Source organism: Centroberyx affinis, unplaced genomic scaffold, assembly GCF_046629955.1.
Source record: "Centroberyx affinis isolate AG114_WGS23_722 - 3 ecotype Tasmania unplaced genomic scaffold, CSIRO-AGI_Caff_v1 ptg006025l_1, whole genome shotgun sequence".
NCBI lineage: Eukaryota > Metazoa > Chordata > Actinopteri > Beryciformes > Berycidae > Centroberyx > Centroberyx affinis.
In genome coordinates this window covers 49,193-171,088 of record NW_027283064.1, presented here as the reverse complement: position 1 = coordinate 171,088, position 121,896 = coordinate 49,193, and the positions used below count along the sequence as shown (strand labels likewise).

The window sequence follows — 121,896 nt, the reverse complement described above, 5'->3', positions numbered from 1 at the left end:
TACTCCATTTGTGCTTTTGGATAACTTTGTATATCTGGTGCTGATGATAGAAATAATAATAAAAAAAAAAAAAAAAACTGGACTGTTGCCGTTACAACTGATGACCACCAGATGATGCCAACATTCAACACCGACAGAGATGGCTGTGTGTATGCGTAGCGCCTGCGCAGCTGTGAGCAGCTCAGACTGACAGCAGAGCAGAGCAGCAGGCAGACAGAGGAGAGCAGACTGGCTTCAGCTCAGACCAGACCAGCGAGCAGGATGGACTGAAAACACCACCGTGCAATGTTCAGGTAGGTTACTGAACCTCTAACACTTTAGTAATCTCCTCTCATTTTTGTAAAACACAAGAAAACTATAATACAAGAAAAATAGCTAGGATTCTGCCGTTGGCCATCCAGCATCGCCCGTTTGTTCGGTTGGCGGCTCGCACACCCATTTTGACAGCTGAGCTGAGCATCATCACTGTAACGTTATTTTCACTCGTTCATTTTGTTGTAATTTGAAATCTTGCTTTAGATTGTATTACCATCGATAGCGGTTCCTAGATTGAACATAGCCTATTCTCAGTGTTATTTACATAAATTTCTTGTGAGAAAACGTTTTGTTTATTATTACCCCACCATGTTGGCCAACGTGATTGTTGTTGCTAATGCTAGATGGCTAAAAATGACTGTCATCTGCCAAGTGTCATTTTACAGCTTTCCTCTTGGGATTAGAAATGTGTTAGGATGCACTGAAGATCAGTATCTATAGCATGACATTATAGAGTGTATCCCTGTGTTACCATCAATCTCAGAAATATGATCAGGACCTAACTGGCAAAACCCACCTAAACTCATCAAATTCATCGCACTATTTTAGGCTGACACAAATCTTTACATACATTCATAGTGTAGGTCTACATTATAGTAAGTAGTATCAATTTCATGTAGGTTACGTGAAGATGCTTTAAAGGATGCTTTTCTGAAAATATAATTGATTTGATAAGCAAATCTTAGACCTATTCTATGAAGCTGTGAAAATGGTTTGTGTTGCTTTTGCTCTGCTTCACTAAGTAGCTTTGCAATACTGTTTAAATTTCCCCCTAGGCTGTGGATCACATGGTTTAATATCACCCAGTTGTATGGAGGAAAATGTCGTTTTCTAGCTAAATTATTCAGTGGATCCCAGAATGAATTTTTGCAGTGCAACATATAGAAGTCTTAGACTGTGAGGCTTTGACTAGAGCTCCTTTCTCAGAGCTCCTTTCTTTCTGACCTGTAGGATTTCTGGTTTTAGATTAAGCTGTTGAATTCAGTGTTCATCTCTTACTGCCTGCTGTTCATAGTTCCTCCAGATATATCCCTTGTTGGTTGTAAGTGTTTAATTGCATGTCAAGTGGACACATCTCTATTCAACTTGATGCTAGAGATCAGCATTATTTTCTGCTCCACTGTAAACAACAGAAGCTTCTATTGACCTCGCTCCCGCCTCTCCTTTTCTCTCCCTCTCTTACTTGTACTTTGTCTCTCACCGACCATTCTTGTTGATTATCACTTTCCAGGTTGTTTTACTGGGCTCCTTGCTTGCAGTGCTCTTTTGGAAAGGCCATGTCCTTCCAATAGTTAGGCTGGGTGTTATCTGACACTTGGTTGCATGCCTGTGCCAATCACAATGCCAAGAGTTGAGTTTCTACCAGATCAGATTGCCTTTTGTTTCAATTTTCATGAAAAAAAGGTTTGATGGAGTTGTTGGAATTGCACCAAACTTGGGTCAACTGTAGTTCGCTGTTACACTTGTAAGCTACAGAAGGGAACTCACTCCTGTTGGGTTAACACAGAGAATGGCACTGTACACTGATAAGTAAATACTAATGGGTAGCATCATACACCTGATTTTAAAATCTAGACTTCTGGCACCAGCGTTTTTATAGGCTATTTGGTGGCTGCATGTGAAAGTGAACAAGCATGGGGGGTTTACAAGTTAGTCACTATCCTTTACTTTAACTTGTTATTTCTGCTTTCATCTGCGGCTATTGTGCAGCAGACATTTTGTATTCAATTTGGTTTAATTCAGCTGGGGACACAAAATGAAAAGTGAGTGAAAGCAACCCTTAGGTTATGATGACTGGAGAACAGAACATGAACCTGTTTAAGTCCCATGAGGTCAGAAATATCATCTTCTTGTTGGGGGGGAAAAGTGGTTTTGGAGCCAAGTGTTGCAGGCTCTGAGCTTTCCCGTGCCTCTGAGTCAGGATGAGCGTATAAACACAAAGTAATATGACAACAGCTTTCCGAAGATTTAGCCTACTAGTTTCTCGTTTACGCCTCGGTCTCGTTCCCATCGGCCGCTGCTCAGAACTGGTTTGGTATTCAGGGGTTTTCCTCCAGCCTTCTCTCTCTAATTATGAGTCACTGTGATGAATGAGGCTCCTGGCCACATGTTACCTCTGGGAACTATAGGAATGTCTTTTTTATTTTAATCAGCACTTCACTAGTATCTAGGTCTGCCCAATGGAGATATAACATGTAAGAGCCGCTTTAAGAACTGGAGTAAATAGTTCTGCTGTTGCTCTGCTGGATGTAAAAGGTTGCTTAAAGCTATAAGAAGTGACACAATGAACTCTTGATTTGTAGATTTATTAAATATGCTGTAATGCCAGATTGCTATGATTTAGTTTGAGATGTGTTTAAAATTTGAAGAAGCTGGGAATCAAATGGAGAAAGCTGTATTGTCAGCAGCAGTTGTGTTTTTTATTTATTTATTTATAATGTAGTTGTCTTGCCTCTCCTTTTAAAGCACATTAAAGAAATGTGGATTGCATGCTGTGAAGCTGTGCAGTCAAATCCCTATCTGTACTGGAAGATCCAGTTCTCTGTGCGCTTTTGATGATTAATTCCCAGCTGAGGTTTAAATCATTGATCTATAAGGCTTCCTCTGACTTGAAGAGACTTGATGCTTCGTCTCCAGTTGATGGTCGTCTTGTTACGGACTATGGGTTTTTGGGACTAAGGGAGATTGCAGGCTTGGAGTTGAAGCTAGAAGAAGTCTGAAAAATCATACGGACTTATGAAGAGAGGGTTTGCTGTCATTGATGGGACACAAAACTGAAAAACATGGTTTGTGCAGGATGTTGTGATGATACTCTTGACATGTTGATTGGTGGTCAGGCCCATCAGTTTGTCACTGCAGTCTGAATGATGGATGCTCTCTGTGATACAAATGGCTGTTATTATCTGTTATTTTATCCTGTAGTAATCACTCTTCTTTCTTGACTTCTTCCTCTCTCAGATTTGTTTGCCATGGAAACAGAGATGATACCAAAATTCTCCTCAAAAGATGAGGAAATTGACTTCTGGAAGGCTCTTTCCCTCAAGTACCAGAAAAGGTATGTAACAGGCACAAAGTTTGCATGATGTGTTTCCCCTTCAGTTAAACTGTGTCAGTATTGTTTCAGCACTTCAGTCACATTTACTTGGCTTAAACCGTGACTCAGGCTGCACCCTAATCTTTTTCCATCATACCAATCAGTTCGGACCAAAATCCCATTAAATGCTTCCTCTATAGAGCTACTTACGTCTGTAACTTTTTACCATCACTTTGTGTGCGTGGGAGCCGCACCGCTGCAGGAATGCTTCACCTGCTAGTTTTGTCAGACGCCCGTTCTCGCTCTCATTCAATTAAAAAGCGGTATTGGCAGATCCAGTTACACCTTTGAAAGAGCGTTGTGTGGAGCCAGAAGCGAGAGCTCCCTTGAAAACCTCTCCCTTTTCCCTAAAGCGACAGATCCTGTTTCACATAAAACATAAAAGGCTTTCATGCCTCTCTGTCCGCCTGTCTTTCATGGGTTTATATAATGGTGCCGTTCCTCTGTTCCTGCTATCGTCATTGCGCAACATTTTAGTGATCTAAAGAGTACTAAAATTAGCCACGCCGGGGTATTTCCCTCAATCAGAGCCCACGTCTCACAGCACGACGCTTCATCAACACCAGTAACCACTGATTAAAGTCTCAGTGGACAGAGGAAACAAGCTTAGGCTTACACCCAGTTATGTAACAGTCTCCAGACAGTTAGACACCTTCCAACTCAAGGCTACAACGATTGTGAGTGTGTGGTATGTTTGAATTAGGTATTTTCTTCACTTAATATTACATCTTAGCTTGTAAGATTACAATCTTGTTATATCAGGGTTTCCCTTGGCTTTTACAGAGGCTTTCGTGGTAACAACACTAGTGGCTCTGCAGTTGATGTGGGGGGATTTAAGCATCTCTAAGAGCACACAATAACTTCAAACATACATTTTGTAAACCATAAGCGAAGAATGGGCAGAACTGGAATTGATTCAAAAACGTCACACATGGAAAACAGAGAAAATGCATTGCATATTTCATATTATCATAGAAGTGGTAAGAAAAAAAAACACAAGTAGACCGGGGGTTTAATAAGCAGGAAAACCCTTGTATAGAATGGATTCAAAATGGATTTTCTGAAGCCAGAAAATGTTACTTGAAGATTCCTCCAAATGCTTGAGGATATCCTCAAAATTAGTATTCTGTTGCACAGGATTATTTTGAGCCCAGGTGAATTACAGTGAAAAGGATACACCGGTATGTAAATGGATGTCAGCCAGGAGAATCCAACATTATCCAAGTAAATTCAGTTCAAAGGGCAGAAGGGGCTTCTTTTAAACAAACTGCAGATGTAGGAAGACGTGTCTTGCTGGGTTTAAAGTGCATTCACTACCCCCCGGTGCTGCCTCACACAGCAGCCCCACAGTGGGCTGAACACTAAGTTTTTAAATGGATTTTCTGGCTCCATGCCACCCCCGACCCCTTCAGGTCACATGCCGTTAGCGTGCTGTGGCCCCTTGGCTGTTCCAGTTACCATTTTTAGACGGGCGTGTGTGTGTGTGTGTGTGTGTGTGTGTGTGTTCATCCATGGCCATACTATATCAACAGACACTTACATAACCACCACTTCCCGGTAAAGCTGGCCAATGACCAGACATCCTATCTAGTTTTTATGTAATGTCAGAGAACCTCATTCACAGGAACGTCAGGCTTCTGAGACTGACCGATCTAACTGAATGTGCATAATGAGCTTAAAAACATCAAAATATCAATCCTGTTGATGTGCAGTTCTTGGTATTTCCCTTGTTGATATATGCAACTGAAAGCATATAACTACAAATCTCAATTCACCTGGTGTTTTGAAAGGTTTTGTTTTGGTAGAGCCTGTGGTTCAAAAAGCAAGGTTGTACTAAATCTACTCATGGCCTGTTGCATAGTCGTTTCCCTCAGACAAAATGTGGTGAAATGTGTATGTAAACAGACATTGACCTGCACAGTCATTGACCTGCACACTTTTCACAATAGTCCTCAGTCTAGGTTGCCTAACTTAATCATCTCTTTGTGAATCCATTTTAAAATCTATATGGGAAAGTGTTATTTGCATAAACCGTAAATATCAGCAAATATACCCACATCCTGCTTAACAGAAAACGCTGAGCTGATTCCTGAAACTGCCCAGTAAACAGGAAAAGTTTTGAGCTGCTGACAGGATGGACCCTACAACACATTTCCATCACTGTCAAGGATATACAGAACACACATGATTATATAACTGCAACACTGCATCCTGAAAGTGGATCCGAACTACTTCACTCAACAGCTAACAGTGATTTTTGGTCAAAGCACAGTTTATGATATTGTTAAATTCCCTCTCTGAGAAGCTTTAAACCTTAATTTTTCAGTTAATATTGTGTAGTCCAGTCGAAGGCCTAGCCTACTTCTTGCTGTTTAAAGCCAGATGCAGATTATAAGACTGTGAAAATTTGTATTTAACAACTAAATTCTCTAAACCACCCACCCTCACTTGGCTGCAGCATAGGTGACACAATAGCATAAATATGAAGATGGTTGGAGGTTGGGGGATAAGATATAGGCCACAAGCTCCAATGGCAAAAATTCTGTTAGTATGCTGTTTTCCCAGTTTAACAGTTGATGATGAATGCACCCTCCCACTGTGTCTCGTGTGGCTTGTGTGTATCGACCTCGTTCTGTCTCTTCTGTCTGGGCTTGTTGTCTAATGCCTTCTCTCTCCCTCTCCTGCCCACAGCTACCAGGAGGCCCAGGAGGAGCTGCTGGAGTTCCAGGAGGGGAGCAGGGAGCTGGAGGCAGAGCTGGAAGCACAGCTGGGCCAGGCCGAACATCGTATGAGGGACCTGCAGTCCGAGAACCAAAGACTCAGGAACGAGGCTGAATCGCTCAAGGTAACTGCAGAAGTTTGGCAATGAAACAATCCGTGACTCAGGTTGGACCCAGGTCGCCTCTGTTTGAGGGAAAATAGCCTGACACATGAGAAAGTAGTGATGATAAAACCAATGTTCTATTAGGCTACATTTACATTTGTCATTCCATTGTTTGGTTTATTTATCTGTCTACATAGTCAGTCAATTGCTTGTTTATTTAAACAAGCAACCATCTCCATTATGTGGTATTGAAGGCCCCAAACCTTGGCTATGCATATGACATTGCCTGTTAATGTGGATTTATGATGAGAGTAGCATTATGTATATGTGTCTAACCTTGAAAATACCTTAAGCTTGCACACTGAACCAAGGAGGTACAGCGTGTCTACATCCATACCCTTGAGTTAAATATTTGATAGGCTTTTTGTTGCCGTCTTATATCACCACTCGTCCTTGAGTGTAGTCTCCTGGGAGTGGAGAGAAGAGGAATCACACTGTAACAGCTGCTGTTGGCTTGATGCTCTTTTTTTTTATTATTATTATTGTGGAGGCCAGGCAGCTCACCCAGTCAGGTGGTAAGGGGCCAGAGGCGTAGTGGGATCCCAGTAATAACACCACATCCCATGCACTGGAGCCACAGAATATAGGGCAATAAGTTGCCCTCTGCATAAACGATACTGCACAGTCCTACTCTCTTGAGTCTGAGCCTGCCAGAGGCCTAACTCAGACATTTATGATTTCAATTTATCAGCTCCAGTCAGGAGTATAGTACTGGAGACAGCATGGCTCTTACTTTGGAATTCATGTGCAATCTAAATGGTAATCTCACTTAGGTGAAGTGCAGAGGTACGTCTCTTTTCCAATCTCAGCTCTTCTGGACACCTGTTCTGTCCTAAGCTGGCCATTGTTTGGATCCAGCTGTGCACCTTTATGACTCTCATACATAATGCATCAGACGGCGTCTCTCATTCTTGTTCTCACTCCATAATTAGTGAAGGGGGATGGCTCATCTCGGTGTCCATGGTCACATTATGTTTCCAGCCGTGTGAGTCAAGTCACCAGCAGTGAGATGTGTGTGTGTGCCAAGGCGTCTGTCATGTCCTACTATTTCAACAGCCTGGCTATTCCAGCCAATCAATCGACTGCACACATCAAGTGAATTCATACCTTTGTTTGGGGAACATGCCACACCAGTGACATCAGTGAGTTTTAGGAATTTCAGGCATGCATTCTTGCTCACTTGTGACTCTTATTTGCTTAGATTAGATACAGTATTTTTCCACATTGTTGCCACATGTAGCATAATTGTGTTGTTTTTGTCGCTGTCATATTAATGAGACGTTCTGAATGACATTCCAGGGCAAACCGAGGACAGTCTGGCCCAGGTTCGATTGATTCAGACGCGATAGCAACAGCGGATATAGGTCAGACATACAGACAGGCCCAGCAATATCTATTGAGCTGATTGTCCCAGAGCTGGTGGAGATATAGGTCACACATCACTTCCCTTGCCTGAGAACGGTGGAGCAGAGGGGGGAAAAATAAGGGGAGCACTGAAAAATGGATGATAAAATGTAGGTTAACTGTAGTCGGAGGCGCATGGGGGGCCTGTTTAGAAATCTTTCTCTATATGATGCTCTCCTGTCCAACTTGTGTTACATTAAAGGATTGCTTGTGAACAACCTTTGTCTATTTGTCTCTAACCTGTCCTATCTCGCCCCTCTGTTTCTCTCTCCTCCTCTCCCTCCACCCCCCTCTAGGACAAGCTGGAGCATCAGTACACTCAGAGCTACAAGCAGATCTCCATGCTGGAGGACGACCTCGGCCAAACGCGCAGCATCAAGGAGCAGCTCCACAAATACGTCAGAGAGCTGGAGCAGTCCAACGATGACTTGGAGAGAGCCAAAAGGTCTGTATGTGCTCCCCAGCAAAATACAGCTTAAAAGAACAGAATGGTTCACCCAAAATTACTCCTGCACACTTTATTCAGGTGCAGAAGTGATATCCTGTATGTGGAATGAATGGATCATTTAATGGATTCTCCTTTTTAAGATTTGAAGTCCCTCTGTTGCATCTGATTAAAACTAAAAACCTGCCACATTAGCTATATGTATCTATGTATGTGTACATACATACATACATATAGCTTATATATATATATATATATATATATATAGGTATATCACTGAATTTGTATTTTGTTGTTGGGACAATACAATACAAAGTAGAATAATCATTTATAGGCAGAGAGGATATACAGAAGGCAGCTGCTGAAGAGGATGAGTATCATTCTCTTCTCCCCTTGAGCTCAGTTGTCATGACCTTTTGTGCAACACATGGAGTGAATGAAATGTTTTTAATTCTTTTTGTTTGATTCTCTAAATCTCAACATCGCTTCCTCCTTTTTCTCCCTCCTTCCGTTCCTTTCTGCAGAGCTACTATCGTGTCTCTGGAGAATTTCGAGCAGCGTCTGAACCAGGCCATAGAGAGGAATGCCTTCCTGGAGAGCGAGCTGGATGAGAAGGAGTCACTCCTGGTCTCTGTGCAAAGATTAAAGGACGAGGCCAGAGGTGATTATTGACTGGCTTTTACTAATGAGCCAAGCTGTCACTCACCTCTCCCACTCATTAGCATATAATCGCTGCGCCTCTTCTCTCTTTTTTTTACAACTGTGTGAATTTGTAAGATCTGCTTTCCCACAAATTTGTAGGAGTTGTTGTGGGTTGTGTCCTCGGCAGATCTGGGGCAAACATTAAAACATGTTGTGTTTTGTGTGGCAGACCTGCGGCAGGAGCTTGCTGTGCGAGAGAGGCAGACAGACGTGACCAGGATGTCCGCTCCAAGTTCCCCCACTCAGGACAACGAGAAGATGGATACGGCTGTGCAGGCCTCTCTCTCCCTCCCTGCCACCCCACTGGGCAAGGGTCTGGACAATGCCTTTGCCAACCCAACAGGTAGCAGCAACAATTCCACCCACTCAGTCCATCCTGTTTTCTCATAATGCATTCCTTTTAAGTAAAAAGAGGGAAATCCTAGCTGTTGTCCATTAATATTAGGAATGGGACAATAAGCTTATCTCACAATATGATGCAATATGCGATATGGGGTTCACGACTCGATACAACCACGATACGATGTAATAAAAAATACAAATTAAATGACAACAAAGTATGACTGCAGAATTATGTTTATTTCTGAGCCACAAATCTTTCTAGCAATGGCACTTGCTTGTTAGAATGTAAACAACAATTTTAAAATGTCACTGCAAAGTGCAAATAATATAATTTTGATGGAGAGCTTGTGAAATTGTGATGGGCAAGCCGTTTCATTTGTGATTACTACAGCAGAATAAAATGGAGCTAATATCACGATTCATTTTTCTGCCCTATGATATATATTGTCACATTCTTATATTGTGATATATTGAATTTCGATATATTGTCCCATCCCTAATTATTATAGCCTTCATTCTGCCGGTTTGTTTGTCGATTGACAGATCTACTCTATATGTCAATGAACACATCTCGCTGTTTATTCATGTATTTACCCTGTCCTACCCAGTGTTGTCAAATGGCTGTGGCAGCAACTCGCCGCTGACTCCCTCCGCCAGGATATCAGCACTCAACATCGTCAGTGATTTACTCCGGAAAGTAGGGGTGAGTCATTAATTCTGAGTCTCTGCACACACACTCTGTGTCACTGTTAATCCTGCGGGTTTGCTGACCGTTTCTCTTCTACTGTATTACAAGCTACCAGTAGAAAGTCCCCGTCTTTCCACAGGGCGGGCGGGAGAGTGTCATCGTCTGTTTGCATTTGTCCCTCGCAGGCTCTGGAGTCGAAGCTCGCCGCCTGCAGGAACTTTGCCAAGGACCAGAAGGCCAGGAAGGCGTACGCTATTGAGAACGGAAACCTGATCAACGGCAACACGGCCAAGTTCTCTCAATCGCTCCACACATCATATTTTGACAAAGCGTGAGTGAAACTGAACCGTCCGCCTCCGCCACTTCTCTCATCTCTCACTGACTCACACCTTAGTCATTTGTGATGAGTGAAGGACAATTTGTTACAGGAATCCTAAGATGAAATGTGTTTATCAAGTTGCTCCTTTTAAAGCATAAATTCTCTCAGATGTTTTATGGATGCATTAGTAGGCCTGACATTTCATTTAAGTAATCGCAGAGTGTTTGAATGCATGTTAAATGTTTTTTGTGATGTGGATGATGGAAGGCTTTTGATGATGAGATGGATGATGGAAGGGGAGTGTCTGAGACCTGTGTGTTTTTTCCCAGCAGGACAGAGATGGTCATATTCCCTGCATTGATTCTGGGTAAACTGAAACTGAGTGTGGTGGGGCGCATGCATGCTGCTGCTGATTTTAACAAGTCTCTTTTCCTATGTAGAACCCATAGAAATAACCACTGTGGGCTAGATGAAGTCCTCCCCACTAACTCTCCAAGGGTGGAGGTGGTTGTGATTGTCTTGGTGCTGGAGTTTTCCCATGATTTTTAACACTAAGCTGACCTAATAGATCCTCATCTCCTTTCTGTCTGTCTCCTAGTTTTAGTTGCTTTGGTATTGTTTTGTTCTTAGATCCTACCATTAACTGATTAATTTCATTTTAAAATGAATAGATCTTTGTTTTGATGTGTGTTTTGCCTTGTATCTCAATCATTAACTTATTGGCTAAAGCCTCCAGCAAAAGAGTAACCGAATAAAAGCGGAACTGCCGTTAACAATCAATTATATTTAACGTCAAAAGCGCTGTTCAATCCTATTTAGTGCTGTGTCACTCTCCTGTGCACTGCTGCTGGGGTTGGCAACACTTCCTTGATGTCTGATGCAGTGGTAGAGAGAGCAGGGACTGGTGGTGCGACAGCGTAGTGTTTCTGCTGTGTGAGGGAGAACTACAGAGGCCAAGTGTGCAGATTGAGGCACGGGACACACAAGGGCACATTGTCTGTCTGGTTTCAGTGCGGGGAAGTGTTATGGAGAAGCCGCTCACTTTGAGTCCGGCTTGAATAGCAAAAGTCGTCGATTGGCCTGTTTTGTCCCACAGATATCGGACTTAATGTACTGGAGCAAATCAGAATGAACTTCTGTTGAGCATGGGTTTCAGTTTACATTTTATTTGACTGTAAGAATTCTGTCATTGTACACTGAAAGATGAGTGCCAGAATCCTGATTTAGACCTAAACCATGAGTGAGGTATGCTGATAACAGTCTAACGATGACTTACAAAAGAAAGCAGTTGAACCAGTCAATCAGGCTAACTCTCAAAACTTCCTTCCCAGACACCAAAGGGTGCTTCTAATTCTAGACTATTTTTTTTCCTCATTGTATGAAGATCTGTTGATGTCATCAGGTTCCTTTTTTAGCAGCGCGTGCATGGTGCTCCACTTGTGCCACATAGTCTCCATATAGTATTTCTAGTGTCCCCTGTGTGTCAGATGGTGACAGAGTCGAGTCAGGAGGATAATGAGGACAGAATGACAAGTGACCTTCTGGGTCTCAGGTCAGTGCTTTCCGCTGTATTGGCAACAGCCGCTAGAAAGTGCCAGTGCGCCTGGGGAGTGACATTGACAGTGACTGTAAATGGCTCCTGTGGTTTGGCGAGCAGAGAAGCTGGCAGGAAGCAGGGAGCAGGGCAGGAGGGTTTAAACTGATGCCAATCTGCTCTCTGATGATTTTTTTTTAATCCTTCATCATGTTGACTCTTACCATTCTTTTCAGTCAATCAGCCTTCATTTAAAGAGTGATGAGGCTTTAATTTTTAACTTAATTCGGTGACAATTAAAGTACATTATAATATCAATAGCTGGTAATAGGATAATTGGCGTATTGGGTGGTGAGACATTTCTATATCCCTAATGTAACCCTGTGTTGTGTCTGTGTGTGTTGCAGCAGGACAGTGAACGGACTGGAACCTGGCAGCCTGACAGCCATCACCGCCCCACCCTCTGCCTCCTCCCCAGGCTTGGTGCCCCTCGCTGTGTGACAGTGACCCCCCCTCCACCCCAATCCCACCCCTCCTGCAATGGAAAATTACATGTCTAAGAAGAGAGAAGCACAGTGCGGACAACCAAGCCCCAGACAAAAGAGAGAACACAAAACGGCTAATACTGTAAAACACTGATGTACTGTTATACCAAACTCTTCCGTCTCTTCACATTCAGTCTGTCTCTCTGTGTGTTGTTCTATACTTGTGCTTTGCTCCTGCTGTAACTATGGGTCCCTGTCGGTATATTTTATATGTGCTATACTCTGTTTGTTTTACTGGCTTGTACAAAGACGGTGCCCAGTCTACTTCCACACACATCTTAAGATTCCTTGAGGATCTTCCCTAATTTGTCAGATGGTTACTATGTGCACCAAATTGTCTAAACAGAGAAACGTTATGCAATTATAACTTGTTCTTGGCTGGAATTTTTGAGAAGAACACAGTTTAATATGAATAAAGTTGTGTTTTTTTATTTGAACATTTTTTTTATTTTTCTCTAAGTAGCAATATCTTTTCAATTCAAAGGACAGAATTAAGTGCACTCACATCCACTACTGAAACACTGTTTGAGTGGAAATAACATTTAATGGGTTAGCACATGTGCAGATGGCCTGGAATAATTGCGTGTCACATGGCCTTTTGCCTAACAGGCTGACATTTTTCCATCAATTATTGATGGTTCAAAATGTCCAACATTAAACTCAAAGGCCCATATTGCTGTTTAACTCTGGTGGATAGGTGAAGAATCTAATGCATTTTGACTTTGCGACTCTACTGTTTATTGCATTTTATTTCCATTTGGTTTCAAAACCGTCTGAAAAAGGAAGGGAAATCTTTTGTGTCATTGTGGTGAGTCTAACATCTATCCTTTATTGAGCTAGGTGACATGATGTGTACAATATTGGTCATATTGATCGTTATTTATAGACAGCCAATAAAACTATGCTGTCATGATGTTCAGACCAGTTAGCCAGTATTCCTTTATTCTGTAGTAAAAATGTTTTATCCTGGTATTGTAGCTGGCATCTGAATTTATTTTAATTTTCTTTTTTAAGATTTCACAAAACCTGTGTTCAGTACTGTACACTACAAGAGGGTGAAGCACCTTGACCTTGTGCGAAGTTTATATTTTCACTTTTTTTTTTTTTTCATTTTCATTCAAGTGCAATATTGCCTGTTTGTCATTGTACATAGGTTTGTTAATTTATTTCAGATTGCTTTTATGGCATGTTTTAATAAAATATGTAATTATATTCCATCTATTAAACTTGTGATGTTTGATCAGTTCTTACTTTTGAGGAAATTAAATGTGATTGATCTTAACAGATAGGGATAAAACATTGTTTTCTAATTAGCATTTAAAATTAACACTGAACATATCTCTGGTTATATCATAGATTTTAATTTTGGGAACAAATTTTGTAGTTGAGCTCAACAAGTGTCGATAAAACCTCAGCCTTTGTTTCTCTTTCTGTGTGTGTGTGTGTGTTTCTTCTATTTATTCATTTTTTGGTTCAGGTAATTTTGGTTTCAGTTCCATATCCATCCTATTCTGGATTTATGAATGTATAAGACATATCGCTCCATGGATGTAGCCCATAAAACATTTTTATTTGGAGACGTAATATTGACCCTATACTTCAAATGTATCAATGTTATTTTGTATTCTCTATAGCAAAGGTGACCTGCGATGGCTCACAGCCCTTTATTGTAGGTCGGTGCTCACAATAATTGAATGAGAGAAGAAAATGTAGTCAACACTGCCACATTGTGGATAGGTTTATAATTACAAGAAGTAGCTGATATTTGAAAGAATGACTGCCAGAATAGCATTTAATCATTTATATTCATGTCTCAAAATAGACACAAAATAATAAATTACATTTCCCATTCATGGGATTGGCCATTATCCTAAATGATCTGAACTGATTTCTGCATTGCCAGGTTCATCTGTTGCTGCTGCATTAATCTGAGTACAAACAGTTTGGCTTCTTGCACAGCAAAAATCTTCAGCACAGGTGTGTTCACTGTAGCAAACCAACAGTATAGACTTTGATAAGCACCTTAGGGCCAGATAATCTTTGTTTTACTGCAAGCCAATGTATAAAGATTAACTCTGCAGATCCATTGATTCACTGATTGATTGATTAGTGAAAGCAGGCCCAGAGCATTTCAACACATTGGTTTCACAAGGCGGATGTCTTCTTCACACGAGTGAATCAAATTCTGTACAGTCGAGTATATCTATATCAACATTTTTCTCTGGCCCTTTACTCACCCCTCCCATCAAAACACTGTTCACATTGAAAGGCCTTATTGTGGTGTGTGAACATGAAACAAGAATGGCTTCATTTGTAATTCAAGTTCAGGGGATGTGCCCTAAAGAGGAAGGTGGGTTGATTAGTCCAGCCCAGTGTCCTCGGTGCCCAGTGGGTCAAAGGTCAAGGATTCACCTGCTCCCTCCTCCCTTCTTCTCAGCCAGCTCTTCCATCTTCCTCTGTCTCCTCTCCAGGACCTCCACCAGCTTGGCATCATTGCGTGCGCGCTCCTGGGCCCTGAGCTCTGCCACGTCCTCAAAGAAGATGTGCCTGGGGAAGGCACATCATCCATCAGTACATTGATGAATGAATGAATAAACACTGTAGATGTCACACACCCACTTCCAGCATGCAGCTGCTGTGCACAATACTGACACTGTAAAAAAAAAAAGTGAACCATGGTAGTCTGAACGGCGCACAGCAGGTTTACTGCAACCTCTTGCAGTGACCAGGAAGTGTATTTGACATTCACAGGTAGCAATGCAAACAAAAACACAAAGTCATGCCTACCTGTTAAAGAAGGCAGCGGCTAGTCCCACAATCAGTGTCCCAAACAAAACTGGTTTCGTAAGACGCTTTGCAGCGGACAATTGGCGTTGCTTCATGGTAGAAATTCCAGCAATTTACAGCCAAAGTATCGATACAAACTCAATTAGCTTTTCAGTTGTCCTTTTCCATTAACGTAACTGCTGTAACGTTACACACCTCTCAAAATTGGTATAGTGACCTCCTTCTTGATCGGGCAGTAACTCACGTACCACGACTTCCGTTCCTCGTTATTATGAAACAAAAATACCCACAGTTCCCTTGTGTTTGAAAGTTAACAAAAACGTATATAAATGTCGTGATGTTGCACATGTAAAATAGATTTTAAGTTTTGAGTTAATACCACAATTTATATTTAAAAAGTATTGACGTGTAGGCGGAACACAATTCGTGGCGAGCCATATTGTTTCACGGACACATTACAAAGACGGACCAATTCGTGAAGTTATTTGAAACGAATGCGATATCAGTGGCGGTTTAGATGATTACATTGCTTTATTAGCCAACCAGACCCCTGACTGATGAAAGCGATTGAAGTAAACATTAAAGGTTTTGATAAAGATGTCGAGGAAAGGCTCGTCCGATGCCTCTGACCGGTTTGAGTATTTACAAACACTGGTCACTGAATTTCAGGACACCGACAGTGAAGGTGCGTATAGGTGTGTTAGCTAGGTCAGTGGTTCCCATAGTGTGGTCCGGGGACCTCCAGGGGTCCTGAGGGGTTCACAGCAAAAAGAGGAATAGGTTAATTTCACTTGCATTTCCCCTATTAGCAAAGCACACAATGAGAGGATGTAAGGTGACTATTGTTATGTAGGCTAATTCTTTCTCAAGTCGTATCTACATTGGGTCTTTCCAGTGGGGATCCTTGACATGAAAAAGTTTGGGAACCCCTGAGTTAGGCAACACTAGAAGGTACGCGCCCTTCTCTAAACGGTAAAGATAAACCTTCAAAGTGTTTCTTGACAACACACACGTTATGTTTACGGTGACTTGGGCATTATGTATGAATAAACATCAGTCTTTACAGTTTACAGCATAGAATATCATGAAGGACAAAGTCAAACTAACATGCTATATTAAAATATCTCGCTTTCATATAATTTAATGAATTTGTTCTACTATAGTTGTTAATCTCTGACTTTGCTAAAATAACCCGATTCACTTTATCAGAGGCAAAGGAGCAGGTGTTGGCTAACTTGGCCAATTTTGCGTATGACCCAAAGAACATGGAGAATCTGAGGGAGCTGCAAGTAGCTGACCTCTTCCTGGACATGCTCACTGAAGAGAACGAGAACTTTGTGGAGTTTGGGATGGGTGAGTGAGTGTCGCACCCACAAACACACTAGGAAAACCATTACACACACTTGGAAATATATAGTATCCTTTTCCCATTGCTTTACACAGACACATTATCAAATAGTTCTGTCGCTCATTCTAAAACTATCAACTGTTCATCACTTTAATCAGGTCTTTTGCATGTGTCATGGTCTTAGGGGGGTTGTGCAACCTCAGTATGGACCGGGAATGCCGGGACCTCATCCTACAGAGTGGTGGCATCCCCTTGGTCACAAACTGTCTGTCCAGCCGGAGGGAGGAGACCGTCCTGTCAGCCATCACTACCCTTATGAACCTCACCACGGCCTCATCGTGCTCGGAGATCACTGATCCAGCCGTGCTGCAGTGCATGCTGCGCTTCTCCCTGTCGGAGAGCCCCCGCCTGCGCAACCTGGCCACCGTGTTTCTGCAGGACTGCTGCACTGAGGGGCAGGTGGCCAGGGCCGAGCAGCAGATGCAGGGGCAGCATCAGACGGCACTCGGGATCCCTCTGCCCAAGGACTAAGTGGCTGGAAACTCTGGACAATATAGCAACAGCTGAGGAATTCATGTGGGGCTCTACTCTCTGTGAGAGTGTAAGAAGTAACCGATTGTTAAAGTTCTAGCATTTTTTATTCTAAAGTGACAATTAGGATTCAGGATATATTATCGCATAACATTTTTTTCCCATCATCCATATTTTGATGTCAATTATCCAAGCTATTTAGATGAAAAGGACAGATTTTAGATGGAGGTGCTGATGTCATGTGCTGGCAATGGATATCAGACTTGCAAGAGATAAAAGACTGAACAAAAGTGTAAAAAGTTCTCTCCTGTCTGCCTGTTTTATTTATATATGGTACAGTACATTAAGAGAGACTACTATGAGCAAGAATGAAGATGCAGGATAAGACCAGTCAACCAGTCATAAGAACTGGTGGTGCAACATAAGTTGTGTGGTGAGATTCTTCTCTGACTTGTGCAGTCTCCCACAGGCCGTGGGTTATGATTAGCTGTGGCAGTTGAGTGTGTCTTCTCATGCATCTTTTTTTCCCCTAGTGTGTGGATTCAACCTGTAGTCCCTGGCTACTGACTGGCATTTTACATTCAGCGTTTGCCATCATCTTGAACCACAAACCCTCCATTCACTAGAACCATATGAATACACACACTCTTCCAATTTGCCACCTGAAAAGGATCCAATTGAAATGGAGGTATTTCAGCATAGGAGTGAGTTAACATGAAGGGTCAGTGTCATGCTGTATCAGCCCCATTATACCTGGAAATCTAATATTGCTAATAATGTTGATAAAACCTTCTCCATCAGTGTTTTTAAATGTTGGAGCAAACTCCTACATTTAAGTGTTGTACTTTTTCTTACCACACGAGGGAGACTGGGCTGTTTTTCTTAGTGAAGGGCTGTGTGATACTGTAATCTATTGGCGATTCACAGTCTCAGTTCTCCAGAGATGAATAGTTTATGATTACAAATGGCAAATACATAGCACACTCCCAACTTATTTGAACTAAACCAATTTGTTGACTGTCAAACAATTTGGTAAAACAAAGTCTAATGTGCATATCAAGCAAATGTCCTGACTGAACCATGCTGGGAGGAACAGTATCAATATATTCACCAAGACTGTACATTCCTTTGACTTTAGTTTTTTTTATATCAAAGTGATTTCCCAAGAACAAGGGCGGATACTGGAGCACTGGTTAAAGCGGATTGATTTCACTCTTGGACTTAGCACTCGCTATGAGAATACCAAGTCCTGAGACATCACTTTTAAGTCCAAAATATGTAAAATAAGAAATGCAAAATAAACGTTGAGGCTCCTCCTGAGAGCCAGGAGCGCTGTTTGTTTTGTTCTGGGCTCTTAAGAACTATTCCTGGGCCGAGTCCTTCAGGTCTAGACAGAAGACGACATCCGATCCTGCCGCCCAGCATCAGGTGGACGGCACATGTATCCTGGTCAGACTCCAGAGGAAATTCTTCACAGCTTTGTTGTGTGTGTGCAAGTGTGAAAGTGTGTGTCTGTGCGATACTCACCCAATCCCACACTCCACAAAGTTCTCGTTCTCCTCAGTGAGTGTGTGTGTGTGTCTTTGAATGGCATTCCAAAGGCTTAGGAGGCGTCCACCTGCCACTGAGATCAATAGAAATGCCTTCATTCTTCCCGTAAAAAGAGAAACACCCACACTTGGCTTTAATAATGTGGTACATGGTTTATTTCATGTAGCCGTAAAAAGGCTTTTACAGGTTCCCACAGGATAAAACAATCTGCTGTGTGGGTTTCTCAGTAATATTAATAAAATACATTTCTGCATTGGTCCTCAATATTCATTTGACTGTCAGTGCCACCAAGTACAGTATGTAGGAAGCCTCACAAGCCAGCCACACTCACATTTCTACTACACCTTTCAGATTAAAGGACGTTAAAAAACAGTTGCCTACAGGAGGATGCACAGAACCATTTGGCACGGCACATAGCTGCACACCCGGCCATCACACGTCTACAGATGGCTTAGGGTGTCTTTGTTGATGTGGCTTAGGACATGTGATATAGTGATAGCTGGGTATGTAATCCCAATTGATGTTTGTGCAGGGAACCATATACAGTGTTTGAATGATCTCGATACACACTGTTACGACTTGAGTTGGACTCTCATTTTCCCCTCCTCACAATCCAAGCTGCTTCTTGGCCTGCTCACTTAGCTTGTGCTTCTGAATCTGAGAAGAAAAAGGAACAGATTGCTTGATGTTAAAGTTGATTCTCCAGATTGTGGGTGAGTAGTATGAAAAATTGGCATCCAATTTAAGAATTTGAATGTTATTTCCACAGCATACAAGTCCAATAAAGATTTATGAAACCCTCCCAATGCTAGAAGCCAGTGATACAAAGCACAAATCTGCGATGTTCAGGCCATCTAGGACATTTGTGCGTCTCACTCTGTGTATGAGTTGGCAGCCCTGACATCTAAAGCAGCTGTTCACAAAAGCATGGAATCCCATATTCCTCCATATTCATATATGGATAGGACCTGAAATCTTATGCAACACAAGCATCTGTTAATCTCGTTGAATTACCTCCAATCTTTTTTTTTAGCATGTATTGTCTTTTCTCCACCATTCAGGAGCATTACAAGCATCTGTTTTTCTCACTGAGCAACATCCAAACTCCTCTCTTACTGGATTTGTCATCTTACTGGTATTAAATGTTCATGCTACTGATGAAAAACATCCATTGCTGTACCATGCAGAATGTGCAGAGACAGGTATCAGAACCTTGATTTAGTGTTTCATGATATCGTTGTCATATATGATAACAGTCAAGGGTCAAAGAAGACAAATCTGGGCTCCTAGTGGGTGTGACACCACACAAGATAGTCCTGTGTGGCTTGATGGTGAATGTTGCCGTCAGTAAAACAGGTGAATCTCTGCTCTACAAGATCTCCCAGATTTAAGAAAAAAACATATAAAAAGGAGTCTTTAACGTAATAAAGGCTGGTTTGTCTGGTATCTCTGATATGCTGCTTTGGGACGAGGTCTGCCACCCTTCTGGATCCTTCTAGCAGGACTTGGTGTGCGTGCAGACTAGCTAATAGCTCCCTTTCCCTCCTGTCTGGGGGCATTTAGGGCAAGCCTGTTCAAACACAACTCCATGTCTACAGCAGATTATTTTAAACAGCATCCCAGGAGAGAAACACAAGGACCAGAGGGGAGTTAATGTTTATGCATTAGACTTCTCCCCTGCCTTATTTATCACAGGCTATTACAGCAGCTGCTAATTATAGCTCTGACTGAAATACCCTTGTTTGTATCACACTCTGGGAGCATGTTATCTCAGTATACACAGTAAAATAAACCACGGGCAAACCCTTATGTAATTTCTGTTATTTATATGTGGGAATATTGAAACAGCATGCTGCAATATATCAGTGTAGCAGAGAAGAAGAACAGATTTGGGAAATTACCTTTCCAGTAACAGTGAGCGGGTAGCTGTTCACAAATAACACATAGCGGGGAATCTTGAAATGGGAAATCTGAAAGGAACAGATAAAGAGTGTTACACTGTGTAGATAAATCCAAACTGGGAGCTGAAATCCTCCTTGCATAAATCAAAGAATGGAGGACAGCACTCCAATTAATATTTTATCTGATGCAAAGACATTTCAGGCAAGACAAACTTCCTCACTCCTCAGCATGCTATTGGCAAATGGCAAGCATGCAATAGACCACAACTGGATGTAAGTAATAGAAAACATGTCTAAGTGGCATATAAAATACTAGTTGGAGTGCTGTGTTCTTTGATTTATACAGAATAGACATAGCTGTACTTGTTACATGCGATAGTAATAGTAAGTAAGGAATGTGGTAAAAGGTGATCAAATGGTTTTATGACCGTTTTTGTCTCACCTTGCCCTTGCAGTAAGCTTTGATTTCTTCTTCAGTGCAATCCTGTCCCTCTACCAGCTTGATACAGGCACAAACCTCCTCTCCCATACGATGATCCTTCACTCCAACCACCTCACAAACAGAGACATGAAGATAAACTCTCAGGGAGAGGCTATTCCCTTTTTTTCTCAATCATACCCATAAGCACTGGTTAAACAAAGTGAAAAACAAATTATTAACATGTATTCTGTGAGTACTAGCACATAGAAAATACAGTTCAGCAAATAACTGATTCAGTTTTGGGGGATTTTTGCAGATAATTTGTGTAATCTGTGGATTGTCAAATTAATAGTACATGGAAACTCATAATCTGTCAGCAAAATCTACAAATTCCCAATGGCTTGATGACAAACTGCATTGCATGGTTACTGTGTGCTTTCTAAGCCCCCTCTCTGCTCTTTGAGCTCACCTGTGCCTCCATGATTTTCGGGTGTGTGTGCAGAAACTGTTCGATCTCAGCCGGGTAGATGTTCTCCCCTCCTCTGATGATCATGTCCTTAATCCTGCCCTCGATGCGGCAGTAGCTATATCCATCCATGCTGCCAATGTCACTGCATGTGATATATGCAGAGAAACAAAGAAAACATGGGCAACATCAGCATTTGGACTTATCATCTCAACCACACACACCTGGGTCAAATATAATTTATAAACCTGTTTTGTTTTTCTTTTAGCTTGAAGTGCCAGATGGGTGGGGTTTACAATATCAGAACAATTCAAATAGTGTCAGATAAGTTGTCAGTCAAAGGTATATTTAATTGTCTTTCAACTATGTCTAAATGCCCTGGCACTATTGTCCTACATGGCAAAGCCCTCCCATTTGGTATGTAAGTAGCCTAAACAAACCATAAAACATTTTCAAGACTTTTTTACCAAGGTAGAAATCCAGATAGTATCTACTGTATTTTTTCTGTATCAGTGGACTGTGTTGCGTTCAAAATCAAGATAAAATTCAAAGTTTAAGTTCATATTGTATTAAGTTGTATACAGGGTAAATACGAGAGAGTAAATCAGATGACATATTGACATACTGTATGACTTCCACTCACCCAGTCTTGTACCAGCGGTCTTTAGTGATGCATTCATTTGTTTTGGTTTCGTCCCCCCAGTATCCCAGCATCACACAGTGGCCCCTGATCATAATCTCACCTGTCATCCCCAGGGGCACAAGCTCTCCAGAAGTAGGGTCCACTATTTTAGCCTATGGAGAATTAATTGATTAATAACAACAATAATAAGAATAAGAATAATGTTTAATGAAATGGATATAATTCAATATCAAACAGTATGGCTGTGGTTTGCTGATAAATATTTTTGATAAAGAAAATGATTTAGTAATTGCTCCTTTTGTAGATACTAGTGATGATGATGCTGCACGTTATGCTAATTGGACATAAAGCAAACAGACATTTATGAATATTGTATTTATACAATATCATTTCATTCAGTCATGTTGAGAATGTCCCCACATGGACGACAGATACCTCCAAGTGGTCTACGATGTACCCGACTGTCTCAGACTTCCTCTCCATGTTGTCTGTGGGGTCGCCGCAGAACGTCACGGGGCTGTTCTCTGTGGTCCCATAGCCAAGCTGTCAATCATAGAAATAACACGTTATGAGCTGGGAATGTTCTACAGGAAGGATGTAGGGGGGGTTGAGTGACACCTTTCATTTTTATAAAAAAAAAACCCACTTGAATTTATTTACTAATGGCAGAATATTTACTCTGTTATCAATTCATTCATTGGGAATATGCAAATAATGCAAATAAAAATTGTGAATTTATCATTTTCAAACTTCTCTTCCTCAGTTGACTGAATCCAAAGAGATTAAACCCCAACCCTGATGCAGGGTGTCGTCTTTTCCCCCTCTGTCTACTGGAGATTTCATATCAGAGCAGAGCAGATGCCTCTTAGACTTCACATGGGCTGCCCAGATGAGTTAGTGAGGGATTGGCTCAGCGAGCCTGGGAGCTCAGTGAGGTATGTGGTGCCCCTCTGACAACTGGCACACCTGCAATGGGCAACATGGTGGCGTGGGATACAGCAATGTATTCTGTACGCAATCAGACTTGATTGCACTTTGACAATGAATGTTGAATGTACTGAAATGTATGTTTTTTTTGTGAAGTACTGTTTTTTTTTGCTATGGAGGTGATCTGTGAGCTGAGGGAGGGGTAGGACATGACAGTCAGACAAAGTCAGACAGACAGTGTCGGCATTAGGAAAACCTTTGAAGACAAAGGAGACAGATCTGTGGCCACACAACCTAAAGCTTTTGGAGCAAAATATATAGCTCAGTGCTCACAGGTGCAAGTTCCATCGTGGAAGCAAAAGGGGTCAAGACTGTTGGACAGAGAGGAGATGCAGGAGGTTTAAGGGTGGGGACGGTGAGAATATTCACCTGGAAAATCAGGGGAGAGACGACATTCCCGATAAAACGTTAGATTTGTTGAGTAAACTCTAGATTCCACTTATCCTGGGTGGGTCCATCCAACTTATAAATGCACCTACCTGAAGCCAAGGCGTCCCAGGACCTGAGCCAGACAACAAGGACCCCAAGATGGAGTGGAGTACCCTAATTCTGCCGCTCCATCACCCAACCCAAAGCTTTGGTCTCAAATCTGTCTGGTTAAGGCCCTTAGACCATTTCACACTTTTCATCACACATCATTTCTGCCAGAGACAGACTTTGAAAAATAACTTAGTGGCCCATAACCTACTCCATCTCTAGCAGCTGAAACCCGACAATCACCTTAACAAGTCCCAGGATTGACCGCAAAAAGCCATTATATAACACCTCGCTCCTTTTGAGAAGCAAAAGGAGGAATGCATGCAGGAATGAAATGCGGCATCTAAAACGTTCCTTCCTTGGATAAAAAAGTATCCTTTGCAATTGTTATGACTTGAAACAGCATCTCTCCACTTGACAACCATCTGGAGACTATTATAGGTTATAAAACAGCTACACAGGAGCGGCTCCTTTTCCTGCCACCGCAGACTGAAGAACAATAGAGATGTCTGGGATCTTGCACACACCTAACTCGACCTCATGCCACCTCACTAAACATACACTCAACTATTTAGCAGTAACTCAGATGTTATCATAATAACAGCAAAACCAAAAGAAACCAGCACATGCACAAAAACACTTAAAATAATTAATACAAAAAATAATATTCAGTACACAAAACTTCATTCAATTCTTTTTTCTTAAAATTTTTCTGGGCATGCAGCAACACTTTTCAGATGCTGTCTGCAGTTTGCCCATACGCAAAGAGTTGAATGTCAATATATCAATCACCAGATTATGTTCTAAATACTGCAAAAACAGACATAGCTGGTTATACACCGATAGCCAAGGCCGAGAACGAATGCTCCCATTCCTGCTCATTTAGGGTTAAACTCTCATAGACACTTGACTTCCTCTTGCAAACCTCTCACCGTAACACCCTGGCAAGCCCGCCTCAGTTTTTTTCCTCAAATAAATGTTATAAATAGTGCTGTGTTCTGTTGACTTGCCGTCCTCCTCTCAAAAGCCCAAAGTGAATGTCTCTCTGCACTGCCCTCCTTTTCTCACAGTCACACACCTTTTCACTCCTTTCCCTCTCTCTGCCTCTCTCTCTCTCTCCCTTGCACACACACACACACACATACACACACACTCCAGTTCACCTCTTGCCTTTTCCCTTTACACTTCTCAGGCTTTCCTTCTCTCAGAGGCTTCTCACAGGATTTTCCAGCTAGTGCCTGTCCACTGTTGAGGGACCAGAAGACAGCCTGACAGACACTCTGGCCAGCTCAGTGGACAGACTGATATAAGGAAGAGCCAGTCAGCATGCGCTGTGTGAGTTTGTTGTTGCTGGGGACCTGCCTCGTGGTCCTGGGCCCTGCAGCGTGGGGAGCGCCTCAGTGCCCCAGCCAGTGCCACTGCCACGGAGACCTTCAGCACGTCATCTGCGACAGTGTCGGGCTGAAGAAGATCCCGCGGGTGTCGGAGGCCACCCGTCTGCTGAACCTGCAGAGGAACAACTTGGGCAGCCTGTCCACGGGGTCCTTCAGTGAGAGTAAGGGGCTCATCTCCCTGCACATGCAGCACTGCCAGATCCGTGAGATTGGATCCCAGGCCTTCAAGGGGCTGAAGAAGCTCATCTACCTCTACCTGTCCAACAACGAGATCAGCAGCATCAAGCCCGGTGCCTTCGATGACCTGGCCGAGCTCACCTACCTCTACCTAGACGGGAACCACATCAGCGACCTGCCCAAGGGCATCTTCTCGCCCATGATCAACCTCTTTATCCTGCAGCTCAATGACAACAAGCTCCGCGAGCTGCGGCCAGGCACCTTCACAGGGGCCAAAGACCTACGCTGGCTGCACATGAGTGGGAACGAGCTGGCTACCTTGCAGCCGGGCTCTCTGGACGATGTGGAGAACCTAGCTATACTTCACCTGGACAGGAACAAGCTGTCCACCTACCCCAGCGCTGCAATGAGCAAGCTGCGTGTGGTGGAGGAACTCACGCTGGGCAGGAACCCCATGAAGAGCATCCCAGACATCGCATTCCAGAGCTTTGGACGCTACATGGAGAAATTACACCTCGACAACATGGGTCTGGAGAAGGTCAGTCTATGGTTTTCACTGGGTTAACTTAATATATTTCAAATGTGCTGAAAGGCTGAAAATGTACATATTCATAGTACTGTAAGGTGTTTTGGCTAAAAAAATATGTTAAGGTATGTCATTTAAACTGCTTGAGGTGCCCTGAAAAGTCACAAAAGTGGTGACATCAATTGCAAGATAAGCTAGATCAAGTGCTCCTCATGTCTGTTCAAAATAATCAAAATATATTGAACTATTTTTTCAACAAAGTCCGATTGAAGGGGAAATGAGGGTCATGCTGATGGCAGAGCTATTCAGTTATAGTTACACATTTGAGGAAATACAATGTTGTGATAGATTTTCAGAACTGTGATAGAGTATCAGATACATGGCAAAAGGAGGCACTGGCATGGACACATGCACAGTTATCAAATACAGATTTTTCAATTTCATAAATAGTTTAGTCAAAGGCGTGATTATCAGTTTATCTCATGAAAAGGCCTTTATATCCCTGTCTTAATATTTGTTTATTTGTTTTGGTTTTGGCTAACCAATCTCGACTATATTTCATCAGCATATTTACATGCACTGGCTCGCCAACAGCCAACTCCCCCTCACCGGCAGCCAGCAGTCATTTTTCTAATCTGTGAGCCATGCTCATATATGTATGCCTGGAGGCAGGTGTTAATGGACAGCTTTACAGTAGTTCTGCTTCAGTAATCATATTAGGATCTGACCACCATTATAGATTACATAACCAATGAGATTTATGTAAAGTTTGTGACCGAACCCAAATTTATGCATTGGTTGGTTTGTGTGCTCCTGCTTCCTTCCCATCAGTCTCGCTGTACCCTCATAATGCAATCCTTATGGTGCATTTATCCAGCCATCGGCTGCATATGGGAAGCAAAGGAGGTCACATGCTTGGTGTCACGACTCAGGATGCACATGTGCTGAAACCAGCAGGATCTTTCTCTTGTTGTTGGCAAAACAACTGCAAAACAACTCCTTAGCTGTGTTGATTCTGAGCTTGCTAACTTCCATGGCAAAAATACAACAATTGGTAGGAAAGTCTATAAGTATTATATATACATGTATATAAGTTTGGAAACACCCTTATATACAGTGAAACACAGCTTGCAGTACAGTGGAAGGCAGCTCTAATTATAGTCAATATACTCTATCTTCCTATATGATGGCCAATATGGACTCAATATAGGCTGCTACTGTGACTAAAACACAGTAGCAGCCAAACAGGTTATGATGGTATGTTTTGGTCGCACATGCATGTCTGCCTAGTTGGAGATTCCAAGCAACGTGACGTGGTGATGGCGTCAACACCTCACATGCCGTGAAAACAAACACACTTAACGGCCATGCTCTTCAACTTGAATACACAATCCTAAACAGTCACCCATGAAGTGCGTCCTTGAGAGCAAGATATCTTTAACCATGCATTAGTGAGGCAGCTGAGTGGAACTGGTAATTCCTGAAGTTCAGGCAAACATCTGAGGTGGCTGAATACATCATTACACTTCAATAACATATTGAAGTGTGTTTTTTTACATGGCTGATTAGACCATGGGCAATACTATGGTCTGGCTGAAAGTACTGCCAATCATTATCAATCTAAGGTCAAAACCTCAGGGTCTCTCAACCTACTACATGTTAACTATGTGACCATGGTCTGAAATTTCAATGCTCATCATTCAAACCTCATGAATGATGCTTAGATATCAGACATAAGACAAATGTTTTCACAGCAAACTGTGTCCATCCAGGCCTTACACAGCTTTATAATGAATGTATACAGTATATGCTCTATGCTATACCGCACTTCTCTTAAGACATTCCAGAGTGCACATTTACTTCATGCTTGAGGTTAATCCAATATTTGAGTGTACCTGTGCCACAGTATGGAGGCATCCCAGAGGGGAAAATTGTAAAATAACAACCTTCTCACGCTGTGACTGTGTGAGAGCCAGGTGGAAGCGGTGGGAGACGGGGAGTGCAGCATACATGGCCGGAGAGATTAAGCCGTTTTCCAGCCGAATGTAGGTATTTTTAGGGTGTTTTTGTTTGCTGGCCCTTGGCCAAGCATGTCCCAGTCTAATTATTACACAAGTGTTATTTTCAGCTCGGTGTGTTTTCTCCTCTCACTAGGAGGGTCTTGTAAACAGGTCAGGAGGGGTTAGGAGACAGGTAAATAGAGGCAGGGTGTTCCATGGCCCATGAAGAGGAGTATTTTTAACTTGCCATCGCCCCAGGTGAATGGACAATAAGGGCCCTTTGCAAGCCTTCCTGGCAGAGGAGCGGCCTGAGGAGGGAGACGACAGAAAGAGAGAGCAAAAACAACACGGCCATGCTGGAAGTCATCCATCTTCCATTGCTTCAAAATACCAGACCCTCGACTTCTGCGCTCGCATCGCTCTGCAGTGGAAATTTCCAAAAGGTGCTTCAACAGCTTCAACTCTTCCAGACTTACATAAGACAACCGCTCGAAGCCCTCCCTCCTCTTCCTCCTGGAAGAGGCGAAACTTGACACGACCGAAGACCAGTTCATCTAGCACCTCTGTGACGCTTTTAGCAGCCTCACAGATGCATATGAAGTAGAAGCGAAAAAGGAGGGGAGTGACAGTCAATGTTTACATGAGTACTGGTGCAGAAGTAAGGATGAGAGGAGGCTTTCATGCCAGAGCGATACTGGCGAGATTCCCTGGCCCTGCATCGCTGTCTGCCTCCTGACAGATATAAGGATGAGTCTTGAGGGTGTCCTGGTGGGTCAGCATGCTAAGGTGCATACCATGTTATAACAGCGTTGTGGCCTTGAATAAATAAAATGCATATGAGGCGAAAAGGGAATAAAAATTGTACTGCTATTTTATATTTTTACCACTTTTCTAGCCGTGGAACGTATATGCACAATAATAAAATACATGACAATGATTTCAGCACATTTACGTTCATTGATGAATTCAAATTCATCTCAATGTGAATCCCTCAATCCTTTGATGCGAATTCCAACATCTCGTGTATTTCTCTATTTTTCCTAGTTCTCTGACGGTGCGTTTACTGGTGTGACAGCAGTCAAGTCGCTGCACCTGGACAACAACAAGCTCAAGTTCCTACCTAAAAGCCTAGAGTTCGGTACCATCACCAACCTTACACTCTCCAATAACCCTTGGAGCTGCACATGCCAGCTTGCCCCTCTGCGAAGGTAAGGGACTCATCTAATACACACACTTGGGAAAGAAATCCAGAGTAAAATACTTAACACGCACATTTGTCTAAACCTCAGACACTGTGAGAGACGAAGTAGCCAAACCACATAATCTTATCCTTATGTTTTGGTTTCTACCCACAGGTGGATGGACTCTAGCCGCAATCGTCCAGATGCACTGTGTGCTTCTCCACCCCAGCACAGAGGCAAGCAGGTCAGAGACAGCAGCGCCTTCAGCGGCTGCAGAGTCAAGCCAAAGAGAGCCAAGAAGGGAACGCGTCACTGAACACAAACCTGCCGCTGAACAGGTAGCTGCCACTGAACAAGCTGATGATGCAAATAAAAACAAATATGTTTCCTTCCAAAATCATATATCCACTATTTCAAAACCCTTACAAACTGACTCCTGGTTAGAATATAAATTTCACAATGCAATATCCTTTAAGTTATTAGCTATCTTAAACCCCTTCCTTATAAGTCAGTAACATTTGAGATGCATATTTTGCCTGCATTTATGAGAAACTCAGCAATGAATGATGAGTAATGCTTTGTCCAAAACACATCTAATGAAACTCTTCAAATGCAATCAACTGGAGACTCTTGGCCTTTTGTTAAGTGAACTTTTGTCAACCTTACATCTCAGGTACGGCTGAAAGTGACACCCTCACTAATCACTACCTTTGCAAATACCTGAGGTGTAATTTTGCACTTTGTGGCCTCTTTTTTAGGCCAACATCAAATCACTCCCCCGATGGTCTAGTAAGGCTTTTAGCTGGAATTTTGTACAATAGAACATTGGATTCAGACGTTACCACTTGAGGTCGAAGGTGGTTTTGGAGTGGTTCAGAGTTGGCTTTGCATGATTTTGTTTTTCATTTCTCTCCTCCTCCCCACAGAACGCTCTGTCCTTCCCTCTGTCCCTGTCTGAACTTTTCCATTTTGGCCCTGGGGTCCAGTACACTTTGTCCAGGTCATGGGGTCTCTGGTTGGAGGGCAGACTGTTTGATTTGGCTGCTGATTTTGTGTCTTTCCGCAGGAGACGCTGAGAAGCAGCCTGTCCAGGTGACCGGCTACTTGTGCAAAGAAAGCAACGCTAACTAATTCTACTTCAAGACTGTCCATCTATTCATCTGCCAAATGTTGTCACTTGTGTAAACACACACCCAAACACATGCATAGACACGTGCTCTCTCTCTGACACACACATTCACACATACAGGAAGGGCTTTAATGGACCAAAGACTTGAAAAAACCTCTGTAACCAAGATGAAGACTACAGACAACATTCAGGTAACCACCAAAACAAAGGATACATTTGAGTAAATGAGGGCTACAAAGTATATTGAAGACAGATGGGGTGCATTTTCCTGATTTGGTTTAGGACCATTCAACACCTTGTAAACAGGGCCAGGTAGTAACAGTAGTAAATACATCTGACTGTGATCCGACTTCTCCTCTGATGATAGTGGTCTCTTCCAGGCTTATGATGTACCCATCCACAATGCACAGTTTTCTATAAATGCCTTGGAAAGCATGAAAACACTCTAAGCTCAAACCAGATGAACATTCTTTAGAGATACTGGAGAATACCAAGGTTCGCCGTGGCTGTTCTAGAGGCTTACCTACCTTAGTGTATGTTATGTTGTTGTTTCCTTTATTTTGCTAGTTACCTGCACAAACAAGCATTTATCAATACAAATACAGCTCCAGACAAAACAGAAATGCCCACACAAACACACATATCCTTTCATCACCCTCTCTAAACTGATGAGGAATTTGTCTAACGTCCCGCAGCCGCCACTGAGACAGGCGGCCATGTTTGTTTTCCTTCTCTTGCGCCTTGAGACACCAGCTTTACCCCCTCACCTCTCAGGACCCCTCTACCTGCTGCCATGGTAATGCCCTGCGTTCCCCGCCCAGCCCATAAAAACACTTCACACAGCCCCTTGTATTTAATGTGGGTCACCCTCTGCTCATCCTCTGTCACATCTCCTGTGAGAATTTTCTCTCCAGCTGAGAAAACATCCTAGACAGAGAAATGTTACCACGAAAATGACACAGACGTGAAATCAACTTGACCTGACCTCTCTTCGTAAGGCAGAGCAAAGGTTACCGCATCACAGTGCAGATGGCTGAAGACCAGCTTCTCTAAGAAGATTACAAGGCAATGAGACTTTGAAGATCTGGGTGAGCTTGATGAGTGGATCAAGGTGATCAAGTAGGAATAAAGCAGTCAATTTCCAAATTGCATTTTTCTTTTTTTCAGTGCCATGAAAGCATTTTAACATCCCATAGATCTATAAAATTGGATTTAGGTCAATTCTCGCACAGAATGTTCACAGATGAGAATTCAAGAAGAGGCTAAGTACAAAATGTGTCAAGCCTAAAATAATGAATAACTTATACAAACATGATACAAGTCATATACATATGACTTATACAAGTCATTTTGTCTTTTCAGTTTTCCTTCTGTGCAAATGCTTTTTTTCAGTTTGAAGAACTGATTTGAATTGGAAGAAAAAGTGACATTATAGTGGACCAAATATGAGGGTTGCTGACAAGTGTTGACTCTTACGCATATCTTATGTATATTGAATATCTTTACATTTCCTCGACTTTTGGAAGTGATGATTGCTCACATCCAATAAACTTCTATAAAATAAAGCCTTCTTTGTCTTACACACATCTTCAGCTTCACAAGATGCCCGACCTTGGATCGAATTTTTCAAAGACATTTTTTAAGACCTTACAAATTCAAAAACAGGGTTCATATCCATGGGCAAGCCAAATGTAAAGGACGCTCTTCTAAGGACATGTCTCTCTCTACTGTGCAAAAGCTGAACTGCATCCTGTAATCATTTTTGTAAACTATAATAATCTTAAAAGTATCTGTGTGTTTCATCGACGTTGAAGTGTGAGGTAAACATGGAGCTTATATAGAGGCTTATAAATTCAAAAGCATGAATAATTAAGTTGTATTTGTGAGAGCCAGTACTCACCGTTAGTCCTTTGATACCCATGGTAGAAATGACCTTCCTCACAACTTCAGGAGGACAAGGGGAACCAGCCATGATACCTACAATACAGAAAATATCAGCAGAAGGCTGTTTAATGTAAGGCAGCATTTACACTAGTATTATGAAAATGGACATTTGTTGTGTTTGAAAAACAAACACCATACACGATAATTAATATAATTTACTCTATATGATGACTCCGCCTACAATGGTCCTCTTGGACCCCTGTGTTTGCATGCTTGTTGCATGCTTGTTGCTACTTGTTACTACCTGGTTAAGCAGCTTAGCACAGAAGCAGCACATCAGCCTCTCTCTCACCTGCCTCCACTGATGACAAGTCATATTTGCCCGATTCAAACTGGCCAAGCATGTCAACATACATGGTAGGGGTGCCATAGATGAAGGTGCACCTGTCAGGTAAGAGAGGACAAATGAACAGACTGCATCTTCACTAAAATACACCAAAATGCACCTTGTTACATACTGCAAAATACTCATAGTTTGAAATGAAAGAATAAATGTAAAAAACAACAACAGCTAAACATTCATGAGCAGATTAAATCCCACTGCGTTATTATATGCATTATATGCAATATGAAAATTAAAGCTACACTAGGGAACTTCACATGTTGGCAGCTCCAAATTGCAGTGAGAGGAAACTGTTTGAAAAATGTGAACCTCAATACCCAGAAATCATGTTAAGGTGTCGTTAGCAAACCAAACACAGCAGCCTCATGTTTACCAACCTGGCCGGTCTGTGATGTTTTAAACCAAAGGATACCAAAGGGATGAGACAGGAAAAAAATCTAATGTTGGTGATTTAGGCTGATAAGATGTGTATATTTTAAAATAAAAATCTTGCCTAGTGTAGCTTTAGTGGATAAAATGAACCGGCTGTAGTTATATAATTTCTTATTACAGTTATATAATATTGCTTATTCTGGAGCCTTCTGTGGTGTATTGTATTGTATTTCTACAGATCTGCGCGTTGTTTGTCCCTTTGGTTTTGCCGTACCTAGAAATGGCTTACTGTTGGTTTTGCTCTTGCTGCACCGCTGCATCCTTTAGTGCAAAAGTTTAAAGCATAAAGTTTAGCCTGCATTGTGACGACTGTGCATAGTTTTTCCTTCTCGTTTCAACACGTTTTGCACTAGAACCAAGAAAGGTCGCTGGTCAGAACATTCCATGCATTCTATTCTTGTCATGTGTCTCACGCAGCAGTGGGAAAATACTTAAAAATCAATCTTGCAGTCATCCCTTAAATATGTGTATGGGTTTTCTGTCTTCATCAGATATGTGGCTCCATGTGAAATGTAGAAAGGTTTTCCTCATTGCTGTGCATTGTAGTAATTTTCCATGCAGAAGCCTATTCACCGCCCGCAGTGCATCTAATATTTATGCCAGCAGATTGTGCTTTTCTGCAGTGTGTAGTAGGCCGCACTTTTATTATACATTTTCTGGTTAAATATAATTAAGTTTTGTTTAAAAATATATATATTTATAAAGCTTTTCCTGTTAATTCTGCTGATTGCAGTAATGTAAAAAAATATTGGCACACTTTACCTAGACTACATGATCACTGGCATAATATATGTACTGTAATATTGGTTTATGTATTATTGTAGTAATGTAAACAAAGCGATGTGTATTTTGTATTCTCTTCATGTATTGCCGGAAAGAAAGAAATGAAAAAAAAAAAGCAAAAAAAAAAAAAAAAAGACAGATCGGTTGCTGATGAATATGGCAGATAAGCAGTCACCACTGGAAGACAGGTGTATGATGATTATGCTTCATCAGAACTATAATATTCTAAGCACATTTAATTAAGCCTTTGCTACAGGGTTTTGAAGTTCAAACAGCATTCAGTTACATGTCTATTATGCCTATTGGCTGTCATTTGCAGCCACTGATGTGTGAAGTTGCCTAGTGCAGGTTTAAGCTGATCTGAGCATGTTTACACAAAAGTCTTAGCTACTTTTATGTGATGTTTTTTTACTCCTAGGTCTAAGTTTGAGACCAAATTTAGGGAACCTTCAAAGAGGTTTTATACAGTACATGCTGGCCAAGGATCTTTGAAATTACCTTTCACTCTCCATAGCTGCCAGATTGGCCCGTCCATCATACCCAGCGGAGGGAAACACCAGGGAGACGCCGTGCACAGCCATACACATCCCCCCACCCACAGACCCAAAGCAGTGGTACAGAGGCACAGGCAGACAGATCCGAGTATGGGGCTAGGGGACAAGAGCAGATTGTGGATTGCACCAGAGGTGAAGAGGCGAAGGTGAGGGAGTGCAACACAATTTATTTTCCCTTCCCCTTGAAAAGGCAAGATGACCCCCTCTGTAGAGAAGTTACCACCCCGCCTGATACAGTTTCATTACATTGGTTTCAATAGAGATGTGTAATGTCATGTAGTTTAAAGATTGTGTCTTTCGACCCCATTAAAGTCCCCATGAAATGAACTCCCATTACTTTTACTTCCTGGAGTATCTTTCATGGTGACCTCATGCTGCACTAGTAGGCGTAAACATAAATTCTAACCAATAAAACCATCACAAATTTTGGTCCTCCCATCAAATCAAACTGCTCTTCTCTCCCAGACTGATATTCCATTGGTTTAGACTTTTGAATGATCCCTCACTGTGTTATGTCCCGTCCCAACAACTGTTTCAATACATCAAATCAAGGAAGTAAAGATGACATTTCATGGGGTCTTTAAGGAAATATTCTGAGGTAAAATATTGGTACAATGCATGTCACATCTCCTGATAATACATGAGTAGTGTTTGTGTTTACACTCACCCTCCAGTTGTAGCCCACTCGGTTGCCAATGTACCGGGCGTTGTTGATGATGTTGTGGTGCGACAGGGTGGCACCCTTCGGGGCCCCAGTTGTGCCCTGATAACAGATGTTATGCGTCAATTGTTGGACTTAGAAAAAAATATCTCATTACCTTATCTATGATCTTGGTGACTTAGATTGGATGTTCTTTCATTGCTGTCTAAACCCACAAACAGTGAATGATTTTTTTTTCCTGTGTAACAAAGGGTTTAAAATCTCTCTTTTCATCCTTTGTAAATTCCATCAAAGGGAGAGGTGGTAGAGCAGGATCGGGGATTAGCTAATACTGGCTGGCATGTAAGAGGAGAACAACGTCTTAACCCCTTGTTTCCCCCCGTTTCTACAGAGCTAATTCTCTAATGATGTTTCTCTCTCCACTATCATGTCTTTATTTGCTGCTGTTACCTCGTTGTGTGGCCTTGTTTCTGTGTCTTTTATGTATCTTGATTGTGACAAACTTGGTAAACTATGTTTTAGAAAAGTGCTGTACAAATAAAGTACAAGACACATTACACATGAATAGGATTTAAATGGGGGGGACAATCCAATTCTTTTTTGTGTTTCTTTCCACAAAGATAGGATCTGTTTCATGAAGGAGGAAGTCTGCTGCCGGAGGAAATCCAGCCAAAACAAAACAAAAATCTGTCACGACCCTCAGCTAAAGTCGATGAGACAGCAACAGCAATTTGAATGATAAAACAAACATGTTTCGGCTAACATGGCCCCATCTTCATCAGGGCTCTTCAAGATTCTTTGTTTAGTGTTCAACAAGAATAAATATCCTTTTCTTTTGTTCAGTGGAAATGCTGCTGAAATTACCGAAGTAAACTGGATGTTTATCGGATCGTCAAATGAGAGCTTCTTCTGCAGATCCTGCAGCTGCTGCTGGTACTGGCTGCTCCCTCCCTGCATCACGTCCTGCAGATGAAACATTCCTGGTTGTCGACTATCTGTGACAATCACAGACCTCAGCTCAGGCAGTCTGAGGGAAAACAACAAACAAACATCTGGGTCATGCTTTGTGATGAAGGAACTTTACACTGACCAAGTTACTCTTAATTACTCTGCAGATTTATCTCTCTCTCTGTGTCTCTCTCTGTTTAACTAGAACTCAATTTATTCTACATTTATTCTACAATCTATAGACATTTGAATATGTGTTTTGCAACTAAACACCAAACACCAGCAGCTGCACCTAGCGCTCTTGATGGCTCCTGGGCTGGACGACTCGATCTCTGGACATATCTGTCGCAGCATGTCACAGTACTTCTGAGTCTTGAACTGTGTCGGACACACTACAGCATTACACTCCACCTGCACAGAAAGGAGCAGAGCCCACCATGTTCAGCCTTCCTATAGTGGTACGTTCACAACATGTCCTGACAATAATATGGCATCTGTTATGACCCACCTTCCGTAATGCATACTCCACCTCCTGCACCTGGTAAGCTGGGTTCACTGATACCTGTTGGGCGGTAAAACAATAAAACACTGGAAGCTTGTGAGAGAGACTAAGAGACTAAGTTGACTGACTTGGTTTCAGGCCACATACAGGTTTTGTAATTATCTATTGTCTTTTTCCCCCTGAATGGCTGTTCTCACCAATATAATACCAGCTTTGGCTGTGGCAAACTGGAACAGGATCCACTCATACGTGTTGGGCCCCCACATGCCCAGCCTGTCCCCTCTCTTCAGGCCTAGAGCCAGCAGCCCAGCCGCAGCCTGGTCCACCTATAGAGAGACATCGAGACACGGATAGATATTATGAAAAATTGAAAATTTAATATGACAATTGCTGCAGTTTATGATTCCTCAGTGTCAAACTACCAACCCTAGCCCTGTCTAGTTACTTACTAGTTTCTTACTCTAGTTTAGACAGCATTGACATAGGAACTGGCTGTTGGGAACCCAGTCTAGTGCTGCTTCTCGGTCTGTCTGCATCATTACACTGACTGTCTGTCTGCTGTCTGTGTGAGTGTGGATGTAGATGAATACGTCTGCTCTGAGTGTGTGGATCATGCTTAGTGTGTGTGTGTGGCTGTCTGTTTGTCTTTCCTTTCCTTCAGGCACCTGTAACATGCATCTTTTACCTGGCATGAACACCAGCACTGGTTTTACTGGCTGAAATCCTTTATCTTTCTGCCTCATCATGTTTCTCTGTCTTATCTGCTTCCTTATATCAATGTCATTGTCCATGTTATTGTCCCTTTTATTGTTTTGTCCCGGCGACTATTGCACGCTCAGCCGTCCCGGTGGGGGATCCCTCTTTGAACTGGCCCGCCAAAGGTTTCTTCCAATTTTATTTTTTTTTCCTTATAAAGTTTTCTTGGGTTTTTCCTTGTCTTCACTGAGTCTATGGTTGGTAGTGCCGTTAGGATAGGGAAGCCTGTTATGTATTTTCAACATGCTGTTTTGTTTCCTTGTGTTTTATTTTGTTGCATGCTGTATTGCATCATTTTGCAATCATTTTGTTCTGTGATTGATTGTTGATTAGTTAGGTCTAGGTAGGCTCATTCTCTGTAAAGTCCTTTGAGACATGTTTGTGATGAAGGGCTGGATAAATACACTTGATATATAATCTCAGATTGAATGTTTTATACCAACAAACATCTTTCTGAGTAATCACCTTTAAAAAAAAAAAAGTTGTGTAATAGTAATGGATTACAGTTATTTTCATCCTGTCACATGTAGTGTCGCATTGTTCCCCAACCTGCCTGCTGAGAGCAAAGTCTAACACTATAACATAATTCACTGGTTAAGCACTGGAATTACGAGGCACCAAAATGTCCAACAAACACTATTTTTCAAGAATAGTGTGCTTTTCTTTTGTTCCAAACAAAGCTTCAGAGGAAAAACTAGGAGGTGTAATAACAATAATAGAGGAGGGAGGTGTAATAATAACAACAATAGTATGGTGCTTTTCCTGACATAGTTCCAATGTTCTGTAAAGTAAAAGGAATAAAACAGTTAGCTGTAATAGTAATAGTAATATTAACAAAACAACACAAATTTATGTAAAAACAGTAACACAATAGTCAAATTAACTGTTCAGTGCAAAGTACAAATCAATAGTACTTGCATAGTATAATGAGGGAAGGTAAATGTAGGACATGAAATTTACTTAAAATTATCCTAAGTTTATCCTTGTTCACCTGAGCAAATATTGCACAGTAGAGTTCATTATCAGTTAGGAGGTAGAAACGTAGCCCTACTGGTTATCAGTTATATCTTCAGATAACGTTTTATATGATCGACTTTATCTGAACATTGTTTGCAGACACGCTTGCTGTACAGGGTTAACGACATCACTATGTACCATAATATTAACCCTCTGTGTTAGTTTGATCTCTGCCCTGGTTTCTTTCTTGAAGTCACTGGGTAAAAGTTGTCCCAGAGTGTTCGGACCTTCAGTATTCCTACAGATCCAAGGAGGTGACCATGCAGTCAAAGCTCTGGTAACCCTTTCAATTACAGCACCCTTACTGTCATTACAGTGTCTATTTGTCAAGTACAATAAATGAAGAGTCTGAGGTCTGAAGTCAGTTGGGTGGAGGAGTATTAGCCACTGTGGAAAATGTGGGGGATCTTATCAGCTTTAATGCTGACAACATCCTAGCATAACTTTCAGCCTAATAAGAAAGTTTTGTCAGCATGTACATTGATCTATAAGTATTATTTCTTGATGCATAGGTATTTCAAATGGAACTCGAAGAGCGCAAAACTCCACTAAATTACTAAGCAATTCCCCAACTTGCTGTTACATAATAATAATAATAAACTTTATTTGTATAGCACCTTTCATACAAGAAATGCAGCTCAAAGTGCTTTACAACAAAGAAATTACATACATGAAAATAGACATAGAATGAGCATAACATAAGATGGAAAATAAAACCCACTGAATAATAATAAAAATAAAGTTAAGAAATAGAGTACATAGAATAATTAAAATCAAGTAAAACACAACATTTTAAAAGAAGTGCAGCAGTGCATAAGTGCGAAGCAAAGTGTAAAAAAATAAATAAATAAATAAATAAAAAAAGTTTAAGGCCTGTATCAGGAAAGTCGTAGCTAGTTAAAGGCTAAAGGGAAGAGATAAGTTTTTAGCTTTCTTTTAAAAATACTTAGTGAGCTGGCTTCCCTGATATCTATAGGTGGTGTGTTCCAGAGCTTTGGGGCGTAATTGACAAAGGCTGCATCCCCGATTTTCTTTCGGCTGTTGCTGGGAACCTCCAATAAACCAGCAGCAGATGATCGCAGTGTTCTTGAAGGCAAGTAGTGAACAAGGGAGTTAGAAATGTAGCTTGGTCCTAGCCCATTAAGGGCTTTGTATATAAAGAGGAGGACCTTAAAATCAATTCTAAATGTTACAGGAAGCCAGTGTAGAGCAGCTAAAACTGGACTGATGTGCTCTCTCCTCTTGGTTCTGGTTAATAGCCGAGCTGCAGAGTTTTGAATAAGCTGAAGTCTCTCAGTGGTTTTTTTCGGGAGACCAGTAAAAAGTGCGTTACAGTAATCGAGTCGGCTTGAAATAAAGGCATGAATAAATTTTTCAGCATCTTTTTGATTTATAAATGGTCGTACTTTAGCTATGTTTCTAAGGTGGAAAAATGATGTTTTTGTCACCTTGTTAATGTGGGACTTGAAGCTTAGATCTGAATCCAGGATAACACCAAGACTTGTAACCTCAGATTTAATCTAGGGAGTCAGTGTTCCCAGATTATTAAACAGCATTTCCCTTTTTGTTTTAGGGCCGACTAGTAGGATTTCAGTTTTGTCCTCGTTTAACTTTAAAACATTTTTGCTCATCCATTTATTTATTGCCAAAAGACATGTAGTAATGGAGTTTATAGCTGCAGCATCATTTGGTTCAGCAGAGATGTACAGTTGCGTGTCATCCGCATAACTATGGAAACATACATTGTGCTCTCTAATGATGTCACCAAGTGGCAGCATGTATAGTGAGAATAATAATGGACCAAGGCAGCTCCCTTGTGCAACCCCAAAGCAGATGTCATGTTTCTCAGACACATGATCTCCAAGACTGACGTAAAACTTTCTCCCTTTGATGTAAGTTTTGAACCAGTTTAACACACAGTCAGAAAGACCAACCAACTTTTCAAGACGATTGATTAAGATATCCTGGTCAATCGTATCAAATGCTGCACTTAGGTCTAAGAGGACAAGAATTGAGACCTTATTTTCATTAGAGTTTAGTCTGAGGTCGCTGATTATTTTAGTAAGAGCAGTTTCAGTGCTGTGGTATGTTCTAAAGCCTGATTGAAATTCCTCCAGGATATTATTTTCTTTAAGAAAGGAGTTTATTTGCACTGAAACTACCTTTTCAAGTATCTTACTAATGAATGGAAGGTTGGATATCGGCCTGTAGTTGGTCAGTGCATTACCATCTAGGTTGGGTTTCTTTAGTAATGGTTTTACAACAGCTGTTTTGAAGGCATCTGGGAAGATGCCTGTTTGAAGGGATGTATTTATAATCTTCAGGACATGACTTGAAACACTGTCGAACACCGGCTTAAAAAATGCTGTAGGTACAGGGTCAATACATGAGGTGGAGGAGTTACACTCGGTGACAGTCTTGCAAAGCTCAGTTAATGCAATACAAGTGAATTTTCCCATGGTTACATCTTTTTTACAGGGTTTGCGGAGGTCATCTGTGTTTACATCAGCAGCAATGCTGGTTCTAATTGAAGTTATTTTGTTATTGAAGAACAATGCAAGTTCTTCACAATTTGATGCAGAGAACTGCAGACGAGTGGGGGCAGTGTTGAGTAGCTGGTCAATAGTGGAGAATAATATTCTAGAGTTTCCAACATTCTCTGTAATAATCTTGGAAAAGTAATCTTTTCTTGCTAGACGTATTGCTTTGTTATAGACAGTCATGGCTTCTTTGTATATATTAGAGTGAACTGTGAGCCTGGTTTTCCTCAATTTTCTTTCGGCTGCTCGACAGATTCTCTTAATCTCATTAACACTGTTATTGTTTAACCATGGGGAGATTCTGTCAGTCGACCTCTTTTTAACCTTTAGTGGAGCAACAGTATTTAAAGCAGATGACAAGGTATTGTTGAAATTTTCAACCATGTCATTTAAAGAGCAGTCAGTGCTGTATGACTCAAATGATTTCATAATATTAGAGAACTTTGCTTCAGCCTTGCTATCTAGGAATCTCTTTTGAGCCAAAAATTCCCTTTTAGTCTTTGTTAAGATTAGGCTGGCATCAAAAAACACACAGTGATGGTCAAAAATAGGTAATTCTAATACTGAAACACTGTCAATGTTTAACCCTGTTGTTATTACCAAGTCTAGAATGTTACCATGCTGATGAGTGGGTTCATTTACATGTTGGGTAAGTTCAAAGCTGTCCAGTAAATTCATAAGCTCCATCGCTTTGGAGTCATTTTTTTGTTGATATGAATATTCAGGTCTCCATTCAGGATTAATCTGTCATATCTAGTGATACCAAGTGAGATCAGCTCTGAGAATTCCTGCAGAAACAGCGATGAATATCTTGGTGGCCGATACAATGTAATGATAAGCACTGATAATTCTGTTTTGAGCTCAAGAGCAAGATATTCAGATGATGTAAATTCACCCAGGTCAATGTCATTACACACAAACTGTGTAGAAAAAATGGCTGCAATCCCTCCTCCTTTCCTGTTCTGTCTGACTGACTGATACAAATTATAGTTTGGAGGACAAGCCTCTATCAGTGTTGCTACACCAGTAGTGCTGTTTAGCCACATCTCAACTAAAAACATTAGATGCAAATTCCTTTCAATTATCAGATCATTAACCAAAAAGGATTTGTTAGCCAGTGATCTGACATTAAAAAGAGCTAATTTCAGCTGTAGGGATTCTGTGACAGGAAAGGAAACTGGTTGTGGCTGAACATTGACAAATTTAAGATTACTGAGACAGGTACCAGATGGTCTGTGATTGCTACGATTGGTTTGACCATGCCACCGGCTATTTAAGATCACCGGTATGTTTAAGGAAGCGGCATGGGGTCTGTCTCATCTCTGATAGACACCTGATCGATGATGTCTATGGTTATTGCTGTTTAATAGTTCATCAATTTGACTGAGCTTCAGCGTGGCAGCTTTAACTAACTCCTTGATTGGTGAGTGTGATGGTGAGTGTGGTGGACAAAGACATAATTTTTATCATTTACATTTTAAGTTGAATTGATTTCTTGACCCTGCACATCCCCTTAGGATTTGGAGTCAAGTCTCTATCTCCATAAGTTTCATAGTTATTGCTAAAAAAGTGATAATTGCCTAATGGTGGAAATCCCAGATCTGGATCACCAACAAAATCTTTCAAAACTAGAAGGGCACTCGGAGAGTGCAGACCTCCGCCAAGGTTTGTGCTATTATTGCTTGTTCATGAGTCGAATCCGGATCCGCTCCAAAATTGAATGGGTTTTTCCTTGGCCCATGCTACACCCTTCTACAAAGTTTCATGAAAATTGGGCCAGTAGTTTTTCCGTAATCCTGCTAACAGACAAACAGACAAACAAACAAACAAACGGCACCGAAAACATAACCTTCTTGGCGGAGGTAATAAGAACATAATTCTGGTGTGTCAGCTATTTAACTCTGAGGGGTTTCTTCTTACTCCTTCGTTCCTCTTTCCTCACAAATTCAATCCAACAACATTGGAGAGCGTACTGGTGCTACTACTAGTAGTTTTAATAGTAGTAGTAGTAAATTTGATCATTCTTTTAGCCAAATTTACATAAATGTAAATATTCCAATAGCAAACATCTCTCTCAAATAATCTGAGGAGTACTTTTCTATTAATAGCTCCCTGTGTATTAGGGAGATTTTCATCAAGTACCTTCACAGTGATATTGTGTACTTACAAAACCTTTCCATAGGTTAGTACACAGGTTAATACACAAGAATAAGGCCATTGTAAAGTGTTGTAGAAGTTGGGCTTTAGCGCAAATGACTTGTATTGAAGTTGATGTTTTATATTGTTCTGCAGCCAGAAGAGGGCAATATAGTAAGCGTCACTCCCAAAAAACACAGCTGCAATTTGTTGGTTGCCAGGCTTTCCTACTTCCAATCTCAACCAGGAAACAAACAGGAAACAAACAGGAAAATGGATCAAACCACTATGTTGCTCCTTTTTCTATTTTAATCCAGGCCTGTCTTTTTGCTTTTGCCTTGTTGGAGTTCTCATATAGAAACTGAAAGAACCCCAATCGTAGAAGTTTTGCTTGCAGTCCCAAACACAACAATTTCTAGCCATTGTATACTCAATTTGCATTAAATTAGGCCTTCACATTATTACCACCAATGTGATGCTGTGAGGCTGTACAGAACATGTACCTACTTCTTAAAATGTTATGTTGTGGTCTCTTGGACCTTCATCATAACCCCACACTAGATTGGTCTGACATGCTATGAGGATATGACTCACATCCTGCTGAAACTGTGCAAAGGTCTTCCGGACTCCGTCCTGTAGGAAGGCCATGGCCTCTCTGTCAGGCCAGCACTCCACAGTTTGCTGCAGGGCCTCTGCCACTGTAGTGTGGAGCAAAGAGGTGGAAGAAGTGCCGTGGACGTAGCTGGTGGTGAGAGCTGGGATGGTTGGTGGACTACCCACATGGATGCCACTGAATGGAACCAGGGAGATGGGAGAGATTTTAAGGGCAATGAGATTATAAGCAAACACTGGCAGCATAACTGTAGGCATTGGTCACATGGTAACATGGTAACATGTACTGTATTTGTGTATAAGTTAAAACAATTCTTATGGAGTCAAAATGAAAGACAGACCCAGAACATTGTGTAGAAAGAACAGACAGGGAGCCTGAATGAGAAAGAACTGGTAATCTATAATACATTTCAGAAGGATAGACCTACTACACAAACATCACACCAAAACTAGTGCCTATAGGAATATTATAGCAACATTATGGGGATATTGTAGAGTAAAAATGGCAGACATGCATACAGTATATACGTATATGCACATTTTTCACATTACTTTCCCCATGGGCTTATGCTTACAAAACCCTTGGTAATCATTCAAAGTTATCCTTTCCTAAATATCTCATGATACTTTGAAAAACTTTGAATGTTCATTAGGTTGTTTAACCAACAAGAAATTGTGGGTCTAGTATCATCTAACCATCTTTGTAAAATAGATTGCTGTGCACAATATCAAAGTATGCTTAGTATTGCTTAATTTTCTTATCACATTCCAAGTTTGATGCACTTAACAGCATGCTGTTCACACATTAGACTGATTCCAGAACACCCTGCATCATATTTCCTCCTAATGTGTGGAGTTGTTTGCAATCAGTAACCTTGAACTGATTTTTTTGCATTTTGTAATTTATATATAGCCTATAGGCCTATATGTATTTAGCATTCACTGCAATATGTTCCCATTGGTTGTGATCAATCACAACACCCAAATCTCTTTCCCAGGATTGCCTACTGTTAAGTGTTGAAGTAGCCTAACCTATCATTAAAAGACAATAGCTTCTGATCTTTATCTTTTTTTTTTTTTACTTTGATGTGACAGCTTTGTCATGTAATTTGTAAATCTGTCTGTTTTGGCGAAGGAATGAAATGCAGTTATTTCTTTGTTGCAATGCAGCCTGCAAGGGAGAGTGGTAAATTATTCCAGCGGTTTAACTGATCTTCGGTGGATTTAAGGATGGGGGTAAAGTTGAGGTGGAACAACTCTGGAAGATTGGAGGAAATATCAATGCCCAGATATCGAATGTTACCAATTGAGATGTTGAAGGGTAGTTTTGGGGTTGCAGCCTTCCACTGGTGTTGATTTAGTGGGAGGATGGTGGTTTTGGACCAATTAATGGAATAGTCAGAGATGGAGGAGAATATTTCTATGAGTTTAAACACTGCAAGTAATGATATTGATGGTTTTTGTATATATAGTAATAAATCGTCAGCATATAAACTGACTTCATGGGTTGAGTTGGTGGTGGTGATTCCAGTGATTTGAGTGTCTTGTCAAATGGCGGCTGCTGGGGGTTCTATAAATAGTGCAAATAATAATGGGGAGAGTGGACATCCTTGCCTAGTACCGCAGTTTAATGTAAAACGTTACGAGGTTATTCCATTGGTGATTACTGATGCTGTGGGTGAGTTGTAAAAATGTTTGATCCATTTAATAAATTACTCTCCAAAACCAAACCTATCTAGTGTTGCAAATAAAAAAGTCCAGTTTACATGGTCAAATGCTTTCTCTGCATCTAATGATATGATGGATGTGTTAGTCTTTTGATTTTTGGATATATTTATTAGGTTGAATAGATGGCGCGTATTATCTGAAGGGTGTCTACCTTTGATGAAACCAGTTTGGTCCGGGTGAATTAGAATATGAATGACTTTTTCCGATCTCATAGATAGTGCTTTACTAATAATTTTGATGTCTGTGTTGCTTCTGATCTTTATCAAGCAGACTTGTTGAAATTCTTCAGGTCCTGGCCGCTCCCTGTATTGTGTTATAAGAGCTGTAAGAAACTGAAGAATCTATGTGGGAGTTAGACAGGCCAAATACGTATATATACTCACTGAGCACTTTATTAGGAACACCTGTACATCTGCTTATTCATGCAATTATCCAATCAGCCAATCATGTGGCAGCAGTGCAATGCATAAGATCATGCAGATACAGGTCAGCAGCTTCAGTTAATGTTCACATCAAGCCTCAGAATGGGGAAAAAATGTGACCTCATTGACTTTGACCGTGGCGTGGTTGTTGGTGCCAACGGGCTGGTTTGCGTATTTCTGAAACTGCTGATCTCCTGGGATTTCCATGCACAACAGTCTCTAGAGTTTACACAGAATGGTGCGAAAAACAAAAAACATCCAGTGAGCGGCAGTTCTACGGATGGAAACGCCTTGTTGATGAGAGAGGTCAGAGGAGAATGACCAGACTGGTTGGAGCTGACAGAAAGGCTTCAGTAACTCAGATAACCTCTTTACAACTGTGGTGAGCAGAACGCTGGCCAGTAGGCTGTTTGCGAAGTGGGCAAGACTGTTTATCTTCCCAGCTTTAAACAAGTTACTTCTAGTTGAATACTGATTTATGGCAGCCGACCAGGTATGAGAAATACCCACAAATGATTAGGCTATGATTGAATATGAGAGACAATTAAGTGACTATACAGCTGACTAGTTGGTCATTAGCTGATTGTACAGTTGACTATATACTGTAATATGGGTTCTCAATTTTTCAATGGTTTACAAAGGTTGGGTTGGAAAGTAAATAGGCCTACTATTACCCTGATTATCATTGTTGTCATTATTAGGGCTCCAAGCACGTAGTGCAGACTATCTGTATTGTAGGTAGAGAGATAACAGTGAAACTATCATCAGAACAGTCATTCTTCTACATTCTCTAATTGTGTTAACTACTTGTAAATGAAATCATTGTGAAGTTTAACAATTCATCAATTTGCTGGGGACCCCCTGGAAGCCCCTCAAGGACCCCCTGGTGGTCCCCGGACCCCACGTTGAGAACCAGTGATATAAATGACTAAGCCCTTCGACTGCAGGACAGTAAATGTAAAGTTACTGACAGCATCATCATGTATTAGGCTCTGGCTTAGGGGCCCCCCTGAGCTCTTGGGCCCCTGGGTCTGTGCCCAGTTGGCCGGTTCATTAATCCATCCATGGTGTGCACGTACAGTATATGTGTGTATATATCTATTAGTAGTAGTCCTATTATTAGTATTATTATCATTATTATTTGATTAGATCATTAGTTATGTATTTATTTATTCATTTTTAATTTTTATTTTTTTATTTTTTTTTATTATTATTTTTCTTCAAGACTATATGCCTAGGTATTACGTAGGTATGCATAGGGAGATATACGAAGCCAGCCAGGGGAGGGGAAGGGAGTAAGCTAGGGTAGGGAGGGGAGGGGATGGTGGGATAAAATGTTAGGTTTCTTTTTTTTTCTCTCTTGAATTACACTGTCCGCAACAATGTGTTAAGGAGATGTATGGACACATGGATGTGATACATGCGGGTGTGTGTATATGATTTATTATCGTTACACTGTAAAGAAACAAAATAAAAATGTAATCACAAAAAAACTGGTGAGCAGAAAAGCATATGCAACACGTCGAACCTTGAGGCGGATGTCACTTTGGTAGCCGGTTGACAGTGAGCTGGAAGCTGATACCTACCCAGTATTAGTATGGTGTTCCTAATAAAGTGCTCGGTGAGTGTATATCCTGAAGCCGTTTAAAGGACTTCATAGTGGTCTGTGTTAGGGGGAGAGAGTCTATGTTGCTCTGTGGGAGGGTAAGATTAGGAATGTCGAGGGGCCCTAGGCGAGGTGAAGGAGGCTATACAACATCTGCAGACCTACAAGTCAACAGTCCCCGATCATCGACTATCTGCTATTTCACATTTTACTGAAATATCCCAAGTTGAAGAGCGACTCTAAAGACTAGGGAGAAGCCTGTAGCCTGTTTGTATGTAAGCAAGGTAAACTGCAAAATATAACATAAAGTTTCGGTCTACAAAGACAGAAAGACGGAACAACACGCAGTTTAAGGGTAATGTGATCTCGTCTTTTGTCGAGCTGAAAAGTAGGGCACGCAAACATGCATTGGTCTGGCAGATTGTTTCAATTTTCCGCACCCGGCACCCGTCCTGTTACTGTTGGTTTGGGTGAGACAGTTGTCCAGCCTTAATCTTTATTATTCCATAGACTATAAAATGCCTATAGGCCTGCTGGAAAGTTTTCTTCAAAGCAGTGCACATAGGCCAGGTTAGAGCATGAGCTGACGTTACAAATAGCCTAGGCCAATTCCTTTTTTAGAAAGGACGGCTGGCTGACCGGGCATCATGGGAATAATCAATCAGCTATCGGAACGCGTCGGCCAAAAAGATTGCTTTGTCCTGACCTCCTAACGAAAATCACTGCCATGTCACTAAAATGCCAATTCCAGTATTGACTCATAGTGAGTTTAGTGACCTCATAGGCTACTTATGGTATTTTTTTATGTCCTTACCCAGATAGCAAACTAACACTGTATCAAAGAATTAATGTTGACTCATCAACGCAACTGACTCAGTTTTGCGTCCTGAAATATATCTAACGCGGAAAAAGGATTGACACCGACACAAAATTAATGTTAGGCCTATATAAAAACTCAAATTCAATCATTGATTTAAATTGAAACTCAAATTAGCAAATCAAATCAATCAATCAAATTAACACTGGAACAATTTAAAATGAAGCATGTTTTATGGCCTAGCATGAGTCCACGGTATTTCCCAGCATGTCAATCCTTTCAATCTGAGACTAAGTGGGGCTGCCATGGTTTTCAACTAATAGGTCATCCACACATGATGAAAAGAAACCTCTTTAAATAAATTAAATAAGAATAAGACATACATTAAGATAGACATTGAGAAACAATGCTATTTTACTATTTCACCATTTTGTTTCAATTTTAATTTGACAATAAATCGATGGATGAATTTGTCATTCCATTTTTAGTGTGGGATGAACATTATTGCGCAAAACTGGTGTTAAATCTGTGCTGGTCATATTTCAACGCTTCAATTCAATTTGCTGTCTGGGAAGGTATCACTGTCTGGGAAGGTATCACTGTGATAATCCCATTGGACATTAGGCTATGTAGCTATAGTTTAATATTTGTATAGACTCCTAAAATTAAGATTAATAGTTTTTTTTTTTTTTTTTTTAGAGCCGCGGCAGGTTGGAAACCAGGACGATAACGCACTCCCCCTGTCCCCTCTCCCCTCCCTCCCTCCACTACCCACCGAGCCAATCTCAACAGCACGGCGCATAGCTGATTGCCAGCTGGGAGCAAAGCTCTCCTGCTCTTCCTGCTCAGTTGGCTAGACGCCAGACCCTCCAACTTTACATTGAAAGCCTATAGCAGAGCAGTGGCGCTGCAACACTGCCGCGATTCTGTGATGTTCCTCCTTGTGTTCAACATGGGGGTTACTTTGGCTGAATTCAAGCGAAATGTCAACTAGACTGATAAAATCACACATAGGTTTAAGGAGCTTTAAGGAGCAGGCGTTCTGCTTTCTGCAAAAAACAAACGAATCCCGACAAACCTACAAAGGGAACTGGTGATTCATGTAGGATTACTATGTAGAACTACTTTTAACTATAATCAGCTTTCTCCGCTGAGCAGCCTGCCCCCCACAGCTTCATACTTAAATGAATTATTACTTTCTTTTAGACAATAACAGTCAACTCACCGACGTACTTGGACAAGTACACCTGGATGATGTTTCCATGGTCTGTGCAAAACCTTCAAAGCCCGAGAAAAAACCTCCTTTGCCCGAAGAGGCTGAGAGCAAAATGCAATTCTGGGAATCATTGCTTTGGGCGGACGCGGGTCTCCTCTGCAGAAAGTTGAGTTCAGCGCTCGGGAATGTCTGGAGGTCGACTAATGCGCTCCACCGTAAACACAAGACTGACAGCGAGTAGTGGGGCAAGCAGCTTTCTTGAGAGGAGGATGCAGATCATACGGCAGCTTCTTGCTCGGACCTTGAACCCTCTGCTAAGTGTTGACACAACTTGATAAACAGCCACGTCCTGTGGGTGGCGCTGTGCTCAGCTGCCACACACTTTTTTAAGGGGGCCTCGTATCAAGTACATGCAATAAGAGACCCAAATGGACTATCTCCAATTAATGAGATCACAACCTCCATTCATCTGGTCCTGTAACTCAAAATGTGTTCACTGTTTTGGAGAAGTCATCCCTTCGTTTATGTTTTCCAACAAAACTTAGACAGTACAAAAAACAATCAACCATTAGATGACTTTCCCTTGTAGTAATTAAAATTATCCCCATTTTACCCCCAACAGTTAAATTTTGACACAAAATGAATAGTCGGTAAATCCCAATGTAGTGTGCCAATTTCACCTCCCGCGCTGGATATATTTATTTGTGATTCTGCACAAAAATATTTTCAGTCTGAATGACAATGACAATGGATGACAGTTTTTCTGCTGAATCATGAACCCATTGTGCTTTACAAGAAGACAGCCAGGTTAACTTAACTGAAACAGCATTGCTTTAAACACTTTAAGGTTTTAAGTATTAAACAAGCAAATAGTAAACATGTTGTCCCCCACCAGTGATGTTCCACCCTTGGGTCAGTCAGTGATTGCTGAGTGTACTTGAAATATGAGTGAAATTGTATAAGCATTTTCGTATGGGACAATGAAAGGACAGATTGACCATATATTTCTGTTGCCTACTCTCCTCAGAATTAGGCTTTCAAGTTATATCTTGAAATGTAGTAACTGTAATTGTCCTGTTTTTACTCAGTACAGTACAGTACAGTACTATCAGACGTCCCCTTTGGCTCACTGTTAGGAGCTATCTGAGTGACAGAGAGCAAAGGGTGCAGTGGGGTTCCTGTGTGTCTGATCCCTGTGCAATACCAGCTGGTGTCCCCCAGGGGGGGCTATTATCCCCATTGCTCTTTGTCATTTGCATTAACAGCCTGGATTTACATCTGCCTCCTTCTGTTATCCCTGTGAAATATGCCGATGACCTTACAATCACAGAGCTCCTGATGGGGTCTCTACCTGGCCTGTCTCAGAAGGCCTTGGATTCTGTGGTTGAATGGGGACAAGAGTTTTCACTGGAAATGAATGGAGCCAAGACCATGGATATGGTAATCAGTGCCAGGAGAGAGGATAATATCCCCTCTCCTCCGCCTCCAACAATTTCTGGACAAAACATCAATAGAGTCTCTACCTTTAAACTGCTCGGAGTTCAGATATCATCTGATTTGTCATGGGATGCCCATGTTAAGTATATGCTCTCAAAGACACGGCCAAGGATCTATTACCTCAGTGTTGCCAAAAGAGCTGGTCTTCCATGTGACGTTCTAAAACAAATATACCTGACTTTCATCCGTCCAATCCTTGAGTATGCCAGCCCAGTTTGGGGCGGGCTGACAAAAGGCCTCTCCGAGGAGCTGGAGTGGGTACAAAAGCGATGCTGCAGGATTATTGGCATTCCGTCTTCTTCTCTTCCATCCTCGAGTGAAAGGCGTGATGAGGCCACCCTGCGTACCCTCACCAACATAATCAAGGATAGCTCATCTCCCCTGCATGGTTTTCTGGTTGCAGCCTCAACACCCACTTACTCGCTTCGTCGGCGCAGGGAATATGTAGTGCCCATGAGCAGAACCAAAAGACATGAACTCTCCTTTATTCCTCGTGCTCTTAAAATGTTTTTTAAATGACATATTTAAATGACCTGTTTATTTTAGGGTTTAAGTTCTTAATTTCATGCTGCCTAGGATGTTGATCGCTGTAATGTCTGACGCATTTCAGGATTCACTGTTTAAAAACTGTGTTTTTATGCTGTTGTACCCTGCCATGTCAAACCTTAATAAATGAATGAATGAATGAAAATATAAGAACTACAATACGCTATAAATACACTCCGTACATTACACAATGTACACTACAATACAATTTATAATACAATATACAATATAACATGCAACACCAGGAGCGTGAGTGTTATGAATAATATGAATGCTAAATGATAAGTGATATATGGCACAGTGGTAGTGCAGTGATGAGTGCAATAACAGTACAACAGTCCCAACAACTGTACAATAACTACAGTGTCTTGTGGTTAGAGGTTTGCCCAAAAATTCTCCATTGACTCTCACTTCAACACATCAACCCAGTCTGATGTCTCCAAGTGTGTAGACTATTATGTTACCTATGATAACTTTAACTGTATTGCTTTACCACTGAGTCCCCATTCATTGTCAATGCCGCCCCCTAGCGGCACAAAATCAACATTACAGTGTGACTAACGAACGAACGAACGAACGAACGAACGAACGAACGAACGAACGAACGAACGAACGAACGAACGAACGGACGGAGACCGATCCATAGTCCCCCCTTTGGTGGGGGACAATAATAATGGAACCTGCACATTCAGTGTAGTGTATCTCACACTCTCTCAAATCTTTACAAACATTCTTTATTACAAATACATTTTTATGTACAGTGATAAACAGTAAGAACAAATTTAGGCTAAGTGAACAGTTCCTCTTTCAACCGATGGTAGCGTCCTGTCATGGCCATGAGCTCTTGGTGCGTTCCCTCCTCCTTCACCTCTCCATTCTCCATGAAGATGATGTGATCCGCCTTCTCCACAGTCTTCAGCTGATGGGCCACCACTAGCACCGTCTCGCCACACGCCAGAACCTCCCGCACCACCTGAGACACACAACAAACAACACCTAAACACCAAGCTACTGTGCAAAAATACACCCTGGGACATCAATACCACTGAGTGTGTGTCAGTGGAAATGATTGCTGTGTTGTTCTCTAGTATTCTATGAAGATGTTTTACTCACGGCGTGCTGTATGTCAACGTCCAGGTTGCTGGTGGCCTCGTCCAGGATGATGATCTGTGGCTCTCGAACCAAAGCTCTGACGATGGCGATGCACTGTTTCAGTCCAACCGCAAGCTTGCCACCACGTTCCCCTGCATCTAGGAGCAAAGACGTTGGAAGTTTGGGCGATGCATACTGCAAATAAGTGACTGCCAATGCGTTTGTGCGACTCTGGCTCCTACCCATACAGCCATCAGCATTATTTAATTGTATCAGTCAATCAATACCAAAACATCCCGTCATTTCTTCTCCCATGATGTGATTTACTTTAACTGTTTTTACATCTGTTACTGAGTATTTACATTTTCTGCCTCATATTTGCATTACATTGCGGTACAATTTTGATCTACTCAAAATACATCTGCATAAATGTAATTTGTGAATATTGTTACGTCTATTGTACATATGGCATTTTGTATTGGATTGTGTATTTTGTTAAAAGCTTGTGTCTCCTACAATGTCTGTTTATGGCTGTTTCCTTTACTGTATTTATGTTATGCACACAAATTGACCAAGGCAAATTCCCAGGACATGTAAATGTTCCCTAGGCCTCATTTATGAAGAAGTTCAAGTTCAAGTTTATTGTCATGCGCATAAGAAAAAAACAAACTAACAGCAGTTTTCAATGCAATGACAAGCTTGTGCCCTGGCTCTCTCCCCACTAGTGCAAATACATAGGAAGAATAAAGTGCTGGGTGTATTACTCCTGCATTAAACAATTAAAATCAACAAAACAATAACTGCATAAGGACGCTAAAGGGAATTAAAAGGACAATATAAACTACAATAAGAAAATAGTTGCATTAAAGACAGTTTACGTTATCCTAGATTCCATCATGACAATTTCAAATAATATCATTAAAAACAAATTACAATTATATTTATAGCATGTAAAATAGAAGAATGTAAAGTAGTTTTAGCTTCTTATGTACAACTTTAAACTGGAGAAAATCAGTTCACCTGACTGATTTAAGATAAATCTTTTGCTTGGATTTGGTCTGTAAGAGCCTTTGAACAAGGCTCCTGCTGATTAAGCTGACCTGATTCTTTGTCCACTTTAATTCCTGCAATAAAATAGCTTCAATTCACCACAGTAGATGCCCATGGGCCGCCTATGTTTATTTATTTTATTTATTTAACAGGGACAATGTGCATTAATCAGCATTTCAGTTTCCACATCAATGTAAATGTGCCGGAGTTAGCTAAGGAGTTAATTTTCATCCGTAGTCCCTGGACTGTTAACCTAGTATGTGTATTATGGAAACATGAGAAACTAATCCTGTGCAGCACAAGGTGATGGACAACTCTGTACCTGTGTCGTATCCGCTCTCCAGTTTAGAGATGAAGCCGTCTGCGGCAGTCTTCCTTGCAGTCTCTTCCACCTTCTCTAATGTGCAGTCCTTCAGGCCGTACTCTATGTTGTATCTCACTGAGCCAGAGAACAGCACGGGGTTCTGGGACACTAGGGCCATCTAAAATGAGGTGGAGATGCACACAGAATGAATCTAAATGAAAAACATAGACTCCCATGCAACAAATTTTACTGTCTAAAACCAAAGTCTCGACAGGCAATACCAGAGCCATCTGCCAACAAATGGAGATGAGGATGTTACTAATTGCCTAGCATATACGTATAATACTGCTTTACTGTATTTTTTGTGTTTTTTAATGATATTCTGCTGAATCCTGAAAGAGAAACTTGTGTTTTCACTTGTCCCCCTCCACAGAGAGGCCAGACTGCAGGGCGAGCCTCCGGGTAACATGCCTAAAGCTGGTAGAGATTTAGTGTCACTTCTGCAGATTAAACACTTGAAATCTTTTTTTAGCCCTGCCCTTCTATTCCCTGTGTTGCACATGCCATGAAGAAGACCATACTGACTGAAACACACTGCTAAAAAATCCCAGCATGTTTAAAACTCAAGAAAACTCAAGAAAAACTCAACCTATTTGGCTCTAGGAGACCAAACACAAAAGCCTAATACATCTTATTAGTTACTTAAAACAACACATCCTGCTCCTATCACATAATTGTTAGCTGTTATTTTTTTCATACAGCATGAGGATACATTTAACAGTGAGGTCCTGCATACTGTGTTCATCATAGTGATGGGATCAATAGATAAATATCAAAAGATCATAATAAACCCAATCAGTAAGGGGGGAGGGGCTTAAATAACATCATCAATTGATTGGAAAGTCTTCAATGAGTCTAACAACCCGTCACTCATGTCAAAGCAAGTTCAGAATCAATAGATATAGATGATGAAAACCAGCCCAAATTTATACATATTTTTGGAAGGGAGCGACAGAGCGACCTCACAACTAAAAAATGTTTTTATATGATGAGGTGTTGTTGATCAACTTTGTCCCATAGGGCCAACTGTACCTTTTGATGCAGGTACTTGTGTTTGTAACTGTGCAGTGGCTGTCCATCCAGCAGGATCTGTCCCTCTAGAGGTTCATAAAGCCTCTTCAGGAGGCTGACGCAAGAAGTCTTTCCACTGCCAGAGGGACCCACCAGAGCTGTCACCTTCCCCGGGCGCAGCTCCATGGAAACCAACTGGCAAAGAAAACAGGTTCATGATGCGATTACAGCCCCACAGGTAAGCTAATCCCCTGCTTGTTACATTTGTCTGATCATATGATGTTTGGCCTTTCATATCAAAAAGTTTGGGCAACTTGGGTTAATATTTAACACCACTAAAGAGCCATCAGAGCACAGTGACACAGGGTGTGACAAATGTGTGTAAACAGACAATAACCTTCAGCGCTGGTTTATCGGGAGCCGAGGGGTAAGCGAAGGTGACGTTACGGAAAGTGATTCTTCCCTCCAGCTTGTCAGGAGCTAACTCTCCTGCCTCCTCACACTTTGGTTTTCTGTCCAGATAGTTGAACACCTTGGATATGACACCAACTGTGCTCACCATGTCTCCAACGCCAAACAAAATCTCCTGTAAAAAACAAAAGAAAACAAACAAAAATCAATAATCTCTATAAATATTCCTTATCTTGAATAGGCATTTATCTAATGTTGTGCATATTTGAGAGTATCCAGATTCTATAGTGTAAAAGATCAGTTCACTGAGCTCACCTTCATATTGGCTGACATTGGCTTCTGGTACAAGATAAAGGTCAAGAGGCTTCCGATGCTGAGCTGACCGGCGGAGAGCAGACTGCGGGCCTGCAGAAGCATGAGCACCTTTATCCCCACAGTCACCAGCTACATGGGAAGGATCCAGACACAGAGAAATGACTTTTATTTTGGTTAATTTCTGCTGAACAACAGAAATGACTTTTATCTTGGTTGATTTCTGCTGAGCAACAGAAATCACACATGCTCTTACCAAACCTGAGCCACATAGTAACTATAAATGTTTCTAAGAGTTTGACTTAACATCCTTGGTGTATCAGATAGGCTTGGTTTGGCACACAGGACAATACAATCAGTGCAACAAAGTTTAAATTACTTTAGTGTCAATTTAGTATAATTTTATCTGATCTCACAGACAACTTATATTATTATAATAATATATAATGTTGTTAATGGTGTTATTCTTGACACTGAGTTGGATTTTAAATCACATATCAACAATGTTACATTGTTTTCATTTAAGAAATATTGCAAGAGTTAGACCCTACCTCCCACTAGAAGATGCATTTGTCTTCTCTTGGCTAGATTATTGCAATGCACTCTTTACTGGATTACCTAAAAAAAACTATTGATAGGCTGCAACTTGACTTGTACAAAATGCAGCAGCCAGAATTTTAACAAAAACCAGAAAAAGAGAACATACTACACCAGTTCTAGCCTCATTGCACTGGCTCTCTGTAACGTTGAGGATTGATTTTAAAATTCTTTTACTTGTTTACAAGGCCCTAAATGGTTTAGCACCTTCATATCTCTGTGACTGCTTATCTGAGTATGTTCCAAACCGTTCCCTTAGTTCGTCTAGTGCTGGCTTGCTAAATGTCCCAAAAATGAATTACAAACAGTCTGGTGATGGAGCTTTCTGTTCTTATATGCACCAAAGGTTTGGAACTAACTCCCATTGCAAATAAGACAAGCAACTTCTGTTGATAGTTTTAAGAAACAGCTCAAAACCCATTTTTATGATCTTGCTTTTAATTAATTCCATCTTTCTATTTTAACACCATTGTTATTAATTCATACCTCTCTTATTTCTTATACTTGTTTTATGCTTTTTATATCTAGGATTGTTCTTTATTATTTTCACTTTATTTTATACTTGTACTTGTTTTATGCTTTTTATTCTAGGATTGTTCTTTATTATTTTTAATTTATTTTATTATTATACCTGTTTCATGCGTTCTATATCTTAAGATTGTTTTTATCTTTATATATTGATTTTTATTGTTTCTCTTGTAAAGCACTTTGAGCTGCATTTTATGATATGAAAGGTGCTACATAAAGTTTATTATTATTATTATTATTATTGTCATTGTTGTTCAAAGAAAACATTAAAATATATAGAAAGAGTGTATTTAAAATGATAAAGAAATGTCTATTGAACCTGTTTGCATTAAATGTATGTAGTTTTTGGCTTTAATCTATGGTTTGTGTCCTTCTCACACACATTTACACCAATAGGGCCCCATTGTATTTGTCTGTTTTAAGTGCTGGCTGCACTAGTTACCTGTTAGGGGCTGGTGACATCAGAGGGTGAAGTGAATAGTCAAATAACCTACTTTTATGATAAGATAACAGTCTTTGGTACATATAAATGAAATTTTTTGGTGATTGGTCTCCTTATTTTAATAATGGCAGACATATATATACATACCTTTTGGATTTTTAATTTCCTACTCAATTTCCGCCTATAATTCATTTGTGTTTAAGTGTATACATTTCAAAGATGGACTAAGGTATTGATGAAATCTTTGCTTTATTGTATGCAATAACTGTCTGTGAACATCCAGTCCAAATTTGGTGACATTCTGATCATTATTTCCAGAGATACATGTGATAAAGCAGATTCTGTCCCTTTTGGAGAAGCCTAAATTTTCACTATTTTCGGTTTTGGGGAGGATCCAAACATCAACCAAATAAACTAATTTTGCAGTAAAATATTTTTATACAACCATCCATTTCAAAAACTAGACATATTAAAGTTATGAAAAAACATGGTTGTGCTTTGTTCTACCTCGGGTAGGGGTATCTCAACTTTTAGGGGCCTTAGTTCCTCTACTATTATCTGATACTATCTGAAAAGTCCCAATGCTGTAAAATCCCATGCATCTTGTGCTCCAAGTACGATAAAACAAATACTCTTTGACTCAGTTCCAGTTCTTACATTGACTTACTATAGATAAAGTTGCTTTGAAATGAAAAGCGAAAATTGTAAAAAATGATCAATAAGTGATCATTTTTGAATAAGTTCACAAATTATTCACTGATTCACACCATCATCTTACCCTCCGCACTAAGAGGAAGACGGCACTGTAGATTCCTGCACGTGTCTTGACATTACACAGCTGCTCCAGTGCGTCATTATACCTCTTCGCTTCATGTTTCTCTGCGTTAAAGCTGCGGACTGTTTGGATTCCCTCGATAGTTTGGAAAGCCAGATCTTTGGTCTGGGCATGGCAGTCCTGCACCTGGTTTTTCAGCTCCTGTTTGACAAAGAAGACATTGAATCAGAACCAATCAATCAGTAACAAGAAACTGCATCTAAGATGTAGACACCATGTCCTCATGACCTCAAAGTCCAGTAGAGCAGAAATAAAATTCTGTACTACATTTCCACTATTCTACTAGTCCGCTGTTATTGAATATCGCAGCGGTTTTCATGCTTTGCAGAAACAAAACCCTCAAAGCATTGAGGTACTATTTGGGAGGTCTATTCAATTATTTTCAACTGCAGGCAATGCACACTTCATCTTAATATGTTTTTCAGACAGTTCAGTAGAGGTAGATAGGAAAATGAGGAGAAAATTAAACACACAGCATAAGCTGGATTTGCATTCATGCAGTCACAGCCTACGGATGGTTTCCCAAGCAAGAACAGCAATTTGTATGTTTGTTTGTTTTTTTTACGTGGATTTATCCAAGGAAGGTTTGCTGACCATGTACTGTTTTCCAGAAATGCCCTGTTTCACATTCACATATAGTTACACACATTCCCCCCTGGGAGCAACCCAATACAACCACGGTTTTGTCCTGTTTGCCTGCTCAGCAGCTTCCAGGGACGATCTCATCATACCTACCTGGTTATACTTGATGTATTTGTTCTGCATTAGGGCCAGGAGCGGCATCTCTATGCAGGTGAGCACAGTGAGCTCCCAGGACAGGCCCAGCATCAGCACCAGCATTAGGCTGGTTTTGACTGTGCTGCGAACCAACACGTTGGCGTTCAGCGCTACTGTGCGGCCCATCCTGTCCACATCAGAGTGCAGGCGGGAGGAAAGGCTTCCTGCGGAGTGAACAGGAGGGCAGGCCAACGTAAAGACTGTGCCATGTGTTGTTTTTGTTAAACCCACCAACAGACAGATTATGGAAGAAAAGTAGAGATAGGTTCTGAAAACAATTCAGTAACTTTTCTGGGATTGAGTATTCCTGTTTGTTGCAAAGGAGCCAAACCGTCTTGTTCAAAATGTGTAAACTAAGCCCAGACTAGTCAAAAGGTCTTTGATTAACTGACACAGATCTGATTTGTTATCACACATAACACTGATGTGCTCAGGAGCATGAAAACAGTAATCCCAGTGTTAATAAATGAGTGTTGTGTGCCTGCAGCCCTGGAAAAATATTACCACAAATGATGTTTATGGTTTGAAAAAAAATGTTTGTGTGCTTCTCACCAGGCTTGTTCTCCTCAAAGAAGTGTATATCCTGCTGCAGGAGACTTTGGAACAGCAGGTGCTTCATTCTCCTGTTCAGCCTGGACAGCGTCCACATGAACATGCTTCCTCTCAGGCCAGAGAACACCGAGCTGTTAAGGTTGAGGCATTCAAAATGACATTTTTAATTTTACAGTCACTGCAACAAATTCCAGATTTAATCAAATAGATAGATGATTTGTAATGATGTAGTTGCTACTAGGAATACACAAAGGGAAGAAAAATACTTTCATAAAAGAGGAAGACAACAGTATTGCTTAATTACCTCCCAAGTGAGACAAGTGCCAGCTGTCCGATTGCATGAAAGAAACTGGTTTGAAGGGTTTGAGCACTTAGCATATCAATTACCTTCCCCTGATAAAATGGGATGAATGTATCACCTGTCAACAGAAAAAGGTTAAGTGATATTGATTGATATTGAACAGAAATGATACAATCAATTATGTACTGTGATGTGAAGTTGATTTCCGAAGCAATCAGGAAAACTGATCATGGGTATATACATCACACATGACAATCACATATACTTTACTTTTTGGGGTTTTTCTATTCTTTTGGAAATATAGTGACTTAATTATACAATAGTTATAGTTTATAGCAGTGATTCTCAACCTTTTTCATATCAAGAACCCCTAATTTAGTCCACATTAGAGCCACTGACCCCCGTTTGATGAGATTTTGTCTCTTGGACCCAAATCTGAGAATATTTCTATTGTTAGATATGACTTTGTCCAGAATTCCATGACTATCTGTATTGTAGGTAGAGAGATAACAGTGAAACTATGATCAAAACAGTCATTCTTCTACATTGTCTAATTGTGTTAACTTTTAGTAAATGAAATAATGGTGAAGTTCAACAATTTATCAATTTGCTGGGGACCCCCTGGAACCCCCTCAAGGACCCCTGGTGGTCCCTGAACCCCACGTTGAAAATCACTGGTTTATAGCACTAAGGAGTCTGGAGTTGTACCATATAAAACTTAAGAGTCTCTATGGTTCACACTCACAGATGACGCCTAGGATGAGGAAACCAAACGCTGCAACCAGGTAGAAGCTGTCTGGTCTGAAGTACTTCAGCACCCTCATCAGCAGCGCCCGGGCATTAGGTTTGTTGTTGTCCTTTCTTACCCCTCCATCACTGGAGAAGACCATTTCCCACAGCACACAGGCAAGTGAGGAGGCTATCAGGGCCAAGACCATCATGCCGGGTTCAGGGAGCGGTCCGCCATGCGTCTCCGAGGGACGCCCCAGGAGCATCCATCCACTTTCAAACACAGGGGGCAGGAGGCAGAGGAGAGCTACCAGCCTGTGGAGCACACACTGGGGCTTTCCTTCAGTCAGTAACCGAGTGACAGACTGGAGAAGAGCCCACTTTACTGCCCCGAAGGCCCACAGACCTGCCAGTCCTCCACAGCTGGAGCACTCCAGCAGCACCAGTCCGGCCCACAGTGCCAGCCACAGCACCATGTCAGACAGAAGGACGGCTAAACCACAGGCTGCCACTCCCCACATTTTCCTCAGGTGCAGACTGCAAAAGGTGTGAAACTGATCCTAGAATAAAGATATGATTGTTATTGACGAGTGACGACATGAGAAACCTTAGTAGAAGGATACTATACAGATGCTAAATCAAAAGTACCACGGACATAACGTTCCTGTAGTAGTATTTGGCCTAGGCTATAGAAACATTATAAACAAACACAGCGTAGCCTAGATGAAAAATGCAAAAACACATTATTTTAAGCAACCTCTTTTAAAGGTCTAAACGGCTGCACACACAGTAGGCTAATGTTACTGTTTTGTAAGTATTTAGTTGGTTACTGTAACTTCAGTAATGTTCTTCAACGTGGTTTCGTTTTAAGCCACAGCTGCGCTACATTGCACAATGTGATATAACCTATTAGTATATTTCCAAGAAACTGATGTTATCAAGCTTTATATAGGTTTACTTACCGTCGTTTTCTTTTAAGCACAAGGCTTTGCCAGGCATAGGTTAGCCTACTTTTAGTTTCACTTTCAGAATGACGTATGCGCCGACAAAAAACCGGGAACAAGGAGATAACATCAGACAAGTCCCATCAGAAAATGTTCTTATTTCAGAATCGACAGTTTCTTCCTAACATGATTTTTCGACTAATCTTCTCGCCTCGCCTTTTAGCCCTACAGCAGATCATAATTTCCCATGCAGCAAACTGTCTGGCTGTGCTTTGCCACTACGCAGCAGCCAGCAGCCGTAGACCGCCATCTACGGTCTGGCCGCTAGATGGCGGCAGTGTGTCATACTTTTGAAGGGTGGTGCTCACTACAGCACAGGATTTCACCCACAAAAATCAAGCGTGGAGCCTTTGAAAGAGCGAAGTTTGTATTTTTTTGTTTTTTGTTTTTAATTAATTTTGTATATGTGTTGTCTGCACCGGGGAGGAGACAGGCTTCATAACCAGACACATACGGTTTATTTAGAGCTCATTTAAAGAAATTGTTAATTAATACTCTCATACTGAGAGCAGTACTGCCCTCATGTACCTGCATGCATGTCTTATTGTTGTTTTGCTTTTATTGTGTCAGACTGATTTATGTATTTTATACACAGCGCATGCTTTTTATGTCTGTGATTAACATTAATATTCTCTTTTCTTTTTATTATTGTTCTGCATGCTTATACATGATCTCAATAACTTTGTAATTTCTATCTTATATTACATTATATATTATATTCTGTTTTTAGGGTGAAAAATAGCCTCTTGGCTAACTCTGGCGCATTTACAGCAATGTTTATTAATGTGCACTGTCCCTGTTAAATAAACCAACAAATAAAATAAAATAAATAGAACAGAGCACAGTGCGTATGTTTGATTCTCTTTCCAGAATAAACCATCCAAACTGGACATAGGACTTAAAAACTACTTTGACGGTGCATCAGTGGCTTTTGACCCTTTTGGAGTTTTTTGTTTAAGATGATAAATAGACACTTAACCTGGGTCATATACACACATGCCCATATTATTCCATTTGGGCCCCCAGGACAGGCATGTTCTTTGGCCCCTGTACTGCCAATAGCGATGCCATGGTGCACCGACCCCATCAGATAGGTTAGGCAAATGATACTAACAATAGTAAAAATGTACAACTATTGACAATGTACATTTGTATGAGACGGCAAATTTACAATTAACTTACAAATGTATCTACATGCAAACCCAGGTCTTTCAGGCCCTTGGTGAAGTGCCATGTACACTGTTGGCAACCCAAGCAAGTATGCAGAGATGAAATGGGATTGGATTGGATTGGATTCACACCCAACACAACTTTTTTTCAAAAATAGACAAAGAACACAAATTTGAGATTTGCTAAACAGTTTTATTTTTCCCCTGATCATAATGTATAAATAATACATTCATATTAAAGATATAATTTGGCCCAAAAGCACGACTAGCCCTTAGAAAAATACTAATAAATCCTCTCATTGCAGAGAAGCCACTGGTTACACCACCATGGAATTTCAATGTTATATAATGACTTAAAGAACATTTTTTGTTCACTGCAATACTTGCTTATACCTGAAATGTGTGTACATTTTCTTTTTTTCAGTCACATCAGAACTAAAGGAACTCTGGCTTCAGATATAGTTTTGTGCTGCAATCATCCTTATTCAGACCTGTACTGATTGTATGATGTCCTCACAGGATATCTTCATTAACAGACTAAGCTACCACACAAAAGCTACGAGTCAATTTCTGCTGCAATGTAATAAAACTTGTCAGTTTTGTTTTAACACAAACTGCTGAGCTCCTGGTGCTTTTGAGAATAAACCTTTCATCTTTGATAAACTAACATATCAAATCACCTGCTTCAGTCCTGAAATGAACATTCTCCTCTGTTTGTAGATGTTTTTGTACAAATACATTAATAACTTACATAAAAAGGCACTGTTCCATGAAGGAGTGAGAAGCATGCAAAACAGAAATCAGAACCATGTTTAACAACTGCTTATACAGTACATATTCCTTTTCTCACGTGTGACAGTGTATGACATATTGTAACAGCTTAAACATTTTCTATATCTACCTTTGATGACCTCAAGCAATCCGTACCCATTAATACTGGGTGTCACATACTCTGCATCCCACGTCTTAACAACAGTCAGGAGAAAGAGATCTTTTTCTCTGTCGAACGATCCTATGTATGGCTTGGCAAGATAAAGTGGGATATCATGATAGATTGTGTGATCACATAGATAAGATCAGCAGCATTTTATGATATACAGTACAATCACAGTTTTAAGTGCACCTCTGTTTGTTTTGGTATGTAGGAACAAGTGAACAACCTTGGTCAAATAGCGTTTGCAAATGATTTGTAGTAGGCTAGACTGCATGTTTTAGGGTGATTGTGTACATTTTCTTTGTATTTGCCTGTGTATCACCAGGCAAGTTCACACAAACATTAAGAATTATCTGCAAAGACTGTTTGACCCAAAGCGATGTGTGTTGCGAGTGACGTGCGGCACGACCGGGTTCAGAGGCTGGTGATATGCTCCGTCCCGCTGTCTGAGGCCTTGTCTTTATCTCCCTCTGTCGGCACGCTGCTGTACTGACACTGCGGAGCGACATCAGCAGCGGGCCTGGCTGGCTCGGCGGCGGCGGACGGCTGGCCCTGCTTGGACGCCCTCTTGTCCCTTTTGCCGAGCCAGTAAAACGACACCATGAGGAACAAGGCAGAGGAGGCGACGACGACACTGCAGGCCAAAAATACATGGAAGTACTGCCCCGATCTGTCAATCAGGATTCCTGCAACAACAAAAATATCATCATTATTCTCAATAACATCAGTGTTTTATCTCTTTTGCAATTTTTCCCCCTTGTAGCAGTTTGAGGTTTACTTTGGGATTAACTTTTTAATCATTGTAACACTTATTTGTCATTGTATTTTTATTATTCACTTCTAATAAAAAGTGTGTTAGAAATAAAATGCATAGTTAGAAATGTCACATGCTGATCTCATGCACTGTTCTTATATACTCAACTCTGCTCTGGCTCTATAGTCTTATATTTATACCTACTCACATAATATACATTATTATTACTTATACTCAGGTTCCAACAGTGAACCATGTACATACTGAAGATAAAAAAAACCTTACATTTATATTTTTTATTTTATATACCACTGATACTACTTATATATCACTTTCTTTACACACAAAAAGAAACATATTCCCTAACTTCTATTTTTAAAATTCTTAGAAACTTTTTTTTTAATATACTTTTGTGTTGTTTTTATGTTAAATGTGACGTACAGGCTTAAACCAACCTAGGCAAATTCCATGCATGTGTCAGTAATTGTGATTCTGCTGTGACTTGTTATTCTGGTCCACACAATTCTGTGGCCATATAATCAGCCAGATAAACATGGAGCATACCTGACATTTGAGAAGGCAACAGCAGTGAAACAAGAGAGCCCCGACCCTTTCCCCATTTTCCTGCCAGTAATACCAGCTAAACTGCAACTCCTCCCTCTCTCCAGAGTGAAGCACAGAGTTGTTTCTTCAACTCTCATTTAACCAGGCAGGCTGACTGAGAACATGCTCATATTTACAGCAACAGCCTGCAGGAGTAGCAGCTCAACACTCTATTACTGTACTGCTGCCATTCAAATTACACACAGGCATAAATGTGCATTTGCATGAGGACAAAGCGCACACACACACACATGCATGCATGCAAGTGCCATAGGGCCAGTGCCAAGCTCGCCCCATTTGTTAAGCTTCATAATGTTAGCTTCCTCTTCTCGTCACCTTTTTCACTGGGCTTCAGTCAGATGTTACATAGCCAGAAAAACTGCGGGTCTTTGGCTCTGCCCACTGAGATTTAATTCAACCAGTGAGATTATTCCTGCCTAAATAAAACGTTTGTATAACTAAAACTTTAATCTGGCTTAAGCCTGTAAAACAATGCTAAGGACAAACTATGTTTAGTACTCCATTGAACACCTATTTTTTGATTTCCATGTAATTGTGTCCCCTGCACCCCACCACCTTTTCTCTCAATGTCTCTATTCCTCTCCTTCTTTCCCCTCTACCTCTGTTTGTATTACCTGCCAGTGGAGGCCCAATGAGCAGCGTAACGCTCTCCATGACAGCAAGCAGGCCCAGAGATGAGGGGAAGCGGCTCATCTCCACCGTATCCATGAGGACAGTGAACATCAGAGACCCCACCACGCTCATGGACAGCCCATAGGTCAGCACATAGGTCAGTAACACAGGGAAGCCCGGCCCGATGCAGCAGATACTGTTGCTAAGCCCGTTGACCAACAAAGCCGCGGAAAACACATATATGTGTCGCCCTTTGAACCAGGGAAAGTTGAAGAGGACGCCGACAGGAGGCCGCACTACGATGTTGACAATACCCAGGATGGAGAGGAGCAGCGCGGCCCGGCCCTGCTCCATGCCGTGGGCCGTGGCGTAGGGCACCAGATACACCAAGGGCACCACAAACCCCAGCATCATCCAGGTGATGCCTATGGCGTACATGCGGTAATGCGAGTTCCTGCAGAACTGGTCAAAGGCCATGTGTTTGCCCACGGCAGCCACCAGGAAGCTCAACACCGTCCTCAACCGCCCCTTCAGCTTCCTCCCGTTTTCTTCCTCCGGCTGAGGGGGTCCGTGGTTCATCAGGGGTGGGCCTCGACGCCCGGGGGGCTCGAGGGGCCTCATCACCGCTCCGCACACACAGCAGTTGAGCAGGACGGCCCCCAAAACTAGGAAGCTTCCCCGCCAGCCCAGTTCCGTGTGGAGGTAGTTACCCAGGAAGGGCAGGGTGCACAGTCCCAGGGCCGTGCCTGTGGAGGACATGGCGTTGGCAAACGTTCGTCGACGCACAAAGTAGTGGCCGAGGATTGTCACGGCTGGCTGGAAGCTGAAGCAGAAGCCCAGTCCTGTAACGAGGAAAGAAGACTATCAGAATGGTGCAACACTGTTTACTGACTAAAAATCCTTATGTGTAGAATAGTTGTGAGTGTTTTTCATATAGAGGTGGGGATTACAGATTAATGTTTCACTCTCATCGCCTGTTGTACTCTATAGAAGGTGACATCACCTGGCAACAAAGATCAGCCAATAGCAGATGACAATTTCAGGAGCATGCTTTTCACCATCAGATGTCAGGCTTTACACAGATTTGGGTTTGGGGTTTAGTTACTCTTTAATTTCACTGAATATCACCATGGTCAACAAGACAAGCATCGCTGTGATAATGTATCTCTGTCAAAGGTTACTGACCTGTAATAACCCCAGCTGTGATGTACAGTTGAGTGATGGAATGGGTGAATGAGCTGGCAGCCATTCCAGCCCCACTCAGGACTCCGCCTAACATGACCGTTGCTCGGCAACCAAATCTTTCCACCAGCACACTACAAAAGGGCCCTGTAGATAAAATGTAATGCTCTTAGTTAAACACATACTGGAGTGTAAAAGGACAAAGGTTTACACAGAAGTGGCAAGGTTATTTTCTTAATCAAACACAGCTTTTTCTTTAACATTGTGGTGCTGTACGCTGGCTGTATGACCATTGTATATTTGAAAAAAGGCCCATTTGTCTTAATTACTGAAAGCATGACTGAAAATATGGTTTCTTGTTCATTCACACTCAACTTAGTCAAACTTTTCATGTGTGCGTCTGGCCAGAGTCTGTCAACTTAAATTGTGTTTTTTGTGGATCCACATTTAATAATTGCAATTTAATTTAAATGCTCTAGCTGTAGAAATCCCTCTCACATTCAATAATATGAAAAACTTAAACACAATAACTTGTAAGTGTATCAGTGACTCAAACGTGGAAAGGATATGCACTCAGTTTTAACTAGTAACCTATAATAATAAAGATAATAACATAACATCAGTGGTAACCCTAACCCAATATCTGTGATGGGAAGTGCCCACTTGACAGTGACATACACACACTCACACACTCAACCCTGTAACATTTAGATTAGGTGGTGAATGGTGCTGCCTGTCTGCTGGACCTGGAGCTTCATGACGACAAAGCCTGATGTCCTCTACAGTCACCATGTGTGGGTTAGTTACATCATTCTTCTGGGATCTAAACTGGGCTTCTGCATGAATGCTCACCTTGGATTACGGCACAAGGGACTATTACATCACATCCTGTGTATTAGTATATAACATAAATACATATTTAAGTTTCTCTGCATCCCTCTGCTTTCGGTGGATGGACGGTGCTTATTGGATTAATATATTTAACAATGGGCACCAGGAACTCAGTGGCATTTGTTACGTCAATTTAACCATGAAAGATTGTCATTTGGCCTGTTGGTGTATGTTAAGACACAGGATCAAATCCAGACACGCATTTGTCCATAACTGAACATACAATCTCCCTAAGGCCGGCTCAACAACATTCCATCCTGTTAGTATGTGTAAAGGGTCGGACATCCTGTAAAAACACCCTTACCATGTCTTTTTGGCTAGTCATTGTGAGGCAACAAACTCTCTTGTGTCCAATGAATAAAGCATGTACCATGCAGTATCAGGCTGCTTCTCACATGAGCGACACTCTGCTATGCAGCCAGACTGAAACACCAAGTTGCAAAAATAAATAATTAAAAAATAATTAGTCAGTGCTGCGTAATAGCTTTCTGATGCACACATTCACCTTGGTATCTGCTGAATATGCCTCTTTACAGCTCACCCTACTTATTTCATGCAGGTTATGTAATGTTCTGAATCAGACGTCGTAGAGGAAGGAAGTTGACATCATTCTCTAGAAAGTCACTTGTGCACAGCACTGAGGGCTTGTGGACTGACAAAGATAAAGTAGTCTTTCTACCATGATAATCTAACTGCCAGTTTTTCCTCATGTCACCATCAACAGACGTGGCGAGTAGATATGCATAAAAACCCTCATTCAAATCTCTATGAAGTCTGACAGTCTGACATTTACATAACACCATATCTAATATGTACTGTATCTATGCAGTGCAAAACAAAACATGACTGTTTGGACTTTGAATTAAAAGGGGTTTCTCTTAATGGACAGATTACTCTGCCTGGTTGCTATACTATAAACATCTGCTGAGGGTTTTAGTAAATTAAACATCACTGTTCTAAGTTTGGATTGATTTTTTGAGGTTTCCCCAACTGATTGCCTACAGTACCTCCAGCGTGAAGCACTGACGTCATGATGGAGGGCACCCAGGACGTCTCGCTGTTGGTGGCATGGAACTCATTCTGCAAGTCTGTGTAGAAGATTCCCACACAGGAGGGGAAAGCCAGGGTCAGAGCCAGGACTATGATGGTGGCGACCAGCACCACCCAGCCCCAACCCCCATCAGGGGCCTCGACCGCGCTCGGCACGGCCGTGGAGCCTCGGGGTTCACGGCCCTTTCCCCCCTCTTCGGAGTCACAGTCGTTGGCCTCTCCCGCTCTCTCCTGTTCCATCCTGTTCGCCTGCTCTGGGACCCGGGTGGTCTCCATGCGGAGGCAGCACTCACTTGCCCCTCTGTTTCCATTCCTCCGAGTCATTTTCTGCTGAGCGGCTCAGGAAATGCTCCTGTGTTGGCTGTCCAGGGTGTGCAAACACCAAAAGCATCCATGTCACTGTAACCCTGCAGCCTTTAAGTATACCTATGACGACAAGAGGAAATATAATCAGGTTGGTCTCCCTATTGTGGAGAGTGCTGCATGTGGCAATACGTGACAATATTGACTCAGAGCCATTTTATCATCTGGAAACACAGCTCCAGGTGTCTGACGCATGGAGGAGCTGAGGAAGGATTTTGACCAGGAGGTTCAGGTCAGACTGTTGTTTCTGTAGCCTAAAGGATGAGGGAGGGAGGACTTGGCTGGTGTGAAACTTGCATGCACTTGGGAAAACCCTGGAATGAATGGCCCTCTGTACAAATGTTCCAGCATGATTTCCCCCCAAATCATTTCTCAGAGACACTCAGTACTATTCCGCACCAACAGCCCAGGAGGGGATGGGACTGCTTCAGATTCCCTCCTGTTTAACACGACGGGTTGAGAAATCCGTATAGGCGTCAACTTAACCCAACTAACCAACTAGACTGAGCATTTTCAGCCTGGTGTTAAAATATACTGTACACTGTCCTAGCCGATTTCCATCCACGTGGCAATTATTTCTAGCCTACAACGAGCTGTTAATGGGTTAAAACGTGGTTATATTATTCGAGCCAAACTAAACGCAGCTACACCTTCATACTGGACAAACCCCTCGCTATACAGTCCAGTGAGAATCAGCGTCCTGTTACACAAAATTATAACAACCTACACACCCCTCATCATACTGAAGTTGACTAGTTAAAGCCAACATTGCTATTAAAAAAAATCATTTCATTACCATTTCATCTGCTGCTTTGTCTGACAAATAAATAACAGATTCATATCTTGAACATCGTTGGCGCGGCAAATTCTGCGCAGAGGAAGCGATTTAAACCAATAATTTACTACGTTCTCTCGCGAAATTTGTCACAAGTCAAAATCGCCTCACCTTCTTACGCAGGCCTATTGATTATGATGTGCGTCCATTAGTCCCAGGCGCGTCTTTCCTCCTCGATGCCTCCCAAACAAGCGGCTGGGATTCCCCGACATGGCTTGAAGCGACAGTGTGTTGTGTTCGCGGTGGGAGGAGACAAGAGAGGCTTGGTGGGATGTGGGCCCGAGCAGGCCTGCAAGAAGTGAGTTCTGCTGTCAGGCCTGATCCGCTGCACAGTGTGCCAGGATAGTGGGCAAAACGTGTAGTACACTACTGTGCAGACCACTGAAGTAGTTTTAAGTGAAAGCACTGACAGTTAAATACCAAAAATGTAGGATATATGCAGTGTTGTGGTGGTAAACAGAAAGGTGTGTAAATTATAACCTCCATGATGGTAAACAACCACCAAGGTAAACCATATTTTCAGAAAAGCATTCATTTATGCTTTTCCTTTAGCCTATCTTCAGCAGTTTGATAAGGATTTAATATTGATACTTCTGATAAGGGCATTTTCCATATTGCTCTAGTCTGGAAGCCATGACACTACATTGTTAACATTCTATTTTATGGCTTTATTGTTTTAGTCTTTTACAGTTTTTTTTTATTGCTTATTTGTTATATTGTTTTTTTTTAATATCCTGCTTATACTCTAATTCTCTTTTTCTACATTGACTTCTATTACTTTTGCTGCTGCATCAACCTGATTTTCGCACATGGATCAATAAAGTGTCATCTTATCTTATTTACTATGGTGTATACTATAATTTGTCAACCTAAAAGGATGGGTAAAGCACGTTTTAATGGGTTTACCCTCCACTACATCCCTGGCTATATAAATGTAGGAAAAATATATTAGAACCACAGCTACTAGAACAGCTTGTAGAGGGGAACTGCTGGGTAAAGTTGAAGATGCCACTTCTGAGTTTCTTTCATTATATACTTGATAGAATGACTTCAATAAATTTTATATGTTTCACTGATCAATCGTTTTGGTATTCCACAGTAAGGAGAGCTACTATGCATAATCCTCTGGTTTATGCTATTGGCTAGGCAGCCTAAACACACATAGTCAATGAGTCACATTTTAAAACACAGACACATTTTATGATTAAAAACCAGACTGGGTTTTGTTAAAACTGTTACATTTAAAGAAACAGCATTGGTAGACAAAATTCAAAAATATAAAATAAATAAAAGTGAAAGAACAATCAGACAAAATGTTTTGTCAGCTTCCAAACAGTTCTCCACAGTCTCCTTCGACAATATTCACATTTGACATCAATACTGTTGATAAATGAACACACTCAAAGTAACTGTTAATAGATGACATTTTCAACACATCTAAATGAGTGTACAAGTGTGTATGTCCACAAACGCATGCAGGTGTTTACAGATTAACTGGCAAAACGAGCCATGAATCAAAAACTCTTCTTTATTTTGTGTGTGTGGACCTGTGGGTTGAGTAAATGCTATATCCAGGGTTAGGGGTCTGCAGTCTGACTTAGATCGGTCGGTTAATTTGGTTAATTCAAGTTCAAAGCTAGCTATTCTTTATCTACTGTTAAATTGACATGACAAGATATAAAAACAACATAGAAACAGAACATGTGATTAGAGAATATGTCTAGTTGTAGACCAACTGTTCCACACAAGAAATCTACACCTACCACAGAGCCATGCCTTCCCTCTGCTCTCCCACCATGCATCACATACACTTTGCACTAACACAGAGGTCAGACAAATTCCAGTACACAACATCATAATCTCTAGAACAATGCATGCTCTCATGTTTTCACGTGCCAAAACGAGAGATTTTTTTTTTTGCAGATTTGTTAACATTGCACATATCTGTAGACTATCTAGTGCAGGTGACAGTAAAAACAAATGGTCAAAAGTACTTTTTTTTCTTCTTAAAAAAGGTTGCTTGATTCAAATTTTAAAGATAATCACACTGCAAGGTTCAACTACACGATCAAAGTAAGGTCAAATTGGGTTCACAAAGGTGACAAATAAGTGCTTTGAAAGTTGATTAAATACATCTAGAAATGGGATCATTATAGATGGCTTCAGTTGCCTTTGAAACAAACATGCAACTCAAGAAAAAAACCCAAATGGAGGTGAGTAAAGCAGTCTCATCTTTTTCCAAAAAAAGTGCACCGCTGGATTTTTACTAAGATAAAAGCAGAGGAGGGAAAACTGCTTTGACTACTCTTCCTGCTGTCAACTGCTCCCTGCTTCTCTCCCATCTGGTACTGCTGTAAACACAACAATGCCGACCACACCGTGAGTGGAAGCAGAGTAATACAGATAAAACCTTGAATATTCAGGAGTGTAAGGGATTCTGGGTGGAGTTAGTTCAATAGTATTGGCACAAAGGAAGCAGGAGGTAAGCCTACAATTTTTCAGTGAATTAGTATGCATAATAAAACAAATAATCACAGGGAGGGAGTAGATTTGTTTGGCGTGCCTCTCACTGAAACACTGACAATAGAAACCAAGCTAAGGGCCGCATTATACATTATACCTCAGGTGCCTCCTGGCTTTTTTTTTAAGGTATGAGAGGCACCTGATGATAGAGGGGAGAACAACTGTGCACAACACAGGTCAAAGGCACAACACCGGACACAGACGAAGGGAAACAGAACACCCAAGGTGCTTTGAAAAGGCCCAGAGAGAGGGGGGAAAACTGCCCCTCGGTGAGACATTTGGGCATTTTTAGCAGCACACACAGTCTGCTCACGTCTCAGAATAATAGAATAGAACGGCACAACACACACTCAAGAGGAAAAAAAATGTCACATCAACAGAGTTTGCGCTCCGAGGCCTGACTGAACGTGGTCAGGAGAGCATGACGACAGCAAAGGTACAGGATTTTTTTTTTCTTCGTTAAAACGCATTCGTCTTGTTCATGCTGATATAACATAATTGCACCAAATATATTTTTTTGTACAAAGGATGGTGTATCAAAGTATTCAACACCTGTGATAGGTGCTGGGTGATATCACGTAAAGATCGGATGCCCCTTCGCTTTTAGGGGGTTGAGTGATTTAAGTACACAGTCAGAATGAGAGAATGAGTTCGATCTTTCATAAATTGCACAATGGGTAACAACAAGATGTTTCAATTCAGCGTCTGATATGTGTAAATATGGCTCGAACTTTACATTAAGTTGCTCTTATGCCGATGTAACAAGGCTGCAATTACATTAGTAACAACATTCCATTCTCATCTTTTTAAGTTCTATTGTAGTAAGGTGTAGTGGTTACGTAGTTCTATTGCTAAGACAGTATCATTGTTTTGGTCATTGCACATATAGAATAGAGGCTGATACGTGTTTACTTGTATAAAAGTCACTGAATGCTCTTGCAAATCTGTTACAACTTATTTGAAAACATATGTATTTGCATGTTGGTCCAATGTTGTTACAAGTATAAAAACAGCACTATCACGTAGATAAAAAAGCAACTTAATGTCAAGTGTTAAAGAGAAATATAATTTAGACAAGTTGGTACCCATCTGTTGGCACAGAAAAATGTCACATAACATCTGAAATAAAGGCTTCCCTCTGTTTCAATTTCCCACCAAAGCTCAGAAAGCTGAAGACACTTCCCATCTGGCAAGTTCACTTATGTAAATATCTGTGATAATGTAGGCTCAGCTATTTCAGGGCATGAAGCGTGAGGAGTACATTTCAGCTTGCGCCACAGTTGCTACACGTGCTGCAAAACGTAAGACAACACAGTCAGTTGGGTGTATACTTTAAGTTTAGGGTTTGCAACAGAGGCAGCTGCAGAGTGAGTGGAGATTGGCATTAGAATAAGACAAGGCCAGGGAGAGAAGGATGCTTCAGGTTTTGAGGCAGCATACAGACTGGCCATGGTCCAAACAACTTCCCCAACACAACTCACTTTTCTGGACACATGGCCATCTTTTCAAACCCAGAAATAAGCTTTCTCTACATTTTTTTTTTTTTTTAATCTCTAATTACAATTTTAAGATATGCAAGAGATCAAAGTAGGATATTATTTACGAGAAAAATGATTAACTGTTTCTGAGGTTTTTGAGGAACACTACAGAAAATGCGCAGCTGAAAAAACTTGAGGAATTCTGATATTTCAGTCATGGACAGAAAGCAGAGAGGCACTGCATACACAAACTCACACCCTTGTCACTGGGTGGAAAACCCTCAGGAAAACTGGTTATGAAGATTGATATTTTCCCCTCATTTAAATAGAATTACTCACCATAATACACAAATATATGACAACTATGATACAGAAATCAATAATTACACCATTTGCATTCAATTTTTCATATAATTTCATCATGTAGCCTATATAGATTTATATAGATTCCTCACATGCCTTGACAAGTTGTACACAGGTGTAGTTTAGTCTTTTGAGTCATTTGTTTTCTTTTGCGCTGAAATTTCCTAATTACAGCTGTGAAAAAGAGAAGGGTCCTCCCTGCGAGAACAGACCAAATCAAGCCGGAGGGGGACAGGAGGAGCGAGACACTGTGTGATTTCCAGCACTGCGGCGAACCAAGGCGGGGCCTCTGTAAGACGAAGATCTGTCACTCCCTCATCCTCCGTCTGGAGAATGTGAGAGACTGCGGACTGCGGCAGGTCGGCTCGAACAGAACGGTTTGACTCCGCATCACGCCGCCTGCGACTCCTCCGTCTCGTTGCCACCTCTGGACTTCCCGTCTCCTAAGCTCGGTGCGTCGTGCTGTGACCCGCCTCGGACACCAGCTGAGGAGGCTGGGAGGGCAGAGGGAGAGGGAGATGTTGGGATGGGGGGCGGGGGGGCGACACTCACCCCGTCAGTGAATTGAGGGACAGCAGGAGGCTCAGTCAGTGTAGTTGTCTTCATTCTTTTATGTCCTTTGAGAGTCCTGAGGAGATAGTCACAGATTTCTGCCAAGTCGACATAGCCAAACATACAAGGGGGAGGAAGTGTCCTGTCTATTAATGGCGTGATGATGAAGATGAAGATGATGATGATGATTTAGCTCTGTGCCGGGGGTCCATCCACTGACAACAGCATGGGGCTACAATAAGCGCCACAGCCTGAATCACCGTGACAATGACCATCAAAAGCCCTTTCGCAATGACAACCGCTATGAGGAATAATACTCTCTTGTAATTTCGTTAAATTCCCCCCTAAGTGTTCCACAGCCTATGACGGAGGAGAAGTAATGAGAGCGCAGGTCAGGGTGGTGTTGCAGCACTGTAGGAGAGGGGGCATGGGAGAGCCCCCACTGTGGAAAGGCACACCAGAGGAGGGGGTGATGGTTGGAGGGAGGTGAACTCATGGACCATGGCTAAAACTGGAGAAAATGTCATGTGGTTTTTGTTTTTGATAAAGTGTTGTTTCGCTCTGGATCTGGGTTTGCCTCCTCACATCCGCGAGCCTCTCTCTTGAAGGATCTGCAAGGAGGGAAGGGAAACTCGGTCAGAAGGGGCAGGATTAGCGCAGAAATCCCCAACATCTAACAAGGAAACTGGATTTATTACTGTTTTTCACATTTAAGGAGGTAATTAAAGTGAGTCACGTTGTGGATCACTCACCTTGGCCTTCTCGGTGGGCTCGATGACAATGCCGTTGGTGGAGTTGTTGAGCTCCCGGGAAACTACGCATAGAAACTCGGCCTGGTCCTCGTTGCCATAGTTATAAGAGGAGCCAATACTTATAAGCTGAAGGGTGCAGACAAGAAAAGGCGAAAGATGGAATTACAAGGTTGCCTCCACAAGAGAAACAGAAATTTCCCTGATTTTTCCTTGGATTTCCATGACGAGAGCAGAGCATTTCTACAACCTAATATTTACATTCCTGGCAGGCCTGTACTGCTATTTGGTTGACAAAAATTCTAGAGGAATAAAATAGCGTACCGGCAGCTGGTGGCCAACATGTAATGCAACAAATAATGTGTCCAAAAAGCTAGAAAATATACACACGTTTGCTGTAAAGTGATCCATTTTTACAATTCCCTGATACGCCTAAGGCTGGGTATTGGCAAGGACCTCACGATACGATACGTATCACGATACATGGGTCACGATACGATTGTATCACAATACATTGCGATAAGATACATATTGCGATACATTGCAATACTCTACATAATTTACTGAAAATTAAAAAATAGAGCTGAAAATACAACTTGCTTTGTACCACCGGGTAGTCTAATATGTACATCACATTATATTGATAACTCAGCGGACAAATTGAGTCAAAACCATTTAATTCAAAGGGATTTGAGGGAAATTTAAGGACATTTTAAATCTGTTTAAAACATGAATAATTCTTTTTTATGTATCGATAAGAGGGGCTGGAAAATCGATACAGTATCATGGAAAAAATACTGCAATATTCAGCTGTATCGATTTTCTTGCACAGCCCTAGATACGCCATGACATAACTTTCTCTCTCTGCAGTAGATGTGTCACAATTCCACATTACAGACTTTTCTTCACCCATGGGAACCCTGGTTTAAGCGCATCTCAAAACTGGAGCTGAAAACAGTACATTTGAAACTAGTAAGGCTTCAACCTAAAAGATAACATAAAAAAAAGGCTCCATTTTCTGCACCTGCTCAAACTTCCAACCGTCCGACATGGTTGAGACCATCTGTGTGAGTTCCTCCTCTTGGCACTGCAGCACTCGATACACATGCTTCACAGGGCCCTGAGGGACACGACAAATGCACACGCAGACAGAATGTTACTAAGGAAACTCAGTATCAGTGATGTGCACACAAACACACGGCCATTTTTTGCCAGTACCAAAAAAACAACAAAAAGCACTTTAGTTACATTTGCAATTGCAGAAAGACTGGTAAACAGATTCATCCACTGATCCCATTCCCCATCCACTGATCCCATTCCCATTGTTTTGGTTTCCTATTCACATACCTGAGAAGTCCGGTTCTCATTGTCCCGTATCCTCTCTTTAACCAGCCGCACCAGCGAAGCTATGTTGTAGAACTCGGCTTCCTCAAGAACACCTGACACATAAAGATGGGACAACAAAATGGTTTGTGCACTTCATTGTTTTCTGTAAAATGTGATTTACCGACAGCTACCACTCTGCACAATGTTTGCTGAAAGCTACAGTACTGTATGCTGCAAAATGTCATTCATTTAAAATTCAACATGCTTACAAAACAGCAGTATTTCACACAGATGTTATCCTCTTTAGTGTAGTGTGTAAAAATCTATAAGGACTCAAGATGTGGACAATTTGTGAGTTACCTTCCTCTGCCAGATTCTTATCCATGATCAGTTTTCCATGCCGGAGGTAATTCAGGATGGGGCCAAAGTATGTGGGGTCCCTGTCAATTAGGTAAGCTCCCGTCTCATCCTGTAAGAAATACAACAAGGGTTGGTCGTAAAAGAGTGGTTTGTCCTCACTGTTTCACTGTTGTTCTGGTCATGGTCACTTTGCAAAACATTGTGGAATCAGATAATACTGAGAAAATTATGGTGACTAAGGGCATCGGTTCTTTAAGCACTAATTTGCCACCAAAACCTTGTAAAACACTTAAACTACATTTATGGGGAGCAATGACATGACTGACAATTTGTTATTAAAGTATCTAATATCATTTGCCACCAAAACCTTATATTGACTAAATCTACAGGGACAAGTGGAGCAATGACTGACAACATATTATTTAGTCCAAGTGATAAATTATTAGCCATAGATCACAGCACACAGTTTAGAGGTAACATTGGTCCTGAATGCTCCCCTTAAGTGATTATTAATATATGGTTTCCAAATAGATTTCTGGCCATTTTTGCTTGATCTGTGCTCTACATTATGATGATTAAAAACAAGATACAATTTAGACTCACCTAGGCTAAGCCATGGTAAATTACCATGATGGCAACATTATAGGCATTTTTACTCACTTTGTCAGAGTCCAGATCGGGGTCTTCTTGACATAGTCGGTACAGGAAAGATTTGGGGTCCCTGCACAAGGTTTGTTTGGTTGTGATAAAGTAGGTCCCGCCGACGTTAAGCCGAACCCAACGTGAGCCCGGCTTGTCCGCCGGTTCCGACGGGGAGCTCGGGTTACTCTTCAGCGGGAACCCGAACACCGGCCGGCTGGTGTTGCTCGACACCCCGGGACTGGGCAGGCTGCTCCGCGGCGGAACCACGAGAGTGGGCGACGCCAGCCGCACAGACCCCCGGACATCACGGTGCTCGGTTTGCTCTATAGTGCCGGTGCCGCTCGGTTCCACGACGTGCAGTTCAGCCATATTTTTCTTCGTCTAAAACCACAGCCACGCGATTAGCTACACTGCAGGGAAACAATTTCTCTCACCCGATTTGTAAACAGAGCAGGGCTATTTTTCTTCGACAAGGTGGCTGGCATTAGGGCGTTGCTGCTCACACTCGACCGCCTCTACCTCCAACGCTGAAGATTAACACACTAATATTACTAAGGATACATATACGATGTTAGCCGCATCGCGTTTAATCTTTTCTTCCTAAGATAAATTGGTCATTCTTGTTTATTCAAACGTTAATCAGAGAAAGGCAATCCTTCCGGGTTGTAACGTGATTACTGTTTACTTCCGTTATGTCATAGTTTTTCAAAATAAGAGTATACAAAAAACAAAAACTATGTCTGCTGGTAAGGAAATTTAGCTTTACATGTACAAGTAACTTGACATGTTTTGGATTAGAATCACAATAATGCATAAATACAATAATGTCAATAATGTAGCATGATTGATTTCATTCTGAAATACTTTGAGGGTAATAATAATAGTATGCAACTTTAGAGATTCAGCTTACACTTTGATACTGGCCAACTTGCAAGGTGCAACAGTTTATGAAGCTGACATTTCTAGACTGCCAACATTACAAGCAACCAGTAGTAAGGAATCCAAAGACCAGAACTGCAGCGACCATACAGAAGGTGTAAAATATTCCAAATACTAAATATTCAAATATTTCGATGTTCCTTAAGTGGTCAGTAAGAAATTACAGCAAGACAGTATGATCAGATGCAACTAGAGGGGGAAGTTTGGTAATTATAAGTATCGTACTCATAAAAATCAGTATTTCATTATATAATGTAGAAACCAAATAATAAAAACTACCAACAAAAAAAAATACAAGGTAAAGCACATTGTAGTTATTTATTTTAAATAGCTTTGGGCTAAATTCGTGAAGTTAATTTGTGTTTTTTTTTTCTATCTATCTTTTAGGTTCTATTTTCAATTATGAGCACCAGGGGCGCTAGCTGTCACTTTCCTGCCTAGACTGGGCCAAAGATGAGGCCCCTTGAACACAACTATCTACCACCTCTCAATGTGTAAAGATTCATTATTGCATTATTTCATCTTCCTGTCAATGTATAGAGGCCTTATGGTAATTTCATACTGACAAATGGCCCTCTCAATTGATATGGGGTCTCCTGTCGAAATATTTGTTGATGAAATATTGACAAAGGGAGACAGGGGCCTGTAGAGCGTTGTTACTGTGGTTACTCAGGTTAGGAATAAGAAAAAACATCAGAGAGAGAGAGCGGACTAAAGGCAAGGCTTTGTATCCGACAAAGATATGGAAAAGGTGGCAAAGAGTAAGAAGAGTTGATACTTTATGTGTCACATCTTGTCGTAGATGGAGTGAGCAGTCCATGTGGTGTTAGGGGGTCAGAGGTTAAAGGATAAACCTCTTGTGGAAAAGAGGTTGCTTCTTGCATTTACTGTGGAAGCAGTGAGGAAGATTCAGTTTTGGGATAAACAATAAGTCTGATGCTGTGCAGCAAAGCAGTCCCTATATGTATTTCAGATAAGTTGCATTCATATACATGGTGATAAAGATAAGCTTTGGTAGCCTTGAAGGCGGGGAAGACTAACACTAGACCTGACCTGATTGTGCAACTTAGGGGCTCCGTATGAATCAGCTACAGTGAAGACCAGATGCCCCTTTTTTTCAAGCATTGACCTCCACTCACCTGCATCAGCCCTGCATCTCCTTAATTATTTTTCTAATGTCTCAATATAGCAAACCACTAACACTTCCAGAGAATCTAGAGGTTTGATTCTCACAGTGATCATACTAAGAATAAAACTGTATATACTCATGGAAATTCAAGTTGCTTTAGAAAAATACGTGATAGGCTTTCACCTTTCTGTCTTCTGGTTATTTCACTGGTTGATTTATCCATTTGATATCATGAATAAGAAGAAGAAGAAGGAGAAGAAGAAGAAGAAGAAGAAGAAGAAGAAGAAGAAAAGGAGGAGGATGTGTGAGAATATTATTATCGTTATTATTATGTTAATATAATAACAAACGTAGTACAAATAGACTACTCCTTTCCAGGGAGTCCTATAGGAACTTAAATAAACAAATAAATATGCAGAAAATGCAAGGCACATAGAGGGAAACCAAAACCCCTCAGAATAGTTTCTTCAATGGAAAAATGAAAAATGAAAAAAAAAGTTTGAAGTGATTCATTTTGATAAGAGCAGCTGTGATAACCACCTGTTTGTCTCCAGGTTTCTTGAGACATGCCTTGACAAAACATGTTTGTGGGAACATCATAAGACATTAGGAGATTATATTGTTAGATAGATGGAATCTGTGCAGTGTTTCTCCATCTAGTGGTGCTTGTTGAACACAGCTGCTGGCCCGCTGCCAACTGTGGTGCTGATTTAAATTCTGAAATGTGTTTTTTCTTTGGCCATGGAAAGCAAAGGAAAATCCACACTTAACATGATTTTTTTTTCATTTGTTTTCATAGTGACCCCTACAGTGACACACTGCCCAGGTGGGAGAGTCCCTCCTTACTTCACCTCTAGCACTACAGTCATTCTGGTTGATAATTACATTTTAACATGGATTATTATCTGTGTGATCACAGTCTCATCATGTTGTGTGTTTTTGCAGGAAGTAAAAACAACGATGGACAAACTTGAATGCAGGATGTGATATTGATTTTTACTGTCTATGGTTATGAGTTTGCATGAGTTTGCTGCTTTTTTTTCTTAAATTGACATTAAAATAAATAAACAGCATCTGGTTTATTTAACCATTACTTGTCACTGTAGTCTATGATATTCTGTATTTCAGTATGTTTCAATAATAATAATAATTAAAAAAACTTTCTTTTTCTAAAATGCCACATGACTGAAACAACTTATTTGAAGAACTCCTCACTGCAGGTATCAGTCAGTGGGTGATGTTCAGACTGGAGACATTTTAGGAAACATAACATCCTTAAAATAAAAGGAAGGGGCACTCCCACACAAACCATGGAAGAGATGGGTATTGCCTTTTATTCTTTGCTATTTAAAATAAATTGTGTTTTCATCTTTTTTCCCCACAGATACCCTCCTCTGTTTAAAATTATGAAAGAATAAATAACCATATTGTATGAGTGCAAGTTGTGAGTGGCAGGGTGAAGGGGCATGAAGGTTAGGGGTTTGATTCCCACTGGGCCATGCAAAAATATTAAAAAAAAAAAAATTAAACACATGCTACTGTAAGGTGCTTTTGGATAAACAGTCTAATGGAAATATACCCAGTGAGAACTAAAATTAACTTTATTTGCTTTTTTGGATTAAAAACAACCCATGACAGCAGGTTTACACTCTGACATATAGACTATTGAATCAGATATTCGTCGTTCAGAGAGAAAACAACAGCATTACAAAGGCGAATATGCACGAGCCTCCAATCAGTATCATCATTTACAGTTGTGACAGAGAGGTAGACTGAGTGAGGAACAAGAGGTGCAACTGTGCAGAACACCTGAATGACTGTAGTGTGTATGGGCTATATTGTATTGTATAAAGAGTCTTTTCCAAGTTTTTCAGAGGAGATTTGCCATGGAAGGGAAGGTGGAGAAGTAGGGGAATTAATCTCAATTGGCTTGTCAATAAAAATTGATTTTAAAACAAACAAAACACCTATAGACTTTAAGGCTACTGTATTGTTGTGTTGGGGCGCGTTGCATTGTTCTGAATTATGACCATTCAGTGGAATGCATCTCGAGACTGTAGAGCATGAAACAGATCAGATGTATTTTGCATTCACTATGTACCGATACAGTAAACCTAGTAATGTAAAAACGAATAATTGACACTGCTTGGCTCCCCCATGCTTGAGAAAACGGGCCAGGGCCTGGCGGGTGAGGATTGCAGCCCGGCTTAAGATCATCAAACAGTGTTTGGTGTCCTCATGGCTCGATAAAACGGCCAGGAAATGTAGAGTAGCAGCCTGGCCAAAAAAGACCAGACATCAGTTTACTGCTGAACTACGCCGGCTAACTCGTAGAGAGAGAAAAAAACAGGGAAAATACTGCAAGGAAGAGCGCTCAGGCAGCTACTTGCCATGGAAAGTGCAGCAGACCTGCTGAGGCTCCTGGTAGGTTAAAGGCCTGGATATGCTTCCTCAGAACTGCTTCTGAGAACCTCCCAAAATGAACTTCCAGAAGCCCTGAACCTTCATGGTTCTTCAGAACAATAAGGTATGTAGGAGGAGCTGCAGGCTGTCCGTCAAACAAGGGGGAGGGGTGGTAAACTAGTCGTAGGTCAGAGGTGAAAGCCTGTGTCCCCTGTTGTCTGTTCAAAGAAATGTCAAAATGTCAAAGAAATCAAAAGTAAAGCAATCTGTAATGCTGCGCATCATCTGTAGATCCAGTGTTTCTAGGCACTGCTGCTGCAGATTTTTTTTGTTTTTTTGTTTAAATCAAATGTATTTCTGCCTGTCATGATCAAAGTGACAAGTAGCAACATGTGGTCGCGGACAAAAGAGAGAAGCACACAGACACACTGCTGCCTCATTCAGTCATTTCTATAAAAACTGCATCTATAATGTTTCTATGATCATTCAATCATTTCTATAATAACTCACACCAGTAGGTCTGATTTATGATCTGATGTGCATTATTCCTATTCCCACATTACTGTATGATATGGTGACAATATGGAAACCTATTTACTCCACTAGAATAGAATCAGGCTTGCAGAAAAAGGATGTTAGCGCACACATCTATTACATTTAACTCTGTTGAGACCTCATAGGGTGCTATGGACTGAAAAGATTAAGGCTTAGATATTTATTGATGTGTGCGTTAACATCCTTTTTCTGCAGGACTAATTTCTATACTATACTCAGGATGTCCTCATTCTTTTTCTCTATCTCTGCATATAAATGAGATTGCCTAATATACATGTGCAATTGGTAGCTTGCATGCTGAAAGTATTTGAAGTAGGAGAAGTTCTCTATGAATCTACCAAGAGTTAATATACAACTACTGAACAGTCATCCTTTCAAACGAAGACACACTGAAGATGTACTGGACATCACCACTTCCTATTCGGACGCATGCTGATGGTGTGAGCTGGGACAACAAATGGACGAATTCACACACCGTTTTCTACTTTACACAGCCATACAGCCATGAAGTGTATCTGAATTTATACCATGAGATACAACACAACTGACATTTCTAAATTCTATATGAATGTGATCGCCAGTCAATGGATTTTTCCCAATCACTATTCACTTTGGTGATTGACAGTGATAAATGATTGACACTTACCTGATCCACTGTTTTATTACCAGGGCCTGCCTCCTGTACAAGGGAATCATCAACTTGCCTGTTAAGCTGGCAGCTGTGCGCTCTGCCTTACAGGTGAACAGAGAGTTTATTTCTTAACATTGATTGGTTTACATGTTGTAAAATGTGAATAAAGATATATATCACTTTGTGATTATGATCAGTACGGTGTGACACTGCAGCATTACACAGGCAGTGAGGACTATAAGAGTATCTCCTTACCATTTCAGGAGCTGGCCTCCTGCTACCAGGGTGGGAACTACCTGTCCCATGCTGGGAAGACCATACTGAGTGGCATCGTGCAGCTGAACCAAAAGGTAACACATCACCTCAAGCTGAATATTACTGAACAAGTAGAGAGGGAGGGAGGGGGTGAGGGGGAGTAAACCTAACCCAGCCATCATGGATCTTCGCCATCATGGTCTGTAAGTTGAGTTTGAAGGATTGCTGTGTTTTTTGTCTTGTTGAGGATGTTGAGGAGTTCCAGCATTGTTACGACCGTCTGCTGGACTACACCAGTGAGCCAAACAACAGGCAGGCACTGCAGGAGGAGCTGCTGCAGGCTGGAGTAGGTTCATAAACAAGTTAGAAGCTCAAGAAGGTCATAACACAGTGTGGAGCTAAAAGGAAGTAGGTCAAGCTAGATAGTGCAGACAAGTGAAGGCCTGAAAGCCAATATATTCTGCCATGCTATAAAACAAATAGCAAAGAAACAATTGACTGTTACTCATCTGATATACTGAGTTATATCTGGACTGCCTATCGACAAGATATTAAAACACCAATGTGCTTTCCATTTCAGATCCATCACATCAACCTGCTGGATGTGCTGTTTGAGCTGGTGCTGATGGGACTTCTTGAGGGTAAAACATCCCTCTCTCCACTTGTAAGTCACTAAATAGACAGACAGCAAAATCAATTTATTCAAAACGGATGACTTATGGTCTAGAGAGAATCTTTATAGATGAAAGATGCCTCTGTCTTTTGCCTTTGTTTTAAAAAGTGGATATTTATATTGTGCATGCTGTATTTTTATTTGAGATTAAATTGGAGTTATTTGTTTGTAAGTCAAGTGAAACAAGAAAACGAGGGGAGACTTCTGAAAGTGAAACCTCATTTGTGTAATTTGTGTCACATCCTAGATTCAGTCCTCTGTAACAGTGTTGATATGAAGAACTTAACCAGCTCCAGCAAATGCCCACTTCTATCTGACCATTTTCTCCTCACTTTTCTCTCAGTCTCTCTCATTTGAATTAACACTCAGTTGGCCAATCAGCTCCAGCAGCGCTCCAAAGTTTTTCAATGCTTTCCCCGGCTCTCTCTGCAGCCTAGACATTCCCTCTGATAATACATGAATAAACTGCTTAACAGACAAGCTTCCCTCTACACCCTGGACTACCCTCGACCTTTGTGGCTTCACCAAAATTACAAAACAAAAGGCACCAAATTGGCATCTTGATACTGTACACTTGGGTTAGAAATATCTCCAGAATTAGGCATCTCATCTCCTTTACTGTCTTAGTAAACTATTGAAATGCTTTTGTCTCCACTAGAATTATCTACGGGCGATGCATTAGGCTACTCTCCAACTGCTCTAACTCCACACTTAGAAACTCAGCAGGTGCAGTACTTATGGGAACCAGAAAACATGAACATTATCTTTGCTCCCTCTTCACTGGCTCCCTGTAAATGGATGTATTGATTATTAAAGGAATAATCTGTTACATTTTCACATAAATTCATTACGTTTCCTCCTCTCTATTGCCGACTGATATAACATAATGGTGATTAAACATTTACCCAGGTCATGAAAGCTTTTACATTTGCTACATTTGTTGTTCTTAACAGCCAGTGTCTGGTAGGTGTATCCAGGGAAAAAATCCTCTGTTGCATGGGAAGTGATGTGTTTTACGTTTCTTGTAGCTGCAACAGCGGCTTGTTTGGAATGAAAAGAAGAAGAACCGGATATATAACATGAGCAGTGATAGCCACCATGTGTGAACAGACGAAGAAAAGAGCGGCACCTACATAAACTCAAACCTGGGCTTGGTCTAATTGTGTATTCATTGAAAACTGTATTGGAAATCATTATTGCAGAATCACAAAGAAACTGGTCACTACGAAGAAACAACGGTGTAATGCTAGATTTAACCTGTGGAGGGCAGCATTACACCATCACAGCGTCCAGTCTGCCGTAAAATACAGTCGAAGAAGAAAAACAGTAGTGGGCGCGTTGGTGTTGTGGGACTACAATACTGTACTGTAGGCTACTGGACTGGCAGGTAAAGTGCTAAAACGGGGCTTAGCCTTGTGATAGGGCTGAGAAATATTTCACTGATTTCCGTCAATATAGCTGTTTAGTTGGTGTTGTATTTCTGGTGGAGTAGGCTAGCTAGCTACTCAATTAGCATGTTCTTCTCCAGGCTCGGTCATCTTGCCTAATGTTAACGGCAGCTTGCTATCCAGTTAGCTAGCTAGCTAACGTCAGTAAGTTCAGCTCAGCTCAGCATCACCCTGAAGCATGCACGTCAGGGAGTGGATGTTGCAGGGCTTGTGAAGATATTACACCACTTAGAGTCAGGCACAGCAGAGATTTGGCAACTTCACGACTAGATCTGCCTGTGCAGTGATGGCAAACATTGCAAAGGAATTGGATCAAACAAGTGCAAATTAATGTATGAACTCAGCTGCATGTAATGTTAGGCAGTATTAACCAAGTAGCACTAAAGCAATGTAGATGTAGATATCTCCAGTGATGGAAGTATAGGCATTCTCCCCCTGTCTATGACTATAACCTTGTTGTCATTTCAGCTGCCTGAGCCATGAGTGAGTTTAGGATACACCATGATGTGAACGAGCTGCTCAGCCTGCTTCATGTGCGAGGAGGTGATGGAGCAGAGGGCTACATAGACTTACTGCAGAAGCACAGGACGCCCTATGTCACCACAACAGTCTCGGCTCACAGCGCCAAGGTGGGCAAGAAAGAGTCTGGATCAGTAGTTCTCAATTATGTTTTTATTCCAACCAACACTACACCAGCTGATTTCACTGATTTGCACACCTTCAATCAGAAAGGGGTAACTAATTAGCGAAAACACCTGGCCTAGAGAGAGGCTGGAATGAAAACCTGCTACTATTGGTCTTGAACTGTGGGCCAGAAACCAGGCCTGTTACTTCTGTGTCCAGGCCTGGGTCCCAGTGCAAGACTAAATTTGGTGCCAGGGCTGAAAAGGTTTAAAGAACCCCTGGTTTGAATGCTTGTGGAAATGGATGCGTTGTTGTGATATACGTGATTATTCTCCTGTTGCTGGCTGTTGTGTGTTGATTGATTGTTGTGAGTTGTCATTTACAGGTAAAAATAGCAGAGTTTTCTAAAACGCCTGAGGACTTCTTGAGGAAGTATGATGAGCTCAAGTCTAAAAATGTGCGCAACGTCGACCCTCTGGTCTATCTGTTGTCCAAGCTCACTGAGGATAAAGAGGTAAAAGTAATTTCCAAGCTGATAATTACCTGTTCTTGTTTCCTATAAGTGGTGTGATTGAAGTTGGTTTCTTTTTCATTGATATGGAATTTGTTTTATTTTTAAAGGATAATTCCTGTTTTTTCATGTGATAGACCTATGGCTCTTTAGTGTGAGAGTAGTCTAAGAGCCAAGTGAAACTGAAATGCATGGTTTAGCTCTATGGAATTTACCACACAAACATCAAATAATTTTGCTATTATAATGTACATTAAAGTGATTTTGCTGATGTTTGTATGGCAGTTACCAGAGAACCAATCCATGGATTTAAATTCCATGTTGTCTATAGATTACTCTCAGGCCAAAGTGAGAATGTTACATGGAAAAAAACAGGAGTTGTCAAGTAAACTGCCTTGTAGAACTCACCAGTGAACCATTTGACTACGAGGTATCCTTTCTCATCACATCATCACACAAATCCCTTTTTTGTGGTGGTATTTCCCCAGACACTCCAGTGTCTGCAGCAGAATGCCAAGGAGAGGTCAGAGTCGTCGGCGAACACAACTGCAACCACAACCACCAGTTACAGTCTTCCTCAGACCAGCACCAAGATGTCCATGCAGGAACTGGATGAACTGCGTAAGAAGCTCGGCAATGTGACGGCCAGCTCCAACGTCCCACAGGTCGGCATTTCACACTGAGAGGCAGTAGATCAAGAAAGTTTTGGTGGAACATGAAATTGTGGGAAGGGTTGAAAGAAATGCATAGATAAGAGACAAAGACATGCAAGTTTCATATTGGAACCAGCAACAGAAAGGGAAAATGTAGAAATAAGTTAATTGTGTTTCCCAGGCCTGGAAAAGTTATGTGAAGTAATGCATGTCCAAACAGCTTTGGGAAAGTCATAGAAATTTGTTCATAAATGATTGACCAGTTGGGGGGAAAAAATTAAGTGCCGGTAGATCAATCATTATCATTAAAACAAATTTCCTGATTACTAATGTCCCAAATGTTACATACAAAGCAGGTTATAGAATTAGTTATTTGTCATGCAAAAGTCATGGAAATTGATTAATAAACCCTCAGTGAAGCAGACTCTGCTTGTGATCTCTATTGAAATTCATGTGCCTCGTGTGGTGAATTTGCCTGCAGTCTGCCGAAGTCACACGGAAGATGCTGAGGGACCGACACAACAAGAAGAACCCCACCCAGCCCAACCCGGTGTTTCCTAACTGGGTGTACGACCGTCCTGCTCTCATAGGAGACTTCATCACTGGCTCCACCCCTGTGGGAGAGCCAGCTGTGGCCATTGGTAGGTCACTTTTCAAATTCACTTCAATTGCATTAGTATCTAATCTATTACTAGATACCATCAATATATTCCTCTCATATTGTTTCATCCATTGCACAAAAAGTCTTTACAGTTTTTAAAAAAAGTGTGCTTCCCTCTTCAAGTTCTTGAGTTATCTTTAGACTTGTTACTGTATACTCTTTTTTATAGTGTTAACCTGTTTCATATCTGTGGTCAGGTACTTTGCCCCTGGCGGCTCAGGAACAAGCTCTGGTGGAGGATCTGCTGTTTGTGCTGACTGGAGTCGATGGGAGAGACATCACCGCCCAGCCTGTGCTGGGGAGGCAGAACCGCTCCTTCATTGTTGATCCGACTCTGGACATGTCCGTCAAGGAGCTGGTTAATCGGATATTGCCGGTCGCATCATACTACTCCACTATAACACGGTGAGTGGACTGGCACTCAAGAATCAAGGTGGATTGAACAGACCCTGACGCAATCCATCATTACCATCATGCCTGGACATAGTAGTTGAATATTATTTAACATATATCTGTATAAAAATGGACACACACACAGTGCTTGATGTATTTAATCTTTTGTGATTGTTAAAGTGTCGGGCGAGTTAAATGAAGCATACCTGAAGTAGTTCAAGTATTTGGAAGTCCTATCAAGCATATTTTCATACATATCTGAGTGCCGTAGAGGAATAATGATTATATGCTTGTATGTTATTGTATTCGTCCCTCAGATTCATTGAGGAGAAGTCGTCCTTTGAGTACGGCCAGGTGAACCACGCCCTGACAGCGGCCATGCGGACCCTGATGAAGGAGTATCTGATCCTGGTCACTCAGCTGGAGCACCTGCACCGGCAGGGCATGCTCTCCCTGCAGAAGCTCTGGTTCTACATCCAGCCCACTATGAGGACCATGGAGATACTGGCCTCCATTGGTAAGACTCTGAACTCGACTCACTTTTTTTTGTCTTTGGTATTTCTAACCAGGTTGTTTGTGATGGTGACGCTGGTGATGTATGAATGTTCGCTCTAGGATTTGTGGTTTTAAATTCAATCAGTGCCAAAGAAAGTGTTGCTAGTGAAAATGGCATTCTATGATAGTTGTTATGAGATGTTTATTCCAAAAAACATCCCAAAAATATTGATACCTGCCTGAGTATTTAAAAAATACAGATGATGGCATCATCTAAACTGTTACTTTTTTATGAGCAAACGTCTTTAGATAGCTAATAACATCATATCAAACAATAATATCCCATTATGAGTTTTACTTTCATGTCACCAATCATTTCAAGAGTAGGGGCCAATATTTTCACACAGTGGGTATCTGTAGAATGAATCATCTTGTCCTGTTTTTTTCAGCTTTTGATACCTATTCAATTTCCCCACAGCCTCCTCAGTGGACAAAGGAGACTGTATGGGTGGGTCAACACTGAGCCTTCTCCATGATCGCACCTTCAACTACACCGGTGACAACCAGGCTCAGGAGCTGTGCCTCTACCTCACCAAAGCAGCCAGCGTCCCTTACTTTGAAATCCTAGAGAAGTGGATCTACAGGGGCATCATCAGGGACCCATACAGGTGCAGTTGCTCTCTTGTCACAGGAGAACACACGTGATGTCAAAGTGACTGTCTGTCAATACTTTGGCATGGCATCCTCTGGTTTGTGCCATACATTTGAATATTTGAATAAGCATATATCTGTATATGTTTTTTCAAAGCCCAAATAAAAATCAATTAAAATACTCTATCATCAGGCTTGAAAATGCACCTGTCTCCTACTTTATTCACATTCTGTTTGCATCTAATTGAATATCCTGTGTGTCAATGTTTTGTTTCTGCACAGTGAGTTCATGGTTGAAGAACATGAGCTGCAGAAAGAGAAGATTCAGGAAGACTACAACGACAAGTACTGGGATCAGCGATATACGATTGTACAGCACCGGATTCCCTCCTATCTACAGAAAATGGCAGACAAAATATTAAGCACAGGTAAACAAAAAATCAACAGCATATGTAAAAGATTACAAAGGCCTTTATCCCTTTCTTAAAGAAAGAAAATCTTTGTGTGTTTTTTATTTCTGCTGTGGTTCCATAGGAAAATACCTCAACGTGGTGCGAGAGTGTGGCCGTGATGTGACCTGTCCCGACGCTAAGGAGGTGCTGTACACACTGAAGGAGAGAGCCTATGTAGAGCAGATAGAGAAAGCCTACAACTACGCCAGCAAGGTCCTCCTCGACTTTCTGATGGAAGAGAAGGAGCTGGTTTCACGTCTCAGGTAAAGACAAAAGATTGTTTTTTGTTTGTTGTTTAAAAAGTTATTTTTTATGGCGTTTGTACATACTTTACATTTGAATTACTATGAAGGAGTGACCGGAAAGATAAGAGAGAGGGTTTGTGTGTGTGGGGGGGACAAATGTTGTGTACTGAATTCAAAGCCATGATGGCATGGGTTTATCCGACAGACCACAAGGATGCCATCCCAAAAAGTGATGGATGTTATAGTTGGATATGAGGCTGCTTGCTTTAGTGGGCTCTTGGAAGCTGCTCACACACTGTAACTGCACAGGCTTGAATTGACTGAGTGTGTGTGTGTGTGTGTGTGTGTGTTTTGGATTGTGGGAGAGATCATGAGACATCCCTTCAGGCTGTGTGTATGTTTGTGGTTTGCCGTATCCTGTCATCCTGTTCTCTCTTTCCTATTCTGTCTGTCCTCACTTTAATTCTTAAATATATTAAGAATGTTTGGGCCTGCGTTCTTTCTCCTAGATCGATCAAGCACTACTTTTTGATGGACAAAGGTGATTTCTTCGTGCACTTCATGGACCTGACAGAGGAGGAGCTGAAGAAGCCGGTGGATGACATTGTGCCTCCCAGACTGGAAGCTCTTCTGGAGCTGGCTCTCAGGATGAGCACAGCCAACACAGACCCCTTTAAAGATGACCTCAAGGTAGGCGGAAGTCAACCTGGAGTTCTGTGTAGCTCGATAAAACTCAAAGTACTAAATCTGCCAGGGTTGGGTGCATTGGACCACTCACACAAAAACTCAAATCCGCTTGCGGTGCTGCAAATTGCCAAAAAAGCGTTGACCAAATGGTGTATGTAGCCTTCCATCATGGCTGCGTTTGTTTCAACAGCTCCATCTGCTGGTCACAGTGGAGAAGAGTAATTCTCCTGTCAGGGATTCACATTAAGTGCAGTTCACCAATTCATGCAAATCTGGGTTGAATAATTATTGGATTCAGTCATTTTTCTGTGGTTGATTGATCTTGTCTGGCACAATGAAACCAATAACACAAAACTGTAAAAGCTATCCGTTAAGCAGTACAGACGGATGAATGCAGACAATAATATGAACCTGATGAAGTCTGTTAGTTAAAGATGTTTCAACGTATTCTGATACACTCGTATAGATACATTAAATATATTTAAATATTTTAAAAAGTTTTCTGTGTGCAGTAGAATACTTTTTGTCCTTGTGTAAATACTAAATGTCCCTCAGCTGATAATGAACTATGCTCTGGATTCAAGCACAATAAATAAGTTGCTGTACTTAATCCTGCTTGGGACAAATTTGGAATCCTATATCACTCAAATATACAGTATGATCAATTCTGCCTCAGAGTGATGAAACTGTCTATTTCCCCTGATACACCATTGTTCTCCTCCCCCCCCCCCCCCCCCCAGACTGATCTCAGGCTTGATGTGTCATGCTGTCTCATACTCTATAATGTTCATCAAGCTTCCTCTTCTCTTTCCACAGATTGACTTAATGCCCCATGATGTCATCACCCAGCTGCTGCGGGTGCTGGCCATCGAGACCAAGCAGGAGAAGGCCATCATCAACGCAGACCCCACAGAGGTGGCCCTGAGCGGCCTGGAGGCCTTCTCCTTCGACTACATTGTCAAATGGCCGCTGTCGCTCATCATCAACAGGTTCTATGCTGCTGCCAATAGTTTTACTTCACTTAAAGGTCCCAGATTATTCCGTTTTGTTTTCAAAGCTACTATGGCTCAGGATAAGAAGAATGTTCTTTGTGATGTTTTGCAAATAAATATAGTTTAGTTAAAAGGGTATTTATTGAATGGATTTGAAGACTAAGTCCTCTCGGGCAGAACAGTCACAATACTGGATCCTGATTGGTCGACAACACCGGCTCCTCTAATTCAAATGAGGCGAACTTGCTGATCTGAGGCTTTCCAGTTCAAATGCTGCAAACTTGCCAGATTGGAAGGATTTTAGCAATTGTTTAGTGAGGGAGCCAATCAAGGCCAAGTCCAGTTTTGATGCGTTGACTGGAGTTAGTCTAAAATCAGCTGTAAAACAGGGTTTTGAAAATGCAGTAACTTTAAATTTTACCACTCAAACAAAATCACATTTTAACAATGTCTACATTAAACATATTTGATCATATGCCTGTAAAAATAGAGGAACATATTTATCCCTATAATAGTGCCCCTTTAAATAGTTAGAAATACAACTTCAGTGTGCTAAATATGTATTCTTTCCACTAACTGGTCATAAAATCAATAAATGAAACTGCAAGAGTATGCATTACTGCTATGTGATGTTTGTGATGATAATGATCTTTTGATGATAGTAATCTTTTGTATTACTCATACTGGTATTCATAGAGCAGTATAGTCAAGTCAAATTTATGCATTCTTCCTCTTCACTCTTCATTCTTTGTAACAAACAGATTTGCTACAAATTGCTTTACAGAGAACAAAGGACACAGATACACAAAATTATATTCACTTTTTAACTGATACAAGTTTATTTTATGCAAAGAGCTGTGGATGTGATTCTTTTGGTTGTATTTTGACTTTTGAGTAAAAATCTGTGATACTAATTGTATATATTCATTTTCCAGGAAAGCACTGACGAGATACCAGATGCTGTTCAGACATATGTTTTACTGCAAACACGTCGAGAGGCTGCTGTGCAACGTGTGGATCAGCAACAAAGATGCCAGGCAGTACTCCTTACACTCTGCTAAATGGTGAGTCGTCTTTGACCTAATTTAGACTTTTAGGCGTGACGATTAAGCATCCTCTTTCTGTTTGTTCATTCAAGTGATGTTCCTTCTCACCCTTTCCTACCTTCCTGTACATAGGTTTGCTGCAGCGTTTGCGCTCCGGCAGCGCATGCTGAACTTTGTGCAGAACATCCAGTACTACATGATGTTTGAGGTGATGGAGCCCACGTGGCACGTCATGGAGAACAACCTGAAATCAGTGAGTGAATGAGACCAAGTGTCTCCTCTCCTGTCCTCATCACTCGCTGAGATCATTGGTATTCATACAGTCAATGGCCTTTTGTCTGATCAGAGCGCAGCCAGCTGACGGTCACTACAGTATCAGCCATGGGTTTTCACTGTCCCTTCGGCCTATGATGATGTATTGTCGCTGTATTTGTGTGGCCCGGTTCTTATCCAATGCATTTTGAGAGGGAGGCGTGGTTAGAGGAAATGACACTGACAGGCCATTGAAAGAGAGACACACAGGATCTAGAAAAGAATGTGGTTCTGTTTAGTGTTTCATGCTGGCAGTCTTCCTCTCCTCTCCCCAGGCATCGAACATTGATGACGTGCTTTGCCACCACACCAGCTTCCTGGACAACTGTCTGAAGGACTGCATGCTGACCAACCCCGAGCTCCTCAAGATCTTCTCCAAGCTCATGTCCGTCTGTGTCATGTTCACCAACTGCATGCAGGTTCGTGGACGGGACTTGAATGAATGAAATTAAATTGTTTTAGTCAGTGCAGAATCCAACAAGTTGTTTCTGCACCTGGCTTTTGACGCCAGCATGTTTCAAAATATTCCTATCCTATTTCATATTCTTTTTAGTTTGCACACTTGATTTTTCAAACCACGTTGCCGCATTCTCTGCTGTTTTCTGCTTATCTGAAAAAAGTAACAGAATACTGAAAGAATTTGAGCAGCCCACTCTCAAGAAAATCAAATTACCAAATTCCAGAGGTTTCTAGTAAGCTCTTCTGTCTTGGCTGCCGCAGCGCTTCACCCAGAGCATGAGGCTGGACCGCCTCTCTCTGGAGCACGGCACCATGGAGGGGCCTCCCACACAGAGCGAACGCACTGAGGAGGCAGAGAAGAAGAAGCTGACCACAAAGGTACTCCCACAGGCCCGGGACCTTGGCCCGCCCCCCTCCAAGAAACTGATACTTCACTATGTATGACTGTGTATTGTATGAGAGAGATTCTACCTTCTACCCTCTTCAGATATCATGAAAATGAACATTAACATTGCACTCAAAACAAACAAAATATTTGAACTATTGAACAACTATCTGAACGCATGTCTCCAATGTATCACATAGGAATGCTGTAGCTTTTGGTTTTCATGTTTTTCATTATCTGTGTGTGTCCCTCCTCACTGTGTTGTTCCTGTAGTTTCTGGCTGAGCATGTGGACGCCCTTCAGTCGGACGCAGGCTTTGAGGCCACCATCAGCAAGTTTGACAGCAACTTCAGCACACTGCTGTTGGACCTGCTGGACAAGCTCAGCATCTACAGCACCAACGACTGTGAGCACAGCATGATCAACATCATCTACAGGTACGTCTGTTCAAATGCACTAAAAGGTGATGATACAGTAGGCAATGGTGATAAGTAATATTGGTTAAATATAGTAAAGCTATACTTTCGGTCGTGACCGATGGCAAAATTGCCCACCTACATAGCTTCAAAATGTCCATGTTTTATGAAACGTTCAACTGTGCAAACATGTCAAAAAAAATGTTGTCAGTACGAATAAATATAGCACTGTAACTACACAACCCAGACCTGATTAAAATATGCTTGAAAATGGTTTCAAATATTTGAGCTGCTTTATGTGTATGTAATACAAGGTGCCAAATATTAAATCCTCTTTTTTCCCTCCAAATGTTTACACTATATTCAACATAGTTGGCCCAAATCTGATAGAAAATATTCTTAAGATCTTTCTAAACATTTGTAAGTGTTGGTTTGATATGAATATGAATGCTAACACACTTCTTGTAATTTCACAGGCTGGATTTCAATGGTTTCTATACTGAGCGCCTGGAGAAGATGGCCATAGAGAGGAGTCAGAAAGCAGCAGTGTAGCATGTTGTTACACTTGTGTTTATAAATGGTCACTCAGCAATAACAACTTACTTTCCTCATGTCTGCCCATCAGTCCAATACCAACCGCCCAGATGATAACCATAGAGACATTCCTGTCCAAGTAAATGGCTGTTGGTTCAAGGAGCTGATATTTCAGTGTATGTATAGTATGTAATGTATGAAATGTAAGAGTTACTGTCTAACATTTGCAGCTTCATTAAAATGCCCCAAATGTAAATTTTAAGAACTGTTTGGAAAATGTACAACATGACACTCCTTGTGGGTAACTTATTGTACCTTATGACAATGATTTATGTTTGTATTGCTGTTTAATAAAGTACTTTACTAAATGCATTTAGACCCCATCCTTCTGTCTGAACCAAAGATGCTGTACTTAACTCCATTAGAGTGGAACAGTATGGGGGTAAATCATCTGTCTAGGGGTAAAATATTGATGAATAGTCAGCCGGCAGACTAAGTAGAGAGTGCATAGAGCAGCGGTTATGTAACCGTTCATGATTATTCATTACTGATAGCAGAAATCACTATAGGCTACTAGGTATGTGTGAAACAGGAGCACCTGCTAAACTATTTTTTTGTTTTTTTACTGACATTTCAAACAAGCTTCTCAGAAAAAAAACATGACCGACTGTGACCATAGACTGTGACAGACACTCGTTGACTCTCGGATTTAAGCAAAGACTGAAGTACACAGGAGTGAAACCTCTTTCTTGGATACCAAAGACCGTCTGTTGCTGTCTGACAGCGGCAAGCTAGCTAGAGGCAGCCAGAGTAATACCGGAAATATAACGAACCCGCCTTCAAAATAAAAGCGTGAAATTTGTCACGGGGGGGGGGGGGACAAACAAAGTATCGCTTCAAAGCCTCGTATTTGATGACACCCAAAAGCGATACGGATTTCATTTTGAAAGTTTTCACAGGAAGTCCTATTTTTTTTATACGAGCTTTCGTGACTCTGTAGCTTTCCGGCAATGTGTGAGGTAGTGATAAGGGTTGTACGTCAGTTTACCGGACAGCTGCAGACAGCAGGCGGGGCTTCAACGGAAGATCTGGCATTGATAATTCACATTGGAGCTGGATTACTCTAGTGCCAGTGCCCAAGGAGAGCACATCACCATGGGATCTAGTTTATTCGCTTTGTGGCTCACGTGGGGTAGGTTGACATTTATTTATTTATATGGACATACTTTTATTATGCGAAAAGAGTTTTCCGCTAGTCAAAAAGAGGGAAATTGTCTTGGCTTATCAGGGTCCTTATAATAAATCAGTGTGCTTAAGATACTCGAGTTCTTTGGCTGTTTGACAAAAATACTTGAAAAAAAATCACTGATGTTCTAATCACATTTGAATGTGCAAGGAGAGCGCAACATCATGGGATAATGTAGGCTATATTCTTACTATGGCTCACATCGTGGGGATGACACTTATTCCGCGTTGACATAGCGTTTCATTATTGTCATGTAAAATGGCAAAAACAGGAAGAAACTGAACTGCACTATTCAACAGAATCCCAATAATAAACAGATTCCCTAAATCTGAGAGCGTGAGCCTATTTGACTTCTTGAAGTCTGTTAAACAGATACAGTCTGCTAATCACATTGCATGTCCATTAGCCAGTGTTGACTCTACTGACAGTGTTTAATCTACTTTAAATATGAATAAACCCCTCTGCTTGTTGTGTGGCAGTGTCGCTGGTGCAGAGCTCCGGGATGCTCTCAGATGTGGAGCGCTATGATGTAGTGAGACCGCAGAGACTCCCGAGGAGAGACAAGAGGAGCCTGGAAAACCAGGTACATAACTTCATCACACTTATTCTAGACATCTGGTCGATTGTTTTGTTTTTATTTGATTTGATTTTTTTCTCTGGTCTAAACTCGGTGGAGCCATTTAGATAATAGGCAATTATTTACTATACAAATTGGACTAATTGTTACAATCAATAATCGATTATAGTTGACATATGACTAATGAAAAATCATTTCTACAGCGCTATCCTGATACGATACGGTATGAGTTGGCCATTGAAGGAAGAAACCACACAATTCATCTTGAAAAAAATAGGTAATATTAATTAGGAAATAATTTCTTTAAACAACATTTCAAATCCACTATATGGCACCATTGTATTTAAATTGATGAAACAAACATGTATAATAATAATTATGATAATAATAATAATAATAAAATAGGTTATAACTTTTTCTAAAATCTGTATTTTATAGGAATCTTATTGGGGGAGGTTACATTGAAACACATTATTCAGAAGACGGAAGACGGGTAACAAGATCGCCAAATGAAGTGAGATTTCATATTAAAACTCTCAAATCTTATTGCTGCCCATTAATTACTATTGCCATACTTTTAAATCTGGGCTTAAAAAATATATATTATTAGGCTATATTATTATTATAACTATTCTAATAAATGCATTTCCTCTAGGAGCACTGCTATTACCACGGTCATGTTGAAGGCATGAAGGACTCGTCAGTCAGTGTGGGAATTTGTTCAGGCATTAGGTAAGTCTGCAGGGATTTTTTAGAAGTTTGAAACTTCCTTTTTTGTAATTCTCCACTTTAATTATATCTAGCTTTGAGTTTCTTGCGTTTCTTTTCTTGTGAAATGTGTTAGGCCTACTTCATGCTATTTGGTAATTAGTTGAAGACTTTTTCAAGAAGCCCAGGAATGCAGCTTTTGATACTTGTACTTCATTATTTTAATTACTAGACGTTTTTTTTTTTTTTTTTTTTTTTTTACATTTAAACCAATAAATCTATGGCCTAAACATAGACCCCTACCCAGTCTGCTACCAGCCTATGATTTACACTGTGTTTATGCTGTTTCTAAGTTTTTATTTTTTTTTCATAAAAATAGCTGTACATGAAGCCTCTGTCCTCCCTGCTTGTTTCCTGTGTGTAGTGGCTTTGTGAGAGCCAGGCAGCAGGTTTACCTGATCGAGCCCCTGGGAGACAGTGAAGACGGTGAGCATGCGGTCTACAGACAGGAGCGGCTGCGGGTCAGCGGCAGGCCGGCCTGCGGCTCCTCCTCCAACACCTCCACCACCTTCACCCTGTACGACCAGGACCGAGGCCCCCGCCTCTCTGGCCTCTTCAAGTCCAGATCCTGGGTGGGTGCCACGGCTTTGGTTTGGTTTACTCAACTCATTCAGCTGGGAAAATTACTGAAACAACTTCAAGCTATTAAAAATGCATAGATAGAAATCTGAGGGGTAAGGGTGGGGGAATACATAAACACTAACATCTACAAAAAGGGCCTTAAATAAATAATAATCACTAAATGATGAAGACAATGAAAGAAATAGTGATGTATTAGATGTTTCACAAAAATGACCAAAGTAAAGTTACAGTCACAGTTTTCCTTTGTGCTCCTCTGTGTTTTTTGATTCACCTTTAATGTAGATATTGCCTTCAATAAGATATTAGATATTATTAAGATATTAGATAAGGTATTAAATCTGTATTTCTCTGTGTCCTTTCAGAAGAGTAAACCTATCGCAGCCAGCCCACAGCAGTTTGTGGAGTTGTTTGTGGTCGTGGACAATGCAGAAGTAAATATCTCAGCTTATTTAGTTATTGCACAACTTCCACCTCTCTTGTTAAGGGTTAATCTGATCATACATTTGTCTTTTCTTTTACTCAGTACAAACGTTATGGAAGCCAGACCAAATCCCGGATTCTTGGAGTTGTAAATCACGTTGACAAGGTGGATTTTCAATCAAGCCTAATGTTTTGTAAATTATTTGCCTGGCTGTGTGCCACCTGTGCTCTTAGCTAACAGCTCATTCCTAAACTCTCCTTCTCTGACTGAAGTTGTATCGACCTCTGAATATTCGCATCATGCTGGTGGGCTTGGAGATTTGGACGTACAGAGACTACATTGATGTTGACCTTAATTCGGAAACCACTCTGGACAATTTCCTCCTGTGGCGCCAGGTGGATCTTCTGAAGAGGGCAAAGCATGACAATGCCCAGTTCGTGACGTGAGTGTCGATCTTTGAATCTGCAGTGGTCTCTACAGAACACAGTCACATTTTGACCTAACATTACACTTCTGTCTTCAACAGCGGCATAGATTTTGATGGTGATACAGTTGGACTGGCAAACACGTTTGCTATGTGTACTGGAAATTCAGGTGGAATCAATCAGGTATAATTAACAACCTCTACTTTACACAGCTTAATTTTCCTGTTTTTTATATGATATCCTTGTTACAACTGGAATTCAAGGGAGTGTATTGGAATTCCATGATGCTTTCTTCTAACTTTGAAGTAATAGTTTTTCACTCCTCCTCCCAGGATCACCACAACAACCCTATCGGCCTTGCCTCCACCATTGCCCATGAGATGGGGCATAATTTCGGCTTGTCCCATGATTCCCCAAACTGCATGTGTGGTTCATCTTTCAGCAGTGGGAACTGTGTAATGGCAGATAAGCTCAGGTAGGGCATGTCACTGCAAATTAGACTAGATGTTTATAGATTTGACAAGGTGTATTTTAATATTTGTCTTGTACACTTGGAATTAACACATCCACACAGAGATTCATTCATTACACAGACAGTATTTAAGCTAAGTGACAGGCTGTTTGGGTCACATTGCAGGACAGGAAGTCAAACGTTCCCAGAGTTTTTCAGCGGCTGCAGTGAGGAGCAGCTTGCTGAATTCCTGGAGAGAGCTCGGCCCAGCTGCTTGCTGAAGCCCAGCTCTGTCAGGACCATCGACGTAGGCCCCCGCTGTGGCAACGCCTTTCTGGACCCTGGAGAAGAGTGTGACTGTGGCACCGTGGAGGTAAACCTCACAGAGGAGGCTAATGGAGCTGGTTGTAGCAGATTAGTCCCTCTTGAGACCTTGGAAGTTTAAATAAATCCTCTGGTCAGGGAAGATAGCATTTTGTCTGTCTGTTGGTGGTTCCATTTTTGCTGACTGGTTTCGTTTCATGTGTGCACAGTTGCAGAAAGTAGGAGGAAAGGTAGTAGTGATGCAAGACACCCCAAGCTGGAGTTTGGCTGCAAAGAGTTTTAATTAAATTAGATTTCTTATGGTGATATGAGCTCAGTCTCACATCTTATCAGGGACAGGCTTCTTGGCAGTGCCATCGCTTGTGTGGGTGTCCTGGGTTTGAATCTGATTTGAGTCTGTTACACGGCTGATTTTTCTTCACTGCTACTTCACCACTCCTCTGTTCAAGGAGTAATTGGATACACAGCTGAAAAGTCACAAAACCTTCCTGATAAATGTGGGTTTATGTCTTTTGTAGGAATGCAAGAACCAATGTTGTGATGCCTCGACCTGCCGCCTGACAGCAGGAGCCCAGTGTGCTCATGGGGAATGCTGTGACAAATGCCAGGTACTGTAGCTCCCGTCTCTCTCTGCTCCCCAGCACTCATTATCCTTTGCTTTAGCTATTAAACAGGCATTCTCAGACCTTTTCAGTAAGTAAAAATTAGCTCACACCACAGCACAAAATGCCTTGAAAACAGCACAGTGAACGTCTGTACACACTATAACTTTGTGGGCATTCCCCATCCATTTTCAGAAAATCCACAATTTGATACCACTCAAACTCTGTGGTAGAAATCGTCAGTCACTATCACTCACCATGGTGAATAATGTCCTGTGGGTCTTGAGGCAGGAAAGCTGTCACACCTGGAGCCATTTACATTTCACACCTTAGAGATATCTGCATTTAACATCTGGGAGACAGTTTTTACAGGGCTGATATCACTGAATGGTAAAGAAATCTCCGGTGATGTAAAATGACTCACTATTGGTCATCTTCTATTTGCTGTCTTTTCTTAAAATTGGCTTGATTGGTTGCACTTATACTATAAGTCTTCTAGCTTAACCAAAGCATGTATTAACAATGTTTTAATCAACTTGTTGACTAAGGAGGGTCTTATTAGAAAATAGGGTTTGGTTAAGGTTTCAAATGCAGCTGATCATCACACAAGTAATGCTGAAACCTCTGGAAATGTATATTGGTCTGTCTGTCTTGACCTATAAAATACTTCCATGGTCTTGACATTCATCCATCAATCCATCTATCCAGCTGTCCATCCACTACTCAAAACAATGAAAGCCAAGCATCTCTAATCCCAACCCATTATCCACCATTAGCAGCCATGACTACACAATATGGGTGGAAACGGACTGAGGTTTTTGTGAAGTTAATAGTAGTAAATTACTGCACATTCAAAGTGTGTGGTCATTATCGGCAAATAACAGTGCTGCAAAACCAAGAGCCGTTTATTACCGTTAATACCCGGTCAACATGAACTTCTGCGGAAGTCTGCTGAGCTGTTTTCTTCCAGATATCTCTCTTTTCATGCAGAACCTTGTGGCCCCTGCTGGAGAATTTAATCTTTCCCTGGGACCCAGCTTAATGAAAACCTACTCATAGTCTTGCTATGAGTGTTCCCACCAGAGGTCCTACCCCATAGTTAGAAAAAAAAAACCCTCTGGACTGTGTTAAACAAGCCAGTTGAAGTGTACTGTCAGTGGATGGAGTATGCAGTGCAGCACATACGCCAGGCATCCCAGCCAGTCATACAGACACACCCTGTTGTTGGGTGGGAACTGCTGGCATGAAAATAGCAACAGGAGAAGGTTAGGCTCACTTTAGAGGGCAGATGAGTGGTTTAAGCAACCAGGGCGAAACAGCAGCAGTGCAATAATAACAGGAAACAGAGGGTGATATCCTGGCATTCCCATGCAACTCACCACATCCTTCCTCAAATGACAGTTTCAAGGACTGGAAGAGGTGGTGCCAGTCATTAAAGACCATATAAATATACAAGAGAATTATATAAACTGTTTGACCAACATCTTCTTTCTCACTAAATCACCTGCATGCCACTGAACCCACAGATCAAACAGGCTGGGAGTGTGTGCAGGTCGTCTGCCAGTGACTGCGACCTGCCTGAGTATTGCACCGGAGTGTCAGAGAGTTGCCCAGAAGACAGCTTTGAGATGAACGGGAAACCCTGCTATGACCAGGGACAGGGCTTCTGCTACAATGGTCAATGTCCCACACATCAGCAGCACTGCTGGAGGCTGTTTGGACCAGGTATCTCGTTTGTTGGTTTGTCTGTTGTCTAACTCTATTGGTTTGAGGAGAGCTTCAAGGTCACATGGTGAAAATGGCTCTTCCAAGAAAGATTACCTAACTTACTGCACATTTCTATTGCATAAGGGAACACAGAGAATACAATGAACAACGCTCTCACAAACAGAAGTGTGTATTGAAATGTCAGTCATATGTCAAAAGATGATGACAACTCCAACATCCTGTGACGCTTTCTTGTGAATTTCTTCTGGTTTTAGGGGCCAAAGTCGGATCAGATGGTTGTTTTGACCTGAACAGAGGGGGCCAGGATGGAGCGCACTGTGGGAGGAACAAATATGGCTACACCCGCTGTACTCTGCAGTATGTTTCATCAAAATTTCAAAACCCACAAAGTGTCCCTGCAGTATCACTGGCACACAGTATGACACAATGCCATTTATTGTCCTGAAATGCAGTTTGCAAGGGCAGTAGAGAAAACACTGTGTGCATCATATACAGCTGAAGAGAAGTTAACATTTACAGTTATGAAGAGAATGATGAAATTATGTAATGGATATAAATATGCATGTTTTATGTTAGAAGCCATTATATTTGTCAAGTTTGTGCAATGTGACTAATATGGCCAGATTCTGAACTGTTCTTTAATTTAATTTCCCTCTGGTAGGAATCTTAAGTGTGGATCTATATTTTGCGATGGAGTGGGTGACTCCATCACAGGAAAGAAGGCAGTCTTCAACGTGCCCAGCAAGGGGAAATGCCTCGTGGCTGTGGATGACGATCGGACCAGAAACCTTGACATGGTCCCTACAGGAGCCAAATGTGGACCGAACAAGGTAGTATACTTTCAGCAGGGAGGAAATGGAGTTCATGAGCATTACGTAGAATTTTAAATTTTTGCTCCAAATCTTCTAAAGTGACATTCTTTTTGTGCGCAGGTTTGCTTAGACAACAAATGCGTGGATACATCGGTTTATGGAAAGAAGGAGGATTGTGCAAAGAAATGCAACAACAACGGGGTGAGTGAATTATTTCAGTGTTAAAATGAGTTAACTACTTTCAGTGTGACTCTTCTTGACCCAATTGCACTGACTCATCACTACACTCATTTTATTGTATTTAATCTTTAGGTGTGTAATCACAAGAAGGAGTGCCACTGTAATCCTGGCTGGGCTCCACCTTACTGTGATGTCCAGTATGCAGACTTGCCTCAAGGTACAGTACAGTACAGGACTCAGTGTCTCTGCTGACAGACGGAATCACAAGGAGGGAAATCTCATGAAATCACACATTCTCTGTCGATAAGTGTGGACGTAAACTACAACATTTGGATCAGATTTAGCTGCTAATGAGGCCCATGCAAATTCCCATATCGGTTTTATTTGAAGGTGAGCTCTCAGTGAGCAGTACAGAAAAAAGGAGGGCACTGAATCATGATCTAACCCTTCTTTGGTAAAGCTTACCGGAAAGCTTAAACAAAGAAACATGTGATTCACTGAGTGTGTGATGTTTCACCTTTTCCAGTACTGACTTTATCTTCTTTACCTGAAATAGCTTGAAAATGTAACTACTTTGGCTGGAATGGTAAATTTGGTGGCTAAATGGTTCCTCTTGCAGTATGCATCCCATCTGAGCTAATTCCTTACTGGACTATTTATCTTCTGGTAGTAGACTAGATGCCTTTAGTTTCTTCAACCTATAATAAGTTACAAAGCTGCATACAATATCTAAAATAATTTACAACAGTGCATATAAATTGCTCGTAGCAATAGAGTTTTTTTTTTTTTTACAAAGAGTGCAGTTGTAATTGTGCAATTGTGTAATTGTCAGTTACTTATCTATATCTTGTGTCTACAGGCCAGAGTGGGGTGATAGCTGGAGTCTGTGCAGCAGTGGCCATCCTCGTGGTGATCACTCTAGTGGTTGCTGGACTGATGTGCTGTAAAAAGAACAACAGGGAAAACTACACCTCTAAAAGGTATTTTGATGTGGATTCACACTGTTGTGTTTGATAGCGAGTGTACCAGCCATATATCAGTATGGGCTTCCACTTCCCAATTAAGTGAATTTTGTGTTCACAGGAAAGTCCATTCTGCTCCAGACAAGCTGAACCCGATGTTCCAGGAGCTAAGTGTTAAGGAAAAACCTCAGATCAGCCAGCCGACATTCATGGATTCAACAGCAACGCAAGACTGCACCCCTCTGTTTGTTACTGTCGTCCCAAGCAGACCCGCTCCACAGGTAAGCATGCAACAACAATAAAAAGTTTAGTAGCTATGGAAATCCATGTTAGAGGTCAGTAAGTTAACCATGTGTTGGTGGGTTACAGCTGAATTGCCTGAAGTATTTGAAAAATAGCATCTACACAGTCAGTGCAAAGTAAAAATTGTACACAATGCCTTTTTTTTTTCAGCCACCAACAAAATTGTCTTCAGTGTCTGCAACTTCTAACTCTGAGCCGGTAAGCTGTTTTTTTTTTTTTTTTTTTTTTTTTTTAATCTTGTTACATTATTTACTGCAGGCTGCAAACTGATGATGTGTATGTGATTGAAATGAAAAAGCAAACACAAACATCTTGACATTTTCTTTTTTCCTCACCACAGCCAAAACCGCTACCTCCATCGAAACCTTTGCCGCCTCTGAATAACAAGCAGGTGAGTCATGCTGGAGCCTAGAAGCAATGAAGGAAGTCATGACGGGTCTCCTTAGTCTCTTTGCAGATGATTAGTACACGTCAAGGATACAGTATAGGAGAGAACTAGCGGCTATATAACATTTTTATTGTTAAAGTTTGTTCAGAACCTCAGTTGCTGCCACCAGTCAGACATAAAAACCCAATAAAATCAAAAGCAACACAGTATCTCCCAAACCCCCCCCCCAAGAACGATAGGCACAGAAGTAGCGGCTACACATTGACTGATCAAATTAAAAACTGATCTTGTTTTGCTTTTCAGCATAAGGCAGCCAAACCAAATCCTCCTCCTGTACCTCCAGTGAAGCCCAGTCCTCCTGAAGTCGCCCGAATCAAGCCCTGTTCTCCTCCTGTGCCCCCAGTGAAGCCAAAGTTTCAGAGACTCACATGAAATTCTCCAAGGTACAATGGTTTTACCTTGTAGGAATGACAAAGTAGCATTTTTAGTCATACTGACATTTACTGTGTAGTTGTGTGTATAGAGAAGCCCATTTCAGAGACTGATCTGAATTGTTTTTTCTCATGTTCCAGCAGGCTTCGGGAAGAGGCATGATAAGGGGATCAGAACGATGATTCACAGGAGCCAAGGACTTTGGAAAGTTCACCCCTTGTATTAAAAGCCTAAGGATGCCTTGCGTGACCAAGGCTTAAGTAAACGTCGGAGAATGTCTTTGATGAAAGACCCACACTGGTGTGTCTTGGTTGTGCACCTCGCAGCTACTGTGGAAAAGTGGTTCGGGGGGGAAAAACTTGACGTTAACTGCTGCTGCAGTTGTCATGTGCTGTGTTTTCAATTATCCTTCCTGACAACTCCCTTTGAAATGAACATAACAGTCTTTGTTAAGTTGTCTCATTGCACTTTTATGAGGGTGAGCGAAACGGTGCTTCCGGTGTTTCATTTGAATATTTATATAATGTTTGTGCTAATTGTGTTCAAAGCCAGTCTGTGCCTTTTATGAAAATCTTTTATTTTTTTTGCATTACTTTACTCAGTACTTGAAAACTAATGAATGGTACATACAGTATGGGAGGCTTTGTTGAAATGTTTCTGCACTGTTCACATGACCTGTGTGTTGTTGTGGTCCATTGTTTGTTATTAGTTCAGGCAGGGGGGGTATGACCTTGGGAAGTGTCACAGCCTAGGGGCGCAAGCGCTTGTTTATACTGCACTGATATTTTTCTAGCACAACAGTCATGGGGTTCATGCGTCGGAAGATAATGACATGTATGTATAAGATATGTTGGAGTGCAGAGGATTTTTTAGAGCGTCCATTGAAAAAATTAGCCACGCAACAATGATTGGATTGCCGTCCAGTGGCATATTAGTGGTATATTTGATTGCTGATTAGTGGTATATTAGTTGGTGTCACTGTCAGATTTATGGTTTATAATATGTTAGATATGAGTGCTTGAATGTATAATCTATGTGACGGTGATTTGAATCCAAACTTGATGTATACTCATGAGTGTGCCTGCTGTTGCAACGAACAAAAAAGGCCGTCCTCAAGTGCACTTTATTGCAAAAGTATGATGAAATGCACATGTTGCATCAGCCGATTACACACTTTTTCTGTGTGAACCAAAACATGACAACAAAGAATTTCTTATCTGTTATGTTCTTCTCAGAAAGCTCCATTTAGGGTTTTTGCGTAACAAATTATGACTTTCTACCCATGAAAATGATTCTGAATTTTTCTCTGTAAGGTCTGACTCATTGTGTGTGCAGTAGCCTCCACTTCCATGATGACTGGTTGCATTTGAGGAAGTCGGATTCATGTTCATGACTCTTCCTCGAATCAAAGAACATGTTAGAGGCTTTTACTGAGGAGCATTCTATTGTCCTGCCCAGCAAAGAACGTCTAGATCAGTAAACAATCCATATTTATTGCTCTCTAGTGAGTGACTCAAGGAAATGGGCTGAGAAGCCAACAATGAGTCAGACTGCTGTTGTCAACCAGGCTCAGACTCCCAGAGTGAGCTCCCATCATCTGGGTTTGCAGCACAGGCTTCATTAACACTGGCTCATAAACGCTCATGTGATTTTTTATTAATGTAACACAGACCCGATGTTTTCATGGCTGTCGAAACAGGTAACGACCAAGTAGATTCCAAATGAGTTGTCTATGTCAAAACAATAAAAAGATTCGATCTGCGTCACATGTAGGCTTTACACTTGGAGGCCAAATCTGATTTTCTGATCGGAATCTGATAGCTTGGCATACCTGTCCACACACAGGTCTATATGTGTCACAGACCACAGAACTGTCTGCATTCATACAGGCGTATTGAGACAACATGCATGTACACTGAATAATTAGCTGGCCAGGTCATGATATTGATCATTACTGTCCAATAATTGTAAGAGTGATGTAAGTTTAGTCTTAGAAACTAAGGGATGAAGCCTGAACCTAAATCATCAACTGATCCTATTGAGCTTTTGACAATATATTTAGATAGATAGATAGATAGATAGATAGATAGATAGATAGATAGATAGAGAGATAGATAGATAGATTCTTTATTGTCCTCTTAGAGGAAATTTGTTTCCACAGCCTGTACACATACAAAAATTGAAAACAACATCCAGCAAATACAGAGAATACAGACAGATTTATTGACACTGTTTTACATATTTCAAAACCATGTTTACAAATTAGACGTGGACTCATAGTACCAATAAACTGGAAGAAAGTGGCATTGGCATGCATAAATTCTTGGGCTTTTTTTCTATGTCGAAGGTGAATATAGATTTGCTGTGAAAGGAAATACCTTGACGTTGCCCCTTCTTTTCTCTGTTAACACTAAAGACAAAAAATGGGACCTGACTAACCAGGGAAGAATGTTTGAGCCACTTTCACATCTAATCCCCACAAATATTTGATTCATCCTGTTTAGATAGCAGAGGGAAAACTCAGATGTCAGATGTAAATCCAGCCATAGATGGAAAAAAAAGAATCAGATTTGAACCAGCAGTGTAAATCAGTCCTCAGACAAGGGAGTTGTGCTTTGTGGAATGCAGGCCCCAAGCAGGGGGCTGTTTCTCACAGGGAGAGCTTGGCTGATTCACTCTGATTCACAAACCATCCAGCTATTAAAACAAGCAAGGTTTACCATAAGTGCGGCTTGTTTTACAGGATAGCTTTGTGTTCTGCACTTTGTTGTTCGCTCACAACAGTGGTTGAAAACACATTTCAGAGGAGATGATATCTGAAGATGACATTCCCGTTCAAACGGAAAGAATATTTACTTGAGCAAACAACTACTGGTATACTTTCCTGCTTCACATTCTAGTTTCGACATGAGCCACAATGAAACCGCCAGACTTTCCAACAACATTCACTGCCTTGTAAAACCAAGAGAGATCCAGACTGTGGTCTCTTACAACTGGTTTAAATTTAACTTCTTTTGGCATGTAAGGGTTCATGTTCCAAGGTTTCTGCCCATCTTATAGTCAGTTCCAACTAATGCTGAATTTAAAAAGATGTGAATATACCCCAGTTACTGATCTAATGGGGGTACAAATACACATCAGAGTTGTGTGGTCTGCAGAATTGCATATAATCAGCCTCTTGTCCTCTGTGCTTTTCCTGGATATATGATGTCAAATCATTGATGGGAACTAGTTTTTGGCTTTGGTGCTTTGGTCCAGTGGAGAGAAAGTGGGGACATGTGCCAAAGATTGAGGCAGATTCAGACCCATGTCACAAGTACATGGTATGTGGTTTAGCCCACTGAGCCAGCAGGATTCCCCTGATTCCCCTGCTCACTTCTGAGAGTTTCAGAGGCCACTAATCACACCGCAGGGCTTTTAATCTGAAAATCTCTGAGATGAACATAAGTGACCTGGCATGACTTTCATGCTTGTAACACTCCCGACTTAAATCATTTCCTGACACCTGTGGTAAAACAGACGGTCATACAGCTGGTTGAAAGTGAGTCCTCAACGGAACCAACAAAATAAAATGGGTCATGGGAAGGAAGAGAGAAGTGCACAGACTAATATAATATGCCGAGCTCTATGACTCATAATTAATCACTCAGTCTGAAGGCTGCCTTGTTCTGCTTTTAAAGTCATTTGGGCAAATAGTTGACCCATATTATCTTGATTGTTTCTAGCTTTTCCTTTTCCATATTGAATACAAACTGCAATCTATACTTTCTTAAACTGTAACTCTTAAACTGTGAATCAGTGTAAATATTTTTTGCCAGGTTTTCTATTGTGCCACCCTATGACTTAAGTACCTAGCGTTGCACAGATTTGACTGGAGATCGTCTTTTCTAAGATTCAGATTGTAATCACGGCATTTCCTATTTGACAACACTAAGTGACAAAGTGGTGCAATTTAAAATTCCCCTGGTTGGTATGTGCTTCCAAACTGAGGGCAAAACCAGAGACAGCAGAATCATGCCAAAGTCATATTTTATTTTAATACCAGGCAGACATTTGATCTCTCTACAATGCAATTTCTAAAAATTAAACATTCATAGACAGGTTCAAACCATCAGATGGAAACAAATACTTAAATGGAAAGAAAACTGACATAGCATGTTACTTAAATACAAAAAAATATTTTTTCCATTGCACTTGAACTTCATAAATACACCTCAGAGGGTAGATTTCTTTCTGGCCCAAAGTAACCACTTATGCTTGTTACAGACACAATTTACACTAAACAGTGTAACTGCAGTACATTCAATCATTTGCCATCCTGGATTTCCTGGAAGCATCTCAGTACTAAGATCCATTCATTTCATTGTAAAACAATGGACAACGATGATAATTGTGCCAAGATGTTTTATGGAAACCAGGCCTTGGCAAACTTCCATATACAAGCCATCCAGTGAAATAGAATGTGCACATAAATGAGGAACCAACAAAACCCATTGTGTCAGCATGACATTTAAAAAGATGTACATTATGGACACTGTATAAACAGATCGGCCAGCCACTTTCGTCATGTATCATGACAAAGGCTTCTGCCTATGATATATAACACTTTGCTTTAAAAAGACAAATCAAAATAACATTTACATATAATCTAAACCCTCAGGATCCACATGTATAGTAAAATATATCAACTTGAATATGAATGACAATAACAGTTTTTGTCTTGTTCACGATTGTAAATGCTGCGACCATTTGGCAGCCTGATAGATGGGATTCTAGCAGGATTTCATCCGGAACGTCGCGTTTCTTTACAGAAAGGATACATGGGAGTATCAAAGTGCTGTTTGCTTGATTGTAATTTCCTTTCCCCCACCCCCCAACGCTTCCTGTGTTTTCCCTGTGTCACATCACAAGCCATGAGGCTGAACTACTTCCCCATGTGCCTGCGTAATACTCTCCCATCTGTCAAATACACCTCTTTGCCCTAAACCCCAAAATCTGGTGCTACAGTTTGCTTGATTTTGCAATAACAGTAAAAATGAATAATATCATCAGTTACATGAATTATGATGAACATTGTGTGTGTGTGGCAAAGGAAAAATATGTGATGTCCACACGCTTGCTTAAACAATTTATGCAACACATGTTCAGTGTTTGATATTTTCCATATAAAACAATAATATTCATTGATCAAACTTTCCACCATATGAGACAATGGGAGTGGATGGACACCACTGAGCATGTGTGCCTTCTGCCTTTTTTTTTTAAAGAGGCTCAGGAGAGCCATTTTAAAGTGAATATCCCAAGTCCACGTACAAATGTACAACGTTAACGCCACTCCATTTTGTTAACAGCATTCAGTCCTTAGTGTTACTTGGAGTGCAGGCAGGGATGAGCTGGATGGCGCATTTGTTAACAGGACTTACGCATTCCGCTTTTTTAGTTTTGTGGATAAAGTTTCATATTTCGTCCAGCTCCAGTCTTGGTCCTAAAAAGAACAGGAAAACCATGTTACTGTTATAGTTGACATAACAAAGAAGGTGCTGAGAATCACTGAACCAGTACCAAACAAAAATACAGTAAAAAAATACAGTAAAATTTGTTTAGAAATGCTTGACTACTTGATATCTGTATGACTTGACTTGACTCGCTGTGCTTTTGAGCAGCCACACAACAATAGAGGCATGACTTTGTCTAACTTTTCCAAGACTGTTTTTTGTTTAAAAATACTAAAAAAATTTTAGCGACAATTTTTTTAAGGTCTAGCAGGACACAGTTCTTCCATCCTACTTGGTCCACTGTGATTAGAAACACCTTGATAGCATTGGCATACTACTTTAATTCAGAGTTGGAGAGAAGAGTTTTATTTTTTCTAATAGAGAACCCAACTCACAATTCAAGATTCAAATGTTATTGCTAATTTGAGGACCGTTTGTTTGCAATAATGAGCTTACATTAAAAATCCAGAACAAGTTAAACAGACATTAAAAGCGCTCAGCCTACCACTATGCTTTTGGCCTGATCATCAGCTGCTTCCTGCATCAGGCTGGTCAGCTGACTGAGGTACTTCTGGTTCTCCTGGAGCAGGCGTGGGGCAGCATCACTGGAGGGGAACAAACAAACACACTGAGTCTACTAGCCATGGGGGATTTACCTACACATCTCAGTCTACCAATACACAAAAATCACATTTAAATTTTGTATTTTATATATGTATTTATATATTTAATCACCTACAGAGCATTTCCAAGGGGGAGAAAACACATTGACCTACAATATTTACACGTGCCAGTAGTGCAGCCATATGATTTCCCTAAAGGTACTGTACATGTCTGTAGCAGATTCCCAATCCAGTATATAATAAGTAACAGCAAACAAGTCCCACACTTTTTTGTTAGGTTTATGAAAAATAGCACAAGGTAATGATATATCAATTCCTTGCGTGTTCTTGTTCTATCAAGGTACTTAAAGTCATAAATATTATATTGTTTAAAATGTCAGCATGTGGAGCTTAATTGCTGTTGCCGAGGACACTGGAAATCAGTGTCGTGTGGTGCTTCTGCTTGCTTCTCATTAGATCTGTTTTAAATATATATGCATTTGTTGAATCCAAATCATTGCATGAATGAATCCATCAGTCAGTCGATGTAGTACCTGTCATTTGGCCCAGGCAGGGAGGTGAGAGGGTGAGGGGAGCTGACAGGTTGGGCCGACTGCGACCACTGAGAAACCTGCAGCGGATTGGACGACTCCGGACTGGCTGCTATCGAGTTCCGCGAAGAGTTCTGAGCCTGGCAGAGAGAGAGATTACATTGGTACATGCAACAACTATAAACAAACTGTCCTTCTCCTAAAAAGTAGCACAGGCAGCATGCCCTCCTCGTCTATTTTCTGGTTATTTAGACTGGGTAGGTCAGAGGGAGATAACACACAGAGGGCTCACAGGACAGAGCGTACTACAGCTGGGGAGCAAATGCTGTCCCACAGGATAGACAGATAGGTAGAGAGGCAGCCACCATATGGACAATGCTGCACAGTCTCATTCACTGACGATAATTTAATTATTTAAACACAAAGCACACACAGAGTGCTCTGTGGCCCAGCGTCACTAAAGTACAGACCATAACAAGTGTCATTCATGAGCTTCGATGCACATCAACCCACCCACCTTCAACTGCATACAAAGTATCTCGATAAGAAACAGCCCAGAGCCACTTACACAGGCTATCTTCAGTAAATGCCAGAACTCTCTCTGTCTCTTAATCTGCATCTGCATCACTGTGTTGTCAGCATCCTTGATGTTCTCCAGGGTTTTCTCGATTCGTGGAAACAGGTCAATGATCTTCTGTTTGCTGAGCAGGATCTTACTGTCGGGGAGAGAAAAGAGAAGGAAGACTCAGCAAATGGGGCAGAGAGACCTAACAGGCAAGCCATTATGATTTTAATGGACCACTACAACAGCGGATCAAAATGAACAAATACAGTTTTGTCTGGAGGCCTCGGCTCATTAAAACATATTAGTATTGTGGCTGTGTTGGGGCCCAAAAGAAACTGGCCCGCATCCAATTTTGGGTTGTGACCCACAGGTAAAGAAACACTGCGGTACATCGGTACCAGTTGTACACTGCAGTACAGCTCTTACCTGAGGTGGGTGTACAGATCTTTGAGAACCTTGTCCTGGTTCTGGACGGTCTGAATGATGGCCTTGACCATCTCAGAACTGTCGCTGCTCACATCTGGCTCAGGTGCTGAAATAAATTGTACAAACCACAGAACACAGATTCCAATGAGTTAACAAACCAATTAATTTTGATTACCAGGTGAATTTGATTTTCACACTGGCAGTACCGAGATAAAAAGTAGGCCATCATATTAAGTGGTTTCAAGTAAACCTAAAATGTCACTTACTTTTGCATTTCATCTTAAGTTGCTTGTAGAGGTCAATAGCCTTTTCTTCTCTGCAATAACAACATTAATTTAATAATCAGACATAAATAATCAAAAATCTGCATTCACCATTATGCATTGCATGCTTACATCACTAAGTGAAACCAACACAGGAACAACTGCAGGCTTTAGCTATAGCGAGCATAACGTAGTAAATATCTTTTATCTTAGTTCTTTCAGGAACACCAAAATGTAGGAGATATGAAGAAAGATGATACAGTGAAGAGAGATGACTATGAGTGTTGATAAATATGACATAGTGTAGAGTATGGAGGGAGAGGGGCAGCTCATCATCCCGGACTCCCATTAACACTCACAGCTGCTCCATCTTGTCTCCTTGGCGACGGGCATACGGACTCCTCTGAAGTTCCACTATCTCCGAGTGCAGTGCCATGATCTCCTCATCCAGATGGCTCACCTCTGCCACCTACAGTACAAACTAGGAATCACTCAAGGACCGTCACACACTACTCAGTCTAATGATGTTCAAGTCATGCTGGTACAAGTAACAAAATAACAGGAAGTAATGGGCGAAAACGGAAACAGGAATCTTATAAGAAAGGAATGAGTTGTGTATGTAAAAAAACCCTGAAATTAATAAATGAACAAATAAACAAACAAGCTAAATAAACAAGACAAAAAAAATCACATCCCTCCAGGTAGAGGTAAAACCTGCTCAAACACAAGGTTTCAGCAGACAAATAGCCTTTGGCTTGAAAATCTGATGAGAAGACAAAGTGAACAGAAGCTAAATGTGTGGCCTTCACTTATATTTACTGTACACCAGAATCTGTCCTTCAGTAAGGGCGCATTTTGATGACAAGCAAGCTATTCAGTCACACCATGCCATGAGTTATTGTACAGAGACACAGTATAAGAAAGGGCACTGAAATGTTCCATCTTGAAAACATTCAGTACCTGTGCAAAAGCAGCAGCTCTTTCCTCGTTCTCCTGCCAGGCTTTCAGCATCTTTTCAGAGGCTTTGGAGAAGCATAGACAAATCATAAAAACAAGCAACATCTTACTCACTGCTATAATAAAATACATATCCTACTGTACGTACCTCATTGTCACCATTACTGAATAAATAACATTAATATATAATGCTCTCCATCAAAGGTAAATCTCAAAGTAGAAGAAGAGCAAATCAAAACCAACACTCACATATGCCATAGTGCATCTGATCACTATACTTTTCCAGGTCGTACTGGATGCTGCTCTTGAAGAAGTCCAGTTTGGCTTTCAGCTGCTGGGAGAAGCCAAACATGCTGTTCTTATACCTGGTCAGGTTGGTGTTGTAGCGCAGGAGACTCAGCCTAGAGTGAAGGGGAAGGAGACAACAAAAGTTAGGATGTGTTCTCCAAGCCAGGATGGCCCAAAGGGACAGGAGTCAATCTGATGGTTCTGGATTATGAGGCAGATTCGTGCAAATACCCCACATGGATCAGATCAGAAATGCAAACGATAACAAAAACATCATCGTTATTTAGAGATTTCACTTGGAATGGGCATGGTTAGATTACTTTGGCCTGGCTGAGGGACATGTAAAGGCAGTCGCTGGTAAATCTGTCATGCGACTCACATGGCAGCCCTCTGGCCCTGGAAGAGCCTGCTGTAGTCGTCCTTCAGGCCACAGATGTAGCTCACTGCTTCACCCCACACCTTCTTCAGCACAACCAGGGGCAGCTGGGTCTTCGCCTCTTGCACTGCAGTGTTGGAAAGAGACCCATGATAGCTGTACTAGATGGTATTAAAACACAGCGAAGAGGGGCAACATTGGCCTATGCAGTTATGTTTTGTTCTTGTGCACTTAATTTAAATACGTTCTTTAGTCCAGCTTGCTTCATTTCACAAAATCTAAAATCTCAAAATACTGAGCACCAGACATGGCTTTCAAAGTAAACTTGTAACGTAACACTCACCAATAGTGTTGACTTTGTCAGGCAGCTGTCTCGCACTGAAGGGGCCAGAGTACTTGGTGAGGCTCTTGTCAAACAGGTAGACAATATAGCTGTCCCAACCTCTCTACACAAGAGAAAAGAAAAGTACCACTTAAATAAAGAGCAAAGACACTGCCTGCCATTCTAATGAGCATTACTGAGATATACTGCAATTCAAAGTCCCAGAACACACATACAGTAAGTGATTGTGACTTCGGTATGAATCATGATACCTGAAGATACAGCTTCTGTGCAATTTTAGTTTTTCAGCAATCGAGACAAGTCTTTTGCATACCTATTCTTATCTTTGTGCAGGTGCCAATGGGAGAAGGTTTTAACACCACACTGGGATTTGGCAGTTGGAATATAGCCCAATTCTATTTTTCTCCAATGTGCAACTTGATTTGTGGGCCAGGTGTTCTACACAACACCAAAGACCTTTTAAGGAGTTTAGAAGGAAATTACAGTAGTCAATACTGTGTTTTTTTTTCATTGATTGTGCCAGTCAGCAGTTGCATTTCAGAATGTCAGATGTCACGATGAGGCAGCAGAAAATTGCACAGGAGTTAACAGTGTAATCTAAGCTGCTTTTTTGTGAGAGCGCTACATAAAAATCAATTCCTTACCACCCCGTCCAGGACACACTGTGCAGCGGGCTTCCTGGGGTCCAGCGACACCCCGGTCTCCTGCAGCAGCTCCTGGTTGACCACTTCTATCTTGGTCTCAGCCTCAATGCGCTTCTGCAGACTGTGGAGACTCTCCTCCGGGTCCAACTGGAAAGAGTGGACCTGAGCTGTGGTCATGTTCAGGATATGGACCACCTGATGAGGAGGAGAAAAGCTATCAGACAGTATAGGTGACACACTATCCAGTAAATGTATTGAAATGCTTTGTTTATTGAATGCCACGACCCCTTCAGATAAGATCAGATATAAGAGATGATTTGTAGTGTCAGACAGAGGCCATCCATGTCAACACCTATTGCTGGCTAAATGCAACATCACCTGTAATGAATGTATAAAAATGTTGCATATAACATGATACGTGAATATTCATTTAGTAATCATCAACATTTTCTCAATGTTTTAGAAGTTAAGGCCAGCAATGTTGTTGCAACAACAAAAGAGAGAGAAATATATGTCTCTGGTCCTGATACAAATGTTAACTGCTGGCCTACATACAGCTGGCTCAAGAGCATCGACCAAAGCCCTACATCTTAAGGTAAAACCCCTGGAAAAAGGGTCCTGCTGGATGGTGACTAACCTTCATACTCAATATCTGCTCCAGCACTTCAAAGCACTGGGGCTTCTTGCTGTCAGGGTTGACTCTGCCTCCTCTCTGGACAGGATCCCACTTCAGCATCAGCTGCAGCAATGCTTCCATTGGCTCCAAGAGTGTCCTATATATTAGTAATTCAAATACATGTTCAAGAAGAGACATTGGCACCAACCACCATCCAAATGCTACTACAGACTGGTAAATATGGGTCTATTCCACCCGTTATTTGAATAAGTAAAAAACACTTTTCAAAGCTTGCTTTTTTGAAGCCACATGCTGCTGTGGCCAGTGGACAAACACTTAATTTGAAGTGACATATTTTGTTGCCAGATCTTACTTTGGGACAGAGGAATTTTAGCTGTTGGGGGTCCTAACCTGCTGAGATTGTTGGGGTAGGGGAGATGTGTGGAGAACTTGACTTCTCCATTCAGCTCCTCTACAGCCATGATGTCTTTTGGACCTTTATTCCGCACTTTGCTGGCCCTGTGGACGAGGAGAAACGGGACAACAGATTACATCTCAAACTGATTTCATTACAATGCTTTGAAATTCTTCTTATAAAAAAAAAAAATCAAAGCATTAAACAGTTTGATAAAGAATTACACTTTGAAATGTCAAAGTTTGGTCTGTTATTGTACTTCAAGGGGCATTTGCCAAAATATGTTTCTGCTCAATGTTTAGCTGTTCCAAGCAAACATTTTGAAGCTGAATAGCAGCTGATATGACGGCCTGCACCAACATTGGAAACTTGCGTAAACATAGTTCCAAAAGGAAACAGTTTCCAAAGCTGTGTTGATATTTTTACTGTGCCATATCATATTGTGAAAAATCTGTGCTCATTTGGTTTGATGTTGACCTTGGCCACCGTCTGCACATTGGCATCCGTCAAATGATTGCTGGGTTTCCATAAACATCACCAAATAGGCTAACAAACCATTTTTCATTGTAGCCAGGTAATTTAACCAACTATTATATTTAACATTACTTTTTCATGATACATTTGATCCATATACTCAAGTATGTTATTGACAGTAATATTCCTAAAATTGCAAATCATCTTTATACGTAATATTGCTTAGCTTAACTGTCTCAAAATATATCCTGTGCGCTATCGCTTTTAATAGTTTTCACTTATATCTAGGATCCACTTATTCATAAACTAAGTTCACAAAATATTAGAAACAGCTGCTCTTTAGCTATAGACTAACAAGGTGAAACCAGGTGAAAGCTATGTCCCCTTATTGATTTTTTTTCCAGCTAACTGTAGTGTCAAAAATACTTCCACCTATCCACCAACTGACAACTGTCTGGTGAAATGAATCACTTGGATACAGAAAATTTAACTGCCACAGTATTCCACTTATCTCATCAACCTACCACTGCACAGGTTGCAGGTTGTGCAGGAAGGGCCGGAAACCACAACTGCATTCAAATATCATGGTGCCAAAACTCCAGTAGTCCACAGTAACAGTGTATGGCTTATTCTCAAATAGCTCAGGTGCCTGGAGAAGACAAGTGGTGCATTAGAAACAACTATCGATCTAGGCAGGAAACTTAACCAACAATTATATCTAACAGTACATTAATGATACAGCTGATCAATGTCATCAACTATGTTATCCTCAGTGATCCCCATGATAAATGCAAGTGATAATACTATTCGTCATGGTCTCAAAATGTTGCTTCTGTATCATGGCCCATAGAGGTTTTCACTCTAGTATCTAGGATCCATATGTGAGCCAAGAAAGCACAAACATACCAAGTGTGCAAAACATTAGCAACACCTGCTCTTTAGTTATAGACCAACAAGGTGAATCCAGGTGAAAGCTTTGCTCCCTTATCAATTTTTCCAATTAATTCCCCTTCACTTGTGAAGGGGAGCTGTAGATGAAGGCAGGAGGCAAGTTAAAGAAGGATTTTTATACAATCCAATATTAGGAAATAGTTCCTAATACGTTGTACACTCTATATTGAAATGGTGAGAATGGTGAGTGTTTGCTTAAGTACTTACCAGGTACTGGAGAGTGCCAACAAAGGAGGTACAAAGACTGCCTTGGTCCAGGTCTTTAGCATAGCCCAAGTCAATGATTTTGTGAACCAGCTGTAGAAAGACATGTAAATGTAAGAACATTTTCTTCACAATGTACAACACTTAAGAGAAGAACAGAACAGGCACACAAACAAAAGAAGCAAATGTCACTTTTACCTTTCCACTGACATCTTGTAGCACTATGTTCTCTGGTTTAAGGTCTCTGTGTATGATCTTGTTTTCATGCAAATACTGGATGCCAGATCCTAGAACACAAAACAATTGTATGGTTTGTATGATATGGCACTAAGGAGAACAGTCCATGAATTAACAAGTTGCATATAGTAAAACGCTGTGCATACCAACATCATTGAGTAGTGAAAGCACTTCACTCTCTTTCAACCCACAACAGTTTTCAGGTTTGCTCAGCATCTATAAGACAAACAAGTGCAATGGTATCACATCCACAGTATAACATTTATATTACATGAAAACAGTGACAAGGCTTTCCTGATCTCTGAAATGGACTGATGTGTTGCACCCCCACTGTTTTATTGAGAAATCCACTTTATTGTACACACGTGGGATTCACCTACTTAATATAACATGCTATGGTGTGGATATCATGTATGATGTATGTGATGAAATGTGATCCTCTGCACATGCCTCACCTTCCTTAGGTCTCCCCTGGAGCAGTACTCCATGGCCAGCAGTGGAAGATCATTTAAGGCTATGTGCATCATTTCCTCTGGCACGTCTCTGGCTGTCACAACATTGATATGGTTCAACCTGCGTGAGAAAGAAGGAGTCATAACCAAGGTACTTTTTAGTATTACTCATGCAGACTTTGCACTGCTACAATGTCTGAACAACCTTGTGTCAGATCTGGCACATGTCACATTTCAGCCAGATTAATGTCTGCAATTTCCCAGTGGGAATGATGTAACACATTTTCCTATCTCTTCTCACTGTACCTGTCACTGAAATCTTAAAGTTCTTGAGGAGGATGGGCTGTCTACTCTCCTTAAAAAGGGCTAATTCTTGAGGATATGTTGATGATTGACTGGTTTATAGATTGTACTGTGTTGGGTTGTTGTGATTATGATGCCACATGATGTGTCTTTATAATGCCTTTAAATCAAAATAGGAATTAACTGTCTCCATATGAAAAACAAAACTAGTAAAGCAAAACAAATCTCCAGACATATACAGTAGGTTACATTATATAAATACATTAAACTGGCTTGCGGAATTACAGTCAGCCATCTCAACAAGCAAAGATGGTAAATAGTACAAACTTTCTCATGATCTGGATCTCTCGGCTCCATCTGTCCTTATTTCTTGGTGTCAACTCTAGACGGCACATTTTCACGGCTAGTTTTTCATTTGTTTCCTAAAAATGACAACAAAGTCCCCATAAGTGAGATAACATAACCATAACATAGACGGTTTAACACATACATGCTGTAGTTTATTTCACCAGCAAATAATTTTTGATGAGAAGGTCTTTGCTGTATTTCTTCCTCAGCTGATGGAGTAGGGATGCAGTTATTTTATAGGTTAATTTGGATGGTGTCCCCTTCTAGTACACTATATAAAGTGGGTGACATTCTTGCATGTCACCCACCCATGACAAGAGTTGAACATTGAACTTACATGATGTTGGTATAGGTAAACATGGGCAAAGCCGCCCATACCCAGCCTTTCTTTCAACTCCCAGTCTCCGCAGTTTTGGTTTTGTCTGAAGGGAGGCTTCTCCATTGTAATTGCAAGCTGTAACAAAGTGCCAAACAAGTGTCATGACAGCAACATAAAAGCCACAGAGCAATTATCCTAGCAAGGAAAACTGCACATGGGGCATTCTTTCTTTAGCACATTTGCGGTGGGAACCTGAACGTCTACATAAGGGTATTTAATCACTAGCAAAATAAAGCAATAAAATCCCACAGACTATATTCTGGATCAGCCAGCCAGTTGACGTTAGATTACATTCAATGTTTGCAAAATAACGTTGTTAGCTTGACGTTTTGTGGCGATGTGTTAGTGGTCTGTCTCTTCCAACGACTGATTACTTAGAGTAAAGGTAGCAGGTGTCAAGAACACAAGTAAACGGCGGATCATTAGTTAAGATTATTTGTCTGAAATGTTGGCTACGTTGGCTAACGAGCAGTTAGCATCAGCGTAAACAGCGTTTAGTAACCCAACAGCAACCTTATACGTTCCAGCAAATAGACGGAGCCACCTAGTAGCTAGCTTCCTAGCATTAGGAAACAAACGTCTCGACAATAACGTTACGTTTCGATAAAAATCTTCGTGTTGAAGTACAATTAAAACGCGTCGCGAAACTTACTCTGACTTTCTACGAAAATGTCATCAGCCGTTTCCGCGAGAAAATTATGATTACGTTGTTTTCAGCTCAATGCAGCAGTATGAGAATGTGTACTTTCCTAGTAGTGACGTCACCAGAAACCCCGGCTGTATTTTTTTTGATAATGAAACGGGGGCATGTTCAATAACACAAAACCTCCTGGGTTCAGCCTATACTAAAATCTTATAGCCACTGTACCATTGTCTTCATCCAATAAATAAAAGAATAAATAATAAATAATAAAAGTAATAAAAGAACTAAACGAATAAACAAACGGGCAAATAAGTAAATACTATTTACCAAATACTATGCTGACTTTGCCTATCTCAGTTTTAATAGCCAGGTTTCCATCACTGTGCAGTCAGTAATATCTGGACTGGGTATCATCATTCAAGTCTGTCACAACTGTAGGCTACCAATGATTTTTTCTTTTTTTAAATTTATTTATTTTGCACATTACTACCAGCAGCAGTGTTTGCTTGAATCAGCTAGTTTTAATCTCATGTTACATTTCAGATGGCCCTGGTCCGGGCAAGCCCTACTTAGTCCTACTCGGCCTACTATTAATTTAATTAACTTATATTAATTAAAAACTGAAAGAAGAAAAAAGTAATGTATATAGTATTCTCTTTCTTGATCTTATCACTTCTCCTCTCTCTTCCTCTATTCTAGATTCTTCAGGACTCTCAAGGCAAATAAATCATTTCCTCATCGTTAAAGTGAAAGTGTACTTCTAGGAAGGCACAGTAGGCTATACAGACTTTAAAATGTCTCCAAGTAATTGATTCCATGTGTTATATATATGGGTTATATTCCACAAAATGATGTACAGACACAGTTAACCTTTCAAAACACTTTTATTTTTTATATTCTATGCCTCCCAAAATGAGAAGCTCACAAACAACATTTCCTTGGTGAGTTTTAACAAGGCAGTGACACATGTAGCCTATGTATAGCATAAAATGAACATTGCCTCACCTGCACCAGTCTAAAAACACTGAAATGGATCAGACCCCTACATGTAAAAGTTTTGTATGAGCTGGCTTGATTCTCTAAAACACATCAGCATAAACAGCATTAAATATAGCCATTTCCTTCATTCATATTGATAGAAATAAAAAAAAAAATGACCATGACCTCAAGGACAAAAACTGTTGAGCTACCTTATATAATAACCTTTCATTTAATACTCTAAACTTAATATAAATGAAAGCAGACCATAATATCTCATGCTTTATATACATGTCACATTCAGAAATGAGGCAGGAGTGGGTGGACCTTAACAACCGAAACGATAACAGTACAGATGCAGAGAATGGTTTGC

The 121,896-nt window shown here is 41.1% G+C and overlaps 10 protein-coding genes and 1 long non-coding RNA gene across 16 annotated transcripts; 5 read left to right on the top strand and 6 right to left on the bottom strand.

Moving 5' to 3' along the window:
• The first annotated feature begins 201 nt into the window (after positions 1-201).
• Positions 202-13,768, top strand: ndel1a (nudE neurodevelopment protein 1-like 1a). 4 transcript variants are annotated; one of them, XM_071512016.1, is made up of 10 exons: positions 202-293; positions 3,274-3,370; positions 6,101-6,254; positions 7,994-8,142; positions 8,667-8,803; positions 9,014-9,187; positions 9,795-9,889; positions 10,060-10,205; positions 10,526-10,560; positions 12,135-13,768. In XM_071512016.1, the coding sequence occupies exons 2-10, from the start codon at positions 3,285-3,287 to the stop codon at positions 12,143-12,145; spliced, it is 987 nt and encodes a 328-aa protein (XP_071368117.1). In that variant the 5' UTR covers positions 202-293; positions 3,274-3,284; the 3' UTR covers positions 12,146-13,768. The 4 variants fall into 4 exon arrangements, with proteins under 4 accessions (XP_071368117.1, XP_071368118.1, XP_071368116.1 ...); XM_071512017.1 differs by having other exon boundaries at positions 10,523-10,560; XM_071512015.1 differs by lacking the exon at positions 10,526-10,560 and having other exon boundaries at positions 12,138-13,768.
• Positions 13,769-14,058: 290 nt separating this feature from the next.
• On the bottom strand, positions 14,059-15,284 carry LOC139638014 (uncharacterized). Its single transcript, XR_011694757.1, has 2 exons — positions 15,060-15,284; positions 14,059-14,819 (listed from the first exon to the last, which is right to left on the bottom strand). It is a non-coding gene; the product is annotated as an uncharacterized lncRNA (long non-coding RNA).
• A 250-nt stretch (positions 15,285-15,534) lies between these two features.
• Positions 15,535-18,277, top strand: armc7 (armadillo repeat containing 7). The gene is made up of 3 exons (XM_071511994.1): positions 15,535-15,744; positions 16,269-16,412; positions 16,592-18,277. Exons 1-3 carry the CDS (start codon positions 15,657-15,659, stop codon positions 16,936-16,938), a joined length of 579 nt encoding a protein of 192 aa, XP_071368095.1. The 5' UTR covers positions 15,535-15,656; the 3' UTR covers positions 16,939-18,277.
• Positions 18,278-18,627: 350 nt separating this feature from the next.
• On the bottom strand, positions 18,628-49,125 carry acsf2 (acyl-CoA synthetase family member 2). Of its 2 annotated transcripts, none has more exons than XM_071511991.1 (16): positions 48,818-49,125; positions 43,002-43,197; positions 36,156-36,284; positions 35,965-36,018; positions 35,749-35,867; positions 35,373-35,535; positions 34,515-34,610; positions 33,792-33,943; positions 32,028-32,119; positions 31,692-31,768; positions 22,356-22,463; positions 21,921-22,072; positions 21,281-21,422; positions 20,833-20,943; positions 20,391-20,459; positions 18,628-19,146 (listed from the first exon to the last, which is right to left on the bottom strand). In XM_071511991.1, exons 1-16 carry the CDS (start codon positions 48,937-48,939, stop codon positions 19,096-19,098), a joined length of 1,833 nt encoding a protein of 610 aa, XP_071368092.1. In that variant the 5' UTR covers positions 48,940-49,125; the 3' UTR covers positions 18,628-19,095. The 2 variants fall into 2 exon arrangements, with proteins under 2 accessions (XP_071368092.1, XP_071368093.1); XM_071511992.1 differs by having other exon boundaries at positions 48,826-48,941.
• On the top strand, positions 24,553-31,591 carry chad (chondroadherin). The gene is made up of 4 exons (XM_071511993.1): positions 24,553-25,493; positions 28,526-28,689; positions 28,837-29,000; positions 29,729-31,591. Exons 1-3 carry the CDS (start codon positions 24,711-24,713, stop codon positions 28,976-28,978), a joined length of 1,089 nt encoding a protein of 362 aa, XP_071368094.1. The 5' UTR covers positions 24,553-24,710; the 3' UTR covers positions 28,979-29,000; positions 29,729-31,591.
• A 2,368-nt stretch (positions 49,126-51,493) lies between the features above and the next one.
• tap2t (transporter associated with antigen processing, subunit type t, teleost specific) lies at positions 51,494-61,017 on the bottom strand. Its single transcript, XM_071512001.1, has 12 exons — positions 60,815-61,017; positions 59,869-60,412; positions 59,127-59,241; positions 58,823-58,953; positions 58,229-58,434; positions 57,437-57,634; positions 55,095-55,223; positions 54,766-54,954; positions 54,390-54,563; positions 53,316-53,475; positions 51,965-52,101; positions 51,494-51,824 (listed from the first exon to the last, which is right to left on the bottom strand). The coding sequence occupies exons 2-12, from the start codon at positions 60,371-60,373 to the stop codon at positions 51,639-51,641; spliced, it is 2,130 nt and encodes a 709-aa protein (XP_071368102.1). The 5' UTR covers positions 60,374-60,412; positions 60,815-61,017; the 3' UTR covers positions 51,494-51,638.
• A 1,191-nt stretch (positions 61,018-62,208) lies between these two features.
• Positions 62,209-69,492, bottom strand: slc16a5a (solute carrier family 16 member 5a). The gene is made up of 5 exons (XM_071512018.1): positions 69,382-69,492; positions 68,030-68,498; positions 66,135-66,278; positions 64,952-65,791; positions 62,209-63,645 (listed from the first exon to the last, which is right to left on the bottom strand). The coding sequence occupies exons 2-5, from the start codon at positions 68,394-68,396 to the stop codon at positions 63,374-63,376; spliced, it is 1,623 nt and encodes a 540-aa protein (XP_071368119.1). The 5' UTR covers positions 68,397-68,498; positions 69,382-69,492; the 3' UTR covers positions 62,209-63,373.
• Positions 69,493-70,486: 994 nt separating this feature from the next.
• kctd2 (potassium channel tetramerization domain containing 2) lies at positions 70,487-77,914 on the bottom strand. The gene is made up of 6 exons (XM_071512031.1): positions 77,282-77,914; positions 76,622-76,730; positions 76,283-76,374; positions 75,960-76,055; positions 74,939-75,064; positions 70,487-74,797 (listed from the first exon to the last, which is right to left on the bottom strand). Exons 1-6 carry the CDS (start codon positions 77,630-77,632, stop codon positions 74,768-74,770), a joined length of 804 nt encoding a protein of 267 aa, XP_071368132.1. The 5' UTR covers positions 77,633-77,914; the 3' UTR covers positions 70,487-74,767.
• Positions 77,915-85,166: 7,252 nt separating this feature from the next.
• Positions 85,167-95,177, top strand: tubgcp2 (tubulin gamma complex component 2). 2 transcript variants are annotated; one of them, XM_071512025.1, is made up of 18 exons: positions 85,167-85,235; positions 85,765-85,925; positions 86,306-86,434; positions 86,920-87,096; positions 87,566-87,725; positions 87,943-88,150; positions 88,456-88,655; positions 89,112-89,301; positions 89,567-89,712; positions 89,819-89,999; positions 90,491-90,671; positions 91,485-91,657; positions 92,596-92,724; positions 92,839-92,959; positions 93,294-93,437; positions 93,739-93,855; positions 94,136-94,299; positions 94,755-95,177. In XM_071512025.1, exons 2-18 carry the CDS (start codon positions 85,776-85,778, stop codon positions 94,828-94,830), a joined length of 2,646 nt encoding a protein of 881 aa, XP_071368126.1. In that variant the 5' UTR covers positions 85,167-85,235; positions 85,765-85,775; the 3' UTR covers positions 94,831-95,177. The 2 variants fall into 2 exon arrangements, with proteins under 2 accessions (XP_071368126.1, XP_071368125.1); XM_071512024.1 differs by having other exon boundaries at positions 93,739-93,915.
• A 753-nt stretch (positions 95,178-95,930) lies between these two features.
• On the top strand, positions 95,931-106,776 carry LOC139638000 (zinc metalloproteinase-disintegrin-like atrase-A). Its single transcript, XM_071512011.1, has 24 exons — positions 95,931-96,004; positions 96,538-96,641; positions 96,839-96,912; positions 97,074-97,149; positions 97,291-97,367; positions 97,768-97,975; positions 98,348-98,416; positions 98,509-98,571; positions 98,679-98,848; positions 98,933-99,014; positions 99,164-99,306; positions 99,469-99,655; positions 100,125-100,214; positions 101,735-101,933; positions 102,191-102,293; positions 102,598-102,766; positions 102,869-102,949; positions 103,061-103,145; positions 103,788-103,908; positions 104,012-104,171; positions 104,344-104,391; positions 104,534-104,584; positions 104,885-105,024; positions 105,154-106,776. The coding sequence occupies exons 1-23, from the start codon at positions 95,968-95,970 to the stop codon at positions 105,011-105,013; spliced, it is 2,526 nt and encodes an 841-aa protein (XP_071368112.1). The 5' UTR covers positions 95,931-95,967; the 3' UTR covers positions 105,014-105,024; positions 105,154-106,776.
• Positions 106,777-109,035: 2,259 nt separating this feature from the next.
• On the bottom strand, positions 109,036-120,662 carry LOC139637978 (inhibitor of nuclear factor kappa-B kinase subunit alpha-like). Its single transcript, XM_071511985.1, has 22 exons — positions 120,555-120,662; positions 119,861-119,977; positions 119,503-119,597; positions 118,876-118,993; positions 118,567-118,636; positions 118,382-118,470; positions 118,187-118,276; positions 117,553-117,677; positions 116,551-116,658; positions 116,161-116,296; positions 115,524-115,718; positions 114,880-114,982; positions 114,540-114,663; positions 114,122-114,273; positions 113,876-113,937; positions 113,275-113,384; positions 112,919-112,968; positions 112,653-112,758; positions 112,230-112,377; positions 111,665-111,801; positions 111,014-111,113; positions 109,036-110,498 (listed from the first exon to the last, which is right to left on the bottom strand). Exons 2-22 carry the CDS (start codon positions 119,963-119,965, stop codon positions 110,433-110,435), a joined length of 2,289 nt encoding a protein of 762 aa, XP_071368086.1. The 5' UTR covers positions 119,966-119,977; positions 120,555-120,662; the 3' UTR covers positions 109,036-110,432.
• Positions 120,663-121,896: the final 1,234 nt, after the last annotated feature.

What these genes read in the sequence shown, in the direction of transcription:
- ndel1a (XM_071512014.1), top strand. Translation starts at nt 3,285, where the DNA reads ATGGAAACAGAGATGATACCAAAATTCTCCTCAAAAGATGAGGAAATT. An exon ending in ACGAGGCTGAATCGCTCAAG is followed by an intron (nt 6,255 to 7,993) that starts GTAACTGCAGAA and finishes ACCCCCCTCTAG; the next exon opens with GACAAGCTGGAGCATCAGTA. An exon ending in ACATCATATTTTGACAAAGC is followed by an intron (nt 10,206 to 12,134) that starts GTGAGTGAAACT and finishes TGTGTGTTGCAG; the next exon opens with CAGGACAGTGAACGGACTGG.
- armc7 (XM_071511994.1), top strand. Translation starts at nt 15,657, where the DNA reads ATGTCGAGGAAAGGCTCGTCCGATGCCTCTGACCGGTTTGAGTATTTA. An exon ending in TCAGGACACCGACAGTGAAG is followed by an intron (nt 15,745 to 16,268) that starts GTGCGTATAGGT and finishes TCACTTTATCAG; the next exon opens with AGGCAAAGGAGCAGGTGTTG. An exon ending in CTTTGTGGAGTTTGGGATGG is followed by an intron (nt 16,413 to 16,591) that starts GTGAGTGAGTGT and finishes TCATGGTCTTAG; the next exon opens with GGGGGTTGTGCAACCTCAGT.
- chad (XM_071511993.1), top strand. Translation starts at nt 24,711, where the DNA reads ATGCGCTGTGTGAGTTTGTTGTTGCTGGGGACCTGCCTCGTGGTCCTG. An exon ending in ACAACATGGGTCTGGAGAAG is followed by an intron (nt 25,494 to 28,525) that starts GTCAGTCTATGG and finishes TATTTTTCCTAG; the next exon opens with TTCTCTGACGGTGCGTTTAC. An exon ending in CAGCTTGCCCCTCTGCGAAG is followed by an intron (nt 28,690 to 28,836) that starts GTAAGGGACTCA and finishes TTCTACCCACAG; the next exon opens with GTGGATGGACTCTAGCCGCA.
- acsf2 (XM_071511991.1), bottom strand. Translation starts at nt 48,939, where the DNA reads ATGATTCCCAGAATTGCATTTTGCTCTCAGCCTCTTCGGGCAAAGGAG. An exon ending in TTGCACAGTTTCAGCAGGAT is followed by an intron (nt 36,285 to 43,001) that starts GTGAGTCATATC and finishes GTCTCTCTATAG; the next exon opens with GTGGACCAGGCTGCGGCTGG. An exon ending in CCAAAGCTGGTATTATATTG is followed by an intron (nt 36,019 to 36,155) that starts GTGAGAACAGCC and finishes ACCGCCCAACAG; the next exon opens with GTATCAGTGAACCCAGCTTA.
- tap2t (XM_071512001.1), bottom strand. Translation starts at nt 60,373, where the DNA reads ATGTGGGGAGTGGCAGCCTGTGGTTTAGCCGTCCTTCTGTCTGACATG. An exon ending in GCACTTGTCTCACTTGGGAG is followed by an intron (nt 58,954 to 59,126) that starts GTAATTAAGCAA and finishes CAACCTTAACAG; the next exon opens with CTCGGTGTTCTCTGGCCTGA. An exon ending in ACGTTGACATACAGCACGCC is followed by an intron (nt 51,825 to 51,964) that starts GTGAGTAAAACA and finishes TGTGTGTCTCAG; the next exon opens with GTGGTGCGGGAGGTTCTGGC.
- slc16a5a (XM_071512018.1), bottom strand. Translation starts at nt 68,396, where the DNA reads ATGACTCGGAGGAATGGAAACAGAGGGGCAAGTGAGTGCTGCCTCCGC. An exon ending in GTCAGTGCTTCACGCTGGAG is followed by an intron (nt 66,279 to 68,029) that starts GTACTGTAGGCA and finishes TTTTATCTACAG; the next exon opens with GGCCCTTTTGTAGTGTGCTG. An exon ending in CACAGCTGGGGTTATTACAG is followed by an intron (nt 65,792 to 66,134) that starts GTCAGTAACCTT and finishes TCCTCGTTACAG; the next exon opens with GACTGGGCTTCTGCTTCAGC.
- kctd2 (XM_071512031.1), bottom strand. Translation starts at nt 77,632, where the DNA reads ATGGCTGAACTGCACGTCGTGGAACCGAGCGGCACCGGCACTATAGAG. An exon ending in ACGGTTGGAAGTTTGAGCAG is followed by an intron (nt 75,065 to 75,959) that starts GTGCAGAAAATG and finishes TGCACCCTTCAG; the next exon opens with CTTATAAGTATTGGCTCCTC. An exon ending in AGCCCACCGAGAAGGCCAAG is followed by an intron (nt 74,798 to 74,938) that starts GTGAGTGATCCA and finishes CCCTCCTTGCAG; the next exon opens with ATCCTTCAAGAGAGAGGCTC.
- tubgcp2 (XM_071512024.1), top strand. Translation starts at nt 85,776, where the DNA reads ATGAGTGAGTTTAGGATACACCATGATGTGAACGAGCTGCTCAGCCTG. An exon ending in AGACAAAATATTAAGCACAG is followed by an intron (nt 89,713 to 89,818) that starts GTAAACAAAAAA and finishes GTGGTTCCATAG; the next exon opens with GAAAATACCTCAACGTGGTG. An exon ending in CTGTCGCTCATCATCAACAG is followed by an intron (nt 91,658 to 92,595) that starts GTTCTATGCTGC and finishes TTCATTTTCCAG; the next exon opens with GAAAGCACTGACGAGATACC.
- LOC139638000 (XM_071512011.1), top strand. Translation starts at nt 95,968, where the DNA reads ATGGGATCTAGTTTATTCGCTTTGTGGCTCACGTGGG. An exon ending in TAACAAGATCGCCAAATGAA is followed by an intron (nt 97,150 to 97,290) that starts GTGAGATTTCAT and finishes CATTTCCTCTAG; the next exon opens with GAGCACTGCTATTACCACGG. An exon ending in GTGACTGTGGCACCGTGGAG is followed by an intron (nt 99,656 to 100,124) that starts GTAAACCTCACA and finishes TGTCTTTTGTAG; the next exon opens with GAATGCAAGAACCAATGTTG.
- LOC139637978 (XM_071511985.1), bottom strand. Translation starts at nt 119,965, where the DNA reads ATGGAGAAGCCTCCCTTCAGACAAAACCAAAACTGCGGAGACTGGGAG. An exon ending in GAGATCCAGATCATGAGAAA is followed by an intron (nt 118,994 to 119,502) that starts GTTTGTACTATT and finishes TTTCTCACGCAG; the next exon opens with GTTGAACCATATCAATGTTG. An exon ending in CCAGGGGAGACCTAAGGAAG is followed by an intron (nt 118,637 to 118,875) that starts GTGAGGCATGTG and finishes TTTGTCTTATAG; the next exon opens with ATGCTGAGCAAACCTGAAAA.